The 144,179-nt window shown below is 38.5% G+C and overlaps 7 protein-coding genes, 1 long non-coding RNA gene, 1 other non-coding gene and 1 pseudogene across 12 annotated transcripts; 6 read left to right on the top strand and 4 right to left on the bottom strand.

Annotated features, from left to right (window-relative positions):
* Positions 1-849: 849 nt before the first annotated feature.
* LOC148853499 (thylakoid lumenal 17.9 kDa protein, chloroplast) lies at positions 850-2,288 on the bottom strand. 2 transcript variants are annotated; one of them, XM_088984792.1, is made up of 4 exons: positions 1,842-2,288; positions 1,650-1,764; positions 1,450-1,519; positions 850-1,253 (listed from the first exon to the last, which is right to left on the bottom strand). In XM_088984792.1, the coding sequence occupies exons 1-4, from the start codon at positions 2,126-2,128 to the stop codon at positions 1,027-1,029; spliced, it is 699 nt and encodes a 232-aa protein (XP_088840918.1). In that variant the 5' UTR covers positions 2,129-2,288; the 3' UTR covers positions 850-1,026. The 2 variants fall into 2 exon arrangements, with proteins under 2 accessions (XP_088840918.1, XP_088840917.1); XM_088984791.1 differs by having other exon boundaries at positions 1,450-1,540; positions 1,842-2,238.
* A 40-nt stretch (positions 2,289-2,328) lies between these two features.
* LOC148853498 (cell division protein FtsZ homolog 1, chloroplastic-like) lies at positions 2,329-8,575 on the top strand. The gene is made up of 6 exons (XM_088984790.1): positions 2,329-2,686; positions 6,097-6,196; positions 6,392-6,621; positions 7,244-7,411; positions 7,539-7,772; positions 8,195-8,575. The coding sequence occupies exons 1-6, from the start codon at positions 2,405-2,407 to the stop codon at positions 8,447-8,449; spliced, it is 1,269 nt and encodes a 422-aa protein (XP_088840916.1). The 5' UTR covers positions 2,329-2,404; the 3' UTR covers positions 8,450-8,575.
* Positions 8,576-15,797: 7,222 nt separating this feature from the next.
* On the top strand, positions 15,798-25,291 carry LOC148853497 (histidine kinase 3-like). Of its 2 annotated transcripts, XR_016094973.1 has the most exons (11): positions 15,798-17,377; positions 17,625-17,906; positions 18,118-18,287; positions 18,787-18,999; positions 19,095-19,281; positions 19,376-19,427; positions 19,545-19,774; positions 19,897-19,995; positions 20,494-21,635; positions 22,875-23,234; positions 24,801-25,291. XR_016094973.1 is itself a non-coding variant. In XM_088941550.1 (10 exons), exons 1-10 carry the CDS (start codon positions 16,859-16,861, stop codon positions 23,137-23,139), a joined length of 3,159 nt encoding a protein of 1,052 aa, XP_088797676.1. In that variant the 5' UTR covers positions 15,798-16,858; the 3' UTR covers positions 23,140-23,238. The 2 variants fall into 2 exon arrangements, 1 of the variants encoding a protein (XP_088797676.1); XM_088941550.1 differs by lacking the exon at positions 24,801-25,291 and having other exon boundaries at positions 22,875-23,238.
* A 7,510-nt stretch (positions 25,292-32,801) lies between these two features.
* On the top strand, positions 32,802-32,883 carry TRNAS-UGA (transfer RNA serine (anticodon UGA)). Its single transcript has one exon. It is a non-coding gene; the product is annotated as a tRNA-Ser (tRNA).
* LOC148853495 (mediator of RNA polymerase II transcription subunit 30-like) lies at positions 32,822-35,985 on the top strand. Its single transcript, XM_088981924.1, has 3 exons — positions 32,822-33,406; positions 33,740-33,841; positions 35,653-35,985. The coding sequence occupies exons 1-3, from the start codon at positions 33,083-33,085 to the stop codon at positions 35,749-35,751; spliced, it is 525 nt and encodes a 174-aa protein (XP_088838050.1). The 5' UTR covers positions 32,822-33,082; the 3' UTR covers positions 35,752-35,985.
* A 16,429-nt stretch (positions 35,986-52,414) lies between these two features.
* Positions 52,415-58,283, top strand: LOC148853494 (nuclear transport factor 2A). The gene is made up of 2 exons (XM_088941549.1): positions 52,415-52,839; positions 57,868-58,283. The coding sequence occupies exons 1-2, from the start codon at positions 52,543-52,545 to the stop codon at positions 57,940-57,942; spliced, it is 372 nt and encodes a 123-aa protein (XP_088797675.1). The 5' UTR covers positions 52,415-52,542; the 3' UTR covers positions 57,943-58,283.
* A 1,044-nt stretch (positions 58,284-59,327) lies between these two features.
* Positions 59,328-60,086, bottom strand: LOC148853493 (uncharacterized; annotated as a pseudogene).
* Positions 60,063-61,363, top strand: LOC148853492 (uncharacterized). Its single transcript, XR_016094972.1, has 2 exons — positions 60,063-60,260; positions 60,837-61,363. It is a non-coding gene; the product is annotated as an uncharacterized LOC148853492 (long non-coding RNA).
* On the bottom strand, positions 61,341-64,152 carry LOC148853491 (non-specific phospholipase C6-like). Its single transcript, XM_088941548.1, has 3 exons — positions 62,316-64,152; positions 61,949-62,125; positions 61,341-61,847 (listed from the first exon to the last, which is right to left on the bottom strand). Exons 1-3 carry the CDS (start codon positions 63,421-63,423, stop codon positions 61,549-61,551), a joined length of 1,584 nt encoding a protein of 527 aa, XP_088797674.1. The 5' UTR covers positions 63,424-64,152; the 3' UTR covers positions 61,341-61,548.
* Positions 64,153-68,786: 4,634 nt separating this feature from the next.
* On the bottom strand, positions 68,787-129,269 carry LOC148853490 (calmodulin-binding transcription activator 4-like). 2 transcript variants are annotated; one of them, XM_088941580.1, is made up of 13 exons: positions 128,576-129,269; positions 127,588-127,713; positions 127,319-127,434; positions 124,690-124,778; positions 108,719-108,764; positions 106,887-107,394; positions 85,913-86,043; positions 85,173-85,583; positions 79,108-79,176; positions 71,904-72,586; positions 70,928-71,513; positions 70,232-70,525; positions 68,787-69,157 (listed from the first exon to the last, which is right to left on the bottom strand). In XM_088941580.1, exons 1-13 carry the CDS (start codon positions 128,583-128,585, stop codon positions 69,056-69,058), a joined length of 3,171 nt encoding a protein of 1,056 aa, XP_088797706.1. In that variant the 5' UTR covers positions 128,586-129,269; the 3' UTR covers positions 68,787-69,055. The 2 variants fall into 2 exon arrangements, with proteins under 2 accessions (XP_088797706.1, XP_088797707.1); XM_088941581.1 differs by lacking the exon at positions 79,108-79,176 and having other exon boundaries at positions 128,576-129,259.
* Positions 129,270-144,179: the final 14,910 nt, after the last annotated feature.

Here is a 144,179-nt window from a genome sequence, read left to right as displayed (position 1 = left end):
TATGATTATACACATATATTTTATGTCAAATTTTGTCATGAGGCTAATTGACATAATCAACTCCAATATTAATTCAAGTGTATTAAATTTCAACGTAAATAGGGCCTAATTTGGACAAATTAGGCTTGATTTTGGTCTAAATCTTTAAGTCCAATGCATATGGTTGGGTTTGGGTTAAGATTAAATCCAGCCCAATCTACTTGACTTGCACCATGGTCAATTCGTTTGAATAAATGAATTAACGAATGTTGTCATAATTAAATAATAAAATTTTAGAAAATATATAAAAATACACACACAAATAAGTGTGATAGGCAAAAATAATTCGTTAACCCATTGAGATAATTTTGAATATCGACCCACCAAAACCCAACTAAGGCCCAAACCGAAAGTCTAACAACAGCCTTGGGCGCCAGCACCAATCTATCTACATACATCGTGACAGACGATCCCATGATCATGGTCTCTTCATCTTTATGTTTTTATGGTAGACACGGTGCTAGAAAACCATTAAGTATCCTTGTTTCCTCACTTCCTCCTTGATTACAACAAGGGGTGTTTAATACAGTGGCATTGTATTATTGTTGTATTTTGCGTTGATAAGCACAGATTTATGATAAATATGTGTTAATTGTTAACTTGTTATATCATACATGACTGTCTTTTGAACTAGAAAAATGCATGTATATATAAGAAACATTTTAGATAAAAATATCAATTTGTATTGAACAATTCAAAAAAATATTAAAATATTTATGATAGATTAATCACTTTCTCACAAATAATTTGTATTGATCAAGGCAACACATCAGCACGGTCCCAGACGCCCCAAAATGTGCAAGGGTTTCGTAAGCAGAATTGTGAATGTTGCCCAATTAGAATTTAGAGCTACATCTAATTGTAGCTTCAACCAAATAATGTACAGTATTGCCAATAAGATGACAGTAATCCAACGGAAATGCCAAATGGAACCCAAAAACAGAGAGTGACAGAAATAACAAACTATGAGCATAAGATAACGAAACATCAATCCATAGAATCGAAACTGGGCGCGTACCACCCCAGCTGATCCATGATGTTCTTCAATCTTTCCTGCTGTCCCTTGGAATCCCCTATGGCAGTGGTGAAAGGGTACACATAAGTTACTTTTGTGGCCATGCATCTGTAAGCAACTACATCTCCTTTCACCAGAAATTCTAGCACATCCCGGGGCCGGCCGAAATCCCCATCAACCTCTGCTCGTAGGTATTGGCCTGTTTTAGGCAGCCTTTACTCAGTAATGATTTAAGAGAGAAGAAACTAGATAATAGATGCTCACGATGAATCTTTTAAGATGAACATATGAAGTCTCATGATGTGAAATGGACATACCCAATCAGTAACAATCATCATAGAATGCAAACTAAGAAATTGGACCACTGCTCAAAGTTTGTTAGTTAGTCTAGTTACCGTCTGGGGTATTTTCAATAGTCTGAATCTTCGCATTTTTCTGGGTTTTCAAGATAGCTTCCTGCAATTTCTGGGAAAAAGAAACAGAGAACTAAACGAGCTTCAATTTTGTTCACAGGCAAGAAACAAAAGAAGAAAAACTCGAATTCCACACACATCCCGATAACATAGTTTAGAAGTTATAAAAAAAATTCCATCACCTCAACTGCATTCTCTGAAGCATTAGCAGGAATCACCCATGGGAATGCAAAAGATGATGACTTGGGATTTGTCGATATGCAACCCGGATTTATGGAGGGGCATGGCCTGATTTTCCTGCAAGAAAATAGCATTCTATGAATAATTGAGGTAAGAGAGGAGAACCCGCTAGAGAAAGAGAATTAAGCTAATACCCATCTTCTAATCCAATCTCTAAGTTCTTAGACTGTGAGAAGGGAGTGGTGGAAGGGAGAAGTGGAGTCTGAGAGTTCAGTGAGGGAATTGCCAGGGAAGGTAAAGGAGAATTTAGAGTTACAGCGACGGCTAAGGAGATGAGATTGGACAGAAGAAAGGATTTTCCGTCGGAGTTCTGAATGCAAGCTATTGGAATTTGAAAGGGGCGTGGAGAGGTTGAACGAATTGAACCCTTATAGACCCAGATTGGGGGAATTGGAAGGAGTAGCAGACTACTCAAATTCATGATTCAAAAATCCCAAAGATATATGATTTATCCTCTCGAAAAATAAGAAGAAATAACGTCCGAAAACCCCAACGATTCTTGCAGCTGCAAGAGACAAAAATTGTACTCCCAGCGCTACCCGCATTTTAGAGCGTGTAGCCCATACGATCTCAAAAAAATCATCGCTTGGAATAAATAGTAAATAATTATAACAAAAAAGTAGACCAGGAATTATCCTTTTTGACTTACCTTGTAGTGCTGTAGTGGGGGGAGAGAGAGAGAGATAGAGAAAGAGAGATGCAGTGCTGCCAGAACCTGCTTCTCTACCATCGTCCTTCATTGTTTCCCTCCTTTACCTTCTCCATTAGACCAAAATCATTGTCTATCCTTAGACCCTTCTCCCACGGCGATCTCCTCTTTTCAGTTACCAGCAAAACTTACAAATGCCGATACCTCTCTTTGAACAAAGCTTGTTATTGCTCTTTCTCCCCTCCCATCAACAGTGCTCGAATCAAGGTCATCGGAGTCGGAGGTGGCGGAAACAATGCCGTTAATCGGATGATAGAAAGCGGTCTTCAGGTTCTTATCGATCGATGTTTCTTGCCTTTTTTTCTGTTATCTTCTCTGGTTTCATAGCTCAGAAGAAGATTGATCTTCTTTGTCTTTTGCATTACGAGTATTATTTATTTATTTATTTTTTTATGAATTCTGCAAGATAATATGGGGTTTAAATGGAATAGTTCAATTTCATTTCCTCTAAACCAGGGGCGGAGCTGGGATTTTTTTTCTCAGCGGGGCCAAAAGCTAATAAACATGGACGGAGGGCCAAAATATAAGCGGGATATAAATGAGAATTGTGGGAATTTCCCAATCCATAATACAATTTTGAATATTGATGAAAACCACCCTTCATTGAAGGAGTAGAGGTGATAGAGTGAACCAACATTCCTGAACTTTATTTGGTATTCATGCATCTTGAGTATTATGTATTATTAAAATTACATTTTAGTTTCTTGAGTTTTATATTGGAATTTTCTTTTTGTTGTGCATCACTAAGGTAGTTGTTATTTTGGATCCATGTGCAAAACCACATGTTCCTCCCACTAGTGGTGAAACTATTTGGACCAACAACTTCATGATAACCACACAATTTGGATTAATGATGTCAAAGCTTAGCCAAATATAACATATTCCACTCAAGGTTCATTAGAAAACATATTCACCTTGCTACTTGCTATCATGCACGGGTTGTCTTTTCTCTCCTATATGATATGCCTTTTGGGAATTATTATGATATATTCTCTAGTTATTTGCAAGGACATACACAAGTTGCCAATACCATAGCTGAAGCCTTCTCAAAGAGTAATGGAGGTTATTTTATTTTTAATCATTATTTTGTATGCATATTGACCAAAATACCTGTTCCCAGAGCATGCATTCATTGGGTGGGTCTTGTAGTATGTTTGTTGCAAAACCTGCAATAATCAATAAGAGCTCAATTATAAGATATTGTTAGGTCTGGAAGAACACCTTCTATACTCTGGTTTCCTCTTATGACATGAGCCAAACATTGTGCTTTTCTTGTCTTAATAAATAACAAAAACAAGATTCACACTAAAGTTTATGATTAGCAGACACAGCTCTATTAGAGGGAAGTTGTATGCCAAATTTGTCAATGCAACTGCTGGACACTGGTTGAAAAGGAGGAGAGGGACATGAGTTTGAAGAGAGGAACACAAATGAAGAGAGAGAGTGTGGGGAGGGAGAGAGAGGAAAATACATGGGTTGGATTTTCCACGTGATGCTCTAGATGTGAAGCCAAGGCAAGTATCTGCATTATATAGTAAAGAACTAAAGATAGCTGGCATATGGAAACCTTCTCTGCCAAATCAGAAATTGAGAAGAGGAGGCAAGTGGGGAGCTTCCCCGTAAAATTTACTATTTTTTGTGAGATAGGTAGATGAGGTAGGCAATTGAAACTGTCCACCGGACCCTCTGGTTGGCCATATGTTTAATTCCCAGTATGTTATTCCTACAGAAACCTTGTATTGGTAGTTCCCTATTTAATATAATCCGTTTTGATGTGGAATGTAAAAGAAAATTATTTACATGGGACCATTTGTCCTTAAAGAAACTTCTCTCATGTGTATACATTAGGGAAAAGAAAAGGCAACCTCCAATGCCCTGAACCTGGAGGTTAGCCAGGTTGAGATAGTGTTGATCATTGTTGAGATTGTTTACCAGTCTCCAAGACCCTGAACCTGAAATTGTCGGTCCTTCTCATAGATATGGAAAATGCATTTATATTTATATGTACTTATTTAATTATTTATTCTTTTGGAGAAAGATGGTATATATCCATTACTTGTTAAAGACATTATGTTAGTGTATTCCTCTACCTATCAAGGAAATTATAGTATATGGTTTTCTAGTCTAGCAAAAGGGGTGATGTTACTGTATTCAAATTTCTCAGGATATGGTTGGTTTATAGTCAAGCTAAAAATACCAAATCAACCTAATTAAGCCTGATCCCATCTATTTGGTGTCACTGAACTTATCCATTTTTTCTATGGACATATCCTTTTTCTAATGAGTCTTTCTGTGCTACCTTCAGGCTTCAATCCACATTCCCGTTCTCCTTATAAAGAGGGTTTAGCTAACTTAAAAGCAAAATATAATAAAATAGTAAAAAAGATATCACTCCTCATTGGATTAAATTTAGGATATAATGGTTATGGATATATAAATAGATGGATATTGTGTTTGAACTTTTTTGTCAGTCATTGATTCTTTATATTTCTGCCAATAGATGTTAGAGCAGAACACTTGGCCTTGCACTCCATGTAGATACATAAAGAAAGGCCATAACCTAATGCTGGTTCAAGCTATCTGGGGTCTTGGACTGCCTAGGCTTAGGTGTGGCCCAAGTAATACTTATGTAATGCCTGGGTGGCAAGAAACTTGAATAAATAAACAATTGGAAATAATATAGAATTTCATATTTATGCAAAAATTGAGTTACACATTAGATGAGACATAATAAAAGATATGTAGCATTTGTCCATATAATTAAATCTATATATATGAGAAATGTAATTAAACTTGGCAAGAATAAGTCCTCAGCAAATGGCACTTAGCTTCAAAGACTAGATATAAAAGCATGACACAAGTAGGTTATATGGGATACACATACCCGTATCAGTGCCTAGGATTTTAGGAAATGGGGAGTCATATTCCCATTTCCCATATCTGTTTTCCCTGTCTCTATCCCTATTTGGGCATCATAGAATTAAATAAAATTAACTTCCTACATTAATATAATCCATAATGTAGCTTATAAGTGTACCATGTGTTTAACAAAAATAAAATTGGAGAAGGCATTTCAATTAGGGTTGAGTTGTTAGCACTTCTTCAAGGTTTAAAACCGGTCATGTCTCAGGCTGGAACAGGATAGCAATTGCGAGGGGACTGCTGAACTGGTATTGGTTGGAGCTTTTCTTGGTGAATGGTCCTTGGGTATTTAGTTTTGCTCAGAGAAATTTAGTCAATAGCCTCTTCCTTGAATACCTTATTCAAGTGGATTCCATGATCTACTAATGCCTTAGCTGATTCTCTCTAGCTAGGCATGGAGTTGGAAGATCCCATTTTCTCATAAAAGGGTTGGAGGACCATAACCATAATGAGCATTGGGGACTTGGGGTTGCCACTTGCCAGGGCTAGGAGCAGATTTGTATACCTCTCTTTGCATTTTTTTTTATTTTAAATTATTGTTCAGCATTTGCTTTATTGTATATCATCTATCTTGTGGCCCCTGGATCTGTGATTTCCTAAATAGTGGAAATTATTCTTGTGTTGATGAATCTTCCCACTTGTCAGTTAATTATTAGAAAAAATAAGCTTTGACTTGGTTTTGTTGCATGTGTTACTCTGTTATTGTGCTCTTGCTATGTTTTCATGCAAGTGTATAAAGATTCTCAATTGTTTTATAGGGAGTTGAATTCTATGCCATAAACACTGATGCTCAGGCCTTGTTGCAATCAAGCACAAAGAGACAAGTCCAAATAGGGGAGAAATTGACTTGTGGTCTAGGTATGGTTGATTGTTTAGTTCAGTGCAATTTTCCAAGATTTGTTCTGCAACAGGTCTATTTAATCTTCCTGAAGAACTTTTAGTTTGGAAAGTTCTAAGGATGTCAACGGGTTAAACAGGGGAAAAGCTGGTTTTTAACTGCATATAAATTTGGTTTCAATTCTCAAGTGACAAATCTTTTATTCAGAAATACAGGTACTGGTGGCAACCCAGAGTTAGGAGAGCAAGCTGCTGAGGAATCAAAAGAGGCAATTTGCAAAGTCCTTGCCGATTCAGATCTTGTTTTTATTGCTGCTGGGATGGGTGGTGGCACTGGATCTGGTGCCGCTCCTGTTGTGGCTAGATTGTCCAAAGAAGCTGGTTTTTTGACTGTGGGTGTGGTCACTTACCCATTCAGTTTTGAAGGTCGCCGAAGGGCTGTACAGGTTTGTCAAAGATGCATTGTCAAAACTTTTCTAACTTCGTTCAAAACTGGTCTTTCTTGTTGATGTTTCATCTGACCTGTGAATTATCTGTCAAAGATTCATTCTCTACTGGTTCTGATGTGTTCAAAAACTCTTCTGAATGTCATACTGCCATACCTTTCTAGTGCTCCACCTATTTTTCTGTCATTTCCCCAGATCTCCTGAATTCACCTTCAAGGAAGCAGGATCCACTTCTCAATTGATCTGGCACTTTAGACAGTGTATGCTGATTCCTTCATGCTGGATTATTTCATGATATCCACTATCCATCAAATAGTGGATAGAATAATTTGGTTTGGACAAGGCTTAGATGATAATGATGATCCACTGTCGTTCAAATCCATTGGATTTTCCCTGTACTTCTAGCGGTATTCTTTATGCCAACCAAATGATATGATAGATCGAAAATCCAGGGCTGATCTAGCTATATTGACTTTGTGACACACAAAATGGTTGCTGATGGGGCCAACTACATGTGTGCCATGTCTAGGAAGTAGGAACGTAATGTTTATGACTTCAGTTTTTCCCTATCAAATTCAGAGCTTTGGTTTTCATATCTTTTAAAAATACTTAATTGGTTCAGGCTTTGGAAGCAATTGGAAAATTGCAAGATTCTGTGGACACTCTTATAGTCATACCCAACGATCGGTTGCTTGATGTCGCAACTGCACAGACACCTCTACAAGAAGCTTTCCTTCTTGCTGATGATGTACTTTGTGAAGGTGTTCAAGGAATCTCTGACATAATTACTGTGAGTTTCTGCTTACCCAGTCTCTTGGATTGAGGTCTAAATTGTGTTGAATAAATTGAATAAGTTATCATTATTTGGTGTAGGACTTTTTTAAGAATTGGGTTACCTTTTGCATATTGAGATACAGATTCCAGGATTAGTAAACGTGGACTTTGCGGATGTGAAGGCTATAATGAAAGACTCTGGCACTGCAATGCTTGGGGTTGGGGTTTCCAGCGGCAAGAATAGAGCAGAAGAAGCAGCTCTACAGGCAACATCAGCTCCCTTGATTGAAAGGTCAATAGAACGGGCAATGGGTGTAGTCTACAATATTACTGGAGGGAAGGACCTGACTTTGCAAGAAGTGAACAGGGTGTCACAGGTAGTAATTTTGTGAGTTTCTGTTATTTATCTTTTGGACCCTTCTGGAAACATGGCAAAGTCTTCAGTTGATCAATTTTATATCCATAGAAAGTCTAGTTCATTGGGTTTCGGATCTGCTTGATGTTTCACATCCAGCCCAACATAGGGGATAGCTAAAAGTTTGACGCTAGTTATTTGATTCTAACCATCCTATGCATTACAGTATGACACCCATTTGGCCAACGGAAATTTGAAAAGAGTTTTTATCAGATGATTAGGACCATCCAATCTGGTTTTATTCTTGTACCACTTATCTCTGTATGTGCCACATTTTGTGCACATACGGTCAATAGAACTTCTGTCTCAACTTTACTTATTTTTCTTTCTGAATCTTTATTCCTCGAGCAAAAATTAACGCTGCATTTGTCTGTCTGCCTGCAGATTGTGACCAGTTTGGCAGACCCATCTGCAAATATTATCTTTGGAGCAGTGATAGATGATAGATATAGTGGTGAGGTCCATGTCACGATAATTGCCACTGGGTTTTCACAGACATTCCAAAAGACATTATTAATGGAGCCCAAATCATCTACATCTAGGCAGGAATCACAAAATACTAAAAGGACTCCGGTGCCTGCGGCAGCGCAGGAGGAATCATCGAACTTTCCAAGCAGAAGAGGTTTTTTTGTGATATGATATGTACATGAGTGCAAATGTGCAATGCAATCGGGAGCCTCATTCACTTTCAATAGGACAGGACTTTTATTGGCTGATTTAACTCTTTAAGATCGTTTTTGGGTGTTTAAATTGTTTTTGGTGCAACCAGTCGCGTGGAAGAATTTTTTTTTTTTTTTTTTATGAAATTTGTGTCTTATGCTTTGCAAATTGCAATCTCTGCGTCTACTGAGGGGTAAGATAAGGTAGCCTGTGTTTCAAGTTTTTTTTTTAAGTAAAAAAGATGAAGGAAAGAAAAGAAAGACAAAAAAAAAAAGAGGATAAGAGAAATCCCCAACCTTTTAAGTTTTAAAACAATGCAGAGAGTTTCTTATCAAACGGGGTTTACGTGTGGTCTCTTTTTTTTTTTTTTTTTTTTTGTGAACTTGTGGTCGGTTATTAATATTTGGTGTCTAATTTGGTGAAAGATAACTAACAATTCCAATTATCATCAATGTGGGTGGCTAAAAAAGAGAAGCGTTTCTGTTTGAATAGTTTTTATTTTATAACAGCGCATTGCGTGGAGTGTAGACTTTTAGTTTTAGAGATTGTTTTAAGTTGCCATCTCTATCTCTAATTGAAGGCAACTGGCGGGCGGGTATTATTATTAGATAAAAAAGAAAAGCATCATCTCCCAAGTTTGAAAAACATGTCTATAAAATTAGAACTCTTACTCTTTAATTCAAAGTAGTAACAATAGGTGTGTTTCCATTGTTGACAGTGGAGGAAGGTCCAGTTTTGATGGAGACAAGAAATTTGCCAGACATCATTAAAAGAAAGGAATAATCCAATGGCAATGCCACTTGAAAGAAAAAGAAAACGCCCAACTAACTAACCATGACAAATTATAGTATGGACTCGTGTAAAAAGCATGGGGTGGGGGAAGACTGCAACTGAAATGGGCATGCTTGTCCTATTGTTAAAGTTTGTGGTAAGGAATCTGGAATCCCACCACCACCGCCTCCCTACAAGAGACCGAATCAGCGCTCCCACAAGACTGTCTCCACAACCTTTCACTGCACATTCTCACTGTGCATTGAGAATATCTCTCAATTATGATGTCATCATTGAGAAATGCTGGCAGAGATGTGCTGTGAGATGTTGTGGGGACCGATTTTAACTCCATTTTTTGGAACTCCCTCACCCTCTGATCCGTTTACTGCTTTCGTATGGACCGGGTGTGGTGATAAGTAAGTGGCCTTTGAATTTTGATTGACCATGGCAAAGGCAATACACACACGCTGCGCACGGCATACGGAGCCAAGTTGGTTGGGTGAGGTGCAAATGTGCAATTGGCAAGTCATGAATGTCTGGGGTTCAGTCATCACATCAGTGTTCATCTTATCTCGGCTCTCTTCTCTTGGACCCTGACTGAAACTCAATGACCCGGGTCTCTTTAATCTTATTCTTGATGGTAATAATGCACAGTCCTCGTGATGGTCCCGACTCCCGCCTGGCCTGGGGGTAAAAGTGTAAAACTAAAACTGCATGTAGAAAGTAGTAGAAACTGTAATTCAACTTGCATTAGGTTGCTGCTGGGCTATTGCTATCTATGACCCACCACCTACATTAACTAATATTTTATTGCATTCCTCTTGCTCCTAACAATTTCCTTATAAGACTTGCTAGGAATCTGTCCTTCAATGCAAATACTTTTGAAATTGTCACATCAGAAAGAAATAAATAAATAAATAAAACCAAAGTTTTGTTTTGAAAAAATAAAAACCAGTGATTTTATTTCAAACAAATATTGAATTTAATAAAATGAAAATTTTTAAATAAAAAAATGTTAAAATATAAATATTATATGCATAATTCATCAAAGATGATGAAATACAACATGTGATTTAAAACATGTTTTTGAAATTGTAAATTTAAGAATAAGGTGCCAATTGGCTGGTCGATAAGTTCTGGTTGTAACAGCTCTACCTGCACTGCATTGGGGGAGGATTATGGGTTTGGAGGATGGGCAATCTCCCTCCCCCGGGTTATGGAAAAATAAAAGGCACATAAAATACGATTTTCATGTTTTTTTGTTTAAAACAATTTATTTTCAGGTCAAATGGTTTTAATTTATTTATGAAGAAAACAATCCACGTTAAATAACACACCCTTTAAACACTGGTTGGTGTTTTGTGTGGTTGAGAGGAAAATAAAAGACTCGTGTATTCATTGTTGTGCCAACAGCACCATTGTCACATGAAGATGCCAATGTTTTAAAACCAAACACCGGTTGATGTGATGTTCTGTTTTTCTTATGTTTACATTTTATTAAGGGGTCTTGCTCATCAAAAATGTATTCTCGTGTTGCGCTTCAGCTCTATCTACCCTCTTTTAGGTGCCGGTTCCTAAGTTTCACCCAACACAACAAATTTAATTTATCTCCGGTATTGTCTGTGAGAGCAGTGATTTTGGATGACTGGTAATTTGATTTGGTTTAAAGAATTATCCTAAACGTAAGTTCTTTCAAAATAATAATAATAATAATAATAGACACAAAAAAATACCTCAAGTTTCATTTATGATATCTGGGTTCGATGTACGGCTCGCTAAGGTTGTATTTTATATTTCTTATTTTAAGTATTTATCTTCTTTTTGTAATTGAAATTTAGTATTCATATAAACATTTTAACAATAAAAAAATAAGTCTTTAAAATAAGAAATACGAAATGCAGCGTAAGCCTTCTTCTTTTTAAAAATTTATGTTGTGACTGTGAGTTCCGACTGATCGAACCTTTATTAAAACAATTAATTAATTTAATTAAAAAGAAATATAACTATCGCATGTGTCAATGTACTGTAGTAGCCTCTGGCCAATAGTTCATTGCAATAGTTGTCAACCGCGTAAATGACTAGTGATTTTGTCAGTTCCCCACTCATGGTCCCAACAACGTTTCCTTACGATTCCTTGGGTAGGGTAGAGATACATTGCTCCCAATGCCGTCCCAACAGTCCAATGCATCTCCCTTATAATACATGGGAAATATTCTGGGTATATCATTGTAATGATTTGTTGGGACAATGTTAAGAGCATTTGTTCGTAATAAATCCAAATTCTTTGATGTAACTAATGGTGTACGATCTGGTCGCTCCCTGTAAGATGGCTGTTCAGACATCGGTCTAATTATGTGGTTGGTCGAACAACAAGGAAACACTTTCAGAGGACCCAGGGTACTTTCCCTGGTGTGGGCACTCCAATGCTTAAGTTAGCGATAAATTTAGTAGCGAGCTTGAATGCTTGTGAATAAGAGAGCTAAATAATGTGTGTACTTTATGAGGTTGGAGGTGAACCTCTTGTATAGGCAACCTGTCATAGGCTTCATGAAACTTATATGAGATCTCCGGCCTGCGTTACCCAGAGTCTGTTTCGTACCCAGAGATGGACTTCGTGTGAGTCGATAAGGCTTATCGAGTCCGTCCAATCCAGGCGGAATAAGGATAAGACTTGCTGATGTGCGATGTGATTTCGGAAAGGTCAGAGATAGCTAATTAGCTTCCAGAAGTGAGCTACGTGGCACTTCAACAGGTCGAGACACCACAAGCTGCTTGGACCTTGGTTTTGGTTGAGGTATCCGAGATGCCCAAACTGACCTGGCTAGCTCAGGTGTTAGAAAGTGTTGAGTTGTCACCTAGTCATCAGGTCGTTCCACGTGTCTGCATGCTAACAGGTCGGGCCAAATTACCACTCATTAGTAACTATCATGGCTTGTTGGGAGATTGGGATCGTGCTGCTGGTAGTTGACGTGGTTACAAATGACTAACTATTAATATTGCATTTGGATGTACTCCCAACAACCATGTAGTAGTGTATAGGGAATATCTCATTGTCCTTAAGGAATTGGGATCTGTTTCTCATAACACTAATCTAATTGACACATCTCACCATGTATTGGGAACATCTCCCAATGATGACATCATCATTTCTGGCACTATCATCGAGAGATATTCCCAATATACGGCAAGAATGTGCTATGGGACGTTGTGGGGCACAAATTTGAACTCAATAATAACACATAAATATGATGAGATGTGCCTATAAAGTCGGTGTGAGTAACAAATCCGAATTCCATGATGAGATATATCCAATATACTCTAATGGTTAATTGGGATATTGTGGGGTTGTATTGAAACCAAATTCAGACTCATATATTATGCTCAGACCGTATCTGCTTCCAAGTTCTAATAGGGTTGAGACCATCTCTCTCTCAACATGTCCCATTACAGCTGTACATTAAGAACATCTTCGGTATTTACATGTTATTAGTGATGGAGAGATGTTCCCAATATACAGCTACAGCTGTAGTATCCTGTGAATAGATGTGGTTAGGATTCAGATCTGGATTCCATTTTTAAAATTGAGACTTTGAAACCTCTCACTCCTCTCTAGCACACAAAGCACTCGCCCAGCTTGACGTATAGGCATAGCTGATCTGACCCCTTTCTCTGTCAGTTGCATCTACGCTACAGGGTATCCATACCATTCTCTGTATTATATGCAACTCCATTAAATGTGTTCACCTTTTTCTCCCTTTGAAAAAAAAGTTGCCCCTCCAACTTTCTTCTGTCCTTTAATTAACTTTTAAATTATTCAAATAGAGAAGCTTGACAAAATGGATGTTTTTGCCAAGTGGCAGATGTTTATTGCCTCAAAAGTTGCCGATGCAAAGATGATGGGGCCATGCCGTGAGAAAAAAGAAAACCACGCTCAATTTGTTCTTTTGGGGGAAAGGAGGTTCCGTTACGGCATCCACCTCACCTGTAAAAAAAACTCGTGCATTAACAGACCATTTTGCATTGTAAAAAGTCGATTATAAAACTTAAAAAGTTGCACTATTGCTCTGGGTCCATCTTCACCTACTTAACAACTAACCACCAACCCGCCTGCCTTAACCCCTACCCAGCTCCACTTATTCTGTTCACTTTTTTTTTTTTTGTTAAAAAAAAAAAGTTCAACCCAAGTGGTCTTTTTTTTCTCAAGCAGCTGCTAACTAGAGTCTAGACATCCATTTTCCTCGCTCTTAATATGCATTTTATTGATAACTGAGTTGGGTCTACAGCCGGAAATTTGGACTCAAAGCCCCAAAAAAGTAAAGCCCAAAATTGAATTTGGTTACGCAGTGCAGTGCATTAAGTTCATCAATGATACCTGGAGAGTGAAGATACAAAATTCAGGAATTGCAATTTCAAAGCAGCAAGTGTGCGATGAATCACTAATCACTATATAACATTGGAGTTATTATAGGGCCTGGAAGTTAGTTTATATAAGCTGCTAATCACACCGGAATACAAAAATAAAGTAATGTGTTAAGAATCGAAAGAGTCAAAATCATCAAATTCGGGCCTTCAAGTACTCCCCCCCACCCTCACGGAAAATCCTATTAAATTCCATTAAATTCAAGAAGGTACATTGTATTTAGTGTCCGTAGCTCCTGTCTAACAACTTTTCTCCTTATTGGTCTTCTGATTTTTTTTTTTTTTTCTTTGGAAGGGGGATTTTTAATTTAAGTACATAAAAAGGAACAAAAAACTAAAATATCACAATTTAAAATTAAAATTCGGGCGGGGGGAAGGTATTTGACTCTTTCTGTCCGACACCCTTGTGTCGTTTTAACTTATCTTTTGTCCTATTTTTCCACGTGGAGTGGAGATTCCCTGCTTTGTCTCGCCGGGTATAGACGCGTGTTATCGCAGGTTTCCTGATTCTGCCACGTGTGATCTTATAACTGGTGGAGACTAGCGAACCGGTGCGGTGACGTGGGAGGTCGCTTTCAATCGACACCAAAAAGGAGTGGCTAGTGATGGTCTCATCTCCTCACTTGGTGACGAGCCACGAACTTGGTTTAAAGTGGTTGTTTCCCGAATGCCATTAGTTTTGTACTTTATTTTCATAACTGCCACTTCTGGCCCGCTGGCGCTCGGTCCCCAGACTCCCCACTAAAACCTAAAAGGCCACTTCGGCAGGCCGCACCCTCCTGACTCCTCCCTATTATGATGGAGACGGAATTTCCCATTCTGTCACCAGTTTTTAGTTTTTCTTTTCCTTCCTAATCCTAATCAGAACATACTCAAGCCCATTTTCCATTGGTGATTGAGGGAGCCCCGAAGCCTTTCTCTTCATATTATTGTTAGGGCTAATTGATTTTTGTTGGTGAGTCAAACAATTAAATTATCATTTTTTTTGCGAGTTTAATCCTTAAATTGTCTGCCTATTTTGACAATTTAGGCTGTAATTTTTTGCAATACAAATAAATTTGCATTGGTGCAAAACTATGACAATGCAAATGATTTGAATGTAAATTCTAATCTAATTTTGTTTAATTACAGTATAAATGAAATAAATTAAAACATGAAGTAAAATCTAAAACAAAATTAAATAAGAATTTACATTTTTTTTTTTACATTTACACTCTCATTCAATTGTGCTAGTACAAATAAATTTGCACAGTCTTAATGTCAAATCCTGGTTTGACAAACTGGTATAGAATGCGTAGGTTGAAACCTCAAATTATTAAAATTAAATTCAATTATTTTTGTTAAACAGTTTTAATTTTATACGGTTAGATTTTGGCAGGCTTTGACGTTAGAACTGTAATTGTATATATGCCTGTTGCTTGTTAACATTTTATTTATCAACATGGTTTCCTCCTAAGTTTTAATTCTTTTCTTTCAATGTTTTCAAATCGTGTTAATTTGGACGATCGGACTATTTGGCCCGTTTCACTAACTCATTTTTTGGGCAAAAAATGGTTAACTTGGTTAATAATAATAACCCATAACTCAGACAATCAAATTGCTAATCCGTTTAGTTCTTCAGACAATGGTTTTTGGCTTTTTTAATTTAATTTATTTATTTTTTGTTCGTCCGAATTGCATGCAGCTAGTTTAATTACCCTTCTTAACCTTAAGGCGGGTTTTGTATATTTGCGTCTGTGTGATGAGTGATGGTAAATTGGTAACTACAACAGCTGCCATAGCCAATAGGCAATGAGTCCAGATTCCGGAAAAGACAAATAACATAAGAGTTAAGAGGAGCAGCATGAGTGGTTTCTATCGTGGGGCCAGGCTCCAATCCACCTACCCGGCCACCCGGCGAGCCTTGTTCTCTTTTGGCAATTCTAGAAAAAGCGTGGGCATCTAATGTCAGTCCTCCCCCAAAAAAAGGGCAACGTCGTTACCTATAATTTTCGACATTTTACTCCGCCTGTATGGGTATTTTCGTCATTTAAAGAATTGCCACGCAAACAATAGCGTAAGCGTGTGGAAGTTACCCACTGCAATTTGGATAGCGATAGAAATGGGAAAATATAAGCTGGATGGAGAGAGAGAGAGAGAGAGAAGGCAGCATCGAAGCGAAGCGATAACTGGCCTCCTGCTGGGTGGAAGGATACCTTGTTGCCTTTTAGTTTTAGGCGCTTTTATTTTTGTTATTTTACTTATTTCTTTTATATTAATGTTTTGTAAATTGTAAGTAATGGTTCAATTTACTATTTTATACTGTATTTGTATATAAATGTATATTGTTTTTCTTTTTTATATTTTTGGTGGATAGATGGAGATAATGGTCTCTGCAAGCAGACATTTCTCCAGCCATATTCTTCTCATCTCTTACTCACAGATTCTGCTTTCACAGTGCTCATGAATCCAGTCTTTTCTGCTTCCTTCTCTTCCTGCCCTCCTTCTTCTTCTCTTCCTTGCTTGCCTCGATCTCACTTCCAGCTTTTAGTCAAGAGTCAATATTTGCCCTCCACATGCTTGATTTTCTTCCTTTTTGATTTCAGGAATTTAAGGACCAAAGCCAGAGACTAGATTTTCTTCAAAGATTCTTCTTTGTTGGGTTTTGTTTTGTTTATGTTTGTACCACTTTGGTGTTCCTTGTCCATCGTTTTTCTCGTTCTGGGGTTTTAGCTGACAGTTGACACGATGCTTTCGACTCTGTAGAACTACAAATTGTAGTTAGGCTATTAAGAGTCATTAATTCTTCTTTTATGGATGCAGTAGAGAGGTTTAGATCAGTGATCTAACTAGCTGGTGCCTGGTGGGTCTTTGCTGCTTTCCTGTAAATTTGCTACTTCTCTTCTGGATTCCGGATTTTAAAGTTGTTATTAGCAGCGATATAATATTAGTCTTGTCTGGGTAGAGAAGATAGTGTTCGTGGCGATCTTGCTAACGGGTGTTTTCTCTGTCTTCTTCTTCTTCTTCTTCTTCTTCTTTTTTTTTTTTCCAATTTCGGACTCGAAGTTCCTTTTCTGGTTAGTTATTTTTGGATGTTATTGGTTTCTGATTTTGAGGATAACGAAGGCAGTTTTAGCAAAATTGATGGTGGACTTTGTTTTCCTAGAAAGTAGAAACTAGCCAGCAGGGGGGGGGGGATAATTTCTCCTGTCATCATTTATGGTTGTTTTGTCTCGGCTTCTGTCGTGTATGAGTTATTTCCATGTATTTGGGTTTGATTTGAAGGTGGGGCATCTGGTTTTGATGCTATGTTGTTGTATGTTGTCTGAGATACCCATGAACTGGTTCATTAATGGTGGACTAATGGAGAAGAAGATTAGCTTTCTTCGTGATAGAGGTAAGATATGGCTCAGCTGGTGGGAGAAAATCCCTGCAAGTGGTCGGAAGATCCATCACCACTACTACCAGTATATTGGGTCCAAGAAGGTCCGCGAAAAATCATGGTGGAGGAAGATTTTGATTGCCTGGGTAGTCAGTTGGGTCTTTGGGTCGGTCTGGATCTTCTTGTATATGAGCTCTCAGGCGACTGAGAAGAGGAAAGAGACCCTCGCCAGTATGTGTGACGAGCGGGCCAGAATGCTGCAAGACCAGTTTAACGTGAGTATGAACCATGTCCAGGCTTTAGCGATCCTGATTTCAACCTTCCACCATGGCAAGAATCCATCTGCTATTGATCAGGTATTTAGGTTTTCATCGATTTGGGATAACGTCTATAATTCTTCATTTGCAGTTAAATTGGCTCCACACAGGATTTCACTCTGCATTTAATTCTTTTGTGAGCTACATTTGAATTACCCTCTGTGATCTCCTGAAATTCGTTTATCAGATTTCCTTTTTGCATTTGATTTAAGTGAGAGCTAGGATTGTTGCTTCCAATGATCTCCTGAAATTTGTTAACAAAGAAACTATCTTTCTTTGGCTACAGGCAACTTTTGCAAAGTACACAGAAAGGACTGCTTTCGAAAGGCCACTTACAAGTGGCGTGGCTTATGCCGTTAGGGTTCTCCATTCGGAAAGGGAACAATTCGAGAAACAACAAGGTTGGACCATTAAAAGAATGGATACACTCGAACCATCCCCAGTTCAGGAGGATGACAATGCCTTCGAGCCCCAGGAGCCATCCCCCATTCAAGAAGAATATGCCCCAGTTATCTTTGCACAGGATACCATTTCCCATGTGGTTTCTCTGGATATGATGTCAGGGAAGGTGCGTATCTTCTTGTTTCTTGCTTTATAATCATGCATTGATAGTGTAATAGGGGTTTTTTTTGGGGGGGGGTGGGGGGTGGGGGGTAGAGAAGGGGTAACAGGGAATGTGCCAAGTGACTTCTGTATTGGATATTTTATTATGTAAAAATTGTAATAGAGTGAAAGGTATATGTCATCAACCAATGTTGAAATACTTGTGTATATAACAGGAAGATCGGGAGAATGTCTTACGTGCAAGAGTATCAGGAAAGGGGGTCCTTACTGCTCCCTTCAGACTACTTAAATCAAACCGTTTAGGGGTGATACTGACATTTGCTGTTTATAAGTCGGAACTCCCATCAAATGCAACCCCAAACGAGCGCATCCAAGCAACACATGGGTATTTTCTCCCTCCTACGCTACCTTTAAGTAATGAAATAGGTCAGAAAAATTGAGACCAGATGGCCTAGCACTGATTTAGGATTTTTTAACAAAGATTTATTCAGAAGCAATGAGTTAATCTGATCTTGAATAATATTGTCTTGACACATATGGATGATGGAAGCACTGCATACAAAAAAGCTTAGGTGCAAGTCTGATTCCATCCTGTCAATAGTATAAACCCCTTAGGTCTTGGTTGTCCTGCCAAAAGATTTGTTATCACTGATTTGTTAAATCAGTAAGCCTCTTAGGTCTTGTTTGCAAATCAGATTATTGATTTTGTTTATCCAGGCTATATCTAGATGAATCATGAATGGTAAATCATAAATGGAAATATGGATAAGTAGATCATCCAAATCAAGTCATCCCATATGTGATTTCACTTAGTTCCCCCATATTCCACACACATACATACATGGATGGTGAGAGAAAGACTTACCTTATGTACTACTGAGCAGGTACTTAGGTGGAGTCTTTGACATTGAATCTCTTGTGGAGAAGTTGCTTCACCAGCTTGCAAGTAAACAAACTATCATTGTAAATGTGTATGATACAACTAATCTTTCAGATCCAATTAGCATGTATGGTCCAAATACAACAGATAATGGGATGTACCATGTAAGCACCCTTAACTTTGGTGACCCATTTAGGCAGCATGAGATGCGTTGCAGGTAATCAATTGACCCTCCCATTAATGGAGTATTTTAGTGCTTGACGCAGAAAGTAATTAATATGGGTTCTGAAATCTTGTCCATTCTTGAAACAGATTTAAGCAAAAGCCACCATGGCCATGGATGGCAATAACAACCTCAATTGGTGTCCTTGTGATTGCATTGCTTGTTGGGCACATATTCCATGCTACAGTAAATCGGATTGCCAAAGTTGAAGATGATTATCGTGAGATGATGGAACTCAAGAAAAGGGCTGAGGCAGCAGATGTTGCAAAATCGCAGGTAAATGGTACTTCAGTGTTGTTTATCAATCTTCACTTTTAGTCATATTGTTTACATGCAATATTCTAATTGGGATATTTTGTTTTTGGTATAGTTCCTTGCTACTGTTTCCCATGAGATTAGAACCCCAATGAATGGTGTCCTAGGTGAGGAGTTGATGATTTTATTGTACTTTGCACATTTTCGTGTCTGATTCTACATTCTATTTGAGCCTATAAGCTATTCAAAAAGCAGAGGAATGCTTACATTTGTTCACCTTCCAGGTATGCTGCAGATGCTCATGGACACAGATCTAGATATTACACAACAAGATTATGTCAGAACTGCCCAAGCCAGTGGTAAAGCTCTGGTTTCACTTATAAACGAAGTTTTAGATCAAGCCAAGATTGAATCTGGTAAGCTTGAGCTTGAGGCTGTCCAATTTGATCTGCGTGCAATTCTGGATGATGTTTTGTCACTCTTTTCTGGAAAGTCTCAAGAAAAGGGAATAGAGGTATTAAATGGCTTCCAACCTTATATGCCTTCTTGTTTTCTACTTTTGAAATTTAAAACTCTAATGTGTTCTGTCCTATGAACTTTTGGAACTTCCATCTGCAAATTTATTGGGGAGAGCAGTTGGCAGTCTACATCTCTGATCGGGTTCCTGAAAGTCTAATTGGTGATCCTGGAAGATTTCGGCAAATCATCACCAATCTCATGGGCAATTCAATCAAAGTAAGTCTGAAAATAGGTTGAACCATTAGGTGATATTGGCAGATAATTGGGAGTTGATAAAAGATTAATTTCAAATGCTTCAAAATGAACCTGAAAGAATTATTAATTAGAGGCTCTTCTTGTCTTATGTTTTCAGTTGTTTTATTTGCTCCTTTCTTTGTGGTATGGTATTTTCAGCATACCTGTGCTTTCAGAAAAGTATCTTCATCAGGATTGTCCTGGTTATGTAACTCCTGCTATTCCCCCATTTCTTCTCTTTCCAAGGCCATGTTATCTGTTAAAGAATGTGTTGTGAAACCTTCTGTATCCACCCAAAAATTTGTCTGTTTTGGCCATTATCTTGCCCTTTTAGATCTTACAATTTGCACCGAGTTACTTCTAATTGTCAGAATTATGTATCTTCATTTCAGTTGATTAAACATTCTGACAACTTTCTGTTATCTTGTTACTAGTTAGTCTACTACAAAGTTCCCTTGTTATTAATTTTGTCATTTGCAGTTCACAGAGAAAGGGCACGTTTTTGTGACTGTTCATCTTGTTGAGGAGGTAATGGGCTCAATAGAAGTTGAGACAGAAACTTCACCAAAGAACACCTTGAGTGGATTTCCTGTGTCTGATAAACGCCGTAGCTGGGAGGCTTTCAAGGCATTCAGTGAAGAGAAGCCTTCATGTTCTCAGATTCCACTGTCTACCTCCTCTGAAACCATCAACCTAATTGTATCTGTTGAGGACACAGGCGTGGGGATCCCTCGTGAAGCCCAATCTCGTGTTTTCACTCCCTTTATGCAGGTGCACACATCCACTTCACGTACTCATGGGGGCACAGGTATTGGACTGAGTATAAGCAAATGTTTGGTTGGTCTTATGAAGGGGGAGATAGGATTTGTCAGTGAACCACAAATTGGATCCACCTTTACTTTCACTGCTGTCTTCACCAATGGTCATTCCAACTCAAACAAGTACAAGAAACAGCAAATTAATAACCACTCCAAATCTGTTTCTTCAGAATTTGAGGGGATGAAAGCATTGGTTGTGGACCCCAGACCCATCCGGGCAAAGGTGACAATATATCATCTCCAACGTCTTGGAATCCATGTGGAAGTGGCTTCTGATCTGAATCAAGGTCTCACTAGTTTAAGCAGTGGGACTGCAGTTATCACGATGGTCCTTGTTGAGAAAGAAGCTTGGGATAAGGATATTGACCTCTCAAGTCTTTTAATTAACAAGTTGAGGAAGAATGACAAAGTGGATTATCCAAAGTTGTTTTTTCTAGCTAATTCCATCACCTCTACAAAAACTAGTGCTCCAAAATCCATTGGGTATACACCGAATGTCATCATGAAGCCACTGAGGGTCAGTATGCTGGCTGCCTCTTTGCAGCGAGCCTTGGGTGTGGGGAACAAGGGAAATTGCCTAAATGGAGGTCTCCCTGTTCTTTCTCTTCACAATCTTCTTTGTGGCAAACATATCTTGGTAGTAGATGACAATAATGTGAACCTCAGAGTTGCAGCTCATGCTTTGAAGAGGTATGGAGCTGAGGTGGCCTGTGCTGATAGTGGGAAAAAGGCAATTGCAATGCTTAAGCCACCCCATAATTTTGATGCCTGCTTCATGGATATTCAGATGCCAGAAATGGATGGGTATGCTTCCTACTTATGTACTATACCTTCATACATGACATAGGGGGGTTTTATGCATTGGGTAATGGGTTATCATAGTTCATATTGGTTAAGAAGATGAAACTTCCTGCCTTCAATTTTTTGCCTAATCATCTTTATTGTGCACATGACACCAACCCCTTAGTCCAGATTTAGTCAAAGTGTCGCCCCTTAGATGGTATTTTTGGCAAATGCACCTACAGTCAACACAATATGTTGCTTACTTTTCTCTATTAATCTAATTTTGTTGTTCTATTTTTGTCCAATCTCTACATAGGATGGTTGAGATAATTGATTATTGTTTTTTTATTCTTGCAACCATTGTGCTGCCAGAAACCAAACAGGCTAGATCAATAGATTAGTAGCCATATCCCTGGTATAGGGAAGTAGGCCCTATAAAGGATAAGAGTTGGATGCAAACAGGGATCAAAATATCAATACAATATGCCCCATATCGGTGACAATGGAGATGCATGGATACACCAATACACACAGGTTTATAAAACTTTAAAACTTTGGGATGATAGATTAAATCCCTATAGTGCTTGCTGATGATATAAAAAATAAAAAAGTATGGTATCAGTCATATGGATATGCACTGATACCCACTGATGGGTATCTGGCATACAAGTGTTTTTTCACTTGTATGTAGGGTTACAACTTGGACAGGCTCAGCTTGAGCATTTGTTAAATTTGGAATGGGTGTGGCCTGAGGCCCTGGCCCAATGCAGTGGAAATTCTTCACATTGGGTACACAAGTTGCACCATTACTTATATGCTATCGTGGCATAACTTGGGTGCATAATTGTCCATTTACCAGTGTGTGATGTTAGGAAATCCCGAGGCTCATGATTTTGGCTGGCTTCTAGCATCAACACCATCTGAAAAAACATCAGATTCAGATAGCTTAAATGCAGGAAAAGTTGATGTTCAGATGTCTTTGCATCTTGCTTATACATCTCATTTTTCTGTACCCTTAAACATCAAGGTTTGAAACCTGGATGCTGAATGTAGATAATAAACGCTACACTGTTCTCAGTTTTCTTACTGTCTTGTACCTTTTTCTTCTTTGATTTCTTGTTGATGAGCATATTTTCTTTGATTTTTAGTTTCTTTGTTTTCAGATTGTGCATAAGCTTTTATGCATGAATGTTGTTTCATTGCTTCGCTGTTATGATTTTTTACATGGAAGTGTTTCCAATCCCCCCCGCCCCACCCCAGGTTTGAAGCTACAAGAATAATTCGGGATATGGAACATGACATCAATGGTCGTATCCAACATGGAAAAGTACCCAAAGAAGCTTACAGAAATATTTCAAACTGGCATATACCCATACTGGCCATGACAGCAGACGTTATCCAGGCTACACATGAAGAGTGCTTGAGGTGTGGTATGGATGGTTATGTGTCAAAACCATTTGAAGGGGAGCAACTTTACCAAGAAGTGTCACGTTTTTTCAAATCCAATTCATTGTGTGCCCAATAAAGAGCACTTAAGAGAAGGCTGATGAGGATATTTGCACAAGCAGTCATTCTTCAGAACTTGTTGGGACTTGAATGCCTAAGCAGTTGTTTTCAAGAGTAAGTACTCCATAAATCCTCTCTTTCAACTCAAGTTCTTCTGCCCTTCAAAGGAAAGTTTCAAATGGAATTATTAGAAATTTAGAATGCATCATTTCACATCACTCGTTTCAGGTAGAAGTCTGCTTCATGACCTGCCATTTGCAGATTTTATGTTATCAGTAGACTTGGGTCTCACCTGCAAAATCCATGTCCATCCTAAGTTCCTAACCATATAACCTAACTTTTTGGACCAAAAGTGCAATTTTCATGACCATTTACTCTGGTGATGAAGGTGATTTTGTTCCCAGCTATATGTGGTCTTGGGAGGGGTGGACTGGATATGGATCTAACCTTCAGCATTTCTTCTGCACAATGTGGTCAGACTTAAACACATTTTTCATGAAATTGTAGCCTTTATGCGGTAAATAGAAAAAAAAAAAAAAGAAAAAGAGAAAGACCAAGTATAACAAAACCAAAGCAAGAAAGACTATATAATAACCACACAAAATATAAGACTCGAAGCATTCAGTTCATTCAATGTTAGACCAATAATTGGATGCAAAAGTTCTCTCCAGTAGTCTTGGAAAATTCAGGTAGAATAAGAATCCAGGCCATGATTATTCTGCCAATCTCTGCTGTGAGCGTTTCAACAGTGTTATTTTCTTCAAATAATCCTTTATTTCTCTCCTTATATATATATAGCAAATGGAATGTAAAACCAAAAAATTATAACCTTGTACTTCCATTCAGATTTGACTCATCAGCAAAGATTTCTTTAGGATCACTTGGATGATTAGGATATTTCATGAAACGGTTGTCTTGACCCCATATTCAAGTGTTGGGTCATTACCCAATGCTGGTCCCAGCTATTTAGGGTCTTGGGAGGGGTAGACTGGGTAGCGGTCCTAACCTTTGGCATTTTTTGCACATAGTAGTCACCTCAGACTCAAACCTGCATTCTCATGCTTGCCAGCCCAAACTTAGTTCTTACATTGTGAAATGGAGGCTGACATTCAACTGGAATAAGTTTTCGAGTTATCCGAACATCTACTCCATGCAGTGTGACTAAGTCAGGGTTCTCTTTCAAATGTTTGACCTAATATGATTTTGGCTTTGTGGAAGTAATCATCACCGTAGCATCCGCCAGCCAACTAGGCTGGTGTAACTTGTACGATGCCAGCATAAGCGTCTGGCTGATCATGTTTTTATTATTTCTTTTTTATTCATTCATTTGTTCTTTTGTGTGTGTGTGTGTGTGTGTGTGTGCGTGCGTGTGTGTGCGTGTGTGTGTACGCGTGTGTGCGTGTGTTTGGTTAAAAAGGCTTAGTCCAGATCCAGATGCATTAGGAAATTCATTTGACTCAAACTTCTATCATGTTGAACTTTATGGGCACTTAGCTAATAATGTCTGGATTTATGGGGTAATATATCATGATTATTCATGACTTCCCTAAACCTTTGCTTTGATTGAATTGTCCATTCTCTGAAAGCCTCAAATCAAAGATTTCATTCATTTGACTTTAAAGCAGCATTATTTTTATACTCAGTGGTAAACTGCTAAAGCTTGTTTTGGGTTTCTTCCAGGGAAAAAAGAAATATCCAGTTGTTAACTGAGAGTGTATCTATGCGTCCCTTCCATCCTGGGTTTGGAACCGGTGAACCTGCAATCTATCTTGCAAGCAGAGCATAAGAGATTCTTGTGTTGACTTGAATCAGCTTTGGTGGCTTGAGTTTAAAGTCTAAGGACCTCCTCAAAGACTACTCATCTTTTGTTCACATTCACAGTTACAACTCTTGAATGTCGGCAATGCACCCTGTGAACTTGGGTGTGTCATGAGAATTGTACAGTGGACACAAGCACTTCTACCCCATGTAAGAGTGAAATTGGGGTGAAGAGGATATAACTAATTCTTTTTGTTTTCCCTCTAAGAATCAGGGATGTATTATAGTTTAATTCAGTACAGGTAAGACAATACATGTATTTCTTTTTCAATTCCTGGCAAAACAAGAAGGATGAATCAACATGTACCATACGTCCAATGCAATAAAGATACCAGGATTAAACAGTTCACTTATTTTTATTCTTCCTAGTTCTTTATAGTTTCTTTCTGATCTGGCTTTTCATGGTTCAGATCAAATAAAGAAACCACTGTAACCATTAGTTACTGTATCCTTATAGATAATCAGCCGTTCTGTCCGGCTGCAGTATCGATGTCATTTTGTTTCATCTCCCTTTATTTCTTTCAGATTGCGTTAGTATTTTTACTTGATTTCTTCTGATCTAACAAATGGAGTAATGAAAAAAAAAAGATTGTGACCACAGTTTGTGATGGGCAGAAGAAAGCAAGGAAGTATGCAAAAGAGAGCAACGAAGTAGATATGGAATATTGGATTTATTGGAATAATTGGGACTTGGTGTTCCTAAATCCCATTTCTACAGCCTGATATTGATAGTTCTTCCATGTCAGGGTCAGGCTTTCCCTTTCCGAATCATCTCATCACTTGTAACCACCAAACCACCTTGAGGTACATTTAACTGTATTTCTTAAAGCCCCACTTATGACTTAACATCAACCCCTAAACCTTGATTTTTTCTCCGAGCCCGGGATCTTCAAGTCCTCAACTTCTCTGGGTGGTTGGGCTATAAGCCTTAACTGTTAAAGATTCCAAACATGATATTTAAGCAAAACAGGGAGGCACTCGGTAGGTACTCTGAACTTGGGAATTGGGATGATCTACCACCCTATATTCTCGCAAATCAACATTAAGTTTAAGTACATTAACTGACATTATGTTGAGGCCCAAGTGTGAAGTGTCACCACCCCAACCCAAAACTGTAATTTTCACAATAAAAGGTGCAAGGTCATGGGCCAATAATTGCAACGTCCTCATACCACACTGCTTTTGTATGTATGGTAGGAATTCATTGGATGGATAAAGTGCATTAATTTAGTTCATCGTATTGCACTCCATGATATATCCGATCGATTTTTTTTTTTCTAAAAAAAATTATATTGTGTAGGTATTTGGTGCTTTCCAAAAAAACAAACAAAATAAAGGTGTAGGGGAACAATTCCTATGGTTTGGATCAGGAATTCAGGATTTTCTTTTTTTTCTTTTTTTTTTCAAAGGTGGGGTGGGGAATCATGTGACCGACTACGCGCAAACTGGGTTAACCGAGGCCTTGGTAACACAACTTTGCCACATGTTGCACCCTCAGATGATAAAGACATACCAATTAAACGTGGGCCCACCTAAAGAGAGGCGGCCAGTCTATCATCTCACATTCATATATTATGCATCACTACTCTTTCCTTACTTGCAATTATTTACATGGAGATTCATAAAAATATGGTATGTTGTGCTGTGGATTTTTAAGCAGAATCCCGGGCCTGGCTTGCTTAATCTCCAAATCCATTTCGGAACCCAATGGGTAGTAGTGGCAGTGGGTGCGATGCTTCTAACCTTGGCCACAGGCAGTGGACTCAGGTGCCCCAGATCATGTTGGTATAAGCCAAGGACTTACGTGTTGTGATGGTACTCGCTTACTGGGACAGGTGAATCAATGTACTCCAGTCCAGGCCAGCAGCAATAGGGAAAGCTTAGGCTTCAGCTGCAGCTGCAAAAGTAGCAGCCTTATGCAAAAGTGTTACTGTTCGTTCTTGGGTTTTTTTTCATGAAGCACAGATCAGAAGCCCATATCAAAAATCTGACGCTGTCTTAACTCTTCTTAACCCCTGTCCTAATATCTGATAGGATATCTCTAGCTATTACTATTAGGAATGGGCAATGTCTTTGCAACTGCTCTGGTTTCAGAATGCAGCGGGCCCATGAACTTTGGAATCAGCCCAGGCAACAGAAAACTGGGCGCGCTTTCTGATTCTCTAAAGACATGGGCACTGGATCACGGGTCATTCATCCAACCGCCCGCTGGATCTGGACTCTGGACCCCTCTGGCTCTGGGCATGGTTTATGATTTTAGTCTTAGCCTCTTGGGAGAAAAAAACCACCGTACATGACTGACTTGCAGAACCCATAGCTTCCTACCTATTCCATGGTCCTACCGTAATCACATGCACAGAAGACCAAAACAATTACTGCTTTATATATATATATATATATATAGGTGCTTTTGAATAGCCTCTACGAGCCCAAGTCATATGGTTAAATATCATCTCATCATACTGTTTTTTTTTCCTTTCTTTTTCGGGTTTAATCTAAAAATTCAACATTTTTTTTGACATTTTTCTTAAACTCATCTTGACTTTTCAAAACCTTTAGAATTTCAGTTAGCTCAATTCATTTATTTATTGTTAATAGATTTTTTTTCTTACAAAAAAAAAAAAACAAATTGTTAAAAGAAGTTGTCCCATAAGTATTTGAGTATTGGGCTAAATACACTGTAATTCAATGTAGAATTACAACCCCCCTAGTCTAGTAGTAGCCCCCTTATAAACCACATCCTGTTTGTGGATTTGGCATCAATCCACGGTCAGGATTCATCCCCTTATATAATGGGGCTAAAAAATTCTGACCTGGACCGATCATTCTCCCTTGAATATTTTATATAACCAAACTATTCTTGAATGGTCAATCAAGCTTATTAAATATTTTTTATAACTAAATTACCTTTGAATGGCCAATTAGGGGTAACTTTTGTTATAAAAATATTTAATAAACTTGATTGGTCGTTCAAGGGTAGCTTGGTCATGTAAATTACTTAAATGCTTACTTGGACTTCTATTAATGATCACTAAAGGAAATCTTAAGGGAGGTGAGTTTTAGACGGAGGGTTTTTTGAAGGTTTTGAAAAGTCATGGCGAATTGGATAATATGCCTTTTTTATGACTTATCTAATGTTTCAGCCTATCCCCTAGGCACATAACCCTCCCACCCCAACCCCCAATGAAGGTGGAAGGCCATTTGGGTGTTGTTTGGTACCATTGTTGATCATCCGATGAGATTTTTCATTAATTACTGATATTTCAAAAAGCTTGTTTGGTACTTCTTATCAATATTGATTTTTATTTTATGAGAACTATATCTCTTATCCATGTTAGATGTCACAGCATCCAAAAAAAATTGGAATCAACTTGAGAAGAGAAGTCATGAAAAATGGTGATTCCTTTTAGGCCCAATTTTAATAATTATTTTCTGAGTGATTTTTTGATTTCTCATAAATCTACCAACCAAATATGAAATTCATTGGTAATTTTTGGATTACTGATGTGGCACCAATTTCTGAAGAAATGAGAATGATACCAAACATCGCATTGGTTAGTCCCAACCATCCAAACCCAAGATTCAAAATGAAAAATTAATTAGTAGATAATTTAATTGTAGAGGTGGATTCTACAAATATCAATCAAGAAACTAAGTAGGTAAGGTCTTCCTCGTTCTCTCCTCAAATTAGGGACATCATTGACATGGTATCGAGATTCTCTACTAATAGATTTTGGCATTACGTGAGATTTTCAAATATGGTGGTTCATGGGGTGGTAAAACAAGCTATACAAGTGCTTCCCAACTTTCATGGCATTGTGGAAAATAAGGCTTGATTTAAAGTTTAGTTGAGCACGATATGCTTGTATCTATTGCTCTTTGATTTCTAATAATTTAGCATCTTTCATAAAAAAAATAAAAAAGCTTTTATCGTGCGTTTTGAGTTAGGGCATGATCTCCTATAGTTTCATTCAAATTTGGCAATATATGCATATGTGCAAGTATTGGATAAAAGTATAAGTTAACGTTATATAATCAAATTAAAATTTTATTACCTTCACGTAAACTAAGACAAGTATATGCTATATATATAGTAATGGACAAATAGATCATGGTTAATTACTCGTATATACCTTGAGGTTTGAGGAAACTTATATATATGCTATATATATATATGCTATATATATAGTAATGGACAAATATACCATGTGGTTTGCCTTCTAAGAAAATATAATTTTTAGTTTCAAAAAGTATTTACACATACCTTGTGGACCTTTCAAACATTAAATCTATATCTATATCTATACTACTTTAAAAAAGTACAAATAACCTCAAGAATATTTCTGTAATTTTTTTGAAGACAAAATTTATCCCTCTATATTTAAATTTATTGATAAAAAATTGAGGACAAATAGGGTAATTGGTTATTGATATTAAATGAGTTCAAAATATGTTATTTTAAAATATTCAATGCATTCAATTCTCTCGCATTAAATCCAATATTTAAGATATTAATTTGCATTCATTATCATTGAATCATATATTTAAGGCTTTTCCGTTTCTTCTCATCATTAAATTTTATAGTTAAATCCATACATAATAAATTAATAATTTCAATAACATAAAAACTTATACTTTTAAAATAATAGTGTTTTCATCCAGGTGGTGGTAAGAAATTAAACTATTTTGGTCAAATGATCCAATCCATGTTGCCACAATTAAATAATAAAATTTAAAATATATAAAATGCAAAAAATATAGAAATTAAAAAAAAATTGGGAATGTTTTTAATATCATATATTTGACGTATTAAACAATAATAAGTATGATATACAATGCTTTAAAAACCGACCTAGAGCCTAACCCATTTTTTGGGTCATAGGTCACCAGTTCAATTATCAAGGTCAAACGAGTCAAACCGCTTGTGTTAACACTATGTGTGTGTGTGTGTGTATAAAAATACATATTTTATCAATAAATAGTATAATTATGTTTTACATGTATCAATTACATATAATATATGTATTATGTTACATTTATTTGTGTTTTTTTAATTCAGTTTTTAATTTTTAATTTATAAAAAATATTAAAAATTGCAATTTGGGGACAAAAAGGGTTTTTTTTTTGCAAAAATAGCAAGGTAAGGTGCCTAAGGTCCTTGGAATGTATAGATCTTGAAAAGTTACTCAAAAAAAAAAAAATAACCCCAATCGAACATCAAAGTGCAAGGTTATGGCTTCAAAAAGTTTGCACATAATTAAGTGTGCAACCTATGACCTACTTACTAGGTCGAACAAGTCAGTGGTTGAACCACCTGGGTTAGACGGATTTTAACTAAAACGTGGAGTTTCAACAGAACCAAATCGAGAATCAAGGCCGAGTGATGGTTTGAACGGTTCAATCAACCAAATCAACATGTCAAAAACATTGATGATAAATAAGAAATATTTTTATTAATGATGGAAATGGAATGTAAAACTCAAAATCAATTGAAATTTGGAAGTGAAATTATTTTCCTATTATCTCTCATTAAATATCATATCTAAGGTATATTCTCTTATTAAATCCTATATTTAAGGTGTATTTTTCTCATCATGAAATTCTACTAATTAAATCCACAACATTAATTTTAATAATACAAAAATAAATATTTTGAAAAATAATTTGAAAACAAAACAATTTTCTTCCCTCTCGGTGGTGGGTAAGCAATTCAACCATTCGAGGTCAAATGCATTAATAAATAATGTCATAATTAAGTAATAAAAGATTAAAATAAATAAAATATATAATACACAAAATAAAAAGAAATGGGCATGTCACTAATATTGTATATTCATTATACTGAACAAAAATAAGTATGAAATGTAAGAAGTATTTTTATAAATGATCAAAATGGAATGCCAAAATTAAAATTAACCTAGAAATGATAATAAAATTTTAAAAAATAGAAAATACAAAAAATCACAAAAGTAAACATTATGCATAAGATATAATGTAATCAAAAGAATATATAAAAAATTATATATTAATTACACCAAACAAAAATTAAGTGTGATAAGTAAAAAATATTTATATAATATTGATGAAATATATAGTTTAAAATTGATCTGAAAACAAAGCTATCTTGTTAACTAAATGGTGGGTCAATGATCCAACTTTTTAAAAAAATTGATGATGTCATAATTGAATAATAAATATTTTAAAAAATAGGACACAAAAAATAGAGTTTTGTCAAAACATTTCGGAACATTTCAAATGTTATATAATCATCATATTAAATAAAAATAACTGTTAAAATAAAAATTATTTTTATTTAAGACAAAAATAGAATACAAAATTTAGTAGTAGTAGTAAATATAATAATAATAATAATAATAATAATAATAATAATAATAATAATAATAGTAATAATAATAATAATAATAATAATAATAATAATAATAATAATAGTAATAATAATAATAATAATAATAATAATAATAATAATTATTATTATTATTATTATTATTATTTAAAATTTCTACAAGTGCACATTTAATATAAGTATTTAAGTTTATTTTTAATCATATTGTTATTTTTATTAATTTTCAATTTCTATCTTAACTATGATATATCTAAAATTCAAGTAATTAATATGAAAAAAATAATACATGTAATACACACAATTAATTATTAGTCTAACAATAAAACCTAAAGGACCAAAGTGTACTTAATTCTTTGGTCCTTAATTGTTTATTAAATTTTCAAAACATGTATATTATCTTCTTATTCTTCCCTCACTTTCTCCATTGCTACAAACATCACCAAAAGAAGATGATGGTGTTTTCAGAGCAGTGATGGACATCCTTCGAAACTAGAACAAAGAGGGATTTCAATTTAAAGTAACAAGAGATAGAGAGAGAGAGAGGAGTTGGTGGGGAAGAAATTGTTGACAAGAAAGAAAAAAAATGGGATTATGAAAAAAGTTAATGGGCATGTAAAACAATCCTAAATGTTTTCTTAAGGCCTATTTTGTGCTATGTGGGGCCATTTTTGTAAGGTATATACAAATTGTTTTTTTGAAATATATAAATAATTAACCCTTAGAAGAAATTGGGGTAATGCATGGATTGGTGTTTAAAAGATGCCAATATTTGATTTTGGGAAGTGAATTGATTGTGGATGAATTTAAATAGTGCTTTGATTTTTATTTTTTAATTCATAAAAACCAAAAAAAAAAATTCTAAGGGGGGAGGGGGGGTTGAGAAGCAAGTGGAGTAAGTTGACAATGGACAATTGCCTTTTAAGTATATAATATAGATATATAGGAAACACTTGTCACATACTAGATAGAAGTGCAAGAGAAAGTTGTAAAAAAAAATTGTAGGGGATAATCAGGGCTTAGGAGGAAAATTTTTGATTATTTAGAAAAAATAGAAAGGGCTGTTTGGGAGTTTATTGTATACACACATTACAATGAGGTAAAAGAATACTTGCAATCAATACTGCAAGGATCTTAATAGGGTAATGTATAATTTGAAGAAAGCTCTTAAACAGCCAAAGTCTTCCCTAGTTTAGTGCCCGTTTAGGAGGGCTTTCATGCAGTAACTTCTGGCTTTGTGAGGTAGGCCTCACATGAACAGCCTATAAGTTATGTTTGGTGAAAAACCAGGCCAAATATACTATTGTTCAATTAAAAAAAAAAAGGGTTCTCTGGTGAAACTTATTTTAAGTAGCTTTTTGAAAGCAGTTTGTGAAAGTACTTCAATCAAAGGCTCAAAGCTTCAATCCTCCCAAACGGGCTTTAACTTTAGAGAATTATCTATTTCGCGCATGTTCATTATTCAATCAATTACTGATGATTCTACTCACTTACAAAATCGCGTCGATATGTCCGAGTGGTTAAGGAGACAGACTTGAAATCTGTTGGGCTTCGCCCGCGCAGGTTCGAACCCTGCTGTCGACGAAAGCTTTTCATTTTGCCTGTTTCGTGTCCTACAAAACGGTAGGCCACGCGCCTATGCCACTACGCGCTCATTGTGAGTGTGAAACTGGTTCTTTTACTAAGTATACTGCAAATTGGTTTCAGAATCGGAGTTGGAGAGGGAGGGATTTTTCCGTCGATTTGAAATTATGAGGCTTTGTAACGAAGTCACGGTCTGCGGATGATGACGGCGGAAGAGAAAGTTGTGATGTCGAACGTTAAAAGCACGCAGGAACTGGCGGCGGGGGGATTGAAGCACCTGGAGGACACGATCGAAGCAGCATTTCAGATTCTCTCCTCCATGAACGACGAACTCTGCAACCCAGCCCTGTGGTCCACAGCTGTGTCAGCTCACTCTTCTAACGGCATCGTCAGTGGCGATACTGCGGATTCGTCTCATCATTTAGAAATGGGCGATGGTGCTCTTGAAGATGCTCGTCTTCGTTATAAATCTTCTGTCGCTTCGCTTCGTGCTGTCCTTTCTGCAATTCCAAACTCCCAGAAGGTGAACCAAAACCCTAAATTTCAGTTTTTTTCCCAATATTCTCTTGACTTTCTTTTCATTTTTGGTTGTTTACCTAAACAGGTAATTTAAGATTTGTTAAATTAACGAAACAATGATACATATATTGTAAACAACCTCTTTAGATCTTTTACAATTCAGAAAAACTTGATTACAAGATGGTAGAACCTTTGTCTCGAGGCGTATCGCTCATTTAAAGAAGAAGAATTGAAAGAGTTACGAATTTTTTTAATCAATTTTACTTCTCTCATTTTCTCTTCTTCATTAATTTCTTTACATCCGTGGCCATTACAATGGTGGATTATCTCAATTTAGGCTAAAGCATATGAAACTGGTTCCATTGTTGCCAGTTCTGAATCCCGAGCAAATCAAGCGGAAACCGAGAATCTTGAAGAGCGAGCCACCAATTTAAGAAAGGTAATTTAGATTTTTTTTTTTTAAGTTTTTATGTTCTATCGATTATTCTCGAACATGAATTTGCTTTACACTCTCCTACATGTTCGAATTTGAAGGGTTGCTTAGGAGGACTTGAAAATTGATCGTTGCATGATTTTTGTGCAAGGCTTAAACATTTATAAGTGGAAAGTGCTAAAGTGTTTCTCCTCTTGAGACCCTTATATTTGTTATGTTTATACCTGATCAGTGTTTAATACCATCACTATTTATCTTCTTGGATCTGCTTTTTATATTGCTTGGAATTCTTGGATAATGTTAGTTGTTAAGAGGCTGATATTACTGTTGTAGATTCCTCGTCTTCCTAATTTGACAATGGGTATAGCACTAGATAGAACGGAATGACAAAACAACATTCGTGTAGCCAACCCCATATGGTTGGGATGAGGTGTAGATGATAATGATTCTTGATCATCCTGATTTCCATGTAAGCATATAATTTTGTTCTATTTGGCCTATTATGAGAACACTTTGTTAAAAAAAAAATGCCAAAGGTTAGGTCCATATCCAGTCTACTCCGAAGATCCTAGGGAGCTGAGCTGGGAGCCTAAGACCAACATTAGATAATGGCATTTTTTTTTTACATAGGGAGGTCCAAACAGGCTGACCTCATATAGTTGGGATAAGGCTTGGATGATGATGATGATGATGATGAAGGAGGTCCAAACAGTTTAATGCCTGGATGCCCTCGGGAGTTTCTTTCCCCCCTTCTTTGTTTTTCTTGGCTGAAGATAGGCTGAGGTTCTGTAAAACCTTTAACAGCTATCATGTTATTAACTTACAAATTTCAATGTTACAATAATTGATCTCCTAATCATTTCGGAATTTTCAGTAGAAACCTTGAGCACAACTTTATTGCTGAAATAGAATGATGTTTGAAAAGGATACACTCACCTTATCCAATCCACAGATGGATGAGCGAGGCACAGTGATTTTTATTGGCACAATTAATCAAAAAAAAAAAAAAAGAAAAATAAAGCAGATTCCATAAACAGATATAGCCCGAACCGTTGGCTCCTCAATACAGCTATTCACTCCCAACTGCTTTTCTTGCTAGTTTATTGGCCGATAAATTATTCTGTATGATATGTTAGAGGATGCAAAGTTAGTGGTAGTTTTATTGCCTTGTTTTTTCTGAATAAATACGTTCATTACTACACACCAGAAAATGGTAGATAGTAGAACCAGCTTTCTTGATTCATTGCATACATAAAAGTCGGTGCTTGTGGGTTAGTCTATTAATTGGGTGGTTAACTTATGTTGGTAGCACTGGGCTTTTGGGACTATGAACCCATCCAATGCAGGGTCCATCTGTGGACAACTCAGAAAATGGGTGTGACCGTTCAGCAAGCATACCAACTTTCCTATTTCGTTATGCTATTAGGGAATAGGGGAAAAAGCTGTCTATGTTTCTATAAAACCCGAAGACATTTTTAGTTAATTCAAACTAATATTACACTTGATGCATTCTATCAGTCATGCATAACACAAAATTTCCATGTTACATGCATAAAACCATGTTTAGTATTCTACTTTATGCATTTTATCAGTCATGCATTAAACAGATGTTATGGCCTTATGCGCCCTCTCATCTTGAACTAATTATTAGTTTGTCACCTAAGTCATGCTTTTATTTTTATATCCTAGGTCATAAGTTTAATGTATGGTAGATTATAGATACATGAGAAACCAGCTTTCTTTATTGAGTTCTCATAAAAAAAAAGTTTCCGTTTGTAACATTTGATTCATTTGATTTTCTCTTGTTTTGAATGTAGGAGCTTGCAAATAAGCATAAGCATCTCAAGCTTCTCATAGATCAGCTTCGAGTGGTTATTACTGACATATCCACATGGCAGAGTCCTTGTTCCGTTTAGAACAGAGAACACAAGTCTAACTCAAAGAACAGTCTGAGCATTAGGGTTTGAAGGTTGAAGGTTGAGATGATAGAATTTTGCTTATCAAACTAATTAAGTCAAAAGATTTGTATGAGGATAATTTTCATTAGTCATGTCAATCTCATTTTATTTGGCATGTTAAATTGGTGTAATTTTTGTAGGACTACAATTTTATATTATGACCGAAATTGCAAACATCTTGAAGGTTATCCACTTGCTGAATTAATTTTGTGTCAGTGCGTATGAGAGATTCAAATGGTTTTAATTATAACAGTGTTGTTAACAAAAAAAAAATCATAACAGTATTAGCTACCATCAGATTCTTACCTGTATCTGTGTGAACCATGTTTAGGAGCTATTGCTTCATTCAATAGTAAAATTTCAAGCTGATAGTGGGAGAACAAAGTTCAAGTTTGAGAGCGGCCACTTTGTACAAAACATGCCAAAGAGTCAAATCTGAAATTTCTTTCAGTTCAAATGTGCATCATAGACTCCAAAAACTGCTGGCAAGGAATTTTAATTTTAAATTGGTGAAAAAACCCTCTGTCTACCTGGGCCTTCCCTCCTTCAGCAGGTCTAAACTCAAGCTTTTTGATTTCATTATAGAAAAGCCTGAAAGAAGGACCACAGGTTGGAGAAGCAAACTCTTGAATCAAGCTGGCAAGGAAGTCCTTATTAAGGCAGTCCTAAGTGCCATTTCGACCTATACTATGTCATGTTTCTCTCTACCTATTGGGGTAAATGAGAGAATAAAAAATACGGAGAAGTACGGACGGGCCTAATGCAGAATTCTGAATTCTGCTGCAATTTTATAAACATTCAAAAGTTAAAAAACCCACACCCTATGCATTCATATCCGCCCGTGAATTAGCATCAATTCCCACCTGGCACCTACCCCAAATGTATTTTAGGCCTATGAATTCTGACCCTGGGCTGAACGGTCATTCTCCCTAAAAAATATTCAGAGAGCTTTTTAGTGGGGATCAGGAGGAATAATAAAAAGGTGAACTGGGTAGGGTGGAACAATGGAGGTCTGAGTTTCAGAGAGCCTGCTATTTTCAACAAAGCTCTTCTGGCAAAACTGGATTGGAGAGTAGCAAGAAAGGAAGACAGTCTTTGGGTGAAAATCAAAAAAATCAGGGGAAAATATATAAGGAACAAATCTTTTCTAAATGATGTTCTTTCCCCTTCCGGATCCTGGGGTTGGCAAAGTATTTTGCAAGGGAGGGAATTGCTGCAAAAAAAGAGGTATGTTGAACAGTAGGGTCAGGTAAGGATATTCTGCTGTGGTATGCGAGGATCCGTGGGTCCCGGGGCTACCTGGTTTTAGGATTCAAGGGCCAAGAATTGAGAATGAGAGAATCACCTTTGTCAGTGACTTAATTGACCACAACTCTAGATCATGGAAGGCAGACCTAATCTCAAACAACTTCCTTCCTACAGTCTCAGAGAAGATTCTTGCAATCAAACTCCCCCACTTTGAGAGGGAGGATGATCTTATCTGGACCACCGATAAAAGGGGCCTATTCTCTGTTAGATGGGCTTATTTCCTGGCCAAGCAAAGCTCTCCTCTATCTCAAAGGGATAATCTTGAAGATAAAAATTTGTGGTCCACTTTATGGAACCTAAAAGCCCCTCCAAAAATTAAAACCTTCGTCTGGAAGGCTTGTCTAAATAGTTTAGCTGTCAGGGAGAATTTAGTTGGGAGAAAAATCTCAGAAAGTTCTGAATGCCCTATCTGTCATTCTGCTGCTGAATCTGCTTACCACTGCCTTTGCTCATGTGAATATGCAAGCATGTTGGTTTGGAAGCCAATTGAACCTGAGATTCTCTACTCAAAGGGAGGATCGAAACTTTAAATTGTGATTTAAGGACTGGGTTAAAGTTTGCTCTGTTGAGAAAGAAAGGAAGTTTGAGCTTCTATCCTACTCTGCTATTGTGTTATGGAACATTTGGTTAATGTGAAGTGAGCATATTTTCAATGTGTAGGGGCAGGAGACAGTGGAAGAATCTGCTAGTTCAGGGAACCATGTCTACGGGTGGCAATTGGGCGGGTTGGACTGGATTTGGTTTGGGTTGAGTTTCAATCCAATCCATTTAATCCGCCAACCCATTAATAACCCAGTTATATAAAATTAAATGGGTTGGGTTCAATCCAAACCTGTTTTAACCCAATCTAATCTGCCCAAACCTATTAATCTTATATTTATGGACTTAAAAACAAATTCTATCTTTCTTAACAAATAAGTTGGTTGTAGCTTGGTGGTTATTGTAGTTATCATTTACATAAGTGGTGAAGGTTCAAATCACATTACATGCATGTTATTTTTACACAATCGGCGAAGCCATGTGACTATATTCGGATTCCGGGTTTGACCGAACCACAAACCGGTCAGACTAACTTAAACCACTTAGGTTCGAGGATGGTTGAACCGTTTAGATCTGGATCAGTCCGATCGGACCAGACCGGACCGATTTAGTCAATGGTGGATTGACTTGGACCAGACCATATCAGGTTTGTGCACGGGCTCGGGACCGGACCGGCTAAGACGAACCGGGTCAATGCAACTAATTCGAATCGGTTCGGATTCGGGTTAGGTTGTGTGGGTATTGGTATTGGTCGGGCGGACGGTCCAGATCGAGCAAAGCATACAAAGGCCGATCCATCCAGCCCAAATCGTTCGGATTCAGGTCGGCCCGGATAGACTTCTACTGAGTCGGGTAAGACTGAATATTGGTTGGACCGGACGACCCAAATCGGACAGAGAAAGCGGCACCGAACCATCCCGCCTGGGGTCTATTTCGGATTCGGGTCGACCCAAATCAGTATATGTTGGATTGGGTCCGCATTGAACTGGTCCGAACTTAGGTCAAATTGATTTGGATTTATATTGGGTGAAATGTAAGACAAAACTAAATTTAGTCAATAATTAATACATTAATTATAAATTATTTAATTCAAATAAATAAAATTTAAAAAAAAAGCTAAGAAATTAATACTTGTGCCTATAATGGTTAAACCAATGGTTATCCACAACCCAACCTAACCCAACCCATTTAAATGGATGGATTGGGTGATGGTTTGATCACACAACCCGCCAAGTAAATGGGCGGGTTGGGTTAAAAATTGCCACCCCTAGCTATGTCATCACAAACACTGCTCCCTTCTAGAAGCTGAACACTGGTGGAAAAATAAATGTGGATGCAGGTTTTAAAGGTGCAAGTTTGGTGAGTTCTGGAATTGTGGCTTGAGATGTTTTGGGTGGTTGTGTAGCTGCAAATTGTGGTCCTTTGAAGGCTGATTCTGTTTTGCAGGCAGAGGCTCTAGCCTGTTTTAAGGGTCTCTCCTCTTGGCAAAGGAACTTAATTTCAGTCATGTTATTTTGGAAAGTGTCAACTTGTGCGTAGTAAACTGGCTATCCAACAAAGAGGTAAGTCCTGTAGTAGAAGCTAGCTGGGTGATTCTAGACTGTTTTCACTTGGCATCAGATTTTACAGTAAGGTTTGCTCATGTTGGAAGAAAAGCAAATTCTGTTGCGCATACTCTGGTTGAGAAAGGAGCTTCTTTTTCAAGATTCTGGTCATCGGAGTTTCCTGAGTGGCTGGTTTCTTTGTTGGAGGCTGATCTCCCTTCTCATTCAATTTCTGCAGTGTAGCTGGTTTTGTTTTTGTTCTGTTCTTTTTTTTGTTTTTCCTCGTGTTGCTTTGTAGGTTAGGTGCTGTTGTTATCTTTATCTGTTTCTTCTTTTATGTTTCCAGTTCTGTAGACTGTTTTGTTGGTTCTCCTCTGTGTTGTTGAAGTATCTTCTCTACCAAAACAAGGACCAAAATGGCCCTGTCTTGAACTGAACCATACCCGTGTCTATCTGAACTTTGAGAAGGTCCATATGTTATCCAACAATGCAGCCTTATCCCAGGCACATAGGACTCAGTTGCACAAATAGTAATTAGCAATTTGATTCTATCGATGTTCAATACATTTGATCTTGAAGATACAAAATTAATAACTGAATAGAATGCTATAGAAAACATGTTTATTTCTATTTTACCCTTTTAAGAATAACAGAAAATGACAAAAGGTTAAACTAGATACAATTATGATGGATTTGTTCTTTAGATAAAATGATGTTGGGGTCTTTCTTGTATATGGTTTACATATAGCAGCAATTGGATGCTACTGAAGGATAATGGCTAAAATAAATTCTGTTGATCACACATGTATTCTCCTAAAAAACATCAATGAGGTGTTATAACAAATAAATTCCTCACATTCTATTCAGTAGACAGTAGGTGTGCAACAAATACGCCCTATACCGAGTCTGAGTGGGGTTAATTGTAATCGTCAATTTCATGTACATTCATTTGCTTTGATATGCAAGATGTTGAAAATAACACCCTATGCGGCAATCAATTATGCTCTCACCGTTCTTCCTTTTAGCTATTTCCCACATTTCAAATTGCGCCTTCTATGGGGATTAAAAGTTACATGACATGCGGCATTTTTAGTTCAACTAAGTGTAATTTTGAATCCCTTGCTGTTCCATAACTAATATAGACGTTGAGCTATTGTTGCTATTGGCCATTAACATCCATTGATTATACACTAACATCCAATGCATTATTACATGCAAGGTGTATAGGTACAACCAATCACGTCTAACTAGCAACCAGTCAGGTTTCCGACCATCTTTTAACCAATATTCATGGATACAATTCCTACCAGTCATTAATTAATAGATAAATTTGTCGAAATCATACAATTCACTCGTGACTCCACCCAATGTGTGTATCCATGAATCCATGTCGGAGGATTAAGCGGAAGTTGGATTTATGAAAAATTTTAATCGAGAATCCGATTATGCGAGTGCCGTCCGCTGCTTCTTCCCATGGATTATAGCGAGGTTGTGACGAATGGGTCAACTCAATCCTTTTACTCTCTCCATATTTTCTGCGGAAGCGTTGGAGATGAATCCATGCTAAAAAAATCAGATTAAGTGAAAAAGAAATTGTATGTATGTAAACTTTTGCACTATTAATCTAATTCTGTGAGCGTCCACGTATCATGTTGTGAGGTTGTGACAAATGGGTCATGTAAAGCCACCTTACCATCTCTATATTTTCTCTAAAGCATTGGAGGTGAATCAATGTTACAGGAATTAGATAGTGTGGAAATGGGAAGTTGAGGTACGCCAAATTTTGCAGTGCTAATCTAATTTGTGAACACATATCCCACGGTAGGGTTGTGATGAACGGGTCAAGTAAACACCCTTACCATCCTAATATTCAAGGTTCAAAAAATTGATACAATATGCCCTGTATTGGGCGTATTATATTGTATCTTTTGGGCCCTGATACGCATGTTTACAGGTGTTTTGGGACTCCACTATTTTTTAATGATAAATATGGGTATTAAACTACCCAAAAACCAAATTTTGAATATATATATATATATATATATATATATTTCCGCGTAGTTCAAAGTACCGATACGCAGAGGCATATCAATACTTTGAACCATGCTAATATCCTCTCAGAAGCATTGGAGGTAAATCCATACTAGAGGAATGAGATTAAGTGGAAAAGGGAACTGCATGTATATAAACTTTTCCACTAATATGACTTTGTGAGCATTGTCTGTCACCATCCTTGTGTATCCCGCCATGAAGTTGTGACGAATGGGCCAAGTAAAGCCCTTTTACCATCCTGATATCCTCTCAAAATCATTGGAGGAGAATTCATTCAAAGGAATCAGATTAAATGCAAAGGGGAATTGGAGGAATGCCAAAATTTGCACCACTAATCTGATTTTGTGAGCGACATTCGCCATCGTTCACGTATATCCCGTTGTGGGGTTATGATGAATGGGTCAAGTAACCCCCTCACCATTCTAACATATTTTCAGAAGCATTAGAAGTGAATTCATGCTAGAGAAATCAAAATAAATGGAAAAAGGGTAACTCGATGTATGTAAACTTTTGCACCACTAATATGATTTTGTTAAGATCCATCGTCTCCGTCCATGCGCATCGCTATGCAAGATTCTGAACAACGGGTCAAATAAACGCTCCTTACCCTCCCGATATCTTCTCGAATGCATTGGAGGTGAATCAATGACAAAGGAATTAGATTAAATGCAAAGGGGAGTTGGTTGTATGTCAAATTTTGCACCATTAATTAGATTTTGTAAGTGTTGTCAACCACTATTTATGTGTGTCCCATTGTGAGTTTTTGACGAACGAGTCAAGTAAACCCTTTTACCCTCCCTCTCGATATCCTATCAGAAACATTGGAGGTGAATCCATACTAGAGTAATTAGATTAAGTGAAAAAGGGGAATTGGATATATGTCAAATTTTACACCACTAATCTAATTTTGTGAATGCCATCCATGCATATCCCATCATGGGTTGTGACGAATGGGCCAAGTAAACCCACTCAACATCCTGATATCCTCTCGAAAGCATTAGAGGTGAGGGGAATTCATGCCAGAGGAATTAGATTAAATGGAAAAGGGGATTTGGATGTATGAAAACTCTTGCACTGTTAATATGATTTTGTGAGTGCCATCCATCGTCATCCACACGTATCCTGCTGTAGGGCTAGGATGAATGGGTATCCCTCTTGCCATCCTAATATTCTCTTAGAAGCGTTGAAGGTGAATATGTGTCAAAGGAGTCGGATTAAGTGGAAAATGGAATTGGATGTACGTTAAACCTTTTCACCAATAATCTAATTTTGTTAGCGTCATTCGCGTTGTTCGCGCGTATCACGCTGCGAGGTTATGACGAATGGGTCATGTAAACCCCCTTTTACCCTTTGATATCTTTCAAGAACCATTTGAGGTAAATCCATGCCAGAAGAATCAAATTAAGTGGAAAGAGAACTAGATATACATCAAAATTTACACCCGTTAATCTAATTTTGTGAGCACCGACCACTACTGTCCGAGCGTGTTTCACTATGAGATTGTAACAAACGGGTATAGTAAAGCCCCATTACCCTCTTGATATCCTCTTGAAAGCGTTGGAGGTAAATTCATGTTAGAGGAATCATATTAAGTGGAAAGGAAACTAGATGTATGTAAACTTTTGCACCGATAATATTTGATTTTGTGGGTGCCATCTATCACTGCCCGTGCATATCCCGTTGTGGGATTGTGACAAACGGGTCAAATAACCCCCTTACCATCCCGATATATTTTTTCGGAAGCATTAGAGGTAAATTCATGCTTGAGAAATCAAATTAAATAGAAAGGGGAATAGGATGTACATAAAATTTTGCCTCGCTAATTTAATCATTTGTGCATATCCCATCGTGGGGTTATGATGAACGGATCAAGTGAACCCCTTTACCATCCCGATGTCTTTTTGAAAATGTTGGAGGTGAATCCATGCTAGAGGAATCAAATTAAGTGAAAAGGGAAATTAGAGGTACGTCAAATTTTGCACCACTAATATGATTTTGTGAGTACCATCTGTCACTATCCGCACGTAGCCCACCACATGGTTGTGACTATCAGATCAAGTAAACCCTCATCTCCATCTTGATATCCTCTCAAAAGATTGGAGGTAGATTCATGCCAAAGGAATTAGATTAAGTGAAAAGGGGAACTGAATGTAAATAAAATTTGGCACCACTAATATGATTTTGTGAGTGTTGTTCATCGTCATCAGTGCGTATCATGCCACAAGTTTCTGATGTACGGGTCAAGTAAACCCCCCTTACCCTCCCAATATCTTCTCAAAACCATTGGAGGTGAATTAATGCAAGATGAATCAAATTAAGTGGAAAGGGTAGTTGATGTATGCCAAATTTTACACCGTTAATTTGATTTTGTGAGCGTCGTCCGCCACCTCTACGCATATTCCGCCGCAAGGTTGTGATGAACGAGTCAAATAAATTCCCCTAATCATCCTGATATCCTCTCGAAAGCATTGGAAGTGAATCAATGTTAGAGGAATCAGATTACGTGAAAAGGAGAACTGGATGTATGTAAAATTTTTGCACTAAAACCTACGCCTTTGTGTATTGGCAGAGACGTACATGTACTAAAACATATGCACGTATTGTTTTTTTAGTTTTTCTTTTCAAAACTCAATTTTTGGTCATGTGTTTTTTATTAAAATAAAGGGGGTTCCAGAACACCTGTAAATAGGTGTATTGGGACCCAAAAAATACAATATGACACACTTGATACGAAGTGTATTGTATTGAAATTTGGAACCTTGCTAATATGATTTTGTGAGCGTCGTCCATCATCGTCTGCACGTACCTCGCCACGGGGTTGTGACGAACGGGTCACGTAAACTCCTATTACCCTCCCAATATCCTCTTGGAAGCATTGGAGATAAATCCATGTTAGAGGAATAAGATTATGTGAAAAGTGAAACATGATGTATGCCAAATTTTGCATAACTAATCTGTTTTTGTGAGTGTTGTCCACCGCCGTCCACGTGTATTCCATTGCGGGGTTGTAACAAACTAGTGACATAAACCATACTTACCATCCTGATATTCTCTTGAAAGCATTAGAGGTGAATCCATTAGGAATAAGTGAAAAGGGAAACTGGATGTATGCCAATTTTTGCACCGATGATCTTGTTTTATGAACGTTGTCCACCACTATCCATGCGTGTCTCGCCATGGGGTTGTAACAAATAGGTCAAGTAAACACCCTTTATCATCTTGATATCCTCTTAAAAGCATTGGAGAAGATTAAGTTGAAGCTAGATGTATGTAAAGTTCTATACGAGAATCCAATTATGCGAATGTTGTCCGCCGCTATCCTTGCTTCTGTCATTGTGGGATTATGGCGACTTGGTCAGTTAAACCCTACCTACCATTCTGCTTTCCCCTTGTAAGTAGTAGATGTGAATCCATGCTATCGGAGATGATTAAGTAGAAAGGGAAACTGGGTTTAGGTAAAATTCTAACTAGGAATCTCATTCTATGACCATTGTCTGCCGCCATTCGTGCGTGAATCAACTTGGGTTTCTACCTATGGAGTGGACTAAGTCCTTTAACCCCACTAAGAGGGGTAAGGAAAAAGTTGGGGTCACTGCAAATGGGCACACAAAATTTCTTGTTCCACCGTTACGATTTTATTAAACCTAGGTTTTGCTACACCCAACAGTGTCGATTATGCTTTTTCTCATCTGCCGTGTGAGCATGATTAGAGTTATACTTCATAGTTCACCCACTTAAAGACCATGGCATCAATTAACCTTGTTATCATCCATATGATCAAGGACAACGGTGAACACGGATGACATATTGCTATGTTTTGGGGGCAGAGTCAGTGTTCATCGGTTATCCGCATTACTAACTCAAAAGGGCGCCTTCCTCCACTATCCCAACATTCGAAAGGTATGCATTCATAGAAGCCCATGCAATATATGCCTCAATCCTACAAAATTGGCATTTTCCCAATCTCATCTTTTTACATAAAGCTGACTTCCACTTCAAAGTATGGCATCAGCTAGCCATCTTTCTTACTTATATGGTGCTAAACAGAAGATATGAATTAGAGACAACCATAAAGGCGAGGTCATCAATAGAGACACCTTTAAAAGTAAGTACGAAGCAAAATAGGTGTCGAACGGTTACCCACCACCCATTGAAATGTTACAACTATAGGATCTTTGCATAGCAATTAGATTTTAGGTTCAACCGAGATTGTTAATCCACCACAAAATACCTACAAGCTGAACCTATTGCATCCCCCAACACTAAAAGCTGGAGAATGGATCATTAGTTATATATCTGTTTCCCATAGAAAGAAAAAGGAGTGAAACAAAATATATTACCCATATATTTGTCAAAAGCTTATTACATGCTCAAGATTTAAGTTTAACAAGAAAATGCATAAACACTACATAAATAATTGGATTTTCATGGATCATATATGCATTATAGTTCACCTTCTAAAAATATGATCATTCACTGCTGGTTCTTAAACATAGGAAAATAGAAATACAACGGCACAGGAAATAACTATAAACCTAATTGTCTTCCTCTCTTCCAATAATAGGTTTTGACATGACATCATGAACCCCTTTTGTTTAAAACATTTAGACACCACTCTTTCTAGCTCAAGAACGCATTCGCCAATATTTCCGTGAATGTTCATCGGAGAAGTAACTTCATCTGCAAAGCCAATGGGAATTGCCCAACAAAAAAAAGTTGCAATGACCATTAATGTGCGTTTCTATCTGACTTGCGTTCGATTGCCTAGGAATTAGCAAATTCCCTTGTTCACATTCAAGAAAAAAAGGTCAATACAAATATTGAAACTTTAAATATCTAAGTAATGAACTACATTGGGTGCCTTTATATTTTTTTGATAAAACAAGAAGAGGGGCTACACATGACAAGGGGTAGCATGTCCCCAAATGTCAGCACAAGAAATAGCTCTTAAAGAACTAGGAAGAGAAGGAAAAGATACATCATTGGAATGACCAAAATTCGCAAGCCAATCAGCTACATGATTACCTTCCCGGTAGGTGTGATAGTATGCGACCTCGCCATCAATCCTCTTGATCAAAGACTTGTATCCTTCAATGATTGTTCTTAGTCTCCGTGAAGGGTCCACTTGGTTCTTCAAATTGTCTATAACTAACTTAGAATCTCCTTTAATGATGATGAATTTGCTGCTAAAGTTGAGGGCAAGATTATGGGCTTCCCAAACAGCCCATGCTTCAATAAGATTAATAGTCGTACATCCAATTTCATATGCTTTGAAGTCCAAAATCTGGCCCAAGTGATTTTTGGCCACATAAGCAATAAAACATAGATTGTTTATGCAAGAAGCATCAAAAATAATTTTGATTTCATCCAATTTTGGACTTATCCACTTGACTGGGATACACTTTTGTAGATTCATCATTTGAATTACAATCAAAACTTGAGACTAACTCAATAATGGAGTTTGGAGCACTATCAATGATTATAAGAGGAGGTATAATCTTGTTGTTGAAAACTTTGTTATTTCTATTCTTCCAAATGTGCCACAGTAAAAAAAAAAAAAAAAAGCAATATTTTTTTTTTAATAATGGCTCATTTGCATTTCTAGTGTTACAATCCAAAGAAATCCACCAATCAAGAACCGAGTTGCTATTCTCAAGTGGTGCCAGAATGGAGTGTCCCATGATGAGACATCCTCCTCTTCACCACAATAGCTACAATTGCCATCAACATCGAAACCTCTATCCCGAAGGGACATCTTAGAAGGAAATTTGTTGTTCAACAAATACAAGAAGATTTTAATCTTAGGAGCAATTTTCAATCTCCATACATTACTGATTTCCTTTGTCACCCTAGTAGGGTTCCCATGCAACAGACAAGCCTCATTGTAGGCGGATTTGAGAAATTTCCACTTGGGTTAGGCCTCCAATTGAGTTTATCATCATGATTCCTAGAAGGAATAAACAAAGTTTTTGTTTTCTCCCACGCATTCAGAAGCACTAAATTTTTATTTAAGTCTTCCCTCCAAGTTCTGTTATCATGGTTGATGACTTCACTTGGAGGTCTAAATTATTAATCCCTGCATTATCAACTAAGTTGATTAAGGGTTCCTCATATAACCACTTATCAGTCCAAATTTTTGTGTCATTGCCATTGCCAATGATCCAACTTACAACTTGAATCCATAAGTTATCATTTTCTCTTAGCAATTTCTATCCTAATTTTTCTAAACAAGCTTCACTCATCCAGCCCAAGTTGTTTAGGCCAAGTTCACCCCAATGTTTAGATGTAAAAACTCGGTTCCAATTGATGAGGTGAACGGGTTTCCTCTCTTTACAATTAATCCATATGAAATTCCTTTGCTTCTTATCTAGGTCCTGTAGGACTCCTTTCAGAATTTTGAATGATCTCATGATATATTGAGGAATCATATTATTAAAAGCCTTAATGAGAGTAATTTTTCCTACAAGAGAGAGAGCCAATTTCTTTTCCATCCAGCCAATTTACTATCCATTTTCTCACACAAAAATTTAAAAGTGTCCGCACCCAAGTAATTCTTATTTTTTGCTTGTAAAGGAATCTTGAGAATTTTAGCCATGATTTTCTTTAATCTTGGGTGAATATTTTTTTAGAAAAGTAAGGTTGATTTGGCGAATTTTGGAGCCTTGACCCAAGGCTTTAGCAAATCTGAACATAACATTTTTTATTATAAGGCATGCTTGGATGTCAGCCTTAGCAAATACCATACAATCATCTGTAAATTGTAGAATTGGAATGGACAGCCCTTGTCTAAAGACTCAACAACCAATAGGCCTCCTAGGAACAAAAGCTTTCCTTAAAAGATTCAAAGAGAGGGCCTTGCACAAATGACAAAAACATATGGAGACAAAGGGTCTCCTATCCGATCCCCTTGGAAGGAGTGATTTCTCTTAAAGGGACACCATTTATCAAAATCTGATGTCACCATCCTATTGCACTCTATGACCCAACTAATCCAAGTACTATGGAATCCAAATCTTCTAAGGACTTTATCGATGAAATCCTAATCAAGCCTATCATATGCTTTTCCATGTCAATTTTACATGCCATGGTCCCTTTTTACCCTTCTTTTTCTTCATAGTATGCATAACCTCATGGGCAATGGGAACATTGTCTGTAATTTGTCTTGTTGGAAAGAATGCACTCCGAAAAGGGGAGATTATATAATTAAGAAATGATTTATTCTATTAACCAGAATTTTTGAGATTATTTTATAAATGACATTTCACAAGCTAATGAGTCTATAATTATTTATCGTTTCAAGGTTGGAATATTTTGGAATAAGTGTGATGAAAGTTTTGTTAATAATCTTGTTCATCATACCAGAATGGAAGAAAGCTTTCACCACACTACAGATGGAATTTCCAATTATGGCCCAATATTTTTTTTTAAATAAAGCATTAAACCCATTAGGACCTAGAGCCTTGAGGTCCTTCATAGAAAAAAAAATTGTCTTTTATTTCTTCATTTGTCACTTCCCTAATAATGGGCAAACTTTGTTCATTGGAGATGCATGGGCTAATAACTTCTATAAACTCCTCAATATTACCTGGAGTTTCAACTTTAAACCAATTCTCAAAGTTTTCACTTAGAAAATCAGCAATGTTCTTCTGATCACAAATCCATTCTCCATTATTATTTTTTATCTTTGTAATTTTATTCTTGTTCTTCCTTATAGTGGTTGTAGTATGGAAGAAACTATTTTTTTCTACGGAGAAGTATGGACAGGCCCAATGCAGATTTTTGATATCCACTACAGAGCTATAAACATTCAAAATGTCAAAAACCCCCACTCTACACACTAATGCTCACCCGTGAATTGGCATCAATTCCGAGTAGGCACCCACCCCAATTGTACTTTGGGCCTAAAAATTCTAACCCTGTGCTGAACCGTCATTCTTCCTTTTTTCTATCTCCTAATTTAATCTAATTAAGTCTTGCTTTTTGGGCCCAATATGTTTCTTTTCTAGCAAGGATTGAGTTGAGATGTCTTTGAAGAGCAGTTTCCAAATTTAATAGGGAATTATTTTGTGGATCATTCAATAAATTCAACTGGACTTCTCCCAATTGTTTCATAATTTTCTCTTTTAATTAGAAGATATTACCAAACTTTCGCTTATTCCAATCTCTCAAATTTATGACTAGAATATTTCTTTTTTCTTTAATAAATTAAATGGCTTTTGATCCCTCAAAATAACAACTCATAGCTCAAGACTTTAGTCGAGGCACCACATAGCCTTAAACCTGAAAGGCTTAGGACCTAAATTCAACTTTTCATCCGTTTAGAGAAGGAGAGGAGAGTGATCCGATGCAAGGAAAGGGAGGTTTATAAGATTAGCATCCGGATGGCTCATCCTCCACAAATTATTTGAAAAGACCCAGTCAGGTCTCTCTTTGACATTACAATTTCTCCATGTAAATTGTAATCCTTGCACTTCCATCACAATTAAGATGCATGAATTAATAAAATCATTAAAGTCCTTAGTTTGACTATTAGGAACTGTCCTACCACCCCACTTATTATCATTACTTCTAAGGCATTATAATCCCCCATGACACATCAAGGTTGGTTAACATTATCAAAAATATCCTTAAGCCAAGACCAAACAGTTCTTTGCTCTATACAGTTTGGCGGGGCATAGACAAAAGTGCATAGTCAAGATTTGTTTAACACTAGATCCTCACCTAGTGCATGAATGATTCTATCATTTGAAAAGATAACATTAAGATTGTAGTGATTGTTGTTCCACAAAATCTATAAACCATCTGAACCCTAATGGATTCAACAAAAACATAATCATCAAAAGGAAAAGTTCTTAATATTTTGTTTGCACGCTCTGGATCTACTCTAGTTTCTATCAGAAAGCATAAACCAACATTGTGAGAGTTAGAAAGATCAGACTTGGCTTCTTAGGCAAGGTCCCCCCCTAACATTCCAGATTAGTACTTTCATTGTCAACCTCCTTAGATATCAGGCCCATATTATCCCCTTTGAAGGAAGCCTTCTTTTGATCAATCTACAACTCTTTCCTTTCCTCTTGTATTTCTTGGTCATCCCAATCCTCTTCCATTTCACCTTCCCCTTCCAATTCCTTATCATAAAAAATTTCATCTCCAATTCCCTCAAGATTCTCATCGTCTTTATTGAAATGATCATGAGAGAGATTCTTCCCCTCACAAGGTTCTGCCTTGCTCTTGTTTTTATCCGTAGCATTGAGTTTTTGAACCCACACCGGTTTCAGGTTTATAGGCTACAGTGGTTCGATGGTCATGTGGCTTGGGTTGATGAAGTTGAATCCAATATTCTTCCTTATGCGATCCTTTCTCTGGTTTTTGACTTAGGTCCAATTTTGTTTCTTCCTATTCCAAGTTTTATTTTTAAAAGAACCCTCCTCGTTATTTTTAGATCCAGTGATTTTTTTTGCCACACCAGTTCTCTTATGTTGGACTACTGTCCATCCTTCTTCACCATTTTTGTTTCGAATCTCAAGACACTTGTTAGCTTGGTGCCCACGCCAGCCACAATTCAAACATATATAAAAAATGTAATCTTAGAATGCCTTAATCTTATGCTTTTGACCTCCAGAAGTTAGAGGCATTTGTAGCTTGATGGGTTTGGTAAGGTTGACACAAACACAAAATCGAGGATAAACAACTCTCAGAAACTCTTCCATGTTGGAATCAAGCTTTAGCACCGGTCATATTTCTTGGAGGATAATTTCTAGTTCATCTCTTGACTAGCAATCAAGAGGGAGACTAGGTAATCAAATCCAAAGATCAACTTCTTCGATCTTTGTTGTGAGAGGGTTGAAGTTGTTCATCTATTGGAAGGGAACCAAGCATTTCCCATTAACGCTGAACCATGGACCTTCGTTGAGGATTAGATTATAATCTTCGATGTTGGTGAATGATAGGAGGAAACTGTTACCAATGAAGCGGATGTAAGTTTTACATTTAATACCCCCACTTCATTGCTCTTTCCATAATGACCTTAAGGCCTCATTTGCTTTTCGGTAAATTACTTACTCGGGTAAATGCAATTATCTGGGTAAGTTTTGGGTAAGTTTTTCCTGGAAAACACTTACCCAAGTAGGTGCATTTACCCATCTTTTATTTTCTAGGTAAATAAGGCAGTGACCATTTTAGCCATAGAAATCCATTAGGCTCAGTTCGGAAGAAGTACAGATACAAATATGTAGAGTGCAAAATCTAATATTTTGTATCTATTTGTACTGTACATATTTGCAGTTGTACTCTTTCCAAACTGAGCCTTCCTAAAAAAGGGCATTTTTGTCCCATTCAAGTATCGAAAACTCTCCTTATATAGGAAAGTTATTTACCCACCTAGGAGATAAGTGTCACGTTCCTGGGTAAGTGATACTTAGAAAAATAAACTTTCCCTAATTCCCACATAAAACTGAAAAAAAGAATATGAGATTATTGATCAATGGAAACCAAAATCCCATTAACCAACTATCCCCCTCTCTCGAAATCCAAAAAAAAAGAGGTTCAGGCTCCCCAAGAATTTTTACAATTGGGGATAGTGCCCATCACTTGTCTTGGTTGTCTCTCCGTTTTGATCTCGTCGAGATTAATCGACCTAGCAACTTTGGAGTCTTCCTTTATAATGACGGAACGGGATCTGCTCCTCACACGGGGTGCCTCACATGTACATCCACCGTGCATTGGGAACATCTCTTGTGAATAATAACTTATAAGTACGGGAGATGTTCCCAATACATGGTATGATGTGCGTGTGAGGCGCGAGTGAGGCGCCTTGGGTTAGGAGCAGATCTGGTCTCTATAATGACCCCTGCCCCTGAATTGGAATTCCTGGGATTTGTTATTCCAATCATTCAGAAAAAAGTAAGCAGTTTCACGGTTGGGTTTGATTCGATGGATGACGTGGCATATCTGTAAGTGGGGCAGTGGAGAATATTTATGCAGGGGGCCTGGTGTGGGGTGGTGCGTAAATTTCCGCTACAATGTGCCAATCAGATACAGACGTTAGCAACCCCGCCAGTTGGCACCCTAAAACTTCTGCCGTGGATGTGTTTTACAGATGGAATGTCGCGTCTATGAAATCCGGAGAACAAGGGGACCTACCCTTTTTATTAAAACAAATAAAATACAGAAATTCTCTTTCTCTCTCATCTCTCATTGTGGAGCTCTTTCCCTTACCTCCTCGGCTCCTCTGCTGCAGCTGCAAACCAAAGCAACGGGAAAAGCACAGAGTATTTGAGAGAATATAGAAGCTCGCAATACGACGATGGATCCCGATTCATTAGCCAAGGCGTTTGTGGAGCACTACTACACGACCTTCGATGCAAATCGTGCGGGCCTCGCTAACTTGTATCAGGAGGGCTCAATGCTTACTTTTGAGGGTCAGAAGATCCAAGGCTCACAGAATATTGTAGCCCACCTGACCGGCCTTCCCTTTCAACAGTGCCAGCACAGCATTACCACCGTTGACTGTCAGCCCTCCGGCCCCGCCGGCGGCATGCTTGTCTTCGTCAGTGGCAATCTTCAGCTCGCCGGCGAACAACATGCCCTCAAGTTCAGTCAGGTATATTATCAAAGTACTTGTTATTGTAATCTCCTTTTTTAGGTCCTCTTTTTTATTCTATTTAAACGCTTCTGTGGTTTTTTAGGGTTTTATTTGTCGGAATCTCTTGTTCGATCTGTTTCTGGTTATTGAGTTCTGAAACTTGATTGGTAGTGGTCGATTGTTATCGCGTAGATGATGCAGAGCTGATTTTTAATTACATTTGTTCTTAACAAGAAAAAAAAAAGAATTACCTTTGTTCTTGATCATCTTAATTGCTCGTTAAGGTATTATGATCCGGCTGTTGTTGTTGTAGACCTGGATAGCAGTTTCTCTTCTTCTTATATGTGTGGTTTTAACATAGATTTAGGGTTTTTGTTGTACTTTTTCTGTTTGTGATGCTTTGGATGAGTTTGAGCTATGAACTTGATCATGGTGGTAACTATGATTCGTTTAGAAATCGCAATAACTACAGCCCATCTTTGTTGATGTTGTTTTTGGTACCTATGGTAGCGATTGATTTATTGGTGATTCAAAGCTGGACTTGGCTGCTTTCAGTTTGCGGAGAAGCTTGTGTCTTTGTGTATTTTTTTTTTTTTTTTCATTATAGATACTTAACTCTGTCCCTTTCGTTCCTCAATGTTTTCTTTTGGTAATGCCAATTACTATGAATTTTCTTGGTTGTCTTATACTAATATCTTTTCAATTCTCTTTCTCTTTATTCATTTTCCATCCAATAGCCATGGGCATGTATCATTATTGTTGTTTCTTAGTTGGAAATTCAAGCCGGTCTGGCAATTCTGTCTCAGATTTGGGTTTCTTCTTTATTGAGGTTTAGTAATATTTGGTTTTCATAAGTTCAAACTGCACTTGTTTTGTTCTTTTGATTTAGATTTGTATCTCAGCCATTCTTCTTTGCACACTTGTATTTACTAATGTAGGCAGCTCTTTTCTCTTAAGATCATTTTGGAAATTGTAATTCTACAAGGACTGCTACTAGCTACTTGAAGTCAAATATGAAATAAATTAATAGGTTGGGGTTCACATGCTTGAAGTGCCTTTGTTCCATTCCCACTCTACATATGTTTGTTTTAACTTCCATCTTTTCATTTGAATATGTTTTTTATTTTATGCTTATGCATTTTAGTTTAAGCCAATAGGGTTTTTTTCTTAAATATTTATCTGTCAAAAAATATTTGGTTTCTTTCTAAAATTTAAGTTTATATTTTTATGTATTACTTTTTTTTTCCAACAACTGTGCCCTGCTTCAAAAAGGTGTTCCCCCTGCCATGTGCCATGGGCTCTAGAAGGCCTTTTGCTTTTAAAACACTGGAGTTGCTTCCATCTAGAAGAGAACTTATACCAGTTACTACTTGATTAGCTGTTTGGGTGACCTAAACACAGAAAGAAGACGGTTTTTCTTTCATATAGCCACATATTTTGATCCATAAGGGCCATAACTGACAACATGAATGGGAAATGAGGCATTTCCAGCAGCTAATGTAGAAGGTGCAGGAAGAAGAGAAGTTATCCAGCTTTTCGTTCCCCATCTATGTCGGGACTCCTTGTAGGTCTGATTATATATCTCTCCACTTAACTAGATACTACCCTTTCAGTATTAGATTTCTCTCTATCTGCTCTATGGTAATCAAATTACACCATCAGATTTTGGCTTATATACTAAGCTTCTAACCTTTGCAAACATCAAAGTATATGGTAAACTGAATAGTCATTACTCATTAATTTGATATTTGGTATTTTGGTCAGATGAGTAATGACCGTTCAGTTTTACCATATACTTTGATGTTTGCCTGCACGGACCATATTGGTTAATCCATTTGCTGATCAGTAATTGACCCATGGTTGCGGTATAGCAGATCAGCTACTTTGATGTTTGATCTGCACAACATGGTTGATCTGTTATACTGCAACCATGTTGTCATTGGGATTGGTTAAGTTTTCCTGTCAAATGAGAAGGATATGTTAAGTAGTTAATCCATTTGCTGATAGCATCGGATTAGGTTGAGTTCTTCAAGTTAGGAATTATTAATTTTTGGTTTCTGAATCCAGTTGATGGTTACGCCAAGAATTTATAATTCTGGAAGTCTGGAACTTGAGTTTGGTTGCATATTGCCTTTGACTCTTTGCATGCTAGGGCTCTTGGAAGACTTTTTATCAGTCTGAGATTCTTGAAAGATTTTTTTCTTTTCAGATTAGGGTTCTTAGGAGATGCCTCAAATTGGAGAAGGGAGAGGCTAATTCTCTCAATAGATTGGACCCTATGACCTAAGGATATTCCGTTGACATGTTTATTATTTATATAAGCTTGAGAATGGATATTCTAGTTTAATTTTTGTGGAATTTGGAGGCTGAATGAGAAAGTTGGTAGGGAGAATGGGTGCTTTCCCTTAAAGATGGGGAGATCCTCCCTTCTACTTCATTTAGCTTGAGGTAAAGGGTTGTCTGTTTCCATTGCAGTGTCATTGCTGTTGCTGTTGACATTTTTTTTGTTGGATGTGGATACATGATCATTTTCATGTTATTTACCTCATTCACAATCTCTTCGCTGTATTGGACAGTAAACTTCATATCTTTGTTCCTTTTAGAAGGTAACCATGTCAAACATGCAAAAGGTACATCTACTTGTTTTCATTCCTTTTTTTAAAGAAAAAGAAAGGAAAACCATGTTAAGATTCCTTGATAATTGTGGTCTTATTTTGGTATGGTAATTCCTGATTTGATGATTGGTCCTCCAATCCACCTAGAGGTATTTAACAGTAACACTAAGGTCAGTTTGGAAAGAGTTCAAATACAAATGTGTACAGTGCAAATACATATAAAATAATACAAAATGCAAGGTTTTGTACTCTACAAATTTGTATGTGTACTCCTTCCAAACTGAGCCAAAAAGTTCTGATTTTGCAAATACTGACTAGATTTAGGTCCTGCTTCATTTCCACTTTGCTAATTTGTACTTGACCAGAATCTGACCCTAGCCAGTCTCTTATGTTCGTACTTTCTTTTTTCATGTTTATTATTCTATTTTGGTTCAGGTTGTGATCTCCCTCTTGACAGTCCATCTGCAGTGAATATCAGTGTTCTACCATGTATTGTTATTTAACTACAGATAGAAATAAAACAGGTATCTAAAGAAAAGGCCATTGCCCAATGTTGGTCCCAGCTACCTTGGGCCTTGGGAGGGGTAGACTGGATACCACCCTAACCTTTAATTTTTTTTTGTTCCCCCCTGCACAAATTGGCTTCTCTCAGACTTGAACCTGCATTCTCATGCTTGCCAGCCTGACACTTTACCATTACACCAAGTAATGGCAACTATATCTAAATTCTAAAATTAACACCCAAGATATTCTCACACTTTCTCCTATTACTGAAACATTATGGCCCCTATTAATTTACCTTAACAATTTTGCCATAGGGAAAAAACGTGTAATTGTGCAAGGTGCCAACCAGCTGGTTGGGTAAGGTCTCCTGAAAAAAGTGTAATAGTTATTAATTCATTTAGTACCATAAATCTGTTTTGATTTCTTGGGTTTTCAGGTTACCTGCCCTGACTCCACAACGAAGTACTGGCTTGTGGATTTCTAATTGATGCATTTGAATTTCTGAACACGAACTATATGCTTAATGGGTGCTTATGTTTTTCAGTGAATAATAGCAAAAGCATATTTTTCTTAACATAACTTCTGTAATTGGTTTTTTATGAGTAAGGGCTATTTATGCTGCAAGTTTTAACATCTACATACACCGGAGGACGTTTCCACAAATATGTGGTTTTGTAATTATTTCTATTTGTCAGATCCTGTCCTCCTTGGGTGTACGTAAATTTTAAGATCCTTACAATTGAATGGTATTTAGGTGTTGTCAGATCCTATCCATAGATGAGATGAAATGGTGCAGTTTCATCCGTGCTCATGATAAAGAATTTGCTGAAATAATGCATTTTCTTTTGTCATGGGAAATGTTGCAAAGAGCCTTAGTGCAAAGAAGAATATTTGTGTCAAGAGTGCTCAACTGTCTGGTTCTTTTGGAACGAGGATTTGGTGTTAGGTGGGCCCATTTTTTGGTGGCTTTATCTGTTTTATTAGCATTGAAAGTGGTCAAGATTAAATCATCTCTCCTCTGATCTAACCTTGCTGAGGATAGTGTTTTTTCTCCCTCCAGGATCTATTGGTTCCTATTTTTTCATCGAGATTGTGGTTTGGAGTGTTCATCGGGTTGATATTTTCTTGTGTAGGGTTACAACTTGGGTATCAGAGTTGACACTGCATCTGACCAGGACCTTGGCCGGGCTCATTCAAAATTTGATAAAACCTCAACCTGAGCCTGCCCAAGTCGCAACACTATTCCTGAGTTTGTCCTATTGGAAAAGGCAGTTCTGTATGGGCAGAGTTGGTTGCATTTTAACAAGGTTTTGAAGCTAGCCTACTCTTCTGCTCTTCAGGCTGGTCTTGTTTGATTGTATTGAAGGGGATTGCTGGGTGTTTGGCATTAGCTTCTTTGATGAGCTACTCGTTCAGGTGGATTCTAGGTCTGCTAACATTTTAGTTATTAACTTGCTTGAGGGAAAAGAGAAGAGTTGGGGTGGGCAGTGCCGCGGGGGGGGGGTGATTGAAATTGAACCTGGTTCAGAGAGTACCAAGCCCTGGGGCCGCTCAGTACTTTGAGGGTTGGCATTGTATATTTGCTGGTTATGTCCACTAATATTCTATGTTTTCATTGTTAGTTCTCTGCTATTGGTTTTCTGATAGCCTGGGATTTTCTTACTTCCATCGAATTAGTTTTGATAAAAGTCATTTTATTGTTGCTGCTAAAACAAAAAAAATCACGGTGCAATACATCGTCACAAATGTTTAGTTTGTGTCTTGCGCATGGCAAGAAATCCTCTTGTTACCTTGTGGTTTTGTGAAAGGAGTGTGGTATTCTGAGTTGTGTTTGAGTCATCTTGCTATTCATCATTGTCTCATTGGTTTCCTTATTCTCGTTGCTAGTCTCACCATATTTTGTACTCGTCCATTCTTTTGCTTGCAGATGTTCCATTTGATGCCCACCCCACAGGGAAGCTTTTATGTATTAAATGACATTTTCCGGTTGAACTATGCTTAAAAAATGAGGGCGACCACCTGAGAACTAGAGTGGTTGGGACTTGGGATGTCTGGAACCGCCGATACCAGTTTGCTAAATCCTGTTTAGTTTTTAGACAGAGAATTGGGGGTCTTTGTTTTTTTTTCTTTTAAATATTAGTGGTTGGTTGGTTGGTTGTTTGTGTTTTTACCTTTTAAATATTATATTATATCTTGGGAACCACCTGGGATTTGCTTTGTTGTTAAGTGGTTTGGCTGATTGGATGATGCACCGCCCTACAATTCCAACAACTAGAGGGCCTGGGAGATTTGATGGCTTTTAAATTTTGCATTATCATTATATTTATTTTCAAATTTCTATTCTATGTATGTCTCGTCTCTCTTCATTTCTTGCAACTTGCAACTGAACTCAAGGCAGGACCCGCGGAATGTGTGTGGTTTGGGTGGAAAAATTCTCGAACTAATTAAAAAAAGAGGACGAGATGCTCCTTTTTGAGGGTTGGATAGTGGAACTCCTTCGAACTCCCTCTCACTGGTAGTCTTCAAGTTTCGATTGTCTTAATTTTAAGCTCTCCAAGGAAGTCTAATTTTAAGCTTTTTTTTTTTTAAGCCGAATTCTGAAATTTGCCATGTAATGGAAGGGAAACCATTCGGACCATGGATGTGATGATTAGTCCTCGTATTATATTGTGACTTGGAATGCTAGAAAAGAAAAATCATGGGCGTGGGTTTCCCGATTCCCTATAAAATGGTAGATGTAATGTTTGGGTTTTTTACTTGTGGGACTGCTTGCTTGTGCGAGACAATGGGTATACGCCACATGCTTGCCACGTAGTATTGAAGTGCCTTGCTTAGCCCATTTTGTCACCGTGTCTGTCGTCTGTGCACTGCTGCAACTGCAAAAGGGAATCAAAGGTAAGAGCCAGACGAAGAGCTGATTTGAAATTGAAACGTAACGATGCGCCCTCTCCCTTTCCACTTGTTTGTGTAATTGTGTTTGGTTGGTTTGCATATTCCTGCCTTTTAGAAATTAGGGTAAAAGACAGGTTTCGCCTAAATACCAAGACATTTCCTTTTTCTGAAGGTTTCACTTGAAATTGAATATTAAAACATCCTCCTTTTCAAATTGTATCAGACGAAAACTTCCTCTTGATTAGCACTCGTTTGCACATGTCATCATGTGGGTTAATTTATTTTTTTTAAACCCAAAATTGCTTTTTATTGCCTTGCCATGAAACTAAAAACAATATATGGTACAATGATCCATTTGCATCTTGGAGCTAACATATGCCTGAGGCTGAGATACTTTCGTACATACTTTGTAAGATTTTAATGGACCAATTTTGAGACAAGCTTCATCTCATCCTGAAGAGTCATGGGCCCTTAGTTTGGTGGAGCCTATTTATTTTATCGGAGAATGTAGTCTTGTATCTCTGCAAATGTCTTTATATCTGACTCCCACAACCAGCAATCAAATTCCTATGGCATCGGCTCCCACTTTATTTGCCCTTTGTTCATCTCTAACATGCACTGCTTTTTCAGCCTCCAAATTGATATGATCTTAGGTAGCTTTGAAGATCTCTGCATCTTTTTTTTTTTTTTTTTATCTTATTTTTGTATATATCCAACTTCTGATGATATAACAGTGACATCAAACAAATTTGCAACATCAATGGAATCCTTAAATGGTATCCTCAAGGCTCAAGTAAGTGTCAAAGTTGGAAACTCCAGCACCTCTCGGTAGGCACATTGTTTCAAAAGCCCAATTTGGAAGTCTGCATGACGTTGCTATTTGCAAAATGCTCTATACCTTTTCAAACTAGTCTTCATTTTGGAGCAACCAGTTGCTTTAGAAACAATAAGTCTCCAAAATGGCTGCCCATCTCCTTGATATCGAAGCTTTTCAGGCCATGGGAAGCTATCCTGAATCCTTCCTTTATCTTTGTTGCACTCCACTCAGTCTCAAACCATATTTCCTCCCAATAGCCGTTTATGTTTCCTCAACGGGCTTTGCCAACTGCAAAAGGTTTCCCCTATATCATAAGCCCTCTTATTTGATCCTCTATCTGTACGTATCTCCATGGAAGAGCACACTACTGATTTTGATAGCTTAACATTCTTTAAAGGTTTTACTCCTCGCAGGAGTACTCTTGCAAAGGATTTCATCCAGCAAACTTGTATATCTTAATTCAATGAGTTCCTATATTTAAAACCGAAGATAGAAGACAGAGTTCTGAAGCTTGGACTTCAAATATAGAGCATTGATGAAAAAAAGAGGTGAGCTATTTGTTTGCAGTTATAAGTACCTCTCATTCATTATTACAGCCATCAGTCATCCTGGTACGTTTTCCATTACAGTTTCGGTGGTTTTCTTTTGAAAATTTAATAAATAATGAAGGGCAGATAGGTCTTTTGATCAATTATGTCAAATATAACGTATCTTGTTCACAGAAGGGAGGGTTAAGTTCTCTCACCTGTGAATCTAGAGGGGATGTATGAGTCTTTAACTATTTATATTGAAAACCCAGGGGAGATACGTCTTTTACCCTAGTAATTTGATTAGAATGTCCGCCTCTCCCTTTACACTCCACGTACTGTACCACTTACGTATGTGGTTACGTACCTCCTCTATAATTGGGATCTGCTCCTTAGTCACAGAGGTGCATAAGGACCTCACAGCCCTATCCCACTGTGTATCGGGAACATCTGTCAAAGGACAGGAGATGTTCCCAATACACACGGTGGGATGGAGCTGTGAGGTCTGTGTGAGATGCGCTCGGTGAGGAGAAGATCCGGGTATACCTTGTAGATGAGATTGAGATTGGCTAAAACTCAGCAGCGGCAGAGGACGTTACAAATTACAATACATAGAGGATGATGTTTTGAAGTATTTCAAATCAATGCTGTTTGATGCAGATGCTTGCTGCTTGCTGGTGGGATTTTTTATTCTTGGTACTAATAAAGAAGATGCCTCACCAGTCACCTCTACTCTACACATGTCCAATCAGATGGCTACAACTTATCTAATGGGGTTCTTGTCTACGCCACAAGGAAAGGCTTACCGAAGTTGAAGTTGAACACGTCGCAGAATAGAGAGACCTTTGATAGCAAGCTTGGAAGGGAGTACTAGGCAGTCGGAGCTTCTGAACGAAATACAAGGTGGCGGTCCTACTGATTTCTGTGATTCAGTTCACGAGCTGCCATAGTGAATAAAATCTGGGATTTCTACGTCGGTGTGTAATTAGCCAGATGGAGATAGGAAAAATCTCCTTCAGTTAAAAACCCTAAAGTACCAGTCAGTCTGTCAGTCAGACAGACTCAGACCAATTTCGAATCGGAGAAACCTAACAAAATCGCGGAGACTGAGAGAATGGATGCATGTATGAGTATGATGTATGACTGGACAGCTGCAAAAAGAAATAAAGAACAAAATGCAAATGCAAGCCTCTGCCTCTCTATTGAATTTGATTTTGAATACATATATATGATATATCGACTGACAGTATTCCTATGCTATGCTATGGTATTAGTATTATGAAGACCCAAATTATTTATTTGGGTTTTAATTAGAACAAGAGGGGAGTAGGGGACACACGCACGCACGCACACCCTTGAATTGATAATTGATTTAATGGCGGAGTGTGGTTCTAGTGGTGAGAGACGACCTCATGTCTACAATTGCAGATTCATCTGCACCCAACTTGATCGCTTCTTTGCTCGCTCTTATGAATCTTAATACAGCGCCCTTCACATAATCATGAGCCTCTTTCACACTCATTTTGTTAGTCATCCCCTCAGGGAAGCTGCTCAATAAGTGGTCACCGTTCAGAACTGCAGCTAATTGGACTATCTCGCTCTGAAACTCAGACAGCTTTCCATCTTCTTTCGCTTCTGTCTTTCTTAAAGGGGTCACTTCCGGCAGTACCTCTGTAACAAAGAAAAATTTTTGCTCACTTGTTAAATCTTAACATCAACAAATTGGGTTCGAGTATTAATTTTAGACCAGAAGAGATGGCTGGAATATATACCTGGGCAATCAGTTCTAGGGGACGTTAATCCTCCCAGGACATGCTCAAACGTCCCGGCCCAAGCATCTCTGTGCGTCAAGAAATTGGAGTTAAGGTTGAATATCTTCTTGATTGTTGCGGGTATTGAAGAGTGCTCGAACTCCGAGTCTGGAGTAGGCCCATTTGGGGCACTGATTACTGCAGATTAACACATCCAAATTTCAAACAGATAAATCAAACTTGTTTTATGCCGCACAAGTAAAGCTAATTTGAATCGTGAATCTGCAGCAAGTGCAGATGAATAAACCAGCAGAAACAATTTCCTATTCAGGATTGCTAGGATCAGAACCTGAAGAAGAAAAAGGGAAAGAGAACAAGTTAATATTACCAGTCCCTTTCTTTATCCATGGAGAGACCATGATTGTCGGCACTCGAACTCCCAAGCGATCAAACTTGAAGAAGTAAGGAGCAGGGCCAGTGTTGCCGTCTGGGTTGGGCACATTCACATAGGGAGTCTTAACGTGATCAAAGAACCCACCGTGCTCATCGTAGGTAATAACCAGAAGCGCCTCGTTCCACTGAGGACTTGATCTCAATGTCTCGTAAACCTCCTTCACTAGCTTCTGCCCACTTGCGACATCGTGAGAAGGGTGGTCGTCGTTGGCGGGTAACCCTTTGAGATCGAAATATCTTGGCTCGATCACCGTTAAGTTTGGCAATTTGCCTTCTCTGGCATGCTTCTTGAACTTGAAATCGAACTGATGGAACTTGAATATGTATTTCAATTTTCTCAGATTCCTGTAGAAGAGAGTGGTAGGAATGTTCTGGAAGTAAATGCCGAAGTCCAATCCATTCTCATGGAGAGAATCGAAGATGGTTTTCTGTGGGTACCCTCTTGCTAGCTGCTTCGGAACATGGCTCGTCGAGCCATGAGAAGTCGCAGAGTAGACGAAGAGCCTATTTGGTTGTGTCGGCCCAGGAATTGAAGAGAACCATCGATCAAACACGGCGAATTCCCGCACCAGGGAGGCGTAAACGGGTACAGATTCGGGTTTGAAGCCTTTCATGACAGTGTCTGAGAGGTTGGAGAGCATTGCCATCGCCTGTTGGACAAATCCTGACATGGAAGGAATGAGGCTGGATCCGAACACCTGCTCCTGGACGTCCTGAAAGGAGTGGCCGGGGTCTGGGTCGACAAATTGGGCATCGTCAGTGAAGCAGATTGAATGGGACTGGGGGGATTTGGTTGAGACTGGGTTGCATTCGTTGCCTGTGACTCCATTGATGGATGGATTGACATATTTCTTCATCCATCCGAGCATGTGATCGAAAGACCGATTCTCCAGGACAAGGACTACAATGGTCTTGATGGGTTGTTGGATAGAAGGAGCAGAAAACGTGGGGTGAGAGGCATAGGAAAGGGTGAGGAGGAGGAGTATGAGGAGTCTCGGAAGAGTTGAGACCAGGGGAAATTGTCTGGTTTTGAATCTCCCCATTTTTGGTGACCAAGGCTCGGTGTTTCTTTTCTTTTCTCCTTACTCTGTCATTCTCTTTTAGTCTCCTGCTTTCCCCTGGAATAAATAAGCCAGCGATTTCGAGTGAAACGGGTTTCTTTTTGTGGAGGAGATGAAGCTGAATCTGTCTAAGCCACAACGAGAGAAAATCCGTCTTATCAATCACGGACTCGCTTTGAGAGGGAGAGGGATCTAGAAAAGAAGAAGGAAACAAAAGGGGAAGCCACTGCTGGTTCAAACTCAGAGAACAGTAAAATTTGATGGTAAAGTAGAGAGAGATGGGTCTATGGTTTCTGTTACACTCTAGTCTAGACAGAAAAAAAAAGGAAAAAAGTAAAACATTTTTTTTTTAGTTTTTTCTTCTTCCCAGTCCCTTGATTTCACCACCAACTCTGTGCATTTTATCACGGGAAGTAGAGAAGCCAAATCCCAAATGGCAATGCAAGCAGTATATTGTGGCCAAATGGAAATGGGTGCTAGTGTGCTACCGTTCCCCTCTCCCTCTCTCTCTCTCTCTCTCTCTCTCCATTATTTTCTCCGATTTAAGAAGAATTAACTAATTATGTATCAACGTAACTCACTGAGCTGTTATCTGGTATCGAGTCTTCAACTCTTTACTGATTTAGAAGCTGAAGGTATCATTTTGATATTTTCTGTCAGAACCAGTGTCCTTCCCCCCTTCCTGATATTGTCTGTGTTGTGAATTGTAATAACTGATAAAACGTGCCCAAAGGCCAAAACGTATACTAGGAAAGCGCCATTATTGATACACAGATCATACACCAGATGGCATGGTCCATATTAATTAAAAACTGCTGTTTTATTGGCTGGGATATACCAATTGAGTGGTTACCATTCATCTGCTCAGATCAAATGCAGTACAGCAGTTTTTCACTCTTCAATGCTTCTTAACCGGATTAGGCTAGCCTACTGCCTATCTACTACATCCACTCGCCTTTTCCCATGTAATCGTACCTTCACTTCACAAGTATCAAACTCCATCCATCTAATCTATTATGTCACGAATTTTCATTTTACATATCGGAGTACCGGTCTTGTATTGAGGAACCAACCAAGGGCTCACTGTGCTTATAAGTTATAACAGAACACATAATTTTACTGAGCTAAGTATGAAATGGTGCCTACAGCTTACTGGTCTTTTTTTTATTTACTACGAGCGCGTCTCACACCAACCTCACGTTAAATTCACATTACTCAGTCTTGAACATGGTTTAAAGTATTGGGCGTATTGTGTGTATTTTCTGAAAACTATACGCTTTTTAAATAAAAAAATCCTGTTTTTAAATTCTCAAAAAACCAAAATTTGAAAGCTATTCATCACTGACATCTTTAAGGTTTTTCTTTTGTATTTTTTTGGCTTTACGATTTTAACTTTTGAAAACAAGTAAATTTACTTGTCATCATGTTTGACTTGCGAGAATTGATATTTGTTTTTTTTTAAGATCCAAGCCCTTCGAGGTTCTATTAAGAAGTTGTCTGTGATTTCCCTTCTATTGTTGTGTATATTCATTTCATTAACTCATACTGCAAGAGTCTGGTTCGATATATAATAATATATATATATATATAGATTTAATGGTTGTTCTATTGTACATCTTTCAGTGCCCCATATGCTTTCTTTTGTGAAAACAATTAGTAATGCCGATGCATTGAAAATTGGTCGGAGGTGTTTTCAGTGCTTTGTATTAATGGGCATTTTCCAAATATATTGTACTGATGATACTTCCACCAATCCTCCTCCAATTTTAGTACAATTTGGTGGCTGTCCTTTCATCTAGAATAAAATCAGGAATATCTCCATACTTGTAAATTATCATTCATGGGGAGAGATGTTCTCAATACATGGCTGAAAGGCGCTGTACTACAGAAATGATTAATGTTGGAGTAATGGAGTTCACATCTCTATATCTACTCTGATGAAAGCACATCACTCCCTTGCAACTCTCAAATGAAATAGAGATAGAAAATAAACTTATAACATCGTACCTGAATTGCTTTTTAATTATATACATATAAAGCTGGTGTGCTTATGCTTTAACCAATCAATATTCCAGAATTGGATAAATCCCATGGTTGTGTGACAAATAATAACACCCAACGTCAAACCATATATACAGAGAGTGAGTGAGAAATTTATTAATTGGGAGAATTAGCATTTTATGCCTGGCACGGGACACTATGATTCAGTTAATCCGGCCGATCTTCTGTGTGGGTATTTTATTGGCAGCAAGAATTTGTGAAACAATAATAAATTATATATAATAATATTAGTGGCAGAAGATTGTGATTTGTGATAGTGCCACATCTTTCTTACTTGGATGCATCTGATCACGTGGTGCACAAAGAAAGGGCACCGAGAGTCCAGATCATCTCGTGATATACTGGGGCCCAATTTCACATGTGCTGTACTATGATTGTCCACTACTCTTAGATACTTGCCTTGGTCTCAAGGAATATAATGTGGATGTTCATATCTCACTATATATTCATGGCCATCTTCAATCAGGTTTACAATATTCCATGCCATGGTAATGGAGTTTGGATAGCTATTATAATTCTGTGGGGTTCTACTACTACAATATTTATTATTTATAGTCGTAATTCAAATATGCTGTATGCATGCACTAGCTATCTTGAAGTTTCATATATGTCGCTGTGCCTGTGGTCATCAGTAATCACATTCTATATATGCATGCAACCCCTCCAAAGTTCATCCTGAATTGTTGTGGATGTTTCAAACATAATTTTAACTTCAATGCTCCTTAATTTGTATATCTCCATTTTATTCATATATAGCTGATTAGTGTCACCTCTCTTCTACTCGCTACTTATTTCGTAAACTTCCTGGTATTCATTCGGTTTTCAGTTTGCAGTTTGCTCCAAGCTTTTTCTGTTAATGAAGGTGGGTAGTCCATTCCAATCCATCCTTCCAAGTTCCAACCCAAGATTAAGATGCATAGCGGGGACCAGCATTTAATGACGTTGGGATCTGCTGGGTTACCTATTAGCGGGATCCAGCGATGATGGATAACTGGTATCAAATCGATCCTGAGTGGGACTCTTTGGCCATGGGACCTGCACACCACTCTAGGCCGCCAAATAATTCACGAGAGAGAGAAAGAGATCCTATGCTTGGATTTTGAGAAAGTTGGGACTTGGCATTCAAGCGGGTCTCCTCAACTCAACCACTCCCATCTCTGGAGTCAGGACAGAGGGCGTCGAGGTACTAACCAAATTTTCAAGCTCCAAGAAATAAGAATACAGTGGATCTAGGAGCAGATAGGGGGGGGGGGGAGGGAAGGGATTTGGACTCATCAGTCTAAACAAAGGGTTGGGAGATGCATATAATCTCCTTTCATGAAATTCAAGAGATCCCGTGAAAGATCTTGAGAGTCAAAAACATGTCTATTTCTTTTCATAATTCCCAGATTAAGAAGAAAATACGCGCATCTATCTCATCAAGCTTTTGTATTGGAAGGCCCCAAAAACTCTATCTCATCCTCTCATACTTCTGAAAGAAGAAAACCAGAGTTCAAATTGCACCAGATGTCTTATTTATGCCCTCCTTTTCCCATTCTTGATTTATTGATATAAATCAAGAGGTATACCGACTTCTATGCTTAGGAATTTTCAACCTACCATCTGTTCAACGCTGGCAAATTCACATGGAAAGGACTGAGTCTCTGTTTGCTTTTCTTCACAGGACTAATTCTTGCTGTTTTAGGAGTGATGGAGCAGTTGGAAATGTGAGGATTTATATTAATAACACCATGTACCAATATAATCTAGAGCGATACAATCAAAGCGGAAATTTTGGTTAAGGATAATAATGAAGTTTTCACAGAGAACCTCTGCATATTAATGTAGTCTGAAGGAGACGAGTACTCCACCTTACGTTCATACCCCACCTCCAAGAGAACGCCTAATGGACACGATGCGTTGCAAAACTAATTGATCCACGGAATATCTACAACCCCTCAGCAAGACACCAGACAGCAACACAAAGACAGGTAAACATAGATCGAATCATAGAATCATGTTGGCAGTTAGCACCAACCTGACAGCCTTGGGAGCTCATTTGCATTGATATACCACAAATCCACAATCCAAGCCAAGCCCGAAATACGCACACCGACCTAAGTCTGCGCTGGGTTTATTCATTGATCACTGGTGTATAATCATTTTGGCTGAAAGTGAAATACAAAAGACGGTTGATGGAACATGGGAGGTTAGAACCCTGGTTCGGCATTGACAACCATTGCTGACCTCAACATCCAACCACTACATGTCTTTGGTTTTGTAAGCATTTATGGATACTGTTTATTTGTATTTTTTTACTTTAAATGTTTATCCTTATTTTTATTGTTTGGTTAAGCTTTACTTTAAATGTTTTTAAATGTTTATTCTTATTTTTATTGTTTGATTAGATTTTAAATGTTTTTTTTACTTTTTACCTCATATTAATACCCATTAAAGTGTCATATCAACATTTGGTTTCAAGAAACACTGGGGCATTGGGGGAAACAAGAATTTGGTGTTTCCTCAAATGTCCCATGTACAAAAATCAAAGTGTTTTAATTTTCTACCATTTATTTGATAAAGGATGAAACCAAACAGTTGTTTCATTTTGCTTCATATGCAATAAACACCAATACCTATGTAACACTAATATGGTGGCATTTATTCAATAAACACTCATGGAACCAAACACAGCTTAAACCTGATTTAATCCTCACAAGAACATGCTCACACGTCCCCCAGTCCTTTGCAACCGTGCATCGGAAATATCTCCTAATGAAAATAAACATACAACTATGAAGATGCATGTTCCCAATGCACAGACTAAAAGGCTGTGAGGACGGTGTGAGAATGGTTCGGTGAGTACTGAATCTGAACCCCAAAACCACATAACCCTGCTCTATGGTTTCAGAAGAATTCACTTATTATGTAGCCACGTGTCTAAATTTTCTGTTGATGGCAAAATAAGCTATATTTTGGATGATGTGCCAACCTCAAATAGCCCAAATTTTAGAGATTGCTTATTTAGAGCATGAAACGGACCACATCATATAACAGGTACTCACCCCGGTGACTGAATCATCGCTCTGTAGATACTTATTTAGAGATTGCTTATTTGTGAAACAGTTAGCCAGGCAGCACCACCCAATAGACAGCATCTTATCCTGCAGTTAGGTCCTTTACGTTCCGCTGCAAAGAATGGTTAAATCTAGAATCCGCTTGATTTGAATTGGCCATAGTTTTTGGATAATGAATCAATGCATGGTGAATGGTGAGGTGACTATATTAAAGATTGAGGAAAATAATGAAAAAAAAATGGAAATCGGTATCTTAATTAGCCATATCAGCATCAGTTAATTCCTAGGTATGGAAAGAAAAAGAAACATGTAGAGCAAATACAAGCATAGCATTTACAACATGGTTACATGGATTCATATATGACTAATCACAATCACTTGCAACTATTCTTAAATCAAAATAATATTATGTACAACTGCTGAATGGCATTACCGTATACAAGACCACAATGTGAATAAAAACTTGGACCACCAGAATAACCAGAAACTGTGAACGTTTAGAGTTGCTCATATGGGAACTGAAACATATCATTTTCCATATATTCGTCATTGCCCTGTAAAGCTGATGCAGTATCGCTCATTGCGTCACTGAATTCAGCCTGCAGATAATAATTAAATCAACATGGGAGACAAGGGTAATACAAAATAGTAATAAGAAAAGACGAGGAACCATAATTACAATCACAAAACCAATATTTTACACGGTTAGAATTTTAAGATCCATGGACTTGTTTGCGGGTGAAACCTCGGCTCATCCACTGCTTAAAAGATGGAAAAAGTGAACAATTAAACTGAGGCGTTTGCCTGGGCTGAGGTGCAATGTGCACCGGGCATACACCTTTTGGAAGGGCCTGCGCCTGGGCCTAGGTGAGGTGCATGCCTTGAAATGTGTCTGAGGTGCAGACCTTTTAAATCACTGGTCAAGTCCAACTACATACGATGTGCTACCCTATATAACAGGTACATTGACATGCATACAGATCTGATGTTGACATGAACTGTGACTACTAACATGTAACAGCTCCCATCTCTTTATGTTGAGGATATCATACTCCAGTTAGTGACTGTTATCATGTATAATGCAAGATCCTGTGGCCCCACATGCTTGACTTGCCTGGTACTCATAATAAATCCTTTCTTATGGGCAAATTTTACATTATAAAAATAAACAAATTTATGGATAATTCTAGTTTAGTAGGTTACCTATACAAGGTGGGGTATAGAACAATGTAGACTAGAGTATAGAACATTTGACTGATATCCAAGGAGTCCCTATCTGGTATATGGTTTGGAATCTGTCACATCATCTCTCCGGACGACAGATAGTATAGGTAGTCTAAGGAGGCTCACTACCTACTTCAACCTGATAAGGAAACCTTTTTCCGTGTTCATTCATGCACGCGGCAGATGTAGGGCAGGTCAATGCACACATATGGTTAACCTCAGTAGAATCTCAAACGCATGTTGTGTGTTAATGCTACACAACGGCCAAGATGATCAGAGATTCAGAAAATGGGCTGACCTTGTTACATGCGGTATAGTGGTATATTTTCCTATCCTCCCATACTACGTTTATAAACATTTGTTCTAATTTGGTATATTTATCATGTCTTGATAGGTCCATGGACATAGATTTAGATCATGACTATCTTTCAATTGTTTGACATACTAACCTTTGCCTGATGGTAGCATTCAAGCATGCGGTGATACTGTTGACGTGCATCAGGAGACTCAACCATGGACAGCACAGTTGAGAGAGCTTCTTCAATAGCTGCATCCACTTTCTGTTTTCGGAACACCTTGAGAATGTCTTCATCTTCACTTTCGTCCGTTGACTCCAATTCTGGCCGGAATCCTCGTAAACCAACTCCTCTCCGACACCACCGCAGCACAACCTTATCTAAAACGCCAACAGCCCATACAATCAACTTATACTTCTTCCTGACCTGATGGCCTCGCACATGAGCCTACCGAAAGATAAGAATATTCAAAACCTCACTATTAATATCTTGTCTGCATTTCCTAAAGGAGTTTCACTTAAGTTCAGGAAAAAAGTAACAAAAACCATACGGGCACTGGGTTTTCCCTTCCTCATATTTAAGCATCAGTGAATATCCATGTGGGTTGAACAAAGATGAAACCCTACTTGGAATTTTCCAGGAAGGACATACTTGTGATATTTTAGCCGTTCATGAGAAATAACAAAATTAGTAAAAAATACAAAGTTGATAAAAAACAATCGTAAAAATCTACAATCATTAAACTAAAGACATTAAGAAAGTTCATGTAAGTATTAGGAAAATCTTTAAAGGACATAATCACCTCTTTAGAAAGTATATACAGTGTAAAAATTCTTTAAAAACAATTACCTGAATCTTAACTACTTTCTGCCGCAGTGATAAAAAGTCTTTGCGTCCTTTCCAGCCACGATATTTCTTCTGAATAGACAAAGCTGCTTTATCCAACCTATGATCACGAAAGCTGCGGAAGGCCAACTTTGATGCAGCTGAAAGCCCATTAATGTCATCTGGAGCAAAACCATATTCGTCAACATTAGCACCAGCACAGGCATCTCTCTGTTGCCTCCTTCTGAAAGAATGCTCACGAAAAGCCGATTGAATACGTGCAGCAGCCTGAGCTGCATTTCGGACTGCAGCCAAGGAATCTTTAAGGGAGAGCTGATCATCAATGGCACCGAAGCTTTCCCTTGAAATGCTTTCCACAGTTCTTTCTGCCTCCACAACTGCAGAGCCTTTGGAAAGCTCACTTTCTTCCAGTGTGAGGGACGAAAGATGGCTAGTTAGTGCCTTCTCTGAAAGATATCCTGCAAGTCCCTTGTGGCCACTGGCAGCAGCAATGGAAGCTGGGTTTCTACCAATCGGATCTTTGGAAGTAGGGTCTGTCACAGCTCCAGCTGAAGCACCAGCTGCTAAAAGTGCAGCAACCATCTTTTCCCTGTGCAGAAAGACAACATTTCTCTTTAAAACCTTTCATGATTTCCACTTTCCATAGACTAGTATATTGTGAAATTCGTAGTAGCATATTCTTTATATTTCACCCATTCAATTCATAATTTACTTCAGTTATTTCTAAACCAATCTTCCCCCCCCCCCCCCCCCTTCTCCCCCCATAAAAAAAAAAGAAAAACAAAAAGGAAATATGGTCTGTTCACTGTCTTCAGTTTCTTGACTGATACACTAAACTTCTTCTTTTGGGACTTGGTCAATTTGTCAGAACAAGGGTGTCGGTACTGATCAATAAAATTGAGGAAAAAAATAAGGTATTTTTCCTAATAGGGAAATGTGCTAGGCAGGTTAGAAAGAACATAGTGGAACTTCAATATACCTTCCGAAACGTGCAGCCCAATGCAGAGCAGTCCATCCATTAACATCACGAAAGTCAATACCGATGCCAGAATCAAGAATAGGATTTAGTGCCCACTCAAAGCCCAAGCCAGCAACCATATGTATTATCCCTTGCTCTTTCTTGGACAAGTGACATCCAGGAGTATCACCTTCCTTATGACATCTGGACAAAAGCCACCACTGCAACTTGTCCTTTAAAAGTTCTTGCAGAAGAGAATACATGATGCTGGATGCGGTCTCACTACCAACTAAGAGTGCATCTATGATATGTCCCCATGGATCTTCATCAACAATCAATTTGCTAAATTGGTCAGCTTCTGATTCAATACTATCCTCCTTCTGAGTAGATGAAACACAAAGAAGCATCTGTGCAAATCTGACAAGCAACAACAGTTCTTCTGTGCTCTCATTTACTCCTGCATGGGGTAGCTTACAGTGCTCACATCTCATCAGCTTCATGCGGTATTCAAACTCTTTGATCTCACTGCAGGATTCTTTATTTCCACTAGTGATACACACACTGACTTTTCCAGGAATGTGTGAAGGAGCCTGGCAACGAAAGACACCTTCCTGAATCATTTCTACAGGAACCTCAGTATCACCAAACATACAAGCCCATGCACATTCAGAAGGATCACAAAGAAAGGATCCAGTAATAATGACCTGCATTGAATCATTCCAATCATTAGATTTCCAAAACTGTACTGTGAAACACAATACCTTGTTGACAGCTTGAAAAGCAGAACGACAATGTCTGACCAGGGTATACTCTATATATTATAATTATATGATGTAGATTAAACCACTTGATCCCCAGGGCTAAGCAATAGACTGCATAGGCATATGAGACTAGTCATTCAAACGCCATTAGAATAAACTGCCTAGGTATGATCTTTCTACTAAGTGGTTATCTAGTTTGAAATGATATAGGTTGTTTGTTTAATATGCTTGTAATATATAACTGCACATTCTTTTGTCTTAGTAAAGATATTATAACTGCATATATTTAAATTATAAAAAACAGTGTGCTTTGTGATATTACTTATAACTGATTAAACTTTTCTTGAATGTGCTTATACTATAAAACTCAATATTAGTTTGCCTTAGTAAAGATACACAATATGTTTAAATTATCAAAACAGTGCATCTTGTATAGCTTGCAGTGTAACTCTTTTAATTTTGAATGAGCCGTGTCTCACTTCTTGCTATGGGTACCACTGCACCAGTGCTAGCCTGGCCCAGCCTGAAGCTCTTTAAATCCCGGTCCTCGTAATGGACTTCTGGCCCCTACGAGATCATGTTTTACATTAGGTCCAGCCTACATTAAGCACATTATTTTTTTTTATGTACATATGTCTAATTAGACACATATACTCTCATATATGTGAATGTATTAATATATGTGTGTAGGATATGCTCTACAAATTAGAATATTGTGTATTCGTGTGTTATTATTATGTATTTAAACATGTATATTTTATACCATATGATTGTATGTAAATATATATGTATTATGAAAGTATCATGCATATGTATATTTTGAATAATGGTAAGCATATGTAAAACAAATATATAATATGTATTCCAATATGTTTTCATGTGTGAAATATTCTAAAAATTGTAGTTGTATTGCAAATTGTAGAAAAATCATAAGTGAATTGAATGGTAAATTGTATTATTGTTTCTTCTTTTTACAAGCTTGTCAAAAAAATAAAAAATAGATATACTAAAAATCTAAATATATACAAGAAAGTGACTTTACCATATTTTTAATCCATATCTACCATATATGTGCCTAAAACAACAGAATTTACCACTTGTACACTAGAAGCCTAAGATGATATAACCAAGTTTAAATAATCCACATAAGATGGCTCTTTAACCTACATATGACGGAAAATAAACCCGGTATCTAGTTTTAAATAACCTAAATAAATCATTTTCTAGTAAGAACTTTAAAATAAATCTCCTTTAATAAGTTAAATAGAAAGAAAGAAATGTAGAGAACTAATTATTAACTGAAATGATTTAAATTGCATGAATTGTACAAATCATGAGAATAATAAATCAAATATAGGATTCAAACAAATATCGCAATTTCAGAAAAGGATTCATACGTAAGATTCTAATCAAAGCCCTTTGGATTCATGATTCAAATGATGACTCATATTGTTAAAAGCGTCATATATCATGATTTGTTTTCTAGAAAGAATGGCCCAGATAAATAGGCAAAGTTGTCTGGACATGCCCAAAATGCATGGCTTAAAATGTAAATGCAAGTAAAAATATCACCCATCCAAATATAGAAAACATGCCAAAAAATGCTGTATGGAAATATTGTAAAAATTCTATATATTGTGTAAACATTGTGAAATATGCAAAAATATACAATGACATCATGAAATGATAAAAGAAGCATATACAGAATAGAAAACATGTCAAAAACATCATATGGAAATGTTGTAAAAATTCTATATATGGTGCATATACAGAATAGAAAACATGTCAAAAACATCATATGGAAATGTTGTAAAAATTCTATATATGGTGGAAACATTGTGAAATATGCGGAAATATACAATGATATCATGGAATGATAAAAGAAACATAGGTACACCCTTTTAGATTGTTATCTTGTTCTAAACCATCAAACGATTCCAAGAAACTGAGGTTAATAGATAAAACAGTATGCTACAAAGTTGTCTGTAGACTTTAAGAGATAAAACTACATAAGAATAGGTTGGCAGTACTATTGCTACCAAAGATTTAGCATCACATCCAACAAGAATTTAGATCTATCTCAAAGTGGTCATCATTTCCATTAGGTTGGCAGTAGTATTGCTACTCCACATATCTACAATAATGCTTCCAACTCATCATGTTATAATACCATCTTCTGTACTTCACATAGTGCTGGTAGTTTTTATTGGGGAATGTGTTGATTCTAATAAAACTTTGTGTTGATAGCCATGGGAATGGAAACATTTTGTGGAAATATTAGGAAATATATGGACATTTCAAATCATGCCAACACACAGGTTAGGCTAGGCCCATGTTGGCTGCTCAAAATGTGGACTTGGACAGGCCCAGGCCTATCTGAAAACCTTGTAACATAGCTGATTCCATATCCCTCTTGTCTTCCCTTTTCATTTCCCTCTCCTTATCACCAGCAGGCTTTGATTTCACTGCTTCTAAGGCTGATTCCATGGGTGGAATTGTAACATAACTTTCCTTCTACTCTCTTCACTATGTACTAGCAAATAGGCTTGAGACAAGGTGACACTGTCTCTAGCGAGTAATTGTTGCCTTACAATATCATAATCTGAATTCAGTCGAGCAAGAAATTCAAACACCCTATTTGTTTCAACCAACTTCCTATATGTTGCTGCATCCTTTTGGCTTTCCCATTCAATGGTCTCCAAGTGATCAATCTCATGCCACCGAGATTTTAAGATAGAGAAGTAAATTGATACAGGTTTCTCCCCCTATTTAAGGTTGGTTATTTATTTCACTTTTCAGCTCATATGCCCTAGCAACATTAAGGGGTTGTGAGTAGGTTTCCTTCATACTCTCCCAGATTTCCTTAGCAGGCTTCACCCATAAGTACTTTCTACTGATGTGTGGCTGCATAGAGTTGCAAAGCCAAGTCATCACTAGATAGTTTTCTTGAACCCATTTGCATAGGTTGAATATTCCTTTGCTGGTTTTTTAATGTCTCTAGTTACATATCCAAGCTTTCCCCTTCCCCTAACGGCCACCATGGCTGATTGGGCCCATCCCAGGTAATTTTTTCCATCAAATTTAACAATAGTAATCTGAAAAGTATTATCTGACATACTCCCAGACCCCATAGATCCTTCTCCAAAGTATTTTGGTTCCTTCCCACCTGTTTCCATACTGATCACACTACAAAGACCTCACAAAAACTCCCTTAATAGGTCTGAAACAGAGCTTGTGCAGTAGTCCAGTACAAACTACAGGTCTGAACTACTCCCTTAATAATCCAGTAGTGAAATCAGAACAGTATAAGTCAATGGGGTAGGTTAAAAGACACTAGAACTAACCTGCTCTCAGTAGAAACCCTAGAACCAGCCTAGAGAGAAACACAAAAGACTCAGCCGCACCTTCCAGAAGACCCCAATCACTTCCTACAAGTTGTCGATCTCATAAAGGAACTATTTTCTACTCAGAAGCCACTGAGCGCTAGTACCAATTGAAGGTTTAGCCCCTGTTACGCAGGTGAGAAGAAGAGAGGAAAAGAGAAGAGAGAGAGAGAGAGAAGAAGAGAGAAAAGAGATTTGAGAGCCAAAAGTGTTGCTGGCGGCGCCAGCTATTAGTATTTATACTAGGGCAACAGAATATAAAAAATAAAAGGATAAAGTTACAATAGTACCCCTGCGGTACTATACTTAAAGAATTAACAGTTTTTAACACCCCCCTCAAGTTTCAATCATGCCCAACTTGCCACATAAATCGAGATGCTGCGATTGATGTAGCCCTTTTGTAAAGATGTCTGCAAGTTGATCTTCAGAGCTAACATAAGGAGTACACACTTCCCCTATGACAACCTTTTCTCTAGTAAAGTGTTTGTCAACTTCGATGTGTTTAGTTCTACTATGCAACACTGAATTAGCAGCAATGTTTATGGCTGCTTTGTTATCATAGAATAGGGTCATAGGTCCGCCAACTGGAAAGCCCAACTCATTCAACAAACTTTTTAGCCACATAATTTCAGCCACTCCATGAGACAGCCCGATATTCGGCTTCAACACTAGATCTAGCTACCACATTCTGCTTTTTACTTCTCCAAGTAACTACATTCCCTCCTACAAAGGTACAATAGCCACTAGTTGACTTTCTATCATTCAGGGATCCTGCCCAATCTGCATTAGTATACACTTCAACTTTCAAATGCCCGTGCTTTTGAAACAACAAGCCTACACCTGGGAACTTCTTAAGGTATCTGAGAACTCTTTCTACTGCTTCAAGATGGGTAGTTTTAGGGGCATGCATGAACTTGCTAAGAACACCCACTGCATAAGCAATGTCTGGTCGAGTCATAGAAAGATAATAACAATCTTCCTACAAGTCTCTGAAATTGTTTCACATCCTTGATGGGTTCACCTTGACAATCACCTAATTTGTGGTTAGGATCAATAGGGGAATCAACTGGCTTCACTCCCAATTTTCCTGTATCCTGGAGTAGATCTAGGACATACTTTCTTTGGGAAATGAAGATACCCTTTTGTGAGTGGACCACTTCAATCCCAAGGAAGTACTGTAAAGGACCTAGATCCTTTACTTCAAATTGGGTAGCAAGAAAATTCTTCAACTTTTGAATTTCATCCTTCCAATCACTAGTGATAACTATATCAACATATACTATCAATGCTGCAATTTTTCCTTCCCCTCTTTTCACAAGCAATGTGTGATTAGATTGACACTACTTGTATCCTCTTTGCTGAACTGCTACATGGAACTTGCAGAACCAGGCTCTTGGTGATTGTTTCAGCCCGTATAATGATTTCTTTAACCTACACACTTTCTGTTCATTACATTGAGCCCGGAAACCAGGGGGTTGTACCATATATACTTCCTCTTCAAGGTCACCATTCAGAAAGGCATTCTTGATGTCAAGCTGATGGAGATCCTAGTCAAGATTAGTAGCTAGGGAGAAAAGGACCCTAATAGAGTTCATCTTAGCAACCGGTGCAAAAGTTTCTACATAATCTACTCCATACACTTGTGTAAACCCCTTTGCCACTAAACGAGTTTTATACCTCTCCATCGTGCCATCACCCGGTGTTTTACTGTGAAAACCCATTTACATCCAATTGGATCTTTCCCTTCAAGAAGATCTACTAGTTCCCATGTATCATTTTTATGTAAAGCATTAATTTCTTCCTTCATAGCATCTGTCCATTCAAGCACTAAAAGAGCTTCTGCCACATTCTTAGGGATAGGAACACTGCCAATGGAAGAGAGAAAGGCCTTAAAGGAGGGTGAAATGTTTTCATAGGAAACAAAGTGGGAAATGGGGTGTTTAGTGGTGCAAGATCTAACACCTTTCCGGTGAGAAATAGGAAGGTCAAGGTCATTAGAAATAGAAGTATCAATAGCAATAGGGTTAGAAACATTAATAGGAACCAAGGTACCTGATTGGGTATGATCCGCCCCCAGAGAGTTTGATGGCATTGGTGGTACAACTTCTAGGTGCTACACAACTCTTGAACTAGTTTCTCCTCATTCCTACACTCTCCCTAAGGAGAAACAGGGAAGAAAGGTACACTCTCAGAAAAGGAGACATCCATAAAAACATAATACCTGTGAAAGACAGGACCAAAGCACCAGTATCCCTTCTGAGTGAGAGAGTACCCCAAGAAGATGCAAGGAATAGCATGAGGATCCAATTTTCCCCGAGTGGGTGACAGACTTTGAACAAAACAATGGCAACCAAACACACGAGGAGAAATAGAAAGAAGGGGAGCCTTAGGAAAAAGAAGCTAATGTGGGGCTTTGCACTCTAACCAACAAGAGGGCATACGGTTGATGAGATAGGTAGCACAAAGGACAACCTCAAGCCAAAAATGTTTCGGGACATTCATATGAATTAGTAACCCCCGGGCCACTTCAAGAACGTGTCGGTTCTTTCTTTCAGCAACACCATTTTGTTGTGGTGTTCGGGCACAAGAGCTACGATGAAGTGAACCATGCGAAGCAAAAAACTCCGTGAGATCACTATGAAAATATTCTTTGGCATTATCCGATTGAAAATTTTGGATTTCAGTTTGAAATTGGATGAAGATCATCCGCTGAAAATCTTGAATAATTTTGGGTACTTCATCCCCGGTTCGCATATGATATGTATATCTAGAGTAATCATCGATATTGGTAATAAAATACTTGTAGTCACTCTCAAATGGTAAAGTAACAGGGCCCCAAACATCAGAATGAACAATGTGGAAAGGAAATTCAGATTTATTATTCTTTGAAGAAAAATGAGTTCTACACTGCTTACTCAATTGACAAGTTTGACAAATAAATTCTGACACTGACATTAACTTAAACAACTCTGGGAACACCATTTTTAAAGACTCAAAAAATAAATGGCCAAGACAACTATGCCATAAATAGACATGACTCTTACAAGACTGACTCTTAGACTCTATGACTATAAGACCAACCTTATTCTCCAGCATGTAGAGCCCATCCACCACACATGCTCTACCAATTGTCTTCCCCAAGGCCAGATCCTGTATCACACAGTAAGAAGGGAAAAAGTCACTGAGCAGTTTAAAGAATTAGTAATACTACTAACAAAGAACAAATTAATGGGAAATTTCGGGACATGTAAAACATTAAACAAAGTAAGGCCAAAAGAGAAATGGTTCCTTGACCAGCTACGGGAGAGTATGATCCATCGGCTAGTCTTACCTTGTTTCTTCTAGAAAGGAGGTGATAGGTTTGAAAGTAAGAGGACTTACTTGTCGTGCTTAGACACTCCAAAATCAATGATCCAAGGAGTGTCGGGGGAATGGGATGCTACATGGAAAGTTGTGGCAGAGTTACCTGATATAGACGCAAATGAAGTTGAGGAAAGAGCATCCATTTGACAAATTGCTCTACCATAGAGCTCTAAATGGTCACGGAAGGAATTAATAATATCCTCCCTTGGGTTAGATCCAGAGATGTGTGTCCGAGTCACAGTAGTAATAGGGGGCTGATCCTCCTGAGTAGCCATGTTTGCGATAGCATGCATTCTTGTGCCTTGCTGTCCTGACTTTTTATTCAGATCTGAATCTTTCTTCTTACTCAAATTTTGAGCCCATTTTGGCTTCCAATGAAGATCCCAGCATGTATCTCAGTTGTGTTGGGGTTTCTGGCAATGAGTACACCATAGTTTGTCTTTGTCATCCATCCTTCTCTGAAAGTCTCCCTTCTTAAAGGTATTTTCCCCACCTGTAGCAACACTCCCTTTCGCTGCCAACACAATTGCATCCCTTCCAGAATTGTTCATCAAATTCCTTCTACTTTCTTTTGATTGTACTAGAGCATACACATCCTAGACAAATGGAAGATCCTTGCTACCTAGGATCTGGACTCTGGTAGATTCATATGCAAGATTCAAGCCATGGAGGAAAGCAAACACTCCTTGCTGGGAAACAAGTTTCTTTTACAATTTTGCATCTTCATCACACTTCTAGTCCACACTCTGATAATGATCTAACTCCTTCCAGACAGAGGTCAAGTCTGAATAGTACACAGAAAGGCACCTCTCCTCCCCCTGTTTACAAGTGGACGATTTTGCCTATAACTGGTAAATTTTTGCATAGTGACATAGCTCAGAATAGGTTGATTTTGCTTGTTCCCATATCTCATTTTCCGTTTCAGCCCACATAAAATTCCTTCTTATTTGAGGTTGCATAGACACTAAAAGCCAAGACATGACCATGCTGTTTTCGTGGTTCCATCTATCATATTCACCACTCCCAGAATTGGGTTCTTTGATTCTCCCATTTATATATCCTATCTTTCCCCTTGTAGTAATGTATAACCTGATCCCTCTTGACCACTCTAAATAATTTAAGCCATCAAAGGGAATAACAACCATGGGAAAGGATAGGTCCATACCCCCACTCATCCCATTCTGCATTGAGGAAACATCGGATGTAGCAGAATCTTCACCGCTCATGGTTACAGATTCAAAAGGCTCTTAAAGTGGGCACAAAGCCTTTAAAACAGTCTAACACCAAGGGAGAAAGGACAACCCCCTTTTTTTTGTTAAACACAGGTGCTTTTACAGCACTAGCAGGTCATCCCTTGACCTACAGAATCAAAACTGGTTGCTTTCGCAGTGCATACAGGTCATCTCGTGACCTACGCATCAATCAAAGATGCTGTTAAAAGCATGTACAGGTCACTCTCTGACCTTCAGGTTCACCATAAAAGCTACTATCGCAGCTCACAAAAGGTCTTCACTGACCGACAGCTTTTTGAAGGGATGAGAGATCCATCCCATGGACGCCCAAAGATTGCGGAATAAGGGGCGAATTTCAAAAATTTTTCTCTCCCTTCAACTGGGAATCACATTCCCTATTTAGAAAATCATATTTTCAATGATCATTCTTGAACCTTAAACTGAACCAGATCTGAACCAAAAGGAATAGGAGAGAATTATACCTGATACGGAGAAGTAATATCTCCCAACGAAGGTGTTCACGCCCAAGGAAGGATCCAAAGACTGCTCCCACTGAAGATGGCGCAGTGCAGGATGGAGCAGAATCAGCAGTGTTCTTCCCCAAGAACTCTGTCATTCGCAAGAATCAGTAGAATGGTACGTGAGCACAGCTTTCTTCTCAATCCTTTCTCAAAGAACTGATGTCAATATCCAATCTTGACTTCTCCCACAACTGGAGATCGAACTGACAAACAGGGCGACAATAACAGGGAGGCGGCAAGAGAGTACTCGCAGGGTGCAGAATTCTCTCTTCTTGATTTCAGCACTAAAGAGGATCTGATGTATCTCTTCCAAAGGCTGCCGCCCCCTCCTTCCTTTTGTTAACTTAAAAGATCAACTCCTAATCCCATTAGGAGCTGCTTATCCAAATCATATTTGGATCAGCCTTCTCTTCTAGTGATAAGGATAAACCCTTATCTTATCTGCAGATTAGATTAGCTTTCTCCTAATCCCATTAGGAGGTTTCTAGACCTGAATCACATTCAGATCTAGACTCTCTGAGTGAATAGGATTAAGACCCTATCCTATCTGCTAATCCATCTCAGAATTCGCCCCTAAATAAATAGCCAGTTCGAAATGGGCTTTAGGCCCATTAAGCTTATGTGCTCACTTAACCTTCCTAACTGCTGCCCAGTTGGGCTTCCTTGTATGGCGTGGGACCCAAGCATTGATCTACACATCAGCCACATGGGTTCGGCCCAACCTTTGTTACAAGGCCTGGTCGAATACACTGTTAAAGACAGTGCACCCCCTGAAACCCATCGAATGGGCTCTATGGGCCCAACACTTACCCTAAGTGGTCCCTGGGCCAAACCACCTTGTAACACCCAGGGACTGTGGGCAGATGCAAGATTAGCCCATCAGGTATTATCCTCAATGGTTTTACACTTAACTTCTCAGCCCTTAATGATCATACACTGCCCGACAAGAGAGGACCTCTCCCTCGGCTACAAGGAACAGTGTTGCACTCTCCACTTATATGGATCCCGGGAATTAAAACCTTTTTGCAAACATTTTAGAAACCATAATGTATATACTTTTATATCTCATATAAAATATACTTTGCAAAACAAATCTCAACGGTTGAAATCGGCTGCCGGCAGTCTTGGTTTCCAACAGTGAGAGTGCATCCCCGATCATTACCTTTGTTCGACAAAGGGGCTGATCCTGTCACTATGATCACCCACTCAGATGAATTCTCGGATTGTCCCAACATACCCAGGTTTTGACCCCCGCTAAGGATCTCACTGATTGGTACATCAAAGACAGCCCGATCCGACACCTAGTGCAGTATCATAATCGAGTCTAGGGGTCGGGTGTAACTTTCCAGTTTTGCCCATCAATCTCCAAGGTCCAGGGCAATACTGAAAATCTGGTCCAGTTCAAAGATTCAATTAATCCCACACTGTATGTGCCTAGGGTCTCACCCCGGTAGCTGAGACAAGCCACCCCAACCGACTTGGTGGCACCACAGTGTTAGCCTTGTCAGGATAGGTCTCCCCAGACCGACCCACTGGCTGTGAACATTCTAAATTAACACGAGTCTCAATAAGTGTCCAGTTTAAGGGTATTACACAGAAACATACCAAGGGAACATGAATCAAATATGTACTTTTATTCATTTACAATAAACTCATAAAGTACATCAATTTTGATTGAAACTAAGGGCATACAAAACTGTCTAACACTTTTTACAGGGATCAGTCGACCCCACAAAAAAGGAAAGAAAGAGGTGCTGATCACCTCACATCCAACCAGCAGACCTAGTACAGGTTCTGCTCTGGCGCATGACCAGAAAAAAAAGAGGAGAATGAGAGAGATTACTTCAGTGCGTGAGAAAACTGGATCTTCAATCACCCAAACAGTAGATGAGGACAGCAGATCTGGAAATCTGGTGCGAAGGAAACAGTTCACTTGATCTCTCCTTTCAGATCTGATAGTCCCGCTCTATTACCATGTTACGCAGGAGAGAAGAAGAGAGGAAGAGAGATTTGAGAGCCAAAAGTGTTGCTGGCGGCGCCAGCTATTAGTATTTATACTAGGGCGATAGAATATAAAAAATAAAAGGAGAAAGTTACAATAGTACCCCTGCGGAACTATACTTAAAGAATTAACAGTTTTTAACAGCCCCTAAACCTTAATCTGATTTAAAGAACTCTGATTCTTCCTGGTTATTGGTGATCTCCAAGATTGCAGATCTTGGGCAGCAAGAATTTCTCCAATCAACCTCCAAGAATCAGGCAAGACAGACAGAAATATCCAGCCCTAATACATCCTCATGTAGCCGGCTGGAAGAAGCCTACATAAGAACCCTAGCAAGCCCTAAACCTTGTTCTGATACCAAGATGGCCGGTGCTGTTCACAGTCCATTAGTATTCTGATGTGGTTTCAGCAAGAAAACCAAAAGAGAAATAAGAGAAAAACAGAAGAAAGAAGAGAGGAAGAGAAGGGAAGAGAATAGAAGAAGAATGAGAAGAGAATGGGAAATCTTAATCAGTTTCTACTGCCCAGATTTGATATTTATATGTTTCTATTATAACAAGATCTACAATGACATCTATGTCCGTGCCTCCTAACACACTCCTTAATAAACAATAACAGTAATAGTAACAGCAACTATAGTAGGCCCAGTAAGGCCCAGAAAGACTAGTAACAAGGCCCAAAATACTAATAACAGGTAAATAAAAAAGGCAACTAATATGACAGGGACTTCACTAAATTACTAGTCTGTTTCTCCACACAGGCTTAGGATATGGCATTAACCTAGGTCTAGAAGGGGTAGGGGTAGACCAAAAAAAGACATGGGTTGAAGTGGTAAGAAACGATTTAAGCGCTAATAATTAAACAATGGATATGGCATTAAGCAAAACGGAATGGCGAAACAGGATTCATGTAGCTGACCCCATATACTTGGGGTAAGGCTTGGATGACGACGACGACGACAATGATGATGAAATACCTAGGTATAATTCTAAAATCACATCTAATTAAGGGAACACCTAACAAATATTTAGGTTATGCCAAAATTTCCCTACTTGTGCTGAAAGGTTTCTTTTATTAAGAAAATATTTGCACAGAACAAATGAAGTGAGGTGAGACATGTTTAATTTAAGAGAATTCTGGAAACACACACACACACACAGAAGATTAGGTCTATATGGGGTTGAAAGGAACTTTGACGTGTCAATATATACCTTATGGTTATATTTATGATTTAACCCTAGTGCAAAAGCATATTAGAATGTTTAAATTTAAAATAAAATTATTTATAAGATTAATTTGTTACATTGAGTTAATATATTAGAATATGTTATATGAAAAAAGTGGTCCACCCCTGAATAACCGGAATTAACAATGGATATGGCACTGAACAGAGCGGAATAGCAGAACAGGATTCATTGTAGGAAAAGGTTTAGATGATGATGATAAAATCAATGGCATGGTTAGAGTAGATTGAAGATAAGCGATGCAGTTTTAGGAAAGACAGTGGTGGATATTAAAAGTCCCTTGAGCACCAGAGGTTCATGTTGTTAAAGGGTTGCTGCTGTGACCCTGCTTTACCTATTATTTTGTTACGCATCTAGTCTATTATTACTAACATAAAATCGAAAGACAGTTTAGCCCCACAACAAGCTGGATCTACACATTTAAAATAAGGGTAAAAGAGTCAAATCCAACTTTTTACTAGAGTTTGTAATCAATTCTTTTTGTAGATTTTATTCAAAGCTACAAGTTTGAGGTTGTTTGGGCTACTTTTCAAGCCCTAATCAACCCTACAAAAACTATTATCTCTACTAATCAACTTGTTCTTGCTGCTACCCTGAGCCAGCAATGAACCTTGTATTTATTATAAATTTTCCATGTAGAGATGAAATTAGCATACGTCAACATTAACAATTAGATGAAGATCCCCGATTAGTTGAAAAGAAATGCTACCTTCACAGAAAATAGAAATGAATTATTAATAAGAATGAGAACATGACTGGAGATGTAGAACCTCATCAAATATACCTTTGTGTTCTCATTGGCATAACCCCATTCTGGGGATATTTCAGAAATGATAAACCTCTGTTTCTGTGCTATAATCAAATTTGATGAATCTGCTCCAAGAGGAATTCCAAGTGGACTTTCTTGGTCAAACCACATCTTATAATAAGTGTTGGCTTCGAAAATACTTGTTCCAGAAGAAAATTTAGATTTCTCAACTTCCTGAAGCAGTGATGTTAATGTTGGAGATTCAAGAAAGCTGTCAGAGCCTAACAGAAATTGTCTAGCTGCTGAGATTTGCATGTCCTCATTTGTTTTGTAACTACCATATTCTCCATTATATCCACCAGGCTCTAGCCACTGGGTAGGCCAGTCTTCTTGATGTTCAACAAGGTTTGAAGAGACTTTTCCACTTCCTGAAGATAGCGGTTTTTCCTGTACAGACATCCATATCAAGTATAGACATAAATATCATGAAAAACTCAAAATTGGCTCTAAGGATTCAGCATCCACATCAAGTATGAGACGCTTCCATCTTACCAAGAATAACAATTTGCTACCAATAAATGCACACAAAAAGTTGATGCGTGAAGAATAAAGAAGGATAAATATTACCAATAACAATTTGCTGATTCATGTTACAGAAGGATAACAGTAAATCTTTGGTAGTTCCAGAAATGACAATCTATCTGTATAAGTGTAAATTGAGGGCTAATCAACAAGGGGAATAATGAGAATATCAGAATACACCATAGGATTCTCACATTTCCATTTGATTTGTCGAAAACTTTCTCTTGGTCAATCACAGTTAGCATATTTTTCCAAGAAGGAGATTCTATCCTTTCAACTGCACATTCTGGAACAGATGGCCGAAGAAGGTGTTCCTTTTTATCACCTGCAGAAAATACTACCCAATTATTTCTGTATTTGTCTGTTTTTAATTCTATTCAAAAATCAAAAGTGATGACGGATACAAATTATATCATCTTAAGGTCAATTTGGAGATTCTCTGTGGAAAATGCTTTACCATATAGGCAGGTAAATATATAGATAAACAGAGACATTTGTTCTAACTGGAAACAATAGCTCAACATCAGAAGGTTTTCCAGCTAGCTAGAAAGCAAGAGAAAATACATGGTACATGGACAACCAAAGAAGGAATTTAAGGTTCCACAGGAAAAGATTATTGGTTCATGCAACAATAAATTTAAAACTTATATAATTTGAAGGTAGAAAATAATGAAGAGTACTTATTAATTCATCATATTCCACGATATTTCAAGGAAAAAATCAAATCGAAAAACATAGTCAAGAAATAATTTAATGAGAGAAACCTGACCAAGATAAATAACGCAGTTTTCTCCTTTTTTTGTAGTTAACAAAATACGATAAATTCCACATGGATGTCATGCTTATATCACAAATCTAAACCAATATTGTGGTCAACCTTGATACAGCAGTTCCTGACCCAAACAGACCCCATTCTGCTCTTTTACTTACTAAAGGACCCAGCAAGTCTGAAGGGCCATTTGACAACTGCTGGAGTGTTAGCTGTAACTCAAGGACTGAAGAAATTGATCAATCAACAAAATTTAAGAAAAATGATCATACAAGGGGGCTGCCAAGTAGTCATTTTTTGGCTTTAGATCTGATGAGGAACCTCCATGGATGTTTCAGTTCGTAGTTAGAGGAGAAAAAAACCATAGGAAGAAATCTTATTGCTCATTTAAGTAGATTCCCAGGTTGATAATTTAGAAAAAGCTGGTGTGACAAGGCAAGAACTTGAATGGGTTTGCCAGGCCTGGAAAAAAATAAGCTGTACATTAAACAAATTATGGTTTAACCTGACAATTGTTGTTGTATTACCAGTGCTGTCTATTTTTGACAATATGGTTCTTGATCATTATTGAATGTAATTCATTACTGTTAACCATCAAAAAGAAAGGCTGAAGTGGCTGAACTGAATGACTTATTGTTTTCTATTAATATTTTAATAGCAAAATATTTGAAGGAGTAGTCGATCAAAACTACAATCTGTCTTGTTTTTAGAAAGAACGAAATACTAATTTGAACAGGAGAGGAAGAGAGGAGAAGAGAAGAAGAGAAGAGAAGAAGTACACGAAGAGGAATTCAGAAAAGGAGAGAGAGGGTCATAACATCTGCTGATCCACTCTTATGATTTATATAAATGCTTGACTAACTGTAAAAGGGCTGAATTGTCCTTATTGCTTACATGGCAAAAAGAATAAAAGAAAACTAATAATAAAAACCAAAATAACTACCAACTAATACACTGTCATAACTAACTGAAATATGACTTCCATACGAACACAGTGGGGACCACATCAGTGGGGTCCACATCAGTGTTCCCTACACTCCCCCTCAAGTTGGGAATAGATATTTATCATTCCCAACTTGCATAGGTTTGCCTCTAACTTATTCCTTGGAACAGCTTTGGTGAGAAAATCTACGAGTTGCATAGTTGTCAAGGCGACACCTAGGCGCCTAGGCGGTTTTACAATGTCGCCTCGCCCAAACACCTATAGTTTTGTATACTAGGTGATTGCCCAGAGACTTAGGCAGGCGCCTAAATCCAGCTTCAGTGCTCTTTTTTTTTCGAAAAAACAGGGGCTTCTTCTCTTCCAACCCAGCTTCAGTTCTTTTTTAAGGGCTCCACCCCCTATTCCTCCTCCTCCTCCTTCTTCTTCTTCTTCTTCTTCTTCTTCGAAAAAACAGAGGCTCCTCCTCCTCCTCCTCTTCCTTCTTCTTCTTCTTCTTCTTCTTCTTCTTCTTCTTCTTCTTCTTACTTCCAGCCCAGATTCAATGCTTTCTTTTTTCGAAAAACAAGGGCTCCACCCCTATTCTCCTCCTCCCTCCTCCTCCTCTTTCTTCAATGCTTTTCTTTTTTCGAAAAACAGGGGCTCCACCCCTATTCCTCCTCCTTCTTCTTCTTCAATGCTTTTTTTGATGAAAAACAAGGTCTCCACCCCTATTCCTCCTCCTTCTTGCACTTATTATTTTTAACACCCGAACCTACTCCCTTCCTAGTTCCTAAAGGCTAAACCTATAAAATAGTCTAGGTTAGATTCCATTGCCTAGGCGCCTGGGCACCCCATGGTTGCCTAGTCGTCTTGACAACTATGGCGAGCTGCATGCTGGAGGTGATATACGAAAGACACTCTTCTTGAGATGAAACCCTTTCTCTAACAAAATGTAGGTCTACTTCAATATGCTTAGTTCTGTCATGCTATACTGGATTATGGGCTATATTAATAGCAGTCCGATTATCATAGTACAGCATTAAGGGCTTCTCATAAGCAACACCCAACTTCTCAAATAGTGATTTCAACCATAGGATTTCAGCCACACCATTTGCCATGGACCTATATTCAGGTTCAGCACTGGAATGGGAAACAACACTTTGTTTCTTACTCCTCCAAGAGACAAGGTTACCTCCTACAAAAGCACAATATCCAGAGGTAGACCTTCTATCATCAATACTCCCAGCCCAATCAGCATTTGTGTAAACCTCTATCTTCATGTGATCATTATTCTTGAATATTATACCTCTACCTGGGCACCTCTTCAAATATGCTAATATCCTCTTAACTGCAAGTAGGCGAGTGGTTCTAGGAGAGTGCATATACTGACTGACAACACTGAGTGCATAATTGACGTCCAGTCGTGTGAGACAAAGATAAAGGAGTTTTCCAACCAACCGCTGGAACATAGCTTTATCTTCAAGAGGCTCTCCACCCTCCGCACTGATCTTGTGATTCTGTTCAATAGGTGTGTCTACAGGCATAACACCCAACTTTCCAGTTTCTTCCAATAGGTCAAGAACATACTTTCTTTGAGAAACAAAAATCCCATGTTTAGACCTAGCTACCTCAACACCCAATAAATATTGTAGCTCTCCCAGATCTTTTACCTCAAACTCTTGATGGAGTTGTTTAAGAGACTCAATCTCATTGTTATCATTCCCTGTCACTACAATATCATCCACATATACAGCAAGCAAGGTTAAGGAAGAGTTCACTCTCTTAATGAACAATGTATGGTCTGACTAGGCCTGCACATAACCAAATTTTCCAAGGGATTGTCTGAATCTATCAAACCATGCTCTAGGGGGCTGTTTTAGTCCATACAAGGCATTATTCAATCCGCAAACCTTCTTTCTTGTTTCTACATCATAAAATCCAAGAAACAACTTCATGTAGACTTCTTCCTGCAAGTCTCCATTGAGAAAGGCATTTTTGACATCCATCTGGAACAAGGGCCAAAAATAACTGGCTGCAAGGGATAATAAAACTCTAATAGTGATCATCTTTGCTATTGGAGCAAAAGTCCCCAAGTAGTCTATACCATAAGTCTGAGTATATCCCTTTGCAACTAACCGGGCCTTATACCTTTCAATGGAACCATCAGCATTATGTTTCACAATAAACACCCATCTACATCCAACTAGTTTCTTCCCTTTAGGCTGGTCAACTAGCTCTCAAGTATTATTCCTCAGAAGAGCATCCATTTCATCCTTCATTGCATTTTTCTACTTAGGAATTAACAAGGCTTCCTACACTGTTCTAGGGATAGGAATAAGCAATGGATGCAAGAAAATGACCTATAAGAAGGGGACACGAGATCATAGGACAAGAACTAGGAAATGCAGTGGGTTGTGGATGTGGTGCAACGCCATTTGCCTTTACGGACTGCAATGGGGAGGTCAAGGTCATCCAATGGAGATAAGGGCTCAATGGTGGAAGGTATCTCAGTGGAATCTGGATTTAATAAAGGAATTCTGGTACCTGGATCTGGATCCATAGAAGGAACTGAGACTGGCGTGGACTGCTGAAGACCGAAATCAACCTACCTCCACCACCTGTGATAGACTCTCAAGTCCCGGCACCTCTGACAACCCTCCCCATTACATCTCTCATCACTCAACGAAACAGGTAAATGAACTTCTGATGAGTTAACCCCACACTCACTACTCTCCTCCAGAGGAGAAACCCTAGGATAATAGGGTACATCCTCAAAGAAGGTAACATCCATAGAGACAAATCTCCTCTCAAAAGTGGGTTCATAGCAGCAATATCCTTTTTGAGTTTGTGCATAACCGAGAAAAATACATTTGGAGGCCTTAGGATCAAATTTGGAACGATGAAGACCAAGAATTTTAACAAAGCAAGTACAACCAAAGGTTTTAAGGGGGACAATAAACAACTCTTTTTCAGGATATAGAAGGGTAAATGGAAGTTTCATATCAAGAACTCGTGAAGGAACTCGGTTGATAAGATACACTGCTATAAGAATAGCATCTCCCCGAAAACGAATAGGCACATTGGAGTTAAACATGATGCTTCTAGCCACCTCCAATATGTGCCTATTCTTTCTCTTAGCAACCTCATTCTGCTATGGTGTATGAGGACAAGTACTCTGGTGGATAATCCCATGATCAAGCAAATAAGAGGCTAATGGGTTGGCAAAGTATTCCTTTTGCATTATCGGATCCGAAGATTTTGATTTTGACCCCAAATTGGGTTAAAATCATCTGATGAAAGATCTAGATTAAAGAAAAAACCTCATCTCGAGAATGCATAAGGTAAACTCAAGAAAAACGGGTATAGTCATCAACAAACAACAAGAAATATCTGTATCCCCCCATAGCAGTGATATGATAAGGTCCCCAAACATCGGTATGCACAATATCAAAAGGATTATTACTTTTATTACTCAATGAATAAGATGCTCTACAATGCTTTGCAAGCTAACAACTCTCACATCTCAAACAGGACATCTGAGACGACTCAAATAAATTAGGAAACAAACTCTTCAAAGACCGAAAAGATAAATGACCCAACTGATAATGCCAAAGCATAACTAACTAATAGACTAAGAAACAAAAGACTTCCTATCTTCACTATCTTCCCAGTGAGAACTCTCTCCAAGCATATAGATCTCATTCGTCTCATGGCCAGTCCCAATCACCTTCCTTGTCTCCAAGTCCTGAAAAACACATCGGTCAGGAAAAAAGGTTATTGAAAAATTATGGTGTTTTGTAATGCTACTGACTGAAAGCAGGTTAGTACTAAATTTAGGAACATGCAAAACTGAAGATAAGGAAATGGCATTAGACAACTTGATGTCTCCCTTGCCAGAAATGGGAACAAGGGAACCATCACCAATGGACACTTTATCTTTGCCAAAAGATAAGTGATAGGTAGTAAACAGTGATGGCAAGCCAGTTATATGGTTAGATGCACCTGATTCAATTACCCAACAATGTTTAGTGTTACTTGGAGCTGAAGCATGATAAGCTGAGGCCCGAGTACCTGAATGAGCAAAGCTAATGTGGGAGGAGCTGATGGTGGCTGAGATGATTGAGCTGAATTGCCACTTTCTTTTTCCAACTGAGTCAGGGCAGACCGGACAACAACTAGGGTGTCTAAAGGGTGCCTTTTGTGCCCGATGAGGTTGCACAATCAATATTAACAGCTATATTAGAATTACCCCTTTTGTTCCTGAGTTTTGCTGGAGCTAGATGAGGATGTAGCTTCCAACAAGTGTCTTTAGTAAGTTTAGGTTTCTTGCAATGTTCACATATCAGATCCCGCTTGTCTTTCTTCTTTATATCCCTCTTCGTATCACCCCCATATTTAGGTTTAACTACTGCCAAGGCTGGTTGGAAGGGCTGATGCTGCACCATAACCTTTCTCCTAGTCTCTTCACTATGCACTAAGGAGTAGGCTTGTGATAGGGTCACATTGTCTCTTGTCAGTAGTTGTCTCACAATATCATATTCAGGATTCAGACCAGCTAGGAACTCAAAAACCCTATTAGTCTCAACCTGCTTTCTATGAGTTTGTGCATCCTTCTGACTTTCCCACTCAAGTGTTTCTAGGTCGTCAATTTCATGCCACAAAGATTTCAAGGTAAAGAAGTAAATCGAGACTGGTTTCTCTCCTTGCTTAAGGTTGTTAACCTCACATTTCATCTCATAGGCCCTAGCAACATTAAGGGGTTGGGAGTAGGTCTCTTTCAATAACATCCCAGATTTCCTTAGTTGTTTTTTCCCACAAGTAGTTTTTTCTTATATGTGGCTGCATAGAGTTGCACAGCCATGTCATAACCAAATAGTTCTCCTGAACCCATTTGGTATAAGTTTGGTCCTCCATAGGTGGTTCCTTCACATCTCCCAACAAGTAGTTCAGTTTTCCTTTACCCCCAGTGGCCATCATGGCCGATTAAGCCCATTCTAAGTAGTTTGATCCATCAAACATAACAATTGTAATCTAAAAGGTATTCTCAAACATGTTACCTGAACTGCTAGTCCCAAAAACACTTTCCCCTTGATTCTTGAACTCCATTCTTGATCAAGAATTAATAAAAATCCCTTTTTTAACTACTGTAATAAGAGAAACAACACCCAAATAACTGATAACAGCCGGCCTAGGTCTTCCAGAGAACAAAAAAACACAATTCTGAATGAAACAAATCCAAATTCTGATATGAAACCAACAAAAGTTCTGAATTTTAGGGCTTTCTCTCAAAACCCTAAAAACACATGTGAAAAAGGCGAATATTTTCCAGCCGCACCTCTCTGAATAAACCAAGATGGTCTTTTCTAAAGTCAATCTCAAGAAAAAAAGGCTTACTTTATGAAAAATTTCTGGCCACCACCTTCTAGCTGATGCAAAACCCTAATCTTGAGGATCCGAAGCTTCTTCTGATTCTTCCTGATCACTAGAACTCTCCCAGGCTTCTACAATCTCCTTAGTAGTAGTTGTTTACTGCCAGTAACCTCCAAGAATCAGCCGATCCACCTTTCTGTTGAAAAACTTCCAAACCTAGGAAGTACTCATGTAGTTGGCCTAATTAGACTAGCAATAAGAACTCCTAGGTCGGCTCTGATACCAAGTAGTCAATCAAGACTACAATCTGTCTTGTTTTTAGAAAGAAACAATTACTAATTTGAATAGGAGAAGAGAAGAAGTACACGAAGAGGAATTCAGAAAAGGCGAGGGTCATAACATCTGCTGACCCACTCTTATGATGTATATAAATGTTTGACTAACTGTAAAAGGGCTGAATCGCCCTTATTGCTTACATGGCAAAAAGAATAAAAGAAAACTAATAATAAAAACTGAAATAACTACCAACTAATACACTGTCATAACTAATTGAAATATTACTGCCATACGAACACAATGGGGTCCACATCAGTGTTCTCTATAGAGGGTATGGTAATCAACTCAATTTCATCTTCAGTCATTAAGGAGCCTACAACCTCCTTAATAACTCATTCACTAAAAGACAAAACATTAAGTCATCCAGTTCAACCACTTCAGTATAACAAGGTCATGGCTATCTGCTTGGCACATCCTTCTTAGGCATAAGCCTTAGGCATCAATGCCTCTAGCATGAACTTCAGGGTGTTCCAGACATACGCCTCCCATGCCTTTTAAAACATTGGTCAGGTTCTATGAAAGAATTTTGGGCCTTGGCAAACTTGAATAAATGTAGTACCACAAGCATAATAGTTCGAGGGATGTGCCAAAAATAAGAGCTTTCTGCTGGGAAGTAGTGCAAATGAAGAGAGATGGTCCAACATAGACAAAAAAAGAAGAAAGAAAGAAAGAAAGAACTTGATCTTAATAATTCACATATTTGGCGATAGCCTAGTAGATGAATGGTAAGTAGGCATCCCTTTGAATATGGAGGCTTGGGATCAAACCCACGTAACTGCTGGCTCTCCATCGTACTGACCTCACATGCACCCTGCTGTGTCCCCATCCCTGTAAGGTGTAATATGTACTAGCAAAATGTTGTAATGTGTATGTAGAGGCCCACGGCCCACTAAGGGTTTTTTTTTGTCTTTTTCTCAATGTATTAGTTATGAGTTGTCGCCCTAAGTATAAATATTAACTTAGGCGCTGCCAGCTACAGTACTTGGAATAGATCTCTCTTTTCCCTCTTCTCTCCTCTCTCCTCTCTCTTCTCCCTTCTCTTTTCTAGATCTGCCAAACTACATGGTATCTGAGCTCTGATCTGGGCGCAACTTTTCCAGATCTTGTTCTCTTTCCTTTTTTGGAAAAACTATTCTGATTGAAGACTCCATCGTGTGATTCTTCTGGGCGCAACTTTCAGACTTTTTTTTCTTCTTCTCTCTTGGTCGCTGTACCAAGAAGGGTGTGGTGGCAGCCGAATGCATTAAAAAAAATTATATATGGATTTGTGGTGGGAACCGAATGCAGTAAAAGTTTTGTTTGAATTTGTGGTGGCAGCTGAATGCATTGAAACTTGTCTTTTCTGAGGTTTTTCTATGTGCTGTGGGTCGTGGAAGCCAGGTACGTGCTGTTACATTCATAAGTAAATTTTGACCACTGTGAATGTCACAGTTCTGAAGTCGTAGAGACTGGCTGTCTTCTTTTTTTGCAAACTGAAGTGTTTCAGCTAATAATTATTGACACACAGTACTGTCAAACCTGTGTTTTTGGAGCCTACTTATTGTTCAAAGAAAAAAACCTTCTATATCAGATTGGTTTTTTAAAAAAACAGCAGTAATATTTCTGTGGAACTGGCTACTGAGGATTCAGCAACCTCTGGCATTACTTAATAGCAAGGAAACCTAAATGGGGGAATGGACAGCATGAATTTTTCTCTGTCTATTACCCCCTTTGATGGCCTGAACTATCTAGAATGGTCCAAAGGCATCAAACTTTATGTTATAGCTAGGGGGAAGGCCGGTTATATAAGTGGAAAAATAAAAGAACCAAAGTCTGGTATTGCTGAACATAATCGATGGGATCAAGAAAACAGCATGGTTATGTCATGGCTGTTAGTCTCCATGTTACCTCATGTACGAAAACAACCTGTGAAATTTGGGAACAAGCCAAGGCAACCTATTCTGAACAGAGGCATTTTGCCAAGATTTATCAACTTCAAGAAGAATCATCTACGTGTAGACAAGGGGATTGTAGCCTATCTACATACTACTCAGCCCTTACATCTATCTGGAAGGAATTAGACTATTATCAGACCATTGACTGGAGGAATGATGAAGATGCACATGACTATAAAAAACTTGTCTCCCAACAGCGGGTTTTTGTTTTCTTACATGGGCTGAACCTGGCTTATGGGCCTCTTTGGGTGCAGATTTTGGAAAGTAGGGGACTTCCTTCAGTTCAGGAAGTATATGCTCTAATCCAATATGAAGAGAGCAGAAAAAATCTCATGAATATTTTTGAGGGGGAGAAACCAGCTGCCCTAGCTGCAAGAGGGGGCAACACAGGAATGGAAAAGGAGGAACCAAGGAAAGGTGAAGATAAGGACAAACTGTGGTGTACTCACTGCCAGAAGTCTAGGCACACTTGAGAAACCCGTTGGGAGTTAGTGGGCAACCAAAAATCAAGACACTTCAAAGAAGCCTCCTCATAAGAAATTTAGTTCCGCAAATCTGGCCACTCAAGACTATCAACAAAATAATCAAACTACTATGTTTTCTCAAGAGCATCCTAGTGGTTCTGATCCCAAGGAAGACACCATCAACTCTTTTAGAGATCATTTGGAATTGTTTGGTAGGACACTCAGGTAGTTGGACAGGTCGGTTCCTACTCCTTTTACCTCATTCGCTTCTACATCAGGTAAAGGTGCTTCTGCATTTCATGTGTGTACCCCTGCTCCCGAGTCACCTTGGGCCATTGACTCAAGGGCATCAAATCATATGACCGGTAAGTCAAATCTCTTTCAAACCTACACTCTTCTCTCTGGAAGGGGTAAAGTGAGACTTGCTGATGGGTCTCTATCCACCATTGCTGGTCAGGGATCTGTATCTCTTCCTGATGGCCTTGTCTTATCCCATACCCTTCATGCTCCCAAACTTCCTATCAGTTTGTTATCTATAATCAATATTACTCAGTCTACAAATAGTCAACTGTGGTTATGGCATAATCACCTTGGTCATTTTTCCTTTGAGTCTTTGAAAGTTATGTTTTCTGAATTGTTCAAGTCAGTGTCTCTTACTAGTTTGTATTGTGAAACGTGTCAGTTGAGTAAGCATTGTAGAACAACTTTTCCATCAAATAATAAAAGATTTACTTTTCCTATCCATATTGTCTTTTCTGATGTTTGGGCCCCTGTTAACATACCTACTGAGGGTGGGTACAAGTATTTTATCAGCTTTATTGATGACTATTGAAGATACACGTGGCTATATCCTATGCACTCGAGAGAAGAGGTACCCAAGATTGTGCAAGATTTCCATCGCATGGTTTTCACTCAATTTCATGTTGAAGTCCAAAATTTCCAATCAGATAATGCAAAGGAGTATTTTCGTCATGACTTAGCTGAGTTTTTCTCTTCACGGAAGCTCGTGTGCTAGAACACCACAACAAAATGGAGTTGCTGAAAGGAAGAACTGCCATCTCCTCGAAGTTGCTCATAGTATGATGCTTCACATGCATGTTCCAAAACAGTTTTGGGTTGAGGTTGTGATGGTTGCAGCTTATGTTATTAATCGTATGCCATCACGCCTTCTGCAATACAAGGCCCCACATCAACTTTTATTTTCCAATCCTCTACGTGTGTTTGGGTGTAAATGCTTTATTCATGATTTATCTCCTAACCGAGGTAAATTGGACCACAAATCAGTTCCGTGTGTTTTCTTGGGTTATCCCTCTTCCCAGAAGGGCTACAAATGCTTCAATCCAGTCACCTCTAATTATTTAGTGTTATAATTCAGGTCTGCCTTAGAGTTCGGCCTGACTGAGTTCAATTACGTAGAAGAAGAAAAAGTGATAAAGAAAGAGAGAAGAGAGAATTCTGGTTCGAACTGAAAGAGTCAACTTGACTTCTCCCAGTCGGCCAGTAAGTATTTATATTATTATTAAAACATGACTGAAAATACCTATGCACCCTTACTTAAGTTAAGAGCACATGTTTCAACACAACATTACAGATCAGCAACATCAATCAAGGTATAAAGACAGAAATACCCCTACGCTAACACTCCCTCTCAAGCTGGTGAGTATATATCATATACTCCCAGCTTATTACAAATGTAGTCCACTCTTCCCCGACTCAAGCCTTTTGTAAATAAGTCAGCCCACTGATTTCCTGTATTAACATGTGTAGTGTCTAACTCTCCATTCAGCACCTTCTCCCTCACAAAGTGACTGTCAACCTCAATGTGCTTGGTTCTTTCATGAAACACTGGATTAGAGGAGATATGAACTGCAGCCTGATTATCACAATAGAGCTTCATTGGAGTGTTAATGTTGTACCCTACTTCCTGTAGAAGGTTCCTTAGCCACACTAATTCACAAGCGGTATGCGCCATAGCCCTATATTCTGCTTCTGCACTGCTTCCTGCCACAACCGTCTGCTTCTTACTTTTCCATGTCACCAGGTTACCTCCCAGAAACGTGCAATAGCCTATAGTAGACCGCCTATCAGACATAGAACCGGCCCAATCAGCATAGAATACCCTTCTATTTCAAGTTTCCCCCCACTCTTGTATATCAGACCGCGACCCGGGGCCCCTTTTAGATACTTCATAATTCTCAAAACCGCATTCCAATGAGGAATTAGAGGTTTTTGCATGAACTGGCTTACCACACTAACTGCAAATAAGATGTCTGGTCTGGTAATGGTTAGGTAGTTCAGTTTGCCCACAAGTCGTCGGTATCTGCCAGGGTCTTCAAATACTTCACCCATATCACTGCTTAGCTTGGTATTTGTCTCCATGGGTGTTTCAGCTGGTTTGGCACCCAACAAGCATGTTTCTTCCAGCAAATCAAGCACATACTTCCTCTGGCATAGGTTAATCCCATACTTGGATCTCGCTACCTCTATCCCTAAGAAGTATTTCAGTTTACCCAGATCCTTTGTCTGAAAGTAATCCTGCAGATAAGTCTTCAGCCTATCAATACCAATGTTATCATTCCCAATAATAACAATATCATATACATACACCACCAACAGTATTTTTCCTCCCGGAGAGTCATGACTAAATACAGAATGGTCAACTTTGCGCTGTTTCATGCCAAACTTCTTTACCACTTCACTAAACCTACCAAACCATGCTCAAGGAGACTATTTAAGCCCATATATAGCCTTCCTTAGTCTGCAAACCTTACCATCCTCCCCCTGAGCAACAAACCCTGGAGGTTGCTCCATGTAGACCTCCTCGAGTAAGTAACCATGCAAAAAGACATTCTTGATATCAAGCTGATATAGTGGCCACTCATACATGGCTGCAAGAGAGATCACAACACGAACTGACCCTATCTTAGCAACCGGTGAGAAGGTCTCTGTGTAGTCAATGCCATAGGTTTGGGAGTACCCTTTTGTAACTAATCGCGCTTTCAAACGTTCAACACTACCATCAGGCAGATACTTAACCATATAAACCCACTTACAACCAACAGCTTGCTTCCCAGGAGGAAGAGCAGTGAGGTCCCAAGTATGATTATGATGAAGGGCTGAGAGTTCTTCTTTCATGGCACGGCACCACCCTGGAGAGGCAAGGGCTTCCTGAACGTCTTTAGGAACAATAACTGATGATAACAAGGTAACAAACTGGCGATGGGAAGCGAAAAGGTGAGTAAGAAAAACATAATTAGAAATGGGATGAAGGGTGCAAGTACATTTACCTTTCCGCAAAGCAATGGGTAGATCAATCTCAGATGCTAAGTGGGGGTCTGGTGCCGGATCCGTCGACGGAGATGTAGCCGGAGGAGTAGTAGCTGGTGCACGTGGGCGATGTGTATACGCATGACGGATAGGTGGGCGTTCAACAGGTGGTGGCACCGGAGGCAAGGATTTGGTCACGACTGGAACAAAGGGAGGAGGATCAACAACGGGAAGTGGAAGAGGAGGAGGTGATGAGGAGGAAGAAGCATCAGCAGACCCCAAAAAGAACGGAGTAGACTCAAAGAAACTGACATCAGCACACACAATGGACCGTTGAGAACTAGGATGGTAACACCTATACCCTTTCTGGGTCCGAGAATAGCCAAGGAAGATGCACTTGAGAGAATGGGCATCAAACTTGTCGTTCCCGGGACCCAGATTATGGACAAAACAGACACATCAAAAACTCTCGGCGTAAGAGGGAATGGAGACAAAGTGGGAAACAAGACCTGAAACGGAGACTGACCATCAAGAATGAACGTGGGCATCCGATTAATCAGAAAACAAGAGGTAAGCACTGCATCACTCCAAAAAGGTTTGGGAACATGCATGTGATGCAATAGGGATCTTGCTGTTTCAAGGAGATGGCGATTCTTCCTCTCAGCCACCCCGTTTTGTTGTGGGGTGTAGGTACACGAGGTCTGATGTATAATGCCGTGGTGGTCCAGGTATTCTTGAAATGATGAGGATAAATATTCGCAGCCATTATCAAAACGAAAAACTTTGATGTGGGTACCAAATTGGTTACGAATTTCAGCATAAAATTTTTTAAAAATGGTAAACAATTCACTTCTTTCTTTCATTAAATAGAGCCACAACATCCTTGAAAAAAATCATCCACAAAAATGACAAAATATATGTATCCATTATATGACATTACTTTATAAGGACCCCAAACATCTGAATGAACTAAAGAAAAAGGACTCGACACACGGTTATCAACCCTAGAACTAAAGGGAACACGATGGTGTTTCCCAAACTGACACGACTCACAATCCAAAACAGAAAGCTGACTCAAGGACGGAACCAAGGACTTCAAGACTTTGAGCGATGGATGACCAAATCGGCAGTGCCACTAGAGAGGAGAAAGGGATGACTGGAGAGCTGTTGAAGTTCTACCACCACCACCATCAAGATAATACAGTCCACCTGCTTCATGCCCTCCACCAATCTTCATCCCCATCTTGAGATCCTGAAAGACACACATAGAAGGATAAAAGGTAATGGAGCAGTTAAGTGATTTGGTCAACTTACTAACAGACATAAGGTTAAAAGGCAATTTAGGAACATACAAAACTGATGAGAGGGATACAGGATCTAGGTCAACATTACCAACACCATAAATTGAGGATATGGAACCATTAGCAAGGGTGACAGATTGTGATGTTGAGCAATGAGATAAGGAGGAAAACACACCTGGAGTTCCACTCATGTGATCGGAGGCTCCAGAGTCAATGATCTAGGGACTGGGTGTAGATGCCAGACAAGCCATACCTGAGTGAGCAAAAGTCGTCGTGTTTTGTTGTGATTGGATAAACCTCTCATATTCATCACGGGGAATACTCACCATCTCCTTCATGGGACCATCTGTGGATGTAGGAGGCAACTGGTCAGATGAATGATTCTCCTGTCTAAAGTTGGAACTTGAGTCACCGGTCGCGGCATGATTGGCCCAGGTTGAGGGAGGACCATGTAAATCATAACAATAGTTGATGGTATGTCCATCCATACCACAATGAGTGCACTTCCTCGGGCCTGAGCTACGTCCTCTACCACTGCTCCCAATACGACCACCACCACGATTATAAGTAGACCCACCATTGCCACTTCGGCCATATGCAGAACAACTACCACCACCACGGCCAGACTGAGCTTCCCGAGCTCCACCTCTACCACCACGGCCTCTCGATGCAGCAAAGGAAGATCTATCTGAGATATTAGAGTTCTCAGTAGATCCGATAGAAATCCTCCGAAGTCGAGCAAATACCTCTTCTAGGGACAGAAGAGCTGATCCCCCTAATATCTGAGCCCGTACTGGTTCATATTCAAACTTTAGTCCCACCAAAAATCTAGTCACATCAAGCTACTCTCTCTGTTGTTGCTGAATCTTGACATCAGAAGTGAGAGGATGATAGACACTCAACTCATTACGTATGTTCCTCATGTTGGCATGGTATTCCTCAAGACTCTGATTGCCCTGTTGCAGATTAAAGTACTCTTGATAAAGCTGATAAACTCTGGTTGTATTGTCCTGCCCCAAATACAATTTCTTCGCATGGTCCCACACATCTTTGGCAGTATCAAGGAACATAAAGTTCACACTAATCCTGGGTTCCATACTGTTCCACAACCATGTGATGATCTGAGCGTCCTCTTGCTCCCAGTCTTCATACTCGTGAGAGTCAGAGGAGGGTTTCTCCTCTCTGATGTGTTTTACCTTCTTCTTTGCCTTTAGAAAGACTTCAACGGATTTAGCCCAAGGCACATAATTCTCTCCATTTAACTTAATGGAGGTCATCTGAACATTCAGGTAGTCTGTAGGCACCATGACACTAGGTTTATAATCATTATTGTCTCCCATTATGTTATTACCAATTTTGCACACTTGCTGAATTCTATTATCACTAAGATCTATCTGCACACTACACACCACTAGGTCACACCTGTCACACTGATTGCAGCACTAATTGTTGCTGGAATGTGTGCTCTTTACACCACAAACCCTAGATCACACCTGTCACACTGATTTCAGCACTTGTTGCTGAAAAGTGTGCTCACACCACAAACCCTACTCCTACAACTACCTGAAATCTCACCACTATATGATCATATCTCTTCCTTCAAAATGCACAAAGAAACCAGCATAAACCCTAGCACTTACTGGACAAAACCCTAGCAAATGGTTTGAAACACACCTCCTATTTAATCCATAACAGATATCATGCACTGAAATCTCTTACCTTATCGCTGAAGTAACACCCATGTGAGCAGGAGAGCAGTCCACACACAACAGCCGCTTCACACACAACAGCCACTGCCCACACAGTTCGGCCCTCTATTCTTCCTCTACTAGGAGAGGGCGATCTCAGAAATCACAGCAACCGACCACATACGACCTAACTGGAGGCATAGAGACCCCCAAGGGAAGAGGGTGATCACTCCTTTTCAGCCCTTTCCCTTATCTCCAATCAAACACAGAAAAAAAGAGGAAAACCCTAGATAGGGTGCACAGAGAATGAACCCTAGGCAAGCAGAAATCTAGGCAGATTTAACCTAGCTCTGATACCATGTTATAATTCAGGTCTGCCTTAGAGTTCGGCCTGACTGAGTTCAGTTATGTAGAAGAAGAAAAAGTGATAAAGAAAGAGAGAAAGAGAGAGAGAAGAGAGAATTCTGGTTCAAACTGAAAGAGTCAACTTGACTTCTCCCAGTCGACCAGTAAGTATTTATATTATTATTAAAACATGACTGAAAAGACCTATGTGCCCTTACTTAAGTTAAGAGCACATGTTTCAACACATCATTACAGATCAGCAACATCAATCAAGGTATAAAGACAGAAATATCACTACGCTAACACTTTGTATCAATGGATGTGTCCTTTTTTGAGTCAGAACCCTTCTTTCAAGCCTCTCCTTAGGGGGAGAATAGTGTGAAGGAGGAGAGGCAAGCTGCAACTCCTCAAATCCCTCTTCCCTCTATTCCTGACTCCTCTCCATTCCGTGTCTTCTTGAGACGCCATAAGGGGCTGCTGAATTCGAAGGTTGTGCAGCAACTTGAGACTATACATCCAGCAACTTCTGATTCCTTGAAGGAAAATCCAGGTACCCTTGTTCCCTTTGATATAACTGAACCTATTGCTATTGATGATCTTACTAATGATCTTGATGTCCCAATTGCTCATAGAAAAGGGGTTTGATCATGTACTACTAAGCATCCTGTTGCTCAACTTTTATCCTATGAAAACATTGCTCCCACATTTCGTGCCTTTTTTACCGTCATTTATTCCGACTCTGTTCCCAAAAGTGTTGTAGAAGCCTTACAGAGGCAATGAAGGAGGAAATTAGCGCTCTTCATAACAATAATACCTGGGAGTTGGTGAATCTTCCCGAAGGCAAGGAGCCAGTGGGATGCAAGTGGGTATTCATAGTAAAGCATAGAGCAGATGGGTCGGTTGAAAGGTATAAAGCCAGGTTAGTTGCAAAAGGGTATACTCAGGTGTATGGGGTTGACTATGCAGAGACTTTTGCCCCAGTTGCTAAAATGAACACTATCCGAATTATACTATCCTTGGCTGTTAACTTTGATTGGGAGCCCCACCAACTAGACATAAAAAATGCTTTCTTAAATGAGGATTTGGTAGAAGAAGTTTACATGATTCAGCCTCTTGGGTTTATAGCACAAGGGTGTGAAGGAAAAGTTTGCAAACTAAAAAAATCTTTATATGGTTTGAAACAATCCCCAAGGACTTGGTTTAGTAGATTTCACTTGGCTTTACAGCAAATTGGGTTCAAGCAGTGCCAATCTGACCATACTCTATTTGTCAAGAGAAACCAGAAGAATGTTGTGGTATTAATTGTCTATGTTGATGACATTGTGATTACGGGGAATTGGGACTCTGAGATTAAAAGGTCAAAGAATTCCTTGCTATGCAGTTTGAAGTGAAAGATCTGGGACAGCTACATTATTTCCTTGGTATTGAGGTTGCCCGCTCAAAAATTGGCATCTTCATTTCCCAAAGGAAGTATGTCCTAGATCTTTTGCAGGACACAGGAAAGTTAGGAGCAAAACCTGTAGACTCTCCTATTGAAGAAAACCATCGGCTTGGTGATTGTACTGGAGAACCAGTGACAAATATCAAGAAATTTTAGAGGTTGGTAGGAAGACTCCTCTACCTATCAATGACTCGACCAGATATAGCTTATGATGTTGGTGTCCTCAATCAATTTATGCATGCACCAACATCCTTCCATCTAGAGGCAGCTGAGAGGGTACTCAGATATCTAAAGAAGTATCTAGGAACTAGGTTATATTTCAAGAAACATAACATCCTTCCATTTCAAGAAGTATCTAGGAAGTGGAAGTCTACACAGATGCAGATTGGGCTGGAGTAGTTAATGATAGGAAATCAACTAGTGGATATTGTACCTTTGTTGGTGGGAACTTGTCACTTGGAGAAGCAAAAAGCAAAGTGTAGTGGCCAGATCTAGTGTTGAGGCCGAGTATAGGGCCATGGCACATGGAGTTGCTGAAGTACTATGGGTGAAGAATTTGATTGGAGAGTTAGGCCTCTCGGTTGATGGCCCAATATCTCTCTATTGTGACAACAAGGCAGCCATTAATATTGCAGCCAATCCAATTCTTCATGACAGGACCAAGCACATTGAAGTCAACAAGCATTTCATAAGGGAGAAACTTGAAAAGGGGGAAGTTTGTACTCCTTACATCAGTTCCAAGGAACAACTATTTGATGTCCTTACAAAGGGTCTTCACTATTTGCGATATAATGAACTATGTGACAAGTTGGGCATGATTGACATATATGCTCCAACATGAGGGGGAGTGTTGTAATGTGTATGTAGGGGCCTGCGGCCTACTAAGGGGTTTTTTGTCTTTTTCTCAATGCATTAGTTATAAGTTGTCGCCCTAAGTATAAATATTAACTTAGGTGCTGCTAGCTACAATACTTGGAATAGATCTCTCTTTTCTCTCTTCTCTCATCTCTCTTCTCCCTTCTCTATTCTAGATCTGCCGAACTACACAAAATAATACTAAATAATGCTAATACTAATACTAATAATAATGATAACAACAAGAGTACAGAGTCTTTAATCATCTTGTAATTCCATCTTACATATGCAACCACGATGACGATCTAGAATCATTTTGGTGTTGCACACATCTTGAAGGGGTTTGTTCTAGAGCTGAAATTTTGGTGGGACAAGGGAATTGTTCTAGAGCTGAAATTTTGGCCTTGGTTCAGGGTTTGAAGTTGTTGGCTAAGCAAGATTTAAGAAATGTGGAAGTAGAGGGTGACTGTCAAGTGGTTTTTTCTGGACGACAAGGCAAGGCCAAATTCCTTGGAAAATCAAACCCCTAGTTAGACTGACCCAAGCTCTAGGTTCTGATTTGAACGTCTCATTCAAATGGGTAACTAGGAGTTCCAAGTCCAACATGCTATGGCTGGGATATTGGAAATCTTGTTTAGATTGGGGATGCCCAGGACTGGCTGCTAATTTGTAATATGCAATCAGTTGTTGTCATTTGTCATTTGTCTTTTGTTTTTGCTTCTATTGATATTTTTGGTGTGGCCTCTCTTGGGAGCATAGTTTTCAAGGCACCAAGGTGAGGCTAGGCGACAGGGGGCGCCTTGTCGTCTAGTCGCCTAGGTGATGGATTTTTTTTTTAAGTAAAAACATGTATCCTATGGTAGTTCCCTAGGTTCAATAATCATATTTCCTTAATAAATATCCATAATTTTCATAAGAAAAGTATAAACTTCATGTTTAAGTATAGAAAACCAACACATTCCAACATATTCATGAGAAGAAAAAAAAAAGAAAGAAAAGAAAATTCAAAAAATATAGGGGCTGAACCCGTATTTCTGTTATAGGAAAAGAAGAAAAGAAAAAGGTGGAAGAAGAAGAAGAAAATGTGTTGATTAGACAACATTTTAAGCTCTTCCTTACTTATTGGTTCAGGTTTTGAAGTCTTTGAGGGTTCAATACAGCATTTAGCAATGTTTGTGTTCATTAAACCCTAACAAATAAGAAAATAATAAAAATAAATTAGTATATAAACACACAAAATGAATATTTTAGTTTAAAAATGTCTATTTTAAAATTATAACCTCAAAAAATTAAGAATATAAAAGTTTTTTATAATACGCTATAGAGCTGCTTGGCAATTAGGCGAGGCAAGTCTCGTAGGGCACCTTGTTGCCTAGGTGTCACCTTGACAACTATGCTTGGGAGGTCCTGTGTTGTACACTTTTTTGGTTGTATTCCTTGCGTGTGGCTTGGTGTTGAATGAATATTTTTACCCTGTTGCTTCTCAAAAAAAAAAAAAATGAGTATGAGATTGGTGTCCTAAAAAGCTTGAACTCCATGAGCTGCAGAGAATAAACTTTAAAATATTGTTCACTAACGTCAGAAAGAAAGAGAATAGCCATGTTTAGAGAAATAAGAACCTTCAACCCTATTGCTATTCAAGCTACCTAATAAAACAACAAACAAACAAAACAAAAATCACAAAGAATCTTATATCACATTCCTGGAATATTCTCTTTTAGCATTTTTGGTTATGGTCCCAAGACTAAACTCAAACATGGTAGAGATAAGACAGCCCTCCTGCACTTGATTGTTCACTAAGATTGCACTTGAGGGATTGGACCAGAGTTATGGGCCTTGCTGAAACACACTTCTCGCCTCTACTACTTGGACTAACCCATGTGTAAGTTGGAAGCCATTTGCCAATATCACCAGATGGTTTGGGAATGATAATCCTTTTTACTATGTACCAAGAGGAGTTTAATTATGTGGACATGAACAAGAACATATATAGTTTGGAGAACTTGGGATGGGAAGGACTCAAGAATCTTGTCTAATATAATCCAGGCCAAAAGATTATCTTTTACTTAGCAGAGTACAAACAGTTCTAATACTTTCTACATGAATTTCAGTATTAAAAAACCTCAATTAGGAAATTGTTTTTTATCCACTACTATTATAAAGCTAGGGTTTAAGGCTGCAAGCAAATGAATTGGTGCAAGTCAAGAAATGGGGGCAAGGCAATTGTATTAGACTCAGTCAAGAGTGATATGTTTATTAGCACATGCCACTAACATGATAAATTTATATTTGACAGATTTAAACCGGTCCATTGCTAGAGTGATGATCAACATCAAACAAGGAAACAGATCCAGAAAACAAAACTAACTGGACTAGAATTTGATAAAAGATAAGATATTGTATGAATTTACAAGTTGGAAACCATACATGGAAAAACCATTCAAAGAATTCTGATGACAAAGCAAACAAGGTTAACCTGCATTTTTTAGCAACTGGCTGTTGGTTGAATTATCTTGCTTTCCAGCATTACCACCATAATGTTGATTGTGTACCCTATATTCTGATGCATGTAGCAGAATTACATCTTGATCCTCTTTGAGTCTCCCCTTTTCATATTCTAAAACAACAGGTTCTTTGGATTTCTCATTTTCAAAATAGTATGAAGAAAGCTCTTCTGCTAAGTCATCATCATTTAAACTTAATTGCTCCTCAATCCTACGCAGTGCTTGATTAATCTGAGAATCTGACAAACTATTAAATTTCCCTACTTGATTCATTCCCTCCAACTGATCTAGCCCATTTTTCCTTTTAACTGACTCAGAACTCACTTCAAAAGATCCTGGACTAAATGAAGTATGATATGGTTCATTTAGTTCATTTGTTCCAGAAGAAGAGCTTGGATTTTGGGCAGTATAGAAGCTGGGACCTGGAGTAGAAGAGAAGCCTGGAGACAGGTTAGATATTGATCCAGCATTGTACCTTCCCTGCAAAGTGATAACAAAATTTGCTGCATTTGGTGAAACTAGCTGAATTGAAACATGAGGAAAAGTGATGACAAATTTTGAAAGAGATACATATAGTAGATGTTAATTGAGACATGCACACAGCATCTGGATGAAACGACTTATGCTAATAAAAGCACATACAAGAGGCTGGCAGGAAAATGTAGAAAATAACTTTATGTCCAAAGCACCCTTTGCACTCTTTCATTCATGAGAGTGGTATCCTCTCATGTGCATAGAGATAGATATGGACATCAAAAGTGCATGGTAGATTAAGATAAAAGGGAATGATTTGGTCTGTGTACTGCCATTTCTAAATAATGTTTGAGACCTTGATAAGGCCAAAAAAAAAAAGAAAAGAGAAAAGAAAGAAGAAAAAAAAGAGAAAAATGTGAATGTATTCTGTATTTGTGTGTCTTTTGTATTAGGATCCCAAATTGTTGTTTTTTAATAGCTTTGTTAACAGTTTAGGTCCAGGGATATTTTTGTCATTTTATAATTCAGATTCTGGTCAGGGGCAGTTGGGTGCACATCTGTTGGGTTTTGGTCTCTTGGGTCTTTTTGTAACAAAAGTTATTTTTTTTTTGGGTTCATTTGAAGTTAGTTTTGTTCTTAAGGAGTTGCTTGTGAGAGGGAAACATTCTAGGGGCTTATGTGTAAATATTTTAATTGGCTTCTCCAGCAAGCCATTGGGTCTTATAAAAGAGAAGGGGGTTGTTTTTGTAGGGGTATTCTTTTGGTTCTTTTCCTCTTGTTTGAATTGTAGCTCAGCCCCAGCTAGGGTTTTCAAGTACTGGGAGCTTGGGTTTTGAGGAGTCGACCCATTTTCACACCTTCCAGCCTGTTGCCATTGTTACTGTAGCAGAACTGTTACAGGGGAAGTTTTACTTCAGGTTCAGATCTGAAATCCCTAAAAATCCAACTTGTTTTGTTATTTTCAGCTTGGTATTTCTTGTGCTTATTGATGTATACTTGAAGTACTGCATGTAATTTGTTTTTCTGTCCACATTAGACCTTCTGGTGGACTGGGTTGGATTTATTTGCATTTAGAAAATAGGGTAGAACTTGCTTGTTTAGTTCCCAAATCTGTATCCCTTAGCATTTTTATGCAGGAAATTCAAATGTTCATCCAAATGCAATGTAAGAAAATATTTAAATAAATAAAAATAAGCAACTAACAAATTAAATTATGAGTTTGATGATTATTAAAAGGATTTTACTTGCAATACAACATTTCATTCAATGATTTCAAGTAACAGAATTGTCATCAAGATGCATTGTCTATAATCAGTTATCAATAACTTACCTCACTAACTTCTCTATAATGAACAAGAACAATGTGTTCATATGCCCTGCAAGGCAACAAAAAAATAGAAAACTGAGCATGGTGTTGTCAACTACCATGAAATAGAAAATTTTATTTTTGTTGAGTAACTATGAATCATATTACTAAGATGTGTGAAAATGTTATTTGGAGTAGAGAGAAGAAATGATAAAGTTCTGCAAAAGCAAATCAATTTATATACCTTCATGTTTTTAGTCACAAAAACTTCCTCAACCCTTTTTGAAGTCCTCGCCCATTGAGATCACTAAACTCCTTAGGAAAATAGACCATCCACTGAGAAAATGGCTAACTCCCAAAATATTCTAATTATTTCAAAGATCTCAACAGATTCTTGATGGTAGAGAAGAATTCTCCACCAGATTTTCCCTCAAAACACCCAACAGACATATCAGACTAGTCCCATCTCTTGGTAGGCTTCTTTTTTTAAGAGATTTTTAATCAGTTCCATCATGAATAAAATGGACACTTCAATTCTTGGAGGAAGACCTCCCTCAACCTAAGATAGTCTCCTCCCCTGGTAGCCAAATCTTATTTATATATTAAGATACAATAGAAATGACTTATCTGCCCCTAAGTAAGTTGGGACAGATACAACTAAACAGGGACAGACCTGTAACTCCATACTTATAACATAATATAAGACAAAAGAACACATGTCTCTCAACAGTAATTTTCAGAATAATTATCTGACTTGAGAGTGGATCATAATATGGACAGAAGTCTACTGTCTACAGTGTTTAGCCCAGCAGATATTCTTGGGCATTAGATGACTTCCATTAAGCTTGATGAGTAAAACTGTCTACAATGATCTAAATATTTACAAGTTTCTTTTATTGGAAATTTGAAGTATTTAACAGATAATGACAACAGATGTAGGGACTGTTAGTTATATTGATATGCAACTGGTGACCTAGTTGTAGGAACAGTACATAAGCATCTTTAAAACTGCCAAGAAGATATAAAACTTATGAACATGGACTCTATTGAGACAAAAACAACTCCAAGAATTTAGAGATGTTCATTATATGGTCCAGACTGCCAAAATGGACCAAACCAAACTGAAATTGGCAGTTTGGTCTGGCTGGACTTGAGAACGGTCTGGTTCAGTTTGGGAAAATTTTAAATTTTGATTTATGGTTTCGGTCTGATTTTCTGAATTTCAGAAAACCAGACAAAAACTGTAAACCAAATTTTAAAGGGAAGAAGAGAATACAAAAGGAAGGTGATAAGCTATCACCTGAGAAAAAGAGAAAAACACTTAAAACACAACTTACATCCACTGAAATCTAACAACATGACTCAAAACAGAAACCAACCACCAAACAAAACCAGACTCTTCTGAAAACCAAAGAAACACACCCTGACCCCCTTACCCAATGACTTCTACAGGCCTCCATCTGATCAGAAACCAAGAATCACCTTGCAGAAGCCATCTCCCTGATCCTCCCCCTCAAACACTTCCTCCTACCCTTCATCATCCTCATTCCACATCTGTCCTCCCTGAATTAGAACTTTTTTCATCCTCTCTTCCTTCTTTCTCTTCTCGAACTCCTCAAAGGCTATCCTAGCAAACTCCTTGCCACCACAAAAAAATAGCCAAAACTTTTGGCAACTGCTACATCTCTCTCAACAATTTTCTCAAGAGGCAAACTTCCTATCCCTTCCACCTTTTTTCTTCAGAACTTCTATCAAGCACACTCAAAATAGGTTCAACCCCAACTTCGCTTACCTTCTTTTCTTGATACAAATTACATGTCTGAGAATCTGATCTGTTGGGAACATGAGATGCCTCCCAACCAGAAACCTCAACTGTTGGCGCATTTGCTTCACTCCTTTTTCTCTTCTACACTCCTGTAATTTTTCGCTGGTCCTGCCCCCACCAAGCCGGGCTTCAACCAAGATAAGACTTAAGTAATGTGAACAATGTGAAGATTTTTTCAACCATGAGGTTTCTTAGTGGGACCTCATCAGCATCAGCCACATCCTTCTCTCCAACCTTCCTCCTACAACCCAAGTCAACACCTATCTTTCCAATCACCATGTCATCAAATAAAAGATGATCATCTTTCATGAAAACTCATCCTGGGAAAAGTCTCTGTTACCATGGCAATGGTTTTACTCCCTCCTTCACCATCCCCAAATTCTGTTCCTAATTCGACATCACCTAAACCCCTTTTCAGAGCTTCCTCTTCCCCATCCCCCAACCCAACCTTTACCCCTTCCGATTCCCCCCCCCCCCGAAACAATTAAGAAAGTCTCATCCGAAGCAAGGCAATTTTCCTGTATCAACACAACATCACCCTCCTGATGTTTTTTTTTTTTTTGGTATTTGGTGAGATGATGCAGCACACTAATAACCCCTTCCCCAAAGTCTGTGGCTGCTGGAATCGAGCATCAATGGCCAACACAGATTCAACACCTTCTCGATCGCAAAACTCAAGGATGCACTCAACAAAGGAAAAACCTAAACCATTCTTATTAGCAGCATATTCCATCCCAGTTCTCACAACAATCTTCTTCTTTCTATGTCTGTTGCATTTGGAAATCACCCAGCTTTCTTCCTTTCCCTGTCACACCTTACCCTAATCTTTTATGCTTAAAACCCCAACATTTTTAATCTTTGGGAGTTTGAAAAAGAAACATCTTTGATCAACCTTTAACTTGGATAACCACCTTACTTTTCTGACATCTTTAACCTTGGTCTTCGCAAAATGGTCCCCAAACCTCTAGCAGGCCTCATAGCCCAAAACGCCTCTTCAACTTCTAATTTCTAATTTCTGACATTCTCCACACTATCACCACTATCCACTAATAAAAGCAAACCCACAGTTGCATTCTAATTGGGCTAAGCCCAATAGAATGGTCCAAGCTGTATTAGAAACCAGACCAAACCATAACAAAACAGTTTGGTCTGGTCTGAGAAATTCTCAGACCAAAATTTACTGGTTTGGTCTGAGATTTTCCTCAAACCAGACTAGACCAGGCCATGAACACCCCTATTAGACTTTTCCATAGCATCTGGAAGCATTGCCTTACAACAGGAAGATAAGAGACTAAATATTATTCTGAACAGAGGAGCAAATAAGAAAAGCTTTCTCCTCCACCCTCTCTTTCTCTCTCTCTCTCTCTCTCTCTCTCTCTCCAGCAACAGGAGTAGTTCTAGGCTACTAAATTTTTATCTGGATCAGAATCTGGTATGAACCTATAAAAGTCTAAAAAGCGGCACCAAGAACATTCTCTCTTTAAATGATTTTTAGCTTCAATTTGATGAAAGCTTTTTTGATGGGTTTCAACTTGGTGAAAGCTCATCCCATGTTACATTAGAAAGTAACCATTTTAATTACCTAAAAATAAATAATATGTTCCCTATTAGACCTCACACATTTAATACCAACACCCCTTTGGCCACCTTCTCTAGGCCCATTATGTCCACGTAAAAATGCACATGATAAACCATTTATTCGCACTCCTTTCCTCATCCTACAACCCATATCACTTCATCCTCAATAGGGATAATGGAGTTTCCATCCCTGAAAATCTAGTCCATAAGATGCACAACCTCTTCGAACCTTAAACTCCCACTCCATTTCTAGAATTACACCAAACACTTATTCATTGCCCTCCTCCAACCTGCTAAATAGTAACTTAATATTATTATCCCTCCAATAAAAGATAAACCAAAGTGTATAATCTGCATACTATTCTGTTCTGCTGGCTTTGTAACAAAGGCCATTACTGAATGCTAATCCAAACTATCTGGATCTTGGTAGGGGTAGATTGAGGTATAGTCCTAACCATTGGCATTCTTTTCCAACACACAGTGACTGCCCTCAGACTCGAACCCACGTTCTCATACTTGCCATCCTGAGATTTTACCATTACACCAAGTAATGGCCCCTTCTGTTGGCTTTGTAATCATTCTTGCAAAGTTCCCTCCCTCACAGAGTGTGCTGCAACTACTTCACAATGTTTTGATCCCAAAAAACTTAAAAGTTCATATTACAATTTGATGCTTAATTTAGCAACAATCTTGGACAGAGAAAAGTTTTAAACAGATAATCCATAGTATCATGGTTGTTTTACTGGTATCATTCCATAAAGAATGAATAACCATTAGTTCTGAACACACTTCCTTACAAATTAATTTTCCAATGATTTTCAAACACAATAGATAGTCAAGATGTATCCTCAATAATAAACATTATAAACTCTCTAAGGGGAGGGAAGGGGATCAGGGCACATGGAAATTGACATCTTCAAAACTTTTTCCTGATTATCATCGTCATCGTTGTCATCCATGCTTTATCCCTGTTAACAGGTGTATTATATGTACTGTTCACATGTTAACAGGTGCATTATATGTACTGTTCACATAATACCCGCAGGAGTATTTTTGTAATTCTGTAGACATATTGTTATGTACGGCCAGAATAGTATAAATGCAAAGCTTCACTCGACTAAAGCTAAGTTTTTGAGGCCTCAACTCTGTAGCCTCTTCTTCTTCTTCCTTCTTTGCTTCTTCTTCTCCTTCTCCTCCTGCTCAACATGGTATTAGAGCAGGACTGTCCAGGCCTGGAAAACAACCAGCTGAGGTCTCTCTCCACTGCTGCGTAGAAGCTATGGTCCTGATGCTCGAAGACAAGGAGAGGAAGCATTCTCTAGTGCTGCGGATTGTCTCCACTGTCAAGTTGGGTTCTGCTACATGAAAGCTGACTGTTCAACTTCCTGGCGCAGAAAAAAAGGGTTCTGCTACTGACTGTTCAACTTCCAGCCTTAGGTGCTGGTAGCTGGTGTTGCTCGGCTAAGAAGTCTATGGAAATCCATCCCAGGTGTTCGAAGGAAGGTTCTGTCCTGAAGAGAAGTTTGAATCCATGACTGTTCTACCTATTCACAGTTCGGGTGACATAGGGACTGAAACTTTTTTTTTCCTGTTTATGGCTCTCTTCCTGCATGACTGTTAATGTCCCAAAATCTGTGTAGGGACTGTTCCCCTTCCTCCGAGTGTATGTTGCTCTATTCAACTCTCCAAGGGACTGTGGTTGAACCCTAGACCCTAAGTGACTGTTCGGCTGTCCTGGAAAGTGGATATCAGCCGATTAGGTGTGGTGCACCACCACTTGTATTGTTGTTTCTACTGAGTTTTTTTCTCTCTTGGTTGAGAAACTGTATTGAAGTTGCAAAACTATAGATCATTCAGACCTGGTTACACTGTAAGAGCAGTTCGTATATTGTTCTGTGGTCTCCTACACAGTGTAGGTCATACATCCTAGTACTGTAGCTGCAGTGTTTGTATTTGGTTCTCTGTGAAACTGAAAATCAGCAAGTGCCTAGTTGTGGATTGTAACAGCTCTGTAAGGTAGTGTGCCTGTGTTTTTGAGTACTTCTAAACCTAGAATCATGAATAAGGAAAGATTGTGGTGCACTAATTGTCAGAGGCCCTAGCACACCAAAAATACTTGTTGGGATCTCCATGGGAAACCAAAGTGAGTTCAGGATTTACCTAAGAAGCAAGGCTCAAATGTAATTAGAAGACCCGAGCAACAAGGTACCAAGAAACACCACATGGAAAACATGGTTTCTGGAGAGAATCAGCCCTCCACTTCTACTGTGCCTCAAACACCACATAGCCAACACAGCTACTCTGGATCAGACCCAAGGGAGGATATTATAAACTCCTTCCGTGACCATTTGAAGATTTATGATAGAGCAATTCGCCAGATGGATGCTCCTCCCACCACCTCTTTTGCATCCATATCAGGTAATTCTGCCACAGCTTTCCATGCTGCCTCACACAACCTTGACTCTCCATGGATCATCGATTCTGGAGCGTCGAAACACATGACTGGTATGTCCTCTTACTTTCAAACTTATCACCCTCTTTCCGGAAGAGATTAAGTGAGATTAGCTGATGGATCATACTCTTCCATAGCTGGTCAAGGAACTCTCTCTCTTCCCCTCGGCCTTACTCTTTCTGATGTTCTTCATGTTCCAAAATTCCCTATGAATTTGTTCTCAGTCAGTAGTGTTACAAATTCCTTGAACTGTTCTGTGACTTTTTTCCCTACCTATTGTGTGATTCAGGATCTGGCCTCGGGAAGGACGAGTGGTAGGGGACGTATGGTTGATGGACTCTACATGCTGGAGAATACGGCCGGCCTTCATGTTACAGAGTCTATGAGTCAGTTCAAAAAGAGTAAAATGTATTTGTGGCATTGTCGTCTGGGTCATTTGTCTTTTGAGACATTGAAATTGGTTTTCCCAGAACTGTGTAAGTCAATGTATGTTTCTAATTTTTCCTGTCAAACGTGTCAGTTAAGCAAGCATTGTAGAACTCAATTTCCTCAAAGAAATAGTAAATCTGAGTTTCCTTTTCACATTGTGCATTCTGATGTGTGGGGCCCTGTTACTTTACCTTCTGAGAGTGGCTACAAGTACTTCATTACCTTCATTGACGATTATTCCAGATACACTTCGGTATATCCAATGCGAACCCGTGAGGAAGTACCAAAAATTATCCAAGATTTTCAACGGATGCTCTTCACCCAATTTCAGACCGAGATTCATATATTCCAGTCAGACAAAGCAAAAGAGTTTTTTCATAGTGACCTCACGGAGTTCTTTGCTTCACATGGCTCTCTTCATCGGAGCTCTTGTGCCCGTACGCCACAACAAAATGGGGTGGCTGAACGGAAGAACCGACACCTCCTTGAAGTGGCACGGGGTTTACTACTCCACATGAATGTTCCCAAACGATTTTGGCTTGAGGCTGTCATTTGTTCTACATACCTTGTTGAAGTTCGACCTGCCCTAGAATTCTGTCTTGTTCGTTGACTGTAAAGTAAAGTAACAACAAGAAGTAGGAGAGGAAAGAAGAAGAAAGAAAAGAGAGGACTGGTTCTAATTAGAGAAAAAGTTCTCCCTAGATTCGACCAGACCTGTTATTATATTATTAACTTATTGGAAAACACTTAAGTGCCCTTCTTTAAGTAAGAGGCACTCGAACTAACATAACAGTACACATCAACATTCTCAACAAGTACAAAGACCGAAATACCCCTTCACTAACACCACTAACACTCCCCCTCAAGCCGGTGAGTATATATCATATAAACCTAGCTTGTTACATATGTAATCCACTCTCCCCCAACTCAAACCTTTTGTAAACAAGTCTACCCACTGCTTTCCCATACTAACATATGCAATTTCTATCACTCCATTCAGCAACTTCTCTCTCACGAAATGACAATCAACTTCGATGTGCTTGGTTCTTTCATGAAACACCGGATTGGAAGAGATATGAACCGTTGCCTGATTGTCACAACAGAGCTTCTTTGGAGTACTGATGTCATATCCTATCTCCTGTAGAAGGTTCCTTAGCCACACTAATTCACAAGCAGTATGTGCCATGGCCCTATATTCTGTTCTGCACTGCTTCTTGCCACAACTGTTTGCTTCTTACTTTTCCACATTACCAGGTTACCCCCCAGAAAGGTGCAATAGCCTATGGTAGATCGTCTATCAGACATAGAACCTGCCCAATCAGCATCGGTGTACCCTTCTACTACCAGTTTTCCACCACTCCTGTACAGCAAACCACGACCAAGAGCTCCTTTCAGATACCTCACAATCCTTAGCACTGCATTCCAATGTGGAACCAAAGGTTTCTGCATGAACTGACTCACCATACTAACCGCAAATGAAATATATGGCCGAGTAATGGTTAGATAGTTTAGTTTTCCTACAAGTCGGCGATATCTGCCAAGGTCTTGAAATACTTCACCTATATCACTACTCAGCCTCGTATTTGATTACATAGGTGTCTCAGTCAGTTTAGTACCCAACAACCCTATTTCTTCCAGTAAATCAAGCACATATTTCCTCTTACACAAATTAATGCCATGCTTAGATCTTATTACCTCTATGCCCAAAAAGTATTTCAACTTGCCAAGGTCCTTTGTCTGAAAGTATTCCTGTAGGAATGCATTCAATCTGTCAATGCCCATTTTATCATTCCCAGTCACAATGATATCATCCACATACACCACCAATAATATTTTGCCTGCCGAAGAGTCAAAACTAAAGACAAAGTGATCAACTTGGCACTGTTTCATACCAAACTTCTTGACCACCTCACTGAACCTACCAAACCATGCTCGAGGGGACTGTTTAAGTCCATATATAGCCTTCTTAAGTCTGCATACCTTACTATCCTCCCCCTGAGCAACAAACTCGGGTGGTTGCTCCATGTAGACCTCCTCGAGCAAATCACCATGCAAAAACGCATTTCTAATATCTAGCTGATGTAGAGGCCAATCATACATAGCTGCAAGGGAGATGATGACACGAACTGACCCTATCTTAGCAACCGGGGAGAATGTCTCTGTGTAGTCAATGCCATAGGTTTGGGAGTACCCTTTGGCAACCAGTCGCGCCTTCAGGCGCTCAACACGACCATCTGGCAAGTACTTAACACTATACACCCACTTACAACCGACAGTCTGCTTCCCAGGAGGAAGAGCGGTGAGGTCCCAAGTGTGATTATGATGTAGAGCAGAGAGCTCTTCTTCCATAGCATGGCACCACTCTGGAGAGGTAAGGGCTTCCTGGACATCCTTAGGAACAACCACGGAGGATAACAAAGAGATGAACTGGTGATGGGAGGCGAAGAGGTGAGTAAGTGAAACAAAATTGGAAATAGGGTGAAGGGTGCAAGCACGTTTACCTTTCCGGAAGGCAATAGGAAGATCTAGGTTGGAGGCTGGTGTCGGAGCTGGAGTTGGATCTGTCGACGGTGATGAAGCTGGAGGAGTTGCAGCCGGTACACGCGGGCGATGTGTATACACGTGACGGATGGGTGGACAGTCAACAAACGGTGGCACCGGAGGCAAGGACGTAGGCATGACTGGAACCAGAGGAGGTGGATCAGCCAAAGGAAGAGGAAGAGGAGGTGGTTATGTAGAGGAAGCAGCAGCACCGAACCCCACGAAGAACAGAGTAGACTCGAAGAATGTAACATCAGCACATACCAAGGAACGACGAGAACTGGGATGATAACACTTGTACCCTTTTTGAGTGCGGGAATAGCCAAGGAAGATACACTTCAGGGAATGTGCATCTAACTTGTCAGTCCCGGGAACCAGATTATGAGCAAAGCAGACACACCCAAATACCTGAGGAGAAAGCAGAAATGGAGACACGTTGGGGAATAAGACACTAAAAGGAGAACGACCATCAAGAATAGACATGGGCATCCGATTAATTAAAAAACAAGAGGTGAGCATTGCATCGCTCAAAAAGGTTTTGGGAACATTCATGTGGTGCATGAGGGAGCGTGCCGTTTCTACAATATGTCGGTTCTTTCTCTCAGCAACCCCATTTTGTTGCGGAGTGTAGGTACATGAAGTTTGGTGTATAATGCCATGTTGGTCCAAGTACTCTTGAAAAGATGAAGACAAGTATTCACGACCATTATCAGAACGGAAAATTTTGATGTGAACGCCAAATTGATTGCGGATCTCAGCATAAAATTTATGGAAGATGGCAAATAATTCACTTCTTTCTTTCATTACGTCATTCTTGAACAGTCATCAACAAAAATAACAAAATATATGTATCCATTATATGATATCACTTTATAAGGACCCCAAACATCTGAATGAATTAAAGAAAAAAGACTCGACACACGGTTATCGACCCTAGAACGAAAGGGAACACGATGGTGTTTCCCAAATTGACATGACTCATAATCTAAAACAGAAAGTTGACTCAATGAAGGGACTAAGGATTGCAACACTTTCAGCGAAGGATGACCAAATCTACAATGCCACTGGAGAGGAGAAATGGATGACTGAAGGGTTGTTGATGTTCTTCCACCACTATCAAGATAATACAGACCACCGGCTTCATGCCCTCCACCAATCTTCATCCCCGTCTTGAGATCCTGAAAAACACACATAGAGGGGTAAAATGTGATGGAGTGCTTAAGGGACTTGGTCAGCTTACTAACAGACATAAGATTAAATGGAAGCTTAGGTACATATAAAACAGAGGATAGGGATACAAAGTCTAGGTCAACATTACCAACACCACAGATAGATGATGTGGAGCCATTAGCAAGGGTAACAGATTGTGATGTTGAGCAATGAGTGAGAGATGAAAACACACCTAGAGTTCCCGTCATGTGATCGGAAGCTCCAGAGTCAATAATCCAGGGGTTGGGTGTGGATGCCAAACAAGCCATACCTGAGTGTGCAAAGGTAGTTGTGTTCTACTGCGACTTGGATTGAACAAATCCTTCATACTCATCCCGAGGAACACTCACCATCTCCTTACCTGGACCATCTGAGGGAGTAGAAGGCATCGGGTCAGCTGACCGGTTCTCCTGTCTAGAGCTGAAACTGGTGTCACTAGTCATGGCATGGTTGGCCCACGTCGAGGGAGGACCATTAAGTCATAGCAGTAGTTAATAGTATGTCCATCCAAACCACAATGAGTACACTTCCGTGGACCCGAGCCACGCCCTCTACCACGAGCTCCCCCTAAATCTTTGCCTCCAGTACGACCACCACCACGGATATGTGTAGATCCACCACTACCACTCCTACCAGGCTGGGCTCCTCGAGCCCCACTTCTGCCACCTTGACCTCTCGACACTACAAATGCTAATTTATCTGAGACACTAGAATCCATAGATTCGATGGAAGCCCTCTGAAGACGAGCAAACACCTCCTCTAAAGATGGAAGAGCAGATCCCACTAGTATCTGGGCTCGTACTAGTTCATACTCAGACTTCAGCCCCACCAGAAACTGTGTCACATCAAGCTGCTCTCGTTGTTGCTGTCGAACTTTGACATCAGAAGTGAGAGGATGATGGACATTTAACTCATTACGGATATTTCTCACACTGGCATAGAACTCCTCAAGGCTCTGATTTCCCTGTTGCAGATTGAAGTATTCCTAATACAGTTGATATACCCTAGTGGTATTATCCTGACCTGAATATAGTTTCTTAGCATGATCCCGCACCTCTTTGGTTGTGTCAAGAAACATGAAGTTCACACTGATTCTGGGTTCCATATTGTTCCACAACCATGTGATGATCTATGCATCTTCCCGTTCCCAGTCTTCACACTCCTGAGAATTAGCCGGGGGTTTCTCCTCTCTTATGTTCTTCACTTTCTTCTTCGCCTTCAGAAAAACCTCTACAGACTTGGCCCAAGGGACATAATTCTCTCCATTCAGTTTAATGGAGGTCATTTGGACATTCAAGTAGTCAATAGATATCATGACACTAGGTTTACTATCACTGTTATCTGCCATTGTCGAACTCCCTTATCACTGAATTCTGAGCACTACACACTACACACAGACATTTCACCAAAATCTGCACACTAATTTCAACGGTAATAAATGCTGAGAACTACAACACCACAAACCCTACTCACCAAAATCTGCACACTGATTTCAGCAGTATTAAATGCTGAAAACTACAACACCACAAACCCTACTCACCATAGTCTGCACACTGATTTCAGCAATATTAATGCTGAAAACCGCACTTGTAACACCACAAACCCTAATCCACAGCTACCGGAAGTTTCACCATTAAGTAGACACTATTTCCCTTCGAATCACACACAAACCAGAATAAACCCTAGCATACTATGATCTGAAAACCCATCATACGAACTGTATTACACCTCTCATGTATTCCATAACAGAAAATATGCATAAAAAAAACTTTACCTCATCGCATGAAGGCCAACCACACGAAGGACTGAGAGACCACTGCACCACACGTACCAGCCCTAATTAGGGCTTAGAAACCACAGCAACCAATCACCAACGACACAATCAAAGGCATAGGAACCTCCAAGGGACGAGGGTGATCACTCCTTTTCAGCCCTTTTCCCAGTCTCCAACTCACAGCTGAGAAACCCTAGTTCGAATGCGCAGAAGACAGAATTCTAGCAAGTCTGATTTGTTTAATGTTGCTCTGATACCATGTTGAAGTTCGACCTACCCTAGAATTCTGTCTTGTTCGTTGACTGTAAAGTAAAGTAAACAGCAAGAAGTAGGAGAGGAAAGAAGAAGAAAGAAAAGAGAGAAAGGACTGGTTCAAATTAGAGAAAAAGTTCTCCCTAGATTCGGCCAGACCTGTTATTATATTATTAACTTATTGGAAAAGACTTAAGTGCCCTTCTTTAAGTAAGAGGCACTCGAACTAACATAACAGTACACATCAACATTCTCAACAAGTACAAAGACTGAAATACCCCTTCACTAACACCACTAACATACCTCATTAACCGAATGCCCTCTTGTTGGTTGGAGTACAAAGCCCCACATCAGCTTCTCTTTCCTAAGGCCCCTCTTCTTTCTATCCCTCCTCGTGTTTTTGGTTGTCAGTGCTTTGTCCAAAACCTATCTCCCACTCGGGGGAAATTGGACTCTCGTGCTATCCCGTGTATATTTCTTGGATACTTATTCTCTCAGAAAGGGTATCGTTGCTTCGATCCTGTTTCTCAAAGATTCTATGTCTCCATGCATGTTGCCTTCTTTGAAGATGAGCCCTTCTTTCCTGTTTCTCCTCAGGGGGAGTGTAGGCATGAGGAGAAACTGGTTCAGCTTCCTCCTCTTCCTAATCCTTCTCCTTCTCCCCCTTCTCTTCCTGATCCTCCACCTTTCCGTGTTTTTTCTCGTCGTCATAAAAGGCAACCAAGTTCAAGACTTGTGGAGAATCCAGAAGTTGTACCTCAAGTGCCATCAAACTCCTTGGGGGAAGATCATACTCTCTCAAGTAACTTGACTCCCAATGATAGTCCTGACCTCCCTGTTGCTAATGATCTTGACCTTCCTATTGCTCACAGGAAAGGTGTTAGGTTGTGCACCACAAAACACCCAACTTCCAACTTTGTCTCCTATGAGAACATCTCACCTTCATTTCGTGCCTTCCTTACCTCCATTGACAGTATCCCTATTCCCAAGAATGTGGCAGAAGCTCTCTCAGTACCAGAATGGACAAATGCCATGAAGGAAGAAATTGATGCTCTTCATAAGAATGGCACGTGGGAACTTGTTGATCTCCCTAAGGGTAAGGTTCCAGTTGGATGTAAATGGGTGTTCACTGTTAAGCATGGGGCTGATGGATCTGTGCAGAGGTATAAAGCTCATTTAGTGGCGAAGGGTTTTACTCAAGTATATGGAGTTGATTATGTAGAGACATTTGCCCCTGTTGCCAAAATGAACTCTATTAGAGTACTTTTCTCTCTTACTGCCAATCTGAATTGGGATCTACATCAGCTCGACATCAAGAATGCCTTCTTGAATGGTGACCTTGAAGAGGAAGTTTATATGGCTCAACCCCCCGGTTTTTTGGCTCAAGGAAGTGAACAGAAAGTGTGCAAGTTAAAGAAGTCTTTATATGGGCTGAAACAATCACCAAGAGCTTGGTTTAGCAGATTTCATACTGCAGTTCGGCAGAGGGGATACAAGCAATGTCAGTCAGATCACACACTGTTTGTAAAAAGGGTAGAAGGTAAAATGGCTGCCCTAATAGTATATGTGGATGACATAATTGTTACTGGTGACTGGGAGGATGAAATTCAAAGTTTGAAGGGCTTCCTTGCCACTCAATTCGAAGTGAAAGATCTAGGACCTGCCAAATACTTCCTTGGAATTGAGGTTGCCTGATCAAAAAAGGGTATCTTCATCTCCCAAAGGAAATATGTCCTAGACTTGCTTAAAGACACTGGAAAGATTGGGGTTAAACCAACTGACTCTCCCATTGACCCCAACCATAAGTTAAGTGACAACCAAGGTGAACCTCTTAAGGATGTGAAGCGATTTCAAAGGCTTGTAGGAAGATTGTTGTACCTCTCTATGACTCGTCCAAACATAGCATATGTTGTTGGTGTCCTCAGTCAGTTCATGCATGCACCTAGGTCCACCCATCTTGAAGCAGCAGAGAGAGTACTTTGGTATCTTAAGAAGTTCCCGGGTGCTGGTTTATTATTCCAGAAACATGGACACTTGAGGGTTGAAATTTACACAGATGCAGATTGGGCTGGATCTCAAAGTGACAGAAGGTCTACTAGTGGTTATTGCACCTTTGTAGGAGGAAACCTTATTACTTGGAGGAGTAAGAAGCAAACCGTGGTAGCTAGATCCAGTGCTGAAGCTGAGTACCGCGCAATGGCACACAGAGTAGCCAAAGGTATGTGGATAAAGAATCTATTGGGAGAGTTGGGTTTTCCAGTTGGTAAACCCATGACTCTACTCTGTGACAACAAGGCAGCTATCAATATCGCTACCAACCCGGCACTACATGATAGAACAAAGCACATTGAAGTTGACAAACATTTTATCATAGAGAAAATCATCACAAGCGAAGTATGCACTCCATACATCAGCTCTGAAGACCAACTAGCAGACTTATTTACGAAAGGGCTAAACCATTCCAGACATCAAGGTCTCTGTGATAAGTTGGGCATGATTGATATCTATGCCCCAACTTGAGGGGGAGTGTTAACAGGTGTATTATATGTACTGTTCACAGACTTAGTACCCGCAGGGGTATTTTTGTAATTCTGTAGACATATTGTTATGTACGGCCAGAATAGTATAAATGCAAAACTTCACTCGACTAAAGCTAAGTTTTTGAGGCCTCAACTCTGTAGCCTCTTCTTCTTCTTCTTCTTCTTCTTCTTCTTCTTCTTCTTCTCCTGCTCAACAATCCCAACTATATGGATCGGCTACATGAACTCTGTTTTGCCAATCCATTCTACTTAAAATCCATAGAACTGTTAAATTATTAATGCTTAATTCATTTCTTACTACTTCTACCCATGTCCTTTTTGGTCTACTCCTAGCCCCTTCAACTTGTAACAAATCACTTCTTCTAATTGGTGTTGTTGATGGTCTTTATGCACATAACCCAAACCATCTTAGTCTACTTTCATTTTATCACCTATTGGGGCTACTCCTAAGTTCTTTATTCCCGACCCCATCCTTTCTGGTTTTTCTGCTCATCCATCTTAGCATTCGCATTTCCGCTACTCATTTTCTGGACATGTTTCTTGACTGCCCAACACTTTGCTCCATACAACATAGCTGACTTTACAACTGTTTCATAGAACTTTCCTTTTTGTCTAAGTGGTATTTGCCTATCACATAAAAGTCCAGATGCACCTCTCCGTTTTTCCCATCCTGCTCTAATTCTTTGGTCTCCAATCCTAAGTATATCCTCATTTACACTCCTATTAGAACTAAATTTAAATGTCATATACTCTGTTTTAGTCCTACTTATTTTAAAATTTTTCATAATTATACTATACCAAATTGTTCTTTAATTATTTTTGTTCCATGCAGCCAATGGAGAAATGTCATGGTGGCAACTGTAGCATGAGCGTAAAAACTTCACAATTTCTTTCATGACTCACTTCACTAGGCATACAGTCCCACTTCCTCTTTGAGATTATCCTCTCAAAAAACAGGACCTCATTCCATTGAAGTCATCTCATGAATTTCTATAGTTCAATAACACCAGTGAAATCATATCATATTGAAGATAAATGTGTCAATCATGGATTCCTGGAGTCACAATTTAAATAAGAACAGTTGTTTAAAATCAATGGACATAACTGGTAAGAAAAAGAAAAATTATATAGTACTGACGTGATAGCTATGACACATCAAAAAAAAATCAAATCCCATGTAATATGTCATTCTTCTTCAATTTTGAAGTACAAGAATGAATCTTTCCATAATTATAAGTTTTACTTCCTAGGGAACAAATGACTGGTAGAAATTATAGAAGGTCTTCATGCCTGGAAAATAATAAAAACAAGAAAAGGTCCTAATATTATAGCCAGAAAGATTGCAGAGTAACTGGTATATATTCTACAAACTCAATAGAAGCAAGAGACATTTACGGATCAAGCATCCAATAGCTTCGCCTCTGAAAACTTGGATTCTGTTCTCCATGTGCATAATAACAATTTAAAGCTTCAACATTTCCAACCTAGCCACATGGAAACAAATGAGAACAAGCTGCCATTCAGAACCAAATAGATAAAGATGCATCGGATGGACATTTTAGAAGCATAGACGCAATTTCTTCTTTAGAAACATCCTAACATTAAAAATATCTTGTTTGCAGCCAAAATCCCTATTCTATACATATATAATATCGAAATTATGTAAACTATCTCTTTGGCACTTGTATGAACCTTAAACTATTGTGGAAATAAATCCAAGCACATGCAGATGTATAATTGTAATGTGGGTTGAAAAGAAATGTTGGAGGTACTGTGCTTCATCTAGGAAGCACAAAATATATGTTTATAGGATAGGAGAAGCTACGTTAAAATGACTTTCATAATCTGTAGCATGACTTTCATAAACTTGATCCTAAGGCTGTGCAATGCTTTCTTAGGCTATTTCTGAATTAAAATTACAGTTTTGAATGTATTCATTTTTCTACTGATGGTTCCTTTGTTTTTCTTCTAGCTCCACTTCCTGTTACTAGAAGTTCATCTTCTATTGCTGTTCAACCTCCCAAGTCCTAAACCATCAATTCTACAAGTTTATACATAGTTGCAAACTAACGATGCCTTACCACCACGTTTTTTTAGAGTCAATAGATCCTGAGCCTCCTATAGTTCCTCTGCAAAAAAACATAGCATACCCAGTGCTCTGCATAAAGGTAAAAGGCCTTGCATTGCACATCCTATTGAAGTGTTTCTTATGCTTCTTTGTGTTGCTATATGTGTAGCTTTATCTCTTTTTTATATTTAACTTTGATTTATAAGTCCATACAAGAAGTTACATCTCATCCTGGGTGGGGGACAGCTATAGAAGACAAATGACTTGATTGCACAATAAATGTATTTTGGAACTTGTTTCACTCCAACCAGGTAAGATGACCATGGGTTGTTGTAGGGTTTAGTCGTTTACATTGTTAAATTCCTTCCTGATGGGTCAGTGGAGCATTTAGGGCTCATCTTATGACCAAGAGATTTTCCTAGAGTAGTAATGTTGATTATGCTATGACATTTCTCTTGTGGCCAACAAGATTGCTATGGTCAAAGTTATCATGGAGCGAAACTACCTCGGAATACCTGGCTTGGGGAGGTTTAGTAGTGAATGAATTTGGGTGAAGATATGTTGTTGATTGGAGTACTCTATCTTTTGCCATAATTCTGTTCAATGCAATTATTTTACCTTGTCTCAAAAAAAAAAATCTATTCAATGCAATTTTTTCAGTTGGTTACATAGAATTGTAGATAATACCATTATTTCTGGAGATGATTTGAAGGAATTTGAGAAATCAAATCATTTATCCAAGGAAAGTTTCATATAAAAGATTTAGGCAACTTGAGATACTTTCTTGGGATCAAAATATTTCACTCTCAGATAGAGATGGTATGTCTTAATGTGAGTACATGCTTGAACTGTTAAAAAAAACAAGGTTACTAGGGTTGAAACCAAATGCAACTCCTATGGATCCCAACATCAAGTTGAAGGCCGATCAAGGGGTGCTAATTTATCCAAGAAAATATCTTAGGTTAGTTGGAAAGTTAAATTATCTTAATATCACTAACCCGAATATCTCATTTTTTGTTAGCTTACTAATATGGAGGTTTTTTTGAGAAAGCTTAACTGGACTTCATTAAAATAGGAGAAAATACATGAGATAAAATAGGAGAAAGTTAATTGGATTTCATTATTATATACTGCAATAACTTAAAGAATCACCTAGTTACGGCTTATTGCAAAAAAAATCATGTACATGAGTACGTACTTTAAATTCAAGCTTTATTAATACCAATTCGGTAGGTTCTTCTTTTGATAGGTGGTCCACTACAGGCTATTGTACCTTATTAGAAGGTAATCTTTTACCTCGGAAGAGTAGAAAGGGAAGTGTTATGGCTAGATCAAGTGCTAAGGAAGAATGCAATATCATGGTACATACAATTTGTGAGTTAGTTTGGCTAAAGAACCTTTTAAAGAAGTTGGGCACCTCTATGACTTACCTATGCATCTTGATTTTGATAAGCAGGCAGCTATCCATATTGCATCTATCCCTGGCCTTGATGAGAGAACTAAACACATTGAAGTTTATTATCATTTTGTTCATAAGAAAGTTCTTAATCAGGATCTTTAAACTAAATGTGTTAAGTTTGCTAACCCACTAATCTGTTTACCAAAGTCCATAAGTCATCCTCAGGTTGAATTTATTTGTTCCAACTTCCAAGCCTAGATTGTATGTTATATATTTACCAACTTGAGAGGGAGAATTAGGAATTTGGTTGTTTATGTTAAAAGAAATATTATACAGTACATATCCAGGGGTTGTTTAGTGGGTATAAAGTGGCTATGAAATGTAACATGAACAGTAGTTTTCTTCTTTCTCTATTCCGATACTTAATTGTAGATCAAAACAAAGATCAAATCAAGTTGTTGAAATTTTTCTACCTGAATCAGGAAACACAAATCAAACATTTTCAAAGTAACAATGCAAATAAAAATAACCATGTGATTTCCCAACTTTTAACAAACCTTAAGCCTCTCATGTGCTTCCCCAACTGTTCTACCATCTTTCTTTTTTCGCCAAATATGACCATCTCTACGAAAAAAACGAAGCACCCTCTTGTTGAAAAGGAATAAAGACCCACCTGTTTATGCAGTCAGTTAGGATGCTATGGCATGACACTATGAACATAAGGAATTATGCACAAAGAATGATTGGAGCTGGCATCCAAAACAACTGAAAACAAAATCACAATGAACAATATATTGCATTAAACTATGGAGATTAGAAAGGTTACCTGGAGGCCTTTGAAGGGGCTCTTCAGTGAGCTTCTGACTTTCATGATTCTGTAAAATGAAAAGAACTTCTGCAGGTTTCAGCCAACGATTTTTAGCCTCTTGGAACAGCTCATGGATATCATATCCTGCAATGAATGAGGAATAAAGAAAAGTCAAAACACTTGAACAGTAAAGGTATTTGCAGATACAACGTAGGACTATGATCAAAATAACATGCTTAATTTTTAAACCAAGAAATCAATAATAATAAGTAAACAAGAACAATGGTGAAAGCATACTGTCTGCCTTATGATTCCATTTTTCCTACGGTGGCTTTGAAATGGTAAGAAACTAATTAGCCACACTCTTAAATCATCAAAAGCAATCTTACAAATGAGACTCACACATGCAAACCTTCTCTTGTTGAAGAATGTGTATATGAACGCTTTAAGAGAAATTTACAGCAGGTATACATAATTAATAGGTGGGCGAAACAAACTGGTGATATTTCGTAAAATCACCAACTCGGATTGGGCCACAGAATAGTAAACCAAATAAACTTTTTTCTCCAATTAGCTCCAGATAAATGTAGAAGAGTTCAATTTATTTTTTTCAAAAGAAATATAAATATGGAAAGAAAGAAACTAACATATTAGTATAACGTGAACTAACTGATAAAAGATCAAAAGAAAACCAACGAGATCACTATAAAGAGAATTTAAAAAAAAAAAAAAACAAAAGATTATATTCAAGAGTTCAACTAATTAAGATTTAAATATTTAACAACTCAAGCGGATGTGAACTCTAAATATTTAACCCTTACGTCACTCAAAATTGAAAACCAACACAAGTTATTCTAGCTGATCTTTTATCAGCTAGAAACAGAAGAGAAGAAAAAGAAAAGGGGGAGCAACTTACCAAATTGAAGCTCACAGAATAGAAAGGCAGAACAAACTTCCAAAGGGGGGATAAAAATGCAAATAGAAAAGAAAGAAAGTAGAATATTACCGGACTGCATCGTGTTCGATCCCTAGAAAATAGAAATTACAGCTCAACGACTTGCATAGAAGCTCTGTCCTTCACTCGGTGGCGACCATTTCAATGCAGCGAACCCCGACAATTTGAATTAAGTAGTCGTACCAGTGGGGATAACAAAAGTGGAGGAAATGGATTGGAGTCGGAGACAAACCGAAAATTCGAGGAATCGGAAAGCACGGTGCGGAGTCAAGCGGCTCTAAACCATGGTAACTGATGAGAAGAAAAAGAAAGAAACTGCAGAAAATGATGATTGTTTCAACTTTCAACGAAAGGGGATAAATTTGACTCGCGAGTAGCGACTTGGGAGTTTTGGAGGGGGAAGCAAGTTGCAACGATATTTCGGCTGTTGTTGTTATGCTTCTCTGTTTTAGAGCTGCTGAGCTTGACACGAGCTTGATTTGCTTTCTATCGTATTGAAATTCCTGCTACAATACAATGGAATCCTCCACACTACAGTAAAAGGCTTTCGTACTACTTTTTCAACGGCGAGAATACTGAATACTGGATAGTTGTCGTATGTCCACTGACTGATGACTGACGACTGACGACCGATACGTGACGAATTTTGGCGCTATGCCATACAGATTACAGACAAGACAAATGAGGTATGCCCATACGGACGCGTAAGGAGGGATTAAGAGTCTCTGGAGTCTGGACCATTATCAAGTGCAAATGGGTGGGAGTATACTATATAAGTTGTCCATAACCGTTATGATGGTAGTAGAGGGCAAACGATCCATCCAGCTCATATAAAAACGAATCGTTAAAAAGATTCCAGTTTTGTGGTTGCCAATTCCTGCTTCCCAAACTATCCATCGAATTTCCAGGTACAAGGCGGAAACACTAAAAATCTCCGATGCGGATGCGGTAGCCGGTAGGGACACAAGCATATACTGGATCACCGAGAAAAACTTTTTAGTCAAATTATTTCTCCCTCTTTGCTTTGTGCACGTGCTACTTAATTGGTCATGTCCTGCCAAGTGCCATCATTTCATCGCTGAATCCAGATCTGACGTGGTTTCCAGTCATTCCTTGTGCAGTTGTGATTATGTGGTAGGTAAGGTGGTATTAATTTATAAAATATTAGTTAATATTTCTTAATTTTATTTTTTAATTAATTTGGAAAGATTATAAATACAAATATGTTGGGTGCAAAATCTGGTAAGGGTATTTTTAAACCTTCTATATAGACTCTGGAAAGGGTATTAGATTTAGAAAGACGACAAATAGAAATATGTACGTAAGGTCCATAAAAATGATAGCAGATAAACACATTTGTAATTACACTCTTCCCAAAAGGAACATAGATGAAAATAAAGCATAGATCTTTTAAAGCAGCACTAAAAGAAATTTCAAGTATTGAATGCATTATATGGTAAATAGTAGATCAACTTTAGAAGACATGCTTTTGCTTTTGAAAGCATCCTTTCCTTTTGTTGATTTTGAAAACATCATTTTTGCAGAAGCCACAACATTTCTTGAAGCAATATTGAAGCTTTATAGATCAGATCTCTCATCTCTACATATTAATCATCCATCTTTTGAAGGTGATGCAAAGGATTGTCCAATATTCCTGCTGGAACGTAGGATGATTTCCGTCTTGTTCATGGGCGTATCCCCTCAATAGTGGCCTTACTAATTGGAAGGTTCAATAGCTATGTGTGGGAAAGGATGCTAATAAGGTTGTTGACAACCTTGCTCGTTATTCCCTCTCATATATAATGTGTACAAATCCTCTAAATTGTATTGCTCTTCCTCTTCTTGAGAATTCTCTTTTGTATCAAGACTATTAATTGTTTAATGGTTGGCTTAGGCCCCAAAAAAGAATTGATTTTGTTTCTCCATCAATATTGTACATTTTGGCTGCATTTGTCATATGAATCCCATTCCCATATGACAACCAATATGTACCTCATTTGGTTATAACCAAACAAGACAAACTGCACTATAAGCATACGACAAACTTTCTAAAGTTTAAGAAAACTTGGCTATCTCTAGTTGATTACATATAAAACAAGACAAATCAAGCTCAAGAATCTTCTATGATATGTTTCTTAACCCAAAACTGCCTCTTTATCGTTCTCTTGATGCATCTCCAAATAAACAAACAGTAAGGTTCGTTGTGGGAGTGCTTTGAAAGCCCAAAATTGTTTCGAGGTAAGCTTCAAAGTGATGGAATCATCATGTGAAGGTGATGCATGGCTCCAAGTTGCTAATCACTTTATATGCAGATCATCAGGAATTTGAAAACTTGCCTGACGGTGTGACATGCCAGATTAGCTTGTCATTAATAATGGTCCCGGCTTGAGGGAGCTTGACGGACTGGATCTCATACATGAAGAGTCATCAAACCAGTTCTTTAATCTTTCAGTGATCCAAGTCATAGTGTCTTGATTGATAATTTCAGCTACCTTCCGGTTGTTACTCAACCCCGGCCTCAGACTTAATGTACGGTAGGGCGAGAACCATTACTTAATTAGCCAAGGGTCCAGAGTAGCATTCGTCGCCCCACAACCACCTGCAACCAATTTTCAAGAAACACCTGCACTTTAAGGTTATGTTTGATTTGAAGGAAAAAGTAGGAAAAGGAAAGGAAATGCATGTAAAACTTTTGCAAATCTTGTATAGATTTTCCTACATTTCCTTTCCTTTCCTCATTTTTTTCCCTCAAACCAAATATAACCTAAGATGCCGCTCCAGATTGAAGATGAGTTACTCGAATCATATACCTCTCAAAAGGATTTACTATGAAGGTATTTATGTTTGAGTATAAATGACCAAAAGTGTATATCCCATAGATAAGAAACGCCACCCGAGCTTCATGAGCAAAGCCATGTTTCTGTACGTACGCTCTAGTATGAGTTTTTGAGACCCAAGCTACCAACTTAATTCTTTGGGTCTTTTTAAACCGCCCATTGTAAAGGTGGATCTTTTTTTGGTTCTCCATATCTCCCCACCAAAAATCACGGCTAAGGGAATCCAGCTTCTCAATGATAGTCTTGGGTAGCATGTACACAGGTTTGCACCGGATAGATTGGACTGCTTTCAAGAGTACTTTTAAATTTTAATGAGTACAGTTCTACTCCCTGTGGATTAACCTCATATATATATATGGATGGCAAATCTTATTTGACGGTGTGGAGGAATTCCAACAAACTAAATTAAATTTATCTAACTAATTGAAAGTTTACCTAAAGATAGGTTGGAAGGTGTTGAAATTTGATCTGCTCTAGAATTTTGTCTTGTTCATTGACTATAAAGTAAAGTAACAGCAAAAAGTAGGAGAGGAAAGAAGAAGAGAGAAAAGAGAGGAAAGAGAGAAAGGCTGCTCGAATTAGAGAAAAGTTATCCCTACATTCGGCCAAACCTATTATTATATTATTAACTTATTGGAAAAGACTTGAGTGTCCTTCTTTAAGTAAAAGGCACTCGAACTAAGATAATCGTACACATCAACATTCTCAATAGGTACAAAGACTGAAATACCCCTTCAATAACATCACTAACACTCCCCCTCAAACTGGTGAATATATATCATATAATCCCAGCTTGTTACATATTTAGTCCGCTCTCCCCCGACTCAAATCTTTTGTAAACAAGTATGCCCACTGGTTTCTCGTACTAATATATGCAATTTCTATCACCCCATTCAGCACATTCTCTCTCACAAAATGACAGTCAACTTCAATGTACTTGCTTCTTTCATGAAACACTAGATTGGAAGAGATATGAACCGCTACCTGATTGTCATAATAGAGCTTCATTGGAATACTGATGTCATATCCTATCTCCTGTAGAAAGTTCCTCAGCCACACTAATTCATAAGCAATATGTGTCATGGCCCTATATTCTGCTTCTGCACTGTTTCTTGCCACAACTGTTTGCTTCTTACTTTTCTACGTTACCAGGTTACCCCCCAGAAAAGTGCAATAGCCTGTGGTAGATCGTCTATCAAACATAGAACATTCCCAATCAACATCAGTGTATCCTTCTACTACCAGTTTTCCACCACTCCTATACAGCAAACCATGACCAGGAGCTCCTTTCAGATACCTCACAATCCTTAGCACTGCACTCCAATGTGGGACCAAAAGTTTCTGCATGAACTGACTCACCACACTAACCGCAAATGAAATATATGGCCAAGTAATGGTTAGATAGTTTAGTTTGCCTACAAGTCGACAGTATCTGCCAGGGTCTTCAAATACTTCACCTATATCACTACTCAGCCTCGTATTTGTTTCCATAGGTGTTTCAGTTGGTTTAGTACCCAACAACCATGTTTCTTCTAATAAATCAAGCACATATTTCCTCTCACACAAATTAATGTCATGCTTAGATCTTGCTACCTCTATGCTCAAAAAGTATTTTAACTTGCCAAGGTCCTTTATTTGAAAGTGTTCCTGTAGGAATGCCTTCAATCTGTCAATGCCCATTTTATCATTCCCAGTCACAACGATACCATCCACATACACTACCAATATTATTTTTCCTGTCGAAGATTCAAAACTAAAGACAAAGTGATCAACTTGGCACTGTTTCATACCAAACTTCTTAACCACCTCACTGAACCTACCAAACCATGCTCGAGGGGACTATTTAAGTCCATATATAGCCTTCTTAAGTCTACATACCTTACCATCCTCCCCCTGAGCAACAAACCCAGGTGGTTGCTCCATGTAGACCTCCTCGAGCAAATCACCATGCAAAAATGCATTTTTTATATCTAGTTGATGGAGATGCCAATCATACATAGCTACAAGGGAGATGATGACACGAACTGATCCTACCTTAACAACCAGGGAGAATGTCTCTGTGTAGTCAATGTCATAGGTTTGGAAGTACCCTTTGGCAACTAGCCACACCTTCAGACGCTCAACACGACCATGTGGCAAGTACTTAACACTATACACCCACTTACAAACGATAGCCTGCTTCTCAAGAGGAAGAGCGGTGAAATTCCAAGTGTGATTATGATGCAGAGCAGAGAGCTCTTCTTCCATAGCATGGCACCACTTTGGAGAGGTAAAGGCTTCTTGGACATCCTGAGGAACAACCACGGAGGATAACAAAGATATGAACTGGCGATGGGAGGTGGAGAGGTGGGTAAATGAAACAAAATTGGAAATAGGGTGAAGGGTGCAAACACGTTTACCTTTTTGAAAGGCAATAGGAAGATCTGGGTAGGAGTTTGGTGTCGGAGCTGGAGCTGGATCTGTCGACGGTGATGAATCTGGTACACACGGGCGATGAGTATACACGTGACGGATGGGTGAACGGTCAACTGACGGTGGCACCGGAGGCAAGGATGTAGGCATGACTGGAACCAGAGGAGGTGGATCAGCCACAGGAAGAGGAAGAGGAGGTGGTGATGTGGAGGAAGCAGCAGCACCGGACCCCACGAAAAACGGAGTAGACTCGAAGAATGTAACATTAGCACATACCAAGGAACACGATGGTGTTTCTCGAATTGACATGACTCACAATCTAAAACAGAAAGTTGACTCAATGAAAGGACTAAGGATTGCAACACTTTCAATGAAGGATGACCAAATCTACAATGCCACTGGAGAGGAGAAATTGATGATTGAAGGGCCGTTGACGTTCGTCCACCACCATCAAGATAATACATTCCATCGGCTTCATGTCCTCCAGCAATCTTCATCCCTGTCTTGAGATCCTGAAAAACACACATAGAGGGGTAAAATGTGATGGAGCACTTAAGGGACTTGGTCAGCTTGCTAACAGACGTAAGATTAAATGGAAGCTTAGGTACATATAAAACTGATGATAGGGATGCAGGGTCTAGGTCAACACTACCAACACCACAGATAGATGATGTGGAGCCATTAGCAAATGTAACAGATTGTGATGTTGAGCAATGAGTGAGAGATGAAAACACACCTAAAGTTCCCGTCATGTGATCGGAAGCTCCAGAGTCAATAATCCAGGGGTTGGGTGTAGATGCCAAACAAGCCATACCTGAGTGTGCAAAGGTAGTTGTGTTCTACTGCGACTTGGATCGAACAAACCTCTCATACTCATCCCGAAGAACACTCACCATCTCCTTACCCGGACCATCTGAGGGAGTACAGCCATCGGGTCAGCTGACTGGTTCTCTTGTCTAGAGCTGAAACTGGCGTCACTAGTCATGGCATGGTTGGCCCACGTGGAGGGAGGACCATGTAAGTCATAGCAGTAGTTAATAGTATGTCCATCCAAACCACAATGAGTACACTTCCGTGGACCCAAGCCACGCCTCTACCACGAGCTCCCCCTGAATCTTTGCCTCCAGTACGACCACCACCACGGATATGTGTAGATCCACCACTACCACTCCTGTCAGGCTTGGCTCCTCGAACCCCACTTCTGCAACATCGACCTCTCGACACTGCAAATGCTGATTTATCAGAGACATTAGAGTCCATAGATCCAATGGAAGCCCTCCGAAGACAAGCAAACACCTCCTCTAAAGATGGAAGAGCAGATCCCCCTAGTATCTGGGCTCATACTAGTTCATACTCAGACTTCAGCCCCACCAGAAATCGTGTCACATCAAGCTGCTCTCGCTGTTGCTGTTGAACTTTGACATATGAAGTGAGAGGATGATAGACATTTAACTCATTACAAATATTCCTCACACTGGCATAGTACTCCTCAAGGCTCTGATTTCCCTATTGCAGATTGAAGTATTCTTGATACAGTTGATATACTCTAGTGGTATTATCCTGACCTGAATACAGTTTCTTAGAATGATCCCACACCTCTTTGGCTGTGTCAAGAAAGATGAAGTTCACACTAATTTTGGGTTCCATACTGTTCCACAACCATGTAATGATCTGTGCATCTTTCTATTCCCAATCTTCATACTCTTGAGAATTAGCGGGGGGTTTCTCCTCTCTTATAAATGCTTTACTTTCTTCTTCGCCTTCAGAAAAACCTCTACAAACTTGGCCCAAGGGACATAATTCTCTCCATTCAGTTTAATGGAGGTCATTTGGACATTCTGATAGTTAGTATATATCATGACACTAGGTTTACTATCATTGTTATCTGCCATTGCCGAACTCCCTTATCACTGAATTCTGAGCACTGAATTATGAGCATTACACACTGCAAACTACACACAGACATTTCACCGAAATCTGCACACTAATTTCAACAGTAATAAATGCTAAGAACTACAACACCACAAACCCTACTCACCGAAATCTGCACACTGATTTCAGCAGTATTAAATGCTGAAAACTGCAACACCATAACCCCTACTCACCGAAGTCTACACACTAATTTCAGCGATATCAAATGCTGAAAATCACACTTCTAACTCCACCAACCCTAATCCACAACTACAGGAAGTTTCACCATTAAGTAGACACTATTGCCCTTCGAATTACACACAAACCAGAATAAACCCTAGCATAAACCCTAGCATACTACAACTTGAAAACCCATCATGCGAACTGTACTACACCTCTCATGTATTCCATAACAGAAACATATGCATAAAAAAAACTTTACCTCATCGCCTGAAAGCCAACCACACGAAGGGCTGAGACACCACTGCACCACACGTACTAGCCCTAACTAGGGCTTAGAAACCACAACAACCAATCACCAATGACACAATCAGAGGCATATGAACCTCCTAGGGAAGAGGGCGATTGCTCCTTTTCAGTCCTTTTCCCAGTCTCCAACTCACAGTTGAGAAACCCTAATTCGAATGTGCAGAAGACAGAATTCTAGCAAGTCTGATTTGGTGAACTTCGCTCTGATACCATGTTGAAGTTTGACATGCCCTAGAATTCTGTTTTATTCGTTGACTGTAAAGTAAAGTAAACAGCAAGAAGTAGGAGAGGAAAGAAGAAGAGAGAAAATAGAGGAAAGAGAGAAAGACTGGTTCGAATTAGAGAAAAGTTATCCCTATATTCGGCCAGACCTGTTATTATATTATTAACTCATTGAAAAAGACTTGAATGCTCTTCTTTAAGTAAGAGGCACTCAAACTAATATAACCGTACACATCAATATTCTCAACAAGTACAAAGACTGAAATACCCCTTCACTAACACCACTAACAGAAGGCATAAGCCAAAGTCAGATTACTTGTACTTGTTGAGCTAAATCTGTTGTAGTTGGCGGGGGCCCAAGTGATCCGAGTACTATATAACATATATAGCAACAGCAAAATCAGAGCGTCCCCTGCTGATGGTTCAGATTCAGTACTGATTCAACTGAAGTCTAAAGGGATGAATACATGGCAGATCAAGACAGGTAACCCGAAAGATAAAGTCACCACACCAATATTCCCCCATAGTTTTTTTTTTTTTTTTTTTTAAGAGAATCCAGTCCTATTGGAAGTGTGTCACCCAACAACTTCTCTCAATTACAATTTTATAAAAGATTAAAGTATACTAATCCTGGTGACTCAACCAAATGGCCATTAATTTTGAATGGAACTGCGCACTCACCCTCATGACGCCAAAAAGATAAGATCCCACTAACTCAATTCAAGTAAAGCCTTCCGCAACCAGATAGACAAAGGGACATCAAACAAACAGAAAAGATCACCACCACACTTTACATTTTAAAACTAAAATATGAACGCCCGCCATCCTTCCTTAATCACCAATCTCCAGAAAAAAAAAATAAATAAATAACGAAAATGCCAAGTGTAATATGCATAATGAAGGAAAAGGAAAGCTTAATTTTTCTCTTTTTTTTTTTGACTTCGTGGGACTACACAATTAAGGTAGGCAGACTCCAAACTCACGATCCCTCCCACCCCTAACTCTCCATTAAAAGCCAGTTACCCTTTTTATCGGGAAAAAGAATTATAGGCTTTTTTAAGTAGGTTCCACCTCCCAAAACCAAAATCCACAGCATGAAAGTGACAAGCGTGGAATCACCCATCACCAATTGATGGTAACAACAAGATTAACAGGGTCTCAGCATGAAAGTATTATTTTGATTATTGTTTTTAATATAATGAGGTCTATGATTTCATCTTAATTAAATAATTGGTTTAAAATTAATTATATATAATTGTTTATTATTCATAATAATATAGTTATAGTTATTTTATTTTAAAAACTATAATTTAATTTATTATTATATTTTTAAATAAGCATAAAAAAATTATATCTCTAAATGATATTTTTAAAATTTGCCCTGCGAAGCAGGGGCTTCCCCGCTAGTAATTATATCATTGCTACAAGGCAATGAGCCAAATTGAAGTATCATATAAGGGAATCGTGTTCACACTTCACATTTACACAATCTAGGGTGTCGAATTTTTATACGCCTTACAAAATTAAGTTGACAATTATTTGGCTGTGAAACGTGGAAGCCTAAAATTGTAATGTAAAGTTGTAAACCTTTATAAAAAAAAAGTAACCACAAATGTGAAATACCGTGTACTTGTGGAAAGCATCAGAAAAGACTGGAACATTGTGCCGAACAACTTAGTGTGGACAGTTGGGGGGAGTGAGGACCCACTTGAGGTCAATGATAGGATAATGGCCCAGACTGGAATATTTCTTAACCTTGATGGTCACTATATATACAACTCTTTTTTTTAGAGTAAAAGTAATAATAGATAAAAGAAAAAGAGATACAGTCGTCTATCCTGGGTATCCCTGGACAGTTATTAACAAAAAAAAAAAGAAGATACTTGAGTTTTTGCTATGTAGAATACCTCATGCGCAGATATGCTATATTTTCCATAGTTTTTAAAAACGAACCGGTGATTGAATCGGTTAGGGGTTTGATTATCGGTTTGAATGGTTTGAACGTTTATTTCGAATGGTCAGTCTGTTTTGATAAAAATAAATAAAAAAAAATTAAAAAAAATGGAGAACAGTCAAAACCATTCAAACTATTTGAACAATTCAAATGATTAACCGGCTAATTCAGCGGTTTTCTGGTCAAAATCAACGATTTGAGGGGAAAAAGCGATTTTGAAAGAAAACAAACCAATTCCCGGTTTTTCCGGTCAAATCCGGTTTTAAAACAGTGATATTTTCTATTTACTATTTATACAACCTGGCAGGGTCTGTATTGACCAAGAACCGCTCGTATTAGAAATTGAGGATCGACATATGAATTTGTGGTTTGTGGATCACGAAAATTGAGCTTTTAACTCAAAAAAGCCATTGGCCCATAGCAACAGTTCATTCCTTCTTGGTGTTTACATATCGGGTGTATTGATGTTCTAAACTATGGGTCCCTTGAACCACACTACCTACGTAATCTCATTGTACAAAATTTTCCACACTGGTAAATTATTAATAGATGCTTTGATTTTGTCTTTTTCAAAGGAAAAGGTAGAAAAAGAAAAAGGAAAGATACAGAAACTTATACAAAATATTTGTATTGGTTATTTTAAATACTTAATCAAGAATTTAGTAATTAGTTGCTTAGTTATATTCTATTTCGATTTTATTTTTTATATTTTTATTAACTTTTACAATTAGATTTTGCATTATTATATTTACTTTTATTTTTTATTATGCAATCTTTATTATTATTCCATTTTTGGAAAGTAAAGGCAAGGTCTTTCCGTGATTTTGAACAAACGGGTGGTTTAAGTAATAATAAGGTAGTGAAAGGGGTGTGTTTACATATTTAATAATTTAATTATTCCATTCTTTACCTTTCCCTACTTTTTCCTTCAAACCAAACACAACCATATGAAAAAGATATCACACTAAATGATTAAAACTCTAAAACAGTAGTGCCTTAATGTTCTTGACATCCACCGGTGAAGACGTTTTCACTCTTACATTACGGGTGCAAGGTGCAACTTGGGTGGGCCCAATCCAAAATTTTGTATAGGTTGGGCTTGGATGTTCGGTCCTCGAACTGGGATTGGATTTGAAGAAATTGAGCTTTTTTATTTTTTGGGCTGAGGCTGGGCCTAGTCTTTAGGTAGTTGGAACAACCCAATCCAACTATACACATACATACATACATACATACATACATACATACATATATATATATATATATATATATATATATATATATATATATATATATATATATATATATTTGTATAATTATATATATTTATGTTATATATGTAAATATGTATAATATTTATACCCCAATCTTATATTGTCAAGTTAGGGCTTTAAACCAAAATTTTAGGATTGAGCGCAGATTGACCATAAACCTGGCCCAACTTGCCTGACTTATACCCTATTTTATAGGGTCAAAACTACTCATGCCCCCCTCCCCCATTTTGGTAAAAAAGCCACTTATCCTCATTTATACGTTTACACTTTGTATCTGTGACTCTGTGTATATGATAGTAGGTCTGTCAACAGACTCCAAAAATCCAAAACCCCATCCAGCCTAATACTCAAATTAAAAGATGTTAGAGGAACGTTTGGGAAGAGTTAATTCAATAGCTTAAAAATTATCCATAAGAAATGCTACTTCTCATAAAATTTAGGCAGATTTATTGTATATGAACTGCACTGCACCTTGAAGCAAAAAAATTATTTATAAAACAATAGATTGCAGTTGATATCATCAACATTGTTTAAAGTATTGATGATAAGTACACTTTTTTTCTCTTTATGGGGCTATACAACAGGGTTACAGGGGTAGCCTATTCCCCTCCGTCGCAGAGGATTTTAATCCCACGTCTATACTCAACGAGCCAGAGAAGCGTAAAAGTACATATTGTAGAAGATGAATTAATATTGAAATCTTAATTTAACATGCAAGATATATTCCTAAATATAATTGGATCCTTTTAAGCAAAATAGGTATTAATAGTCATTTAAAACATAAATTTGAGGGTACTAATGGTATTTAAATGGAATATTAAAGTTTTAAAACATGGTACCCCACTTCAAAAACAAAAGGCAGAAACTAAAAGTTACTTGTGCACCCAAATAGCTTAGAATTATCTATATATGGGAGAAGTTAAACCTGATGTGCCAAATGGTTTCAATTAGACCTGTTAACAGGCCGGTTTTGGGCCTGGTTTTACACGGTGTCGGGCTCAGGCTTTACTCTTCAGATCGGACCCAATCAAATTTTAGTAAAAACAGCCTGAGCCTATCAAATTTTAGCGAAAACAGTCTGAGCCTGGCCTATGAACGTGTATAGCTTCAATTGGGCTTTTAGGAATCAAAATCAAATCATGAGAATCTGACCCCATTTGATTATAATTTTTACTTCTTTATTTTAATGGCTATAGAACAGAATCAGATTAAATCGGATCCAAAATCTAAAATATCAAATTGAGATGCAACTGAATCCAGCCCGATTACAGTTATATATATGATATAGACAAAAAAAAAAAAAAAACGTAAGACTCCTTTTCTCCCCGTTTGATCCAACCATTAATGCTCAGTTTGGAAAAAAAATGCAAATACAAATATTTATAGTGCAAATAAAAGATTGAAAATACTCAAATACCGTATGCGAGCATATTTATATTTGCACTTTTCCTAAACTGAGCCTACAGGTTCTAAGTTTGAATATTTGATCAGATCAATTATGACATTTTCACTCCTTACTCCATCTTTTGATCTTGACTTGAAGGAAACAAATCCAACAGCTGCATGATCATCTTTTTTACTTGATCTACTAATCATGGTTTTCAAAACCTGATCAGACCGGAAAAACTAGTAACCGGTCAGTCACTTGGGTTCGGTTTTACTAGAAACCGGAAATTTGAAAAAAAACATTGAAAAGCAAAAAAAACCGCTGACCTGGGCAATCAAACCACTAAACTGTTCGACTCGGGCAGCAGTTTGTGGGTTAATATTTTTATTTTTAATGTTTTAAATAAAAAACAAAAAATAAAATACCAATTATATCCCAACAAGTTCGATTTTCGAATCCCAATCCCTTATTTGATTTACCCTTTAGGGTTATTTCCCGAGTTCCTCCTCACTCCTCAATCCCCTCAAGTCTCAACCCTCACACCCTACCACCTGCGACGGCCATCAACTTCGACATCCAATAGTGACACACACAAACAGTGATCGATGAACTTGCAGCAGTGAAAAGAATCACCCTCACCCAAGCACTTCCAGCGGCGTTTGACGGCAAAAAGATTCACCAAACACCAGCACTTGCAGTAGCGACGGATGGCGAGCTTGCAGCGGCACTCGGCACTCAGCGAGCTTGCTAACTCAATACACAAGATGTATGCAATCTTATACCCTCAAAGGTTTCAAAACCTGAACCGATAAGAAAGGAATATCTTAAATTTTATTAAATCAACACATTCTTCTTCTTCTATCCTTCTTATTCTTCGTTTCCTATGAAAAAAAACAGGGTCTCATCCTATATTTTTTTGAATCTTCTTTTTTTTTTCTTCTCAAAATATGTTTTGATACGAAATTTATGCTTTCTTCACAAAATATGTTCAGATAATTTTTTTCTGAGCTGATATACTTTTTCCTTCTCAAAAAAAAAAAACAGGTGCTCATTACATATTCTTGCTTACATATTTTCTCTATATTTTTTGGAAAACTTTCTATATTTTTTGAAAATTTTCTATATTTTTTATATTTTATTATTTTTATATTTTAATATTTTTATTTTTTTCGTATGTTGTTCTTTTTCACCCAGACGATTGAACCGCCTAGTCGAAAAACGATGCCCTGACCAATTCGGTTTTAAAAACCATATTACCAACAGAGACACAGCAAACAATTGTGATAAACTTATTAGAGATTATCCCCCTTGTGCCATGTCAAATCATGGATGATGCTAGAGCATCACCAATTACACTTGGGCGATGGAATTAATTATTGATCCGAAACTTATTTTAGTTTTTTATATGCAATCATTCAATCCCATTCATTTGAAGCTTCATAAAAAGCATTTGCATATCAAAAATCATTTGGGTGGTCCTTTTTAGTCATTACCTTATTTGCAAATTTTTATACATAAAAGTTGAAATTTTACCAATCCAAGAGGGTTTTATTTTTTTTGAAAAACATTGACGAGATTCTTTTTACAATTAAAAGGTGTTATAGAACGTGAATTGTTTTTCTTCTTATTGTTTTAAAAATAAATCAAAAGTATCTTAGGGGTATTTTACAGTGTGGATGAGAAATTGGTGGGTATAGACCTATCCACCCCACCCCACAGTTTATAGCTGTTTTGAAATATGAACAAATTGTGTGGATTGGACCAGTCCACACCTATAATGGCATTCTGTAGTGTTCCACACCACACTTTTTTGATTCCATGTATCTCATACATTTTATGAATGATATACATAATTAATCATAAATATCTATTTTTTGCATTTTATATGATAAATATTTTTTAAAAATGCATCAATGAATTATTATTAACCAATAAAGCATGGTTTTCAAAACCGGACCGAACCGGATGGTTGGACTAGAAAAAATCAGGAACTGGTTCATTTTTCTCCATGCAAAAAAAAAAAAAAAACGTTGATTTGGTCAGCAAACTGCTGACTCGGGCAGTTCAACCGTTCAAACCATTCAATGGTTTTGACTGTTTTCTTTTTTTTTTTTTTGTCAAAACGGGGCGAACGTTCGACCCAAGAATTGGACCCCTGACCAGTTCATTCTCTGGATCGGTTTGAAAAACCTTGCAATAAATATTAATTCTTTTATAAAACAATAGTAAAATAATTAAAAAATAAAAAATATATTTTAAATGTTTAAAAATATTATTTTATTGATAAAAACATTAAAATTTTATAAAAATTAAAAAAATTAAGTAAAATAATTAATATTTTAGATCATATTGCCGAAATGCAACTGCAAGAATTTTAGAGATAAAACTGAAGGTGTATCTCTGTGTATCTGCAATCTGTCTTAGATCACATAGCCTCTGACCCCTATTCCTTGACACATGGGATCAAAGATAAACCGTAGATGGGACGTGATGAAGGGTGATTTGGCGCAACGAGAAGGGGACACATTGACATGACCTGACCAAGGGATGACAGCTCAACCTAGCAAGACTAGTTTGCAACATTTGAGCTCGGGTGTTCGGTCACCTCGACATTCAATCCAACTCGGAACTAAAAGAACCGAAGTATCAGCTCAGGTCTACCGACCCAAACTGCCACATACCAACTCTGGAAGTTTCTCTAGTAGATCTCGGACCTCAATCATGCCCCGTAACGGCATGCCTAATCTTCTCCCTACCCAGATCGGGTGGAATTGATAATCTTTATTAATTGATACATTACTCCCCAATTAAAGCGGAAACGGACCCCCTCAGGATGAAGATTCTGAAACCGATCCGCAAAACATGCGAGAGCTTAACTATAAAAAGGCACCAACCCCAATGACACAAGGTACGCGTGATTTTTCTACTCTCTAGCTCTCAAAGCTTTCAACTAGCACCACAGTTTACTAACTTAAGCATCGGAGCGACCTCACCGGGTTAGTCACCCCGAGTTCTCTGATTCGCTGTCTTGCAGATTCACCTAACTCGTTGCTCGACTGGAAGACAAATCATCATTCAGTAGGGAGTAGTCAGATCTTGCTACATCAATTGGCGTTGTCTGTGGGAATTTCGACCGAAAAGTCATCTTCTTCTTTACAACGTTACTCTT

Source organism: Nelumbo lutea, chromosome 4 (genome assembly GCF_056320005.1).
Source record: "Nelumbo lutea isolate HS-2025 chromosome 4, American lotus-T2T, whole genome shotgun sequence".
Classification (NCBI taxonomy): Eukaryota; Viridiplantae; Streptophyta; class Magnoliopsida; order Proteales; family Nelumbonaceae; genus Nelumbo; species Nelumbo lutea.
This window is presented reverse-complemented; position numbering and strand designations above follow the sequence as displayed.

Excerpts from the sequence above, each read along its gene's own strand:
- LOC148853494 (XM_088941549.1), top strand. The coding sequence starts at position 52,543 with ATGGATCCCGATTCATTAGCCAAGGCGTTTGTGGAGCACTACTACACG. Across the intron at positions 52,840-57,867 it reads ATGCCCTCAAGTTCAGTCAG|ATGTTCCATTTGATGCCCAC; the intron begins GTATATTATCAA and ends TTTTGCTTGCAG.
- LOC148853499 (XM_088984791.1), bottom strand. The coding sequence starts at position 2,128 with ATGAATTTGAGTAGTCTGCTACTCCTTCCAATTCCCCCAATCTGGGTC. Across the intron at positions 1,765-1,841 it reads GAGATTGGATTAGAAGATGG|GAAAATCAGGCCATGCCCCT; the intron begins GTATTAGCTTAA and ends ATTTTCTTGCAG. Across the intron at positions 1,541-1,649 it reads CTTCAGAGAATGCAGTTGAG|TTCTCTGTTTCTTTTTCCCA; the intron begins GTGATGGAATTT and ends AAGCTCGTTTAG.
- LOC148853491 (XM_088941548.1), bottom strand. The coding sequence starts at position 63,423 with ATGGGGAGATTCAAAACCAGACAATTTCCCCTGGTCTCAACTCTTCCG. Across the intron at positions 62,126-62,315 it reads ATGGATAAAGAAAGGGACTG|TAATCAGTGCCCCAAATGGG; the intron begins GTAATATTAACT and ends GTTAATCTGCAG. Across the intron at positions 61,848-61,948 it reads CCCTAGAACTGATTGCCCAG|AGGTACTGCCGGAAGTGACC; the intron begins GTATATATTCCA and ends TCTTTGTTACAG.
- LOC148853497 (XM_088941550.1), top strand. The coding sequence starts at position 16,859 with ATGGTTGTTTTGTCTCGGCTTCTGTCGTGTATGAGTTATTTCCATGTA. Across the intron at positions 17,907-18,117 it reads TGGATATGATGTCAGGGAAG|GAAGATCGGGAGAATGTCTT; the intron begins GTGCGTATCTTC and ends TGTATATAACAG. Across the intron at positions 19,428-19,544 it reads CCCAATGAATGGTGTCCTAG|GTATGCTGCAGATGCTCATG; the intron begins GTGAGGAGTTGA and ends TTCACCTTCCAG.
- LOC148853495 (XM_088981924.1), top strand. The coding sequence starts at position 33,083 with ATGATGACGGCGGAAGAGAAAGTTGTGATGTCGAACGTTAAAAGCACG. Across the intron at positions 33,407-33,739 it reads CAATTCCAAACTCCCAGAAG|GCTAAAGCATATGAAACTGG; the intron begins GTGAACCAAAAC and ends ATCTCAATTTAG. Across the intron at positions 33,842-35,652 it reads GAGCCACCAATTTAAGAAAG|GAGCTTGCAAATAAGCATAA; the intron begins GTAATTTAGATT and ends TTTTGAATGTAG.
- LOC148853498 (XM_088984790.1), top strand. The coding sequence starts at position 2,405 with ATGCAGTGCTGCCAGAACCTGCTTCTCTACCATCGTCCTTCATTGTTT. Across the intron at positions 6,197-6,391 it reads GAAATTGACTTGTGGTCTAG|GTACTGGTGGCAACCCAGAG; the intron begins GTATGGTTGATT and ends TCAGAAATACAG. Across the intron at positions 7,773-8,194 it reads AAGTGAACAGGGTGTCACAG|ATTGTGACCAGTTTGGCAGA; the intron begins GTAGTAATTTTG and ends GTCTGCCTGCAG.
- LOC148853490 (XM_088941580.1), bottom strand. Across the intron at positions 124,779-127,318 it reads AAGCACATGAGAGGCTTAAG|GTTGGAAATGTTGAAGCTTT; the intron begins GTTTGTTAAAAG and ends CCATGTGGCTAG. Across the intron at positions 86,044-106,886 it reads CCAGTTGCTAAAAAATGCAG|GTGATAAAAAGGAACACCTT; the intron begins GTTAACCTTGTT and ends TATTTTCTGCAG.